This window comes from Gorilla gorilla, chromosome 22, assembly GCF_029281585.2.
Source record: "Gorilla gorilla gorilla isolate KB3781 chromosome 22, NHGRI_mGorGor1-v2.1_pri, whole genome shotgun sequence".
NCBI lineage: Eukaryota > Metazoa > Chordata > Mammalia > Primates > Hominidae > Gorilla > Gorilla gorilla.
Window position 1 is genome coordinate 38,222,029 of NC_073246.2, and position 108,189 is coordinate 38,330,217.

The 108,189-nt window shown below is 44.6% G+C and overlaps 2 protein-coding genes across 5 annotated transcripts; both read left to right on the plus strand.

The window, feature by feature from the left end:
- Positions 1-1,889: 1,889 nt before the first annotated feature.
- MORC3 (MORC family CW-type zinc finger 3) lies at positions 1,890-58,188 on the plus strand. 2 transcript variants are annotated; one of them, XM_055373999.2, is made up of 17 exons: positions 1,890-2,019; positions 15,352-15,424; positions 18,532-18,664; positions 19,385-19,598; positions 20,428-20,576; positions 23,047-23,194; positions 26,226-26,354; positions 26,559-26,678; positions 30,961-31,058; positions 38,256-38,360; positions 41,624-41,746; positions 41,853-41,927; positions 43,840-43,885; positions 45,744-45,910; positions 50,648-51,536; positions 54,036-54,193; positions 56,803-58,188. In XM_055373999.2, the coding sequence occupies exons 1-17, from the start codon at positions 1,981-1,983 to the stop codon at positions 56,954-56,956; spliced, it is 2,820 nt and encodes a 939-aa protein (XP_055229974.1). In that variant the 5' UTR covers positions 1,890-1,980; the 3' UTR covers positions 56,957-58,188. The 2 variants fall into 2 exon arrangements, with proteins under 2 accessions (XP_055229974.1, XP_055229975.1); XM_055374000.2 differs by lacking the exon at positions 1,890-2,019 and adding an exon at positions 8,904-9,215.
- Positions 58,189-66,376: 8,188 nt separating this feature from the next.
- CHAF1B (chromatin assembly factor 1 subunit B) lies at positions 66,377-98,250 on the plus strand. Of its 3 annotated transcripts, none has more exons than XM_055374002.2 (14): positions 66,377-66,439; positions 67,658-67,860; positions 69,209-69,341; positions 73,150-73,267; positions 76,226-76,329; positions 79,085-79,181; positions 81,187-81,271; positions 84,152-84,245; positions 90,155-90,224; positions 90,762-90,853; positions 92,880-93,021; positions 94,307-94,738; positions 96,717-96,811; positions 97,697-98,250. In XM_055374002.2, exons 2-14 carry the CDS (start codon positions 67,735-67,737, stop codon positions 97,786-97,788), a joined length of 1,680 nt encoding a protein of 559 aa, XP_055229977.1. In that variant the 5' UTR covers positions 66,377-66,439; positions 67,658-67,734; the 3' UTR covers positions 97,789-98,250. The 3 variants fall into 3 exon arrangements, with proteins under 3 accessions (XP_055229977.1, XP_004062811.1, XP_055229978.1); XM_004062763.3 differs by lacking the exon at positions 66,377-66,439 and adding an exon at positions 66,947-67,061; XM_055374003.2 differs by lacking the exons at positions 66,377-66,439; positions 90,155-90,224; positions 90,762-90,853 and adding an exon at positions 66,964-67,061.
- The last annotated feature ends 9,939 nt before the right edge of the window (positions 98,251-108,189 follow it).

A 108,189-nucleotide genomic window follows, 5' to 3' on the forward strand; every position in this document is an offset into this window, starting at 1 on the left:
GTCTCTACTAAAAATACAAAAAATTAGCTGGGCGCAATGGCGGGCGCCTGTAGTCCCAGCTACTGGGGAAGCTGAGGCAGGAGAATGGCGTGAACCCGGAAGGCAGAGCTTGCAGTGAGCCGAGATCATTCCACTGCACTCCAGCCTGGGCGACAGAGCGAGACTCGGTCTCCAAAAAAAAAAAAGAAAAAAAAAATCCATTCTCTTTTGTTTCTTTTTCCTTTTTGAGACAAGAGTCTCGCTCTGTTGCCCAGACTGAGTGCAGTGGTGAGATCATGGCTCATTACAGCCTCAACCTCCCAGGGTCAAGTAGTCCTCCCCACCTCAGCCTCCCAAGTAGCTGGAACCACAGGCGTGAGCCCCCAAGCACAATTAATTTTTTTTTTTTTTTGAGATGGAGTTTCGCTCTTGTTGTCCGGGCTGGAGTGCAGTGGTGCGATCTTGGCTCACTGCAACCTCCACCTCCTGGGTTCAAGTGATTCTCCTGCCTCAGCCTCTCCAGTAGCTGGGATTATGGGCATGTGCCACCACACCCGGCTAATTTTGTATTTTTAGTAGAGATGGGGTTTCGCCATGTTGGTCAGGCTGGTCTCAAACTCCCGACCTCAAGTGATCTGCCCGCCTTAGCCTCCCAAGGTGCTGGGATTACAGGTGTGAGCCACCACGCCCTGCCAGCTAATTCAATTTTTTTTTTTTTTTTTGTAAAGGTGAGGTCTCGTGTTGCCCAGGCTCATCTCGAACTCCTGGGTTCAAGAGACCCTCGCAATGTAGCCTCTCAAAGTGCTGAGATTACAGACATGAGCCACTGCACCCAGCCAATTTCTCTTTTTAAAAATAATTAATTAATTTTTTTGAGACAGTCTCACTCTGTCACCCAGGCTGGAGTACAGTGGCACGATCTGGGCTCACTGCAACCTCCTTGTCCTGGGTTCACGCACTTCTCCTGCCTCAGCCCCCCGAGTAGCTGGGATTACAGGCGCCCACCAACAGGCCCAGCTAATTTTTGTATTTTTAGTAGAGATGGGGTTTCACCATGTTGGCCAGGCTGGTCTTGAACCCCTATCAAGTGAACCCCCAACCTCGACCTCCCAATGTGTTGGGATTATAGGCATGAGCCACTGCACCGGCCTTATGCCTTTAGGACTCTTATTTATTTATTTTGAGACGGAGTTTCACTCTTGTTGCCCAGGGTGGAGTGCAATGGCGCAATCTCGGCTCATTGCAACCTCCGCCTCCTGGGTTCAAGCATTCTCCTGCTTCAGCCTTGCGAGTAGCTGGGATTACAGGCATGCACCACCACGCCCGGCTAATTTTGTATTTTTAGTAGAGATGGGGTTTCTTCATGTTGGTCAGGCTGGTCTCGAACTCCCGATGTCGGGTGATCCGCCCGCCCGCCTCGGCCTCCCAAAGTGCTGGGATTACAAGCGTGAGCTACCGCGCCCGGCCCTAGAACTCTTTTTTTTTTTTTAAATCATGAGTTAGATTGATAGTTTTCAGGGCAAATCCAAACAGTCTACATTAATTTCCGTCTTCATTTCGTTAAGGTTTCACATGGACACTGGTGGATATGGAATGGCTTTTTTCTGCGCAATTCACATCCGACCAGGTCAAGTGACTGGAGTTCACCGGTCTCGGGTATACCGCATCTCGCGCCAGGCTTCAAACTCTAGATCCCCGAGTCTCGAGGTCCAGCTGGGTGTCGAGACGGGTACGGGCCAGCCGCGCCTCGCGCATGCGCCCTAGGCCCGCAGGGCCCCGCGCTGGAAGCTCAGCTCCCACTGTACCCTGCTTTAACCAGTCAGGCAATTCATCTTCCCCAAGCTCCCAATTCGGCATTGCCTGGAGGCGGAAGTGGGTGGGAGGGGCCAGGCGCGCGCCCCTCCCCGGAAGTGGGCGGTACCCACAGGGCTCCACAGTCGTTCCGCCACCTCCCAGTCGGGTTGCGGCGGAGGCCGTTCCTGGCTTTGTAGCTCGCTCAAGATGGCGGCGCAGCCACCCCGCGGGATACGCCTCAGCGCGGTGAGCAGCCGCGAGGGGTGGAGCGGGCCGTGTCCCAGGAGGGCGGGCGGCCAAGCGAAGGGGGGCCGGCAGTGGGCGGTGGCGGCTTGTGGGGCCGACGCGGCGGCGGGGGCTGCGGCGGGGCCCGGGGAGGGGGCGGCCATCTCGCTCCCGTCGGCGGATCAGCTCGGCTGCGGGCCGGGCTGCGTTCCGTCGCCTCTGCATTGTGTTTCTGTTTTGCTTCGGGGCGGGCCAGGGTCGCGGCTCCTCCTCCCAGCTCTCTCCTAGTCTCCCAGCAGCTGTCGTCCGCGGGCGAGGCCTCGGCGGGAGATCGGTCTGCTCTCGCGGCCGCGGGGCCCCTGACCCTCTTCTGTCCGCTGGGCGTCGTGGTGGGAGGGAGCGGGTTCCGCGTCCAGAAACGCCGGCGGCCTCGACGTCCCGGGGGCGGGGGGACGGGGCTGCGGGCCGGTCTGCGGGCGAGTGGAGTCGGGATGAGTGTGCCTGATGCCTGTCAGTGCCTGCAGCTTCCTTGGCAGTGGAAGCCTTGGGGCCCAGACCCTAGATCGCTGAGCTCGAGCTCTCCTCTTTATCCCGCGTTGCGTCTGTTTTGGGGCGTTTCGAGTTCTTGGAAACGCTGTGAACATTTCTTGTATCTTAAATCGTAGGGAGCGGTCACACGAGATAACTTGAAATCTCACGTCCAGGAAATGTGGGCGTGGCTTCCCCACCTGATTATCCTAAAAAACTTTTCTACCTTGTGAGCGCAGTTGATGTTATGCTGAAATGTTCCTCTTTTCTGGAGGTTGTTGACTTTTGCCAAAGAATGACTGCCCTAGTGCCACTAATTTTAACATTCGAATGGCTAGTGACTCCTTGGGGTACAAACACGTAGTGAATGATTGGTGCATTGCTCTGGGACTTCTTTCATTCGTTTAGGCAGATTCTAACACCTGGTTTTGACGGACTTTAAATTTTTTCTAGTCCGATATTTGTGAAATGATACTTGCTTTTACTGCGTTTCCTTGACTATTTGTGTTGTTGAGCTCTTCGCATGTATTAGTCTTTGTGGTTTTTTGTTTTGTTTTTTTGAATTGCCTATTCATATCCTTTGACCCTTTTCTGTTTTTCTTTTGGGAGGATCTTTATTGATTTGTAAGAGTTCTTTACGTATTCTGGATAAAGGTCCATCCTTTCGTTATGTAACTGGCTTATTGAGTGAGCTAGGCTTTAGTAGTTTGAAAATAGAGGACAATTTTATTCTTTTATTCTTTTTTTTTTTAACCACTGACTGTAAACATTAATTATTCCCCACTTGTGTGAATCTGGGTTGACTAACGCTTTCCCATTAGCTTAAGGTATTGTAAAGTCTGGCCTTACCTAGTTTAAAATCTCTATTCTCTCTCCCTCCCTTTTCCCCCTCTCTTTCCCCTATCTCCTTTCCCCGCTTCTCTCTCCTTCCCCTCTCGAGGTTGAGTCTTGTTCAGGCCCAGAAACCTGTAGTGGAGAAACGGAGTGAGTTGATTTCCTGTTTCTGTCCTTTGATTCTCTTCTCCCTTCCCGCCCCCAGGCCCTTGTAGACTCTGGCTCTTCAAGATTGAGGGGAGAAAGGAAGCAGAGATAATGGTCAGTGTTTAGAGACCAGCATTGTTAGCGGGCACTCTGGGTGTAGCTGCTGTCCATGTGCTGGGTCTTTGTTTTGTGGGTAGTATGGGCTGTTGGGAACCTGACTGACAGAAATCTCCCATCTGCAGCCTCTTTGCTTTTGCTTTAGGTCAGGAGTTGGCAAACTACATACAGCTCATGGGCCAAATCCAGCCCAGCACCTGTTTTTGTGTGGCCTGAAGGCTAAGAGTGATTTATACATTTGTAAATGGTTGAGAAAAAAAGAAGAATGTTTAGTGACATAAAAATTATGCGAAATACAAATTTCAGTTTCCATAAAATTTTATTGGAATATAGCCAGAAACATTATTTGCTTATAGTTTTCAAATGCATGCGTTAATAGAGATAAAAATTAATGAGCTTATGTATTTGTCAAAAGTCCTACATTTTAAGGCACAAAGGGTGAACCCTTAGTGTATACACTTTTTAATTTAATTTTATTTTTTTGAGGTAGAGTTTCACTCAGTCTCCAGGCTGGAGTGCAGTGGCACGATCTCGGCTCACTGCAGCCTCCACCTCCCGGATTCAAGCACTTCTTCTGCCTCAGCCTCCCGAGTAGCTGGGTTTACACGCGTGGGCCACCACACCCGGCTAATTTTGGTATTTTTAGTATATAGAGTTTCACCATGTTGGCCAGGCTGGTCTCAAATTCCCGACCTCAGGTGATCCTCCCGCCTTGGCCTCCTAAAGCACTGCGATTACAGGCCTGAGCCACTGTGCCCGGCCCAATGTATACACATTTTAAACAGTCATTTAGGAGGTCGGAGATCCCAGGATGAAATGCAGAGTGACAAAAAGTTTTTAAATTTTTTGCTTTTTACCCCTGTAATTCTAGTGAAATGAAATGCATATACTTTGGTTTTTGTTGTTGATTTTTTTTTCAGAAATCCTGCTGTGGATTTAGCTGTTGCACACTGTTCACCACCTCCCATACTTCAATGCTTTTTTCACTTTTTTTGGTTGAATTACTGTATGGTTTGTTATTACTCTTACAAATGAGCTAGCCAGGGTAGTATGATTGCATTTTCTTTCCTATACAAACCTTTTGTTTTTCCTGAAGTTAATTGATTTATATTTTGTTTTGTTAGTTTTTCTCTGTACTGATCATCCAGACATCCAGAGAACTGGGAGCTCTTTTCCAGATGGATTCAGACACACCCAGTGTTTTGTCATTTGGAAGTCAGTTGGGAGTCATCGGCTCAGTCGTAATTTGGGGACTTCCCTTTAACATCTGTCTGGAAATTTCCTTCCTCTTTTCATGTGTCTCCATCTCACATATCCTTCTGTCTGATATGTAGCTTAGTGACTGACATTCTGAAGCCTACTCTCTCGGGTTCAAATCCTGACTCATAACCAGATGTATGTCCTTGGCCAAGTCATTTAACCTCTTTGTGCCAGAGTTTCCAATCTGAATGATGGCAATAATAATCTTACACACCTCAAAGTGTTGTTTTAAAAATTACATGAGCAGATAAATAAAAGGGCTGTGTGTGCCGTAGGTGCACAATAATGTTTGCTGTTTTTGTTATTGTTAGTGGTGGAGAATATCCACCACTAACAATAACACCACTTCCAGAAACAGGTGTAGCTTCCTGAAAAAAGGGTTCATGGGAAGAAAAAAATTTCGTCATTTCTTGAAAATACATTCATGCTACCCTTGCTCTTTCTTTAATTATAATTTGGCTGGATTTGCATTCTGGATGGGAAATTCTTTCCGAATTTTAAAGACGTGCTTGATTGTTTAATAGAGCCTCTGCATTTTATTGGGCACTTAGCCTGGAAGCTCAAGTCCTTAACATCTGGAAAATGTTCTTACTTATTTTGACAATTTTCTTCGCACCATTTTTCTCTTTTTTTATTTACTGTCTTATTGTTTTTCCTCTTGGGGGATTTCCTCTACTTATCTCCTACCTTGCTCTTACCATAGTGTTTTTTTTTTTTAGAGACGGCGTTTCGCTCTTGTTGCCCAGACTGGAGTGCAAGGGCGTGATCTCAGCTCACCGCAACCCCTGCCTCCCGGGTTCAAGCGATTCTCCCGCCTCAGCCTCCCAAGTAGCTGGGATTGCAGGCATGCGCCACCACGTCTGGCTGATTTTGTATTTTTAGTAGAGATGGGGTTTCTCCATGTTGGTCAGGCTGGTCTTGAACTTCCGACCTCAGGTAGTCTGTCCGCCCCGGCCCCCCAAAGTGCTGGGATGACAGGCATGAGGCACCGAGCCCGGCCACCATAGTTTTAATTGTTACAAGCAATGTCTTAGCTTTTGAATGTCTTTTTGAATTCTCCCTGGACAAAATGTTCATTCTTATTGCTAGATACATTAACTGTAGTTTTTTTTTTTTTTTTTTTTGAGATGGAGTCTTCTTGCTCTGTCGTCCAGGCTGGAGTGCAGTGGCACGATCTCGGCGCACTGCAAGCTCTGCCTCCCAGGTTCACGCCATTCTCCTGCCTCAGCCTCCCGAGTAGCTGGGACTACAAGCACCTGCCATGTCGCCTGGCTAATTTTTTGTATTTTTAGTAGAGACGGGGTTTCACCGTGTTAGCCAGGATGGTCTCGATCTCCTGACCTCGTGATCTGCCTGCCTTGGCCTCCCAAAGTGCTGGGATTACAGGCGTGAGCCACCATGCCCGGCCTAACCGTAGTATTTTTGAAGTTTTGTTTTGCTCACTGCATTATCTCTATTTTCTTCATGTTTCTTTTACTGTGTATTGTTTTTGGTTTCTAATTTTAAACACTCTCAAATGTCTGGAAACAGCCTTCTCATTTTTTTTTTTTTTTTTTGAGCCGGGAGTTTCACTCTTGTTGCCCAGACTGGAGTGCAGTGGCGTGATCTCAGCTCACTGCAATCTCCACTTCCCAGGTTCAAGCAGTTCTCCTGCCTCAGCCTCCCGAGTAGCTGGGATTACAGGCATGCGCCACCATGCCTGGCTAATTTTTTGTGTTTTTAATAGAGATAGTGTTTTACCATGTTGGCCTGGCTGATCTTGAACTCCTGACCTCAACTGATCCACCCGCCTCGGCCTCCCAAAGTGCTGGGATTACAGGCGTGAGCCACCGCGCCTGGCAGCCTTCTCACATTTTTAAGTGAGACACTAAAAGCTGACTGCAAGATTTTCATACATGAATAGAGCTAGTCCTTTGGTGGGCTTCACTGTTGGGTGATCACATAGGAAGGAGTCATTTTGTTGCGGGTGCTCTATGTTGGTATTTGTAGACCATAAAAAATGGGAACTGTTGGACCATATGTATATTTTTAAAAACTGAAAATTTTAAAAAGTAATTTTAAAAAACGAGAACAACAAAAACAAGATGCTATCCAGAAAAGCCAGGCGGAATTGTTAAAGAACCAAATAGAACTTTGAGAATCAGCTTCCCAAGGAGGAATTCTGCATCTGGTCTCCTGCCATGGCATAATTCTGGCTGCTAGCTCTTGGAAATTGGCATGAAAGGAAGAAAGGTGTATCACATTGTTCAGCTTGCTGACTTGCTGTTTGTTTGATTATTTGTTTATTATTGTAATAAAACACATGTAGCAAACAGTTTATGCTAACCATTTTAAAGTTTCAATTCAGTAGTGCTAAGTACATTCACATTGTTGTGTAATAACCAGTCTCCAGAGCTCTTCTTGTTGGGAAACTAAAACCCTGTACCCGTTAAATAGTAACTTCTCCAGCACCTGACAAACACTATTCTACTTTCTGTCTAGGAATTTGACTACAGTAGTCCCCCCTTATCTGCAGTTTTGCTTTCTTCGGTTTTAATTACCCAAAGTCAACCATGGTCTGAAAGTATTAAATGGAAAATTGTAGAAATAGTTCATACATTCTAAACTGTGCCCCCATCTGAGTAGCACCTGGAATGTGAATCATCCCTTTGTCCAGTGTATCCACACTGTGGATATATGCTGCCAACCTATTAGTCACTTAGTAGCTGTGGGTTATCAGATTTGCTGTTGTTGTATCATTCTATTTTATTATTAAATTATTGTTAATTTGGGCTCAGTGGCTCATGCCTCAGCACTTTGGGAGGCCGAGGCAGGGGGATCACTTGAGGTCAGGAGTTCGAGACCACCCTGGCCAACGTGGTGAAACCCAGTCTCTACTAAAAATACAAAAATTATTTGGGCATGGTGGTGGGTGCCTGTAATCCCATCTACTTGGGAGGCTGAGGCGGGAGAATCGCTTGAACCCGGGAGGTGGAGGTTGCAGTGAACTGAGATCACGCCATTGCACTCTAGCCTGGGCAACAAGAGTGAAACTTATTCTCAAACAAAAAAAAATAGAATAAATTATTGTTAATTTGGCCAGGCTCAGTGGCTCATGCCTGTAATCCCAGCACTTTGGGAGGCTAAGGCGGGCAGATCACTTGAGATCAGGAGTTTGAGACCAGCCTGGCCAACATGGTGAAACCCCATCTTTACCAAAAATCAAAAAAAATTAGCCGGGCATGGTGACACACAACCATGGTCCCAGCTACTCCAGAGGCTGAGGCAGGAGAATCGCTTGAACCTGAAGGTGAGGGTTGCAGTGAGCCACACCACCGCACTCCAGCCTGGACAACAGAGCAAGACTCCATCTCTATATAAATAAATAATAAAATGTTTATTTCTTACTGTGCCTTATTTGTAAGTTGAACTTTATCATACGTATGTATACTGCAGTTTTAGGAATCCACTGAGGGTCTTGAGATGCATTCTCTGAGAATAAAGGGAGACTGCTGTACTCCTATCAGTGGAATTATACAATATTTGACTTGTGACTGCCTTATTTCATTAATGTTTTCATGGTTCATCCATGTTGTAGTGTGCGTTAGGATTTCCTTGTTTGCTTAAGGTGAATATTTTATTGTATGTCAGAAGACAACATTATAAATTTAAAGATTTTTTTTTTTTTTGAGACTGAGTCTTGCTGTGTCGCCTAGGCTGGAGAGCATTGGTGTGATCTCGGCTCACTGCAACCTTTGCTTCCCGGGTTTAAGCGATTCTTGTGCCTCAGCCTCCCTAGTAGCTGGGTTTACAGGCACCTGCCACCACGCCCGGCTAATTTTTGTATTTTTAGTAGAGACGGGTTTTGCCATGTTGCCCAGGCTGGTCTTGAACTCTTGACCTCAGGTGATCCGCCCACCTCAGCCTCCCAAAGTGTGGGGGTTACAGCAGGCGTGAGCCAGCGCGCCTGGCCTCAAATTTAAATTTAAAGATCTTAATTGGCTTTATTTCTTTTTCTTTTTTTTTTTTTTTTTTTGAGACAGACACTCCCAGGCTGGAGTGTAGTGGTGAGATCTCTCAGCTCACTGCAACCTCTTCCTCCCATGTTCAAGCAATTCTCCTGCCACAGCCTCCTGAGTAGCTGGGATTACAGGCGCTCACCACCACACCTGGCTAATTTTTTTGGCTTTTGGTAGAGACGGGGTTTTGCCATGTTGGCCAGGCTCATCTCCTAACCTCAAGTGTTCTGCCCGCCTCAGCCTCCCAAAGTGCTGGGATTACAGGAGTGAACCACCGTGCTCGGCCTTTATTTCCTATTCTGGAATTGGGCAACGCTTCTTCCATAAAATACAGTAAGTGTTCTAGTGAACTGAACAGAGGAGGCTGGCTTTGTAGACAGAAAAAGACCGAAAGAAAGCAGAAACAAAGAACAAAAAGCAGATACGTCATTTCAAAGTTAAAAACAATAGATAAATGACTGACATCAGGTTACTTTTTGTTGTAAAACAACAAAATGGAGGGAACTTATTATCTATCATACCAGTTGATGACTGAAACTGACCTGTTCGGTAAATTGGCTGTTATCTCCCTTGATTTCTCTGAAGGTCAGATAACAACTTAGTTTCAGTTCGGTGACTGAAATTTTAGCATGGGTGACTCCATTTTGATTTTTAGTCTGTTTTTGGAGGCCTAGAGCAGGAGCTTAGTCCAAAACAGTGGCCTCCTTTTTTTTTTTTTTTTTTTTTTCCTGAGACAGAGTCTTGTTCTGTTGCCCAGTCTGGAGTGCAGTGGCATGATCTTGGCTCACTGCAACCTCTGCCTCCTGGGTTCAAGTGATTGCCATGCCTCAGCCACCCAAGTAGCTGGGATTACAGGTGTGTGCCACCAGGTCTAGGTAATTTTTGTATTTTTAGTAGAGACGGGTTTCACCATGTTGGCCAGGCTGGTCTCAAACACCTGACGTCAAATGGTCCACCTGCCTCAGCCTCCCAAAGTCCTGGGATTATAGGTGTGAGCCACCACGCCCAGCTGTCCTATATTTTTTATTTCACATTTACATACATTTGATATGATCAAAAATGTATATTTGTTCTTTGTCCTGGTTCTTGGCACTGGAGTTCCTGAAATCTTTGGTATTTCCTGATAACTATGAGTGGAACATCTTTTGTTATTTATAATAATAAGCCCCCCCCCCCGCCTTTTTTTTTTTTTTTTTACCACACCTTAGTTTATGCTCCCTCTGTCGCCCAGGCTGGAGTGCAGTGGCGCCATCGCAGTCTCCATCTACTGGGTTCAAGTGATTCTCCCACTTCAGCCTCCCCAGTAGCTGGGACACAGGCGCGCACCACCACGCCTGGATATTTTTTGTATTTTTAGTAGAGACAAGGTTTCGCCATGTTGGCCAGGCTGGTCTTGAACTCCTAACCTCAGTTGACCTACTCACCTCGGCCTCCCAAAGTGGTGGGATTACAGGCATGAGCCACCGTGCCTGGCCAATTTTTTGTATTTTTGATAGAGAGAGGGTTTCACCATGTCAACGAGGCTGGTCTTGTACTCCTGACCTCTGGTGATCCACTTGCCTCAGCCTCCCAAAGTGCTGGGATTACAGGTGTGAGCCACTGGGCCCAGTCTGTAATATCCTTTACATTGTATCTTTTAGCTTCCCTGGGCCACATTGGAAGAAGAATTGTCTTGGGCCACACACACATAAAATATACTAACGATAGCTGATGAGGTTAAAAAAAAAAAATTGTGATGATGGCTGATGAACTATAACAACAACAAAAAAATCACGAAAGAAACTTCATAACGTTTTAAGAAAGTTTACAGGCCGGGCAGGGTGGCTCATGCCTGTAATCCCAGCACTTTGGGAGGCCGAGGTGGGCGGATCGCCTGAGGTCAGCAGTTCGAGACCAGCCCGGCCAGCATGGTGAAATCATGTCTCTACCAAAAATACAAAAAAATTAGCTGGGCGTGGTGGCAGTTGCCTGTAATCTCAGCTACTTGGGAAGCTGTGGCAGGAGAATCGCTTGAACCCGGGAGGCAGAGGTTGCAGTGAGCCGAGATTATGCCATTGCACTCCAGCCTGGGCAACAGAGCGAGACTCCATCTCAAAAAAAAAAAAAAAAAAGAAAGAAAGTTTACAAATTTGTGTTGGGCTGCATTCAAAGCTGTCCTGGGCCACATGCATCCCATGGGGGCTGAGGGTTGGACAGGCTTGCTTTACAATGAGTCAGTGTTTTTTTGGGAATGAATCAGTGTTTTTTTGGGTTTTGTGAGCATTATAGCACATTATCAAACATGAGGGGAATCATGTGAATGCCCAATTTATGGTTGGTCTGTCAGAAGTACAGGAGACTCTAAGGGTTTATAGTAGTTGACTAATAATTTTCTCCTTGTTTGGTAGTATAAACCAAAAATAAAATTCTAAGGCTCTTCCAACCATCTTAATGGACTTCCTTCTCAGCCAGGGCACTCTTAACATTTAATCTGAAAGACTAGTTCAGGTCATGACAGGAAATTGGGGTCAGACCTGCTTCATTATACCGCTCTGGCGTAACATCACATAACAAGGAAAGAAATAAAAATAATTCTAAATAGATTTCCTTGTCATATCTTGAAATTGCCTTGCAAAGTTTGTCTCTTGTGGAAAAAAATGTACATTGTATAGAGAATCCTCTTTTCCCTTTTTTCTTTTCTTTTTTTGTTTTTGTTTTTGAGACGGAGTTTCGCTCTTGTTGCCCAGATTGGAGTGCAATGACCCGATCTCAGCTCACTGTAACCTCCGCCTCCTGGGTTCAAGCAACTCTCCTGCCTCAACCTCCCAAGTAGGTGAGATTGCAGGCATGAGCCACCAGGCCCAGCTAATTTTGCATTTTTAGTAAAGATGGGGTTTCATCATGTTGGTCAGGCTGGTCTCAAACTGCTGACCTTGGGTGATCCACCAGCCTTGGCCTCCCAAAGTGCTGGGATTACAGGTGTGAGCCACCAGACCCGTCCTGAGCCACCGCACCTGGCCATTTCCTTTTTTTTTCTTTCCAGATCCAGGAGATAATCAATTAAGAGTCAGGCACCCTTTTCAGTCTCATAAGAAAACATTTTACAGCCTCTTCTGTCTTATGCCTGCTAGCTAAGAGCTTCCTCTGCGTAGTAAAACTTTGATCTCCACAATCCTTGTCTTAACCCAAACATTTCCTCTCTGTTGATCCCAGGTCCTTAGACAAACTCAACCAATCTTAACCAGAAAATGTATAAATTTACCTATAGCCTGGAAGTCCCCACTTTGACTTGTCTCGCCTTTCTGAAACAAACCAATGTACATCTTAAATGTATTTCATTGATATCTCATACCACCCTAAAATATATAAAACCAGGCTGCACCCCGACCACCTCAGGCACATGTTCTCAGGACCACCTGAGGGCTGTGTCATGGGCCATGGTCACTCATATTTGGCTCAGAATAAACGTCTTCAAATATTTTACAAACTTTGACTCTTTTTAGTCGACAGTAGCCAGAGGTTTTACACCCCAAGGCCATGTCCCATGGTTAAGATGTAGAGTGGGGGAGGAGTGTATCATTCTTTTATCAGTGGTAGAATGATATTTGTACAGGGGAGAAGGTGGGACAGGAAGGTTTTCCTGATGGCTCACTTTTGAGAAAAGACTTCTTGTGCAAGATGAAGAGCTGGAAATTTAGTTTCATTAAGAACTGTTTGTGATGTGTGCTTTAGAAAGTCTGAGTTACCTATACTCCATATTTCATGGATGTATGCTGTATTATATGATGTCTGCCAGAGAAAGTCTAAATTGCATATATACCAGTTTGAACAGTCTTCTTCAGGATACTGTTTCTCACTTGTGTGCTTCAACTTAATGGTAAATGAAGGTTTTGGAATTGTCCAGAAGCAAGTGTGGACAGAGGAGAAGTAGACCTTTCTGACACCTTGTGGCAGCACGTGAGCACTACAGATGTGGTTGGCTTGATCTACAGTCTAATCATATTTTTAGGGCTCTTCACACTGCAAAGTGCTTTCCACCTTTTTTCCCCTTATTAGGAGAGAATCTGTTCAGAATGAACAAAAAAATTGCATGAAAATTCTCTGCATACTGAAATTTTTAAGGCTCTGCCTTTTAAAACTACTTGTGTGTTTTTGGCCAGGCACGGTGGCTCATGCCTGTAATCCCAGCACTTTGGGAGGCCGAGGCGAGCAGATCACGAGGTCAGGAGATTGAGACCATCCTGCCTAACACGGTGAAACCCCGTCTCTACTAAAAATACAAAAAATTAGCCGGGCATGGTGGTGGGTACCTGTAGTCCCAGCTACTCGGGAGGCTGAGGCAGGAGAATGGTGTAAGTAAACCCGGCAGGCGGAGCTTGCAGTGAGCTGAGATGGCGCCACTGCACTCCAGCCTGGGCAGCAGAGCGAGACTCCATCTCAAAAAAACAAAAAACAAACAAACAAAAAAACTACTTGTGTGTTTTTGTACATTTGGTACGTACCACTACTCAGGAACTTAGAGAGTTCCCAATAGCATGAGGTTGGCTGGCATATTCTTCCATAATGAATTGTGAGTAAAATCAGGCATAAAAGCCTTGGGAATTAAGATGCAATGCAAATTTGTTGCATTGCGTTCAAACGAAAAACCTTAGACAAGTTAAAGTTTTATTGAGCAAAGAATGATTCAAGAATTGGGCACATTGGGCATAGTGGCCCACTCCTGCAATCCCAGCACTTTGGGAGGCCGATGTGGGAGGATCACTTGAGGCTGGGAGTTGGAGACCAGCCTGGGCAACATAGTGAGACTCCTGTCTCTACAAAAAAGTATAAAATTAGCCAGGCATAGTGATCCATGCCTGTGGTCCCAGCTACTCGGGAGGCTGAGGGAGGAGAATCACTTGAACTCAGGAGTTCAAGGCTGCAGTGAGCTATGATTGCACTACTGCACTGCAGCCTGGGCAGCAGAGAGAGACTATCTCTGAAAAAAATAAGAGGCTGGGTGTGGTGGCTTACACCTGTAATCCCAGTACTTTGGGAGGCTGAAGTGGGTGAATCACTTGAGGCCAGGAGTTTGAGACCAGCCTGGTCAACATGGCGAAACCCCTTATCTACTAAAAATACAAAAAATTAGCCATGTGTGGTGGTGTGCACCTGTAATCCCAGCTACTTGGGAGTCTGAGGCAGGAGAATCGCTTGAACCCAGGAGGCGGAGGTTGCAGTCAGCCCAAATTGTGCCACTGCGTTACAGCCTAGGTGACAGAGCGTGATTCTGTCTCAGAAAAAAAATAGGACAGGCTTCAGAACCGGAACAGGTTCTAAGCACTCTGGCCTGCAACGTGATCAGGCAATATTTATGGACAAAACAAAAGTGAGGTACAGAAATAGTTTAATTGGTTGCAGCTTGGCATTTTGCCTTATTTAAATCAGCTGGTGACCTGTGATTGACTGAAGATGGGATTCTGTAATTGACTGAGACTCAGCTGTTTGTTACTGGAGTACAAATTGCCCTAAGTTAGAAGAATTTGTACAGTTAGTTTTCATACTATTAGGTTGTAGTTCCTTATGTACTGACTCGAGTATGGAGGCATCCTCAGGCCAAGTTTAGTTTGGTTTAACAATTGGAACTCTTTTTTTTTTTTTTTTTTTTTTTGAGATGGAGTCTCGCTCTGTCGCCCAGGCTGGAGTGCAGTGGCACGATCTCGGCTCACTGCAAGCTCCATCTCCTGGGTTCACGCCATTCTCCTGCCTCAGCCTCCCGAGTAGCTGGGACTACAGGCGCCCACCACCATGCCCAGCTACTTTTTTTGTATTTTTAGTAGAGACGGGTTTCACCATGTTAGCCAGGATGGTCTCGATCTCCTGACCTCGTGATCTGCCCGCCTCGGCCTCCCAAAGTGGTGGGATTACAGGCATGAGCCACCGCGCCCGGCCAACAATTGGAACTCTTATTTGAATTCTTTGAAGAGTTTGTAGATGTATACTACTCCACTGCTACAAGTTCAGCTATAATGAACTTGGAGTAAATAATGAAGTCACAGTGCCAGAAAAGCTTAGTGATCAAGCACAGTTAAGTTTATTAGGCCTGATACACATAGGAGAAAGTGCCTCCTTGACAAAGTCTTAGTTGTGTCTCAGAATAGAGAAATTAGGAAATGGTGTTTATAGGATTTTAGGGCCTTGGCTGGATCATTTTAAGGTAGGTCTTGGCAAGGTATGTCCCTATTTGGGATTGGACAGTTATGACATTGTAGACATAAAGAGGGCAAGGGTTTTGAACCAAGTCTTGGTGAGTAAGCTGTTTAGTTGGTTCCCAGTGTTATCTTCCAAGAATCGTATATTCTAGATTGTATCTTCCAGATGTATCCTGGAGCAAGCAGCTAAGTCACTTTTGTTTGGTCTCAATGTTGTTTAACACAGGGATAAAAATACTGGTTTTTATTTTCAAAAGTAAGACCTGAATTAATTTACATGAACCTTTTGTTTGTTTCAGCTTTGCCCGAAGTTTTTACATACAAATTCTACTAGTCACACCTGGCCATTCAGTGCAGTTGCTGAATTAATAGGTATGTAGTTTGACATTTCATATACCATTTGTTGCTTATAATTGTAGTGTTTTTTTTTTGTTTTTGTTTTTGTTTTTTAAACAGAGTCTCTCTTTGTTGCCCAGGCTGGAGTGCAGTGGCGCAATCTCGGCTCACTGCAAGCTCTGCCTCCTGGGTTCACGCTATTCTCCTGCCTCAGCCTCCTGAGTAGCTGGGACTACAGGCACCTGCCACCACGACCAGCTAATTTTTTTGTATTTTTTTTAGTAGAGACGGGGTTTCACTGTGTTAGCCAGGATGGTCTCGATCTCCTGACCTCGTGTTCCGCCCGCCTCAGCCTCCCAAAGTGCTGGGATTACGGGTGAGAGCCACCGCACCCGGCCTACAAAAATATTTTAAAAATCAGCTGGGTATGGTGGTGCAGGCCTGTGGTCCCAGCTACTCAGGAGGCTGAGGTGGGAGGATCACGTGAGACCGGGAAGTCGAGGCTGCAATGAGCCGTGATTGTGCCATTGCATTCCAGCCTGGGCAGGCGACAAAGCAAGAAAAAAAACAAATACCTTGAATGATAACAATAATGATAAAAATTGCATAGCATAACAGCTATTCACATGGATGTCAGATTAGTCACTGTTCAGCTTTCTCTTTAATACTACCCTAGTATTTCATAGTGTTTAGGATTTACTTTGCTAAGTTCCTGAAGTGTTTATATTGAAAATATTTTTATTTTTATTATAAAAGTAAACAGTGAGAATTATGGGGAGTTCGTTTGTTTATTTTGAGATGAGGTCTCACCATGTTGTCCAGGCTGGTCTCAAACTCCTGGCCTCAGGCGATCCTCCCACCTCAGCCTCAGGAGTATCTGGGATTACAAGTGTGCACCACAGTGACTGGCAGAATTATGTTTATTAGTAGTACAAAAGTATATGTAACATACAGCATGGATTCATTTTTCTGGTATCAATAGGAGGATTGGTATTGTGTTAGATATGTAATAAGTTCTTGCTTCTTTCAATATATGGGAAGTTTAAGGTTTAGGATTGTATTTTAACAGCATTTCAATGAACGTGAGAAAGCAGCAAGGTTGTGGTCTGATTTGCATTTATGGGTCATGATTTTTTTCTTGGGAAAAATTCATGCATAGGCTGGGCACACAGTTGTTCACACCTGTAATCCCAACACTTTGGGAGGCTGAAGCAGGAGGATCACATGAGCCCAGGAGTTGGGGCCCACCCTGAGAAACATAGTGGGACCCCATCTCTAAAAAAATACAAAAATTCTCCAGGGTGGTGGTGCACACCTGTAGTCCTAGTTACTCGGGAGTCTGAGGTGGGAGGATCACTTGAGCCAGGGAAGTCAAGGCTGCAGCAGAGTGAGTCTTCTTCCAGCCTGGGCTACAGTGAGACCCTGTCTCCAGAAAAAAGGAAAAGAAAAAGAAAAGAAAAATTCATGCACACAAACATAAGCCTAATTGAAAAATTTAGACATATGTTTAAGAAACAGATAATAAAGGGAAATTGTATTCTTAGGAATTCTTAGATATATTTTAGAATCTTTTTCAAGGAAGGGTTCTATCATAGATGGAAGATAAAAGAAAAAGAAGGAATTTTTTTTTTTTTTTGAGGCAGAGTCTCGCTCTGTCACCCAGGCTGGAGTGCAGTGGCACAGTCTCGGCTCACTGCAACCTCCTCTACCTCCTGGGTTCAAGCACTTGTCCCTCAGCCTCCCGAGTAGCTGGGACTACAGGCACATGCCACCGCTCCTGGCTAATTTTTGTATTTTTAGTAGAGACAGGGTTTCACCATATTGGTCAGGCTTGTCTCGAACTCCTTCCACCCACCTCTGCTTCCCAAAGTGCTGGGATTACAGGCATGAGCCGCTGCGCCCAGCCCTATTTTTCATTTTTAAACGTATTTCTTCATACACCTATTCTGAGAGAAATGAGTATGCTAAACAAGGATGTTAAATGGAGAAATATACAGAAATAAAAATGTAAAAGCCACCAGAAACTTGGTTTAACTTGGTTAAACTGAAAAGGGTCACAATTTAAAGAAATAGTAGAAAGTAAATCTTCCATCCTTGTATGTAACTTAGCAGAAAATGTTGCTGCTTTTTCATTTATTTATTGATTATTGTGTACCTTCCATTGACACTCAGATCTCTTTGCCCTACAATAGCCAGGTTAGTCTTTTTTTTCCTTTTTTGAGACGGAGTCTCGCTCTTGTTGCCCAGGCTCGAGTGCAATGGCGCTATCTCAGCTCATTGCAACCTCCGCCTCCTGGGTTCAAGCAATTCTCCTGCCTCAGCCTCCTGAGTAGCTGGGATTATAGGCGCCCGCCACCATGCCTGGCTAATTTTTTTTTTTTTTTTTTAATACAGATGGGATTTCACCCTGTCGGCCAGGCTGGTCTCAAACTCCTGACCTCAGGTGATCCGCCCACCTCAGCCTCCCAGAGTGCTGGGATTACAGGCGTAAGTCACCATGGTCAGCTTTTTTGTTTTTGTTTTTGTTTTGGAGACAGAGTCTTGCTGTGTTGCCCAGGCTAGAGTGCAGTGGCACGATCTCCGCTCACTGCAACCTCTGCCTCCCAGGCTTGAGCGATTCTCCTGTCTTAGCCTCTGGATTAGCTGGGACTATAGGCATGTGCCACCATGCCTGGTGGATTTTTGTATTTTTTAGTAGAGATGGGGTTTCACCATGTTGGCCAGGCTGATCTCAAACTCCTGACCTCAGGAGATCTGCCCGCCTCAGCGTCCCAAAGTGCTGGGATTACAGGCGTGAGCCACCACACGCAGACTTAGTCCATCTTTTAATCATCTCTGCAGTGTAGTGATTTTTCTTCCTTTGTACTTCTTTGGTGTGCTGGGTACCAGTCTTTGCTATCTCTTTAACATGGAGGGTGTTAATTCTATAATAGTCAATTAATATATACCAGGATGCAGTTTATTTTCATGTTTTTAAATCTTATTTTCATGTTTAAAATCTTTAAATTTTAAAGCTGCTAAAAATTGCAGCTTTTAAAGTTGTCTTAAAACATAGTCTTCTATTGCTTCTTATAGGATTGTTCTGAACTAATTGCTCTTTTTAAAGTGTAAAATCAGAATTTCTTCAAACTTGTGTTTCCCAGATAATGCTTATGATCCTGATGTGAACGCTAAACAAATATGGATTGACAAAACAGTGATAAATGACCATATATGCTTGACATTCACCGACAATGGGAATGGTATGACTTCTGATAAATTACATAAAATGCTAAGGTAGGTAAAAATGTGCCGCACTTCTTAAAATTGTTGCTTTTACCTAAAGGGTTTTCCGTGCCATACTTACTATTCTTGGTTTTTGTTTTTTGAAATGAAATGCTGTATGTACAGTGTGAGCTGTTCTCTAAGCATGATTTTCTACTACTGGTAGATAATGAGTGAGTCCTCACCACTCTCATCACCTACCCCACCCTACTTCCAACTCCCTAAAAGTCCACCATTCCTTTAGAGTTGTAGTATATTTATATCAATTACTGATAACTTTAGTGTAAATTAGGTTTAACCATTGTTTGTAATAAAACCTACCACTTTGTTGGGAGTAACTTTTAGAGGAAGAGATTCATGGGGTGAAATCTCACAGTCCTGGAAGCATGGGTTATACTCAGCTATTTAGTCAGGGTGTGCCAGCGATGAGTTTGCATGTTAGTACTTGTGATCCTTTTTCTCCCCTGTGATGTAGATTTGGTTTCCTTATTTCAGAGCTGGGAAAACACGTCAAGATAGATTAAAAGTAATCTGCCCGATACATAAAAAATCAACAACAACAAAAAAGTAATCTGCCCAAGATTATACAGCTAGGAAGGGTGAGGCCAGTATTTGAACCCAGGCTTTTTACTTGGTATTACAATTAATGAATTAAAAAAAAGATTATAGGTATTTATTTATTTATTTTTGATTATAGGTATTTATTTTTAAAAATCTTTATTTTCTTCTTAGCTTTGGCTTCAGTGACAAAGTCACCATGAATGGTCATGTCCCAGTTGGATTATATGGGAACGGCTTCAAGTCGGGTTCTATGCGTCTGGGTAAAGACGCAATCGTTTTTACCAAAAATGGAGAAAGCATGAGTGTGGGCCTTTTGTCTCAGACCTACTTGGAAGTCATAAAAGCGGAGCATGTTGTTGTTCCAATAGTGGCATTCAACAAGCACCATATCCTTTTGGTTGTGAAATAAAAGCTGTGGAGAAACTGAAGAAATAATTTGGAAACATTCTATGTTTTTGCCTTCTTCCAGATTATTCCCTTTGAATAACACCTATTCCATTTCTTACCTCTGTCCTCTGCATTTACCCTACACCTGAGGCTAAGGGTTTGTCCCTTTCTCTTCTCTGTTGGAATCCTGCTATGGAAATACTCAACATTTTATGTTAAACTTCCACAGCTCTTCTGTTTACTTCAGGGTTATTGTAGACTAGTAAGACTTTATGGTTTGGCTTGAAAATTTGACTAGTGACCACAAAAGGCAGGATAACTTTAGGAAAATGCCTTTTGTATGAACACATTGGAATATTAGAAAGTATTAAGTTAGTTAGGAATAATAACCTGCTTATTTTTTATTCTTCTTTTTGTTCGTTTGAAATCAAACTGCCATGTTAAAACTTAGAAAATAGGCTGAGCTCGGTGGCTGATGCCTGAAATTCCACCACTTTGGGAGACCAAGACAGAAGGATTGCTTGAGCCCGGAATTTTGAGACCAGCCCAAGCAACGTAGGGAGACCCTATCTCTACAAAAAAAATTTAAAAATTAGCTGGTCGTGGTGGTGGGTGCCTGTGGTCGGTCCCAGCTAGGCTGCAGTTAGCCCTGATCATGTTACTGCACTCTAGCCTAAGCAATAGTGAGACCCTATCTCACAAAAAAAAAAAACACCTTAGAAAATTATTTATAAATAGTTTTTCTGTTATTTAAGTTTATAGAGTTGGTTTTCATATTGTAATTATGAAAACTATGTTGTCAATCTGAGTCTTTAACTTATGATATACGACAGATGATTAATTTAGCAGAATCAAAAGCCAGCCTTGCTGCAATTCTGGAACATTCTCTGTTTTCCACGGAACAGAAGTTACTGGCAGAACTTGATGCTATTATAGGCAAGAAGGGGACGAGGATCATCATTTGGAATCTTAGAAGGTAAATGTGGACATAGATGTTGACCGTTTGGGAAGTAAAGTGCATGTGCAGGGTGGTGGTGTTATATTCATCTCTCGTTACACACAGTAGAAATACGTGGAAAGGTACTCATTTTTTGGTGTAGTTACTGATTTGTCTTTGCCCAGGATATGTTATAGAGGCCATTTCAGCTTCAATTTGAGATATTTTCATCTTGTTAAAAAAAATTTTCCTTTTTTTTTTTTTCGAGACGAAGTCTCACTCTTGTTCCCCAGGCTGGAGTGCGATGGCGCAATCTCAGCTGACTGCAACCTCCGCCTCCTAGGTTTAAGCGATTCTCCTGCTTCAGTCCCCCGAGTAGCTGGGATTACAGGCGACTGCCACCACGCCCGGCTAATTTTTGTATTTTAGTTGAGACAGGGTTTCACCATGTTGGCCAGGCTGGTCTAGAACTCCTGACCTCAGGTGATCCACCCGCCTTGGCCTCCCAAAGTGCTGGGATTACAGGCGTGAGCCACCACACCCGGCCAAAAAAAAACATTTTTTCTATCCCTGCCATTCAGTCTCCATTAGCACTCTATTCTCTCTCATTTATTCCACCCCCTCTTCTCAAAAAAAAAGAAAAAAAGCAATGAGAAGACAAATGTAGGAGGATAAATCTTTCTTCATTGTGTCCATTACTTAAAACTAAAAGTGATGTAGCACCTGATGAGAAAAGTAATATAGGTGAGATTTTTGTGTTGCTAAAATTTATAATCCTTTATCTTTGTGAGGATAAAATCCTTCGCAAATAAATTTTAAAATTTAAGACTAATGTCTAAATACTGAAAGATCTAAGACATACTGAATCACAGGAATAAAGCACAGGTAGTGATAAGCCTAAAGAACTGAAAAAACTTGTGCTATTCTGATACCTGAATTCGTTTTTCTTGCTTTCACTTCCCTACCCCTCCTTCTCCTGGAGGATTTTTTCAGTTATACTTTCTGAGGTAATTGTAGATTCATGTGTAGTTGTAAGAAGTAATACAGAGATGTTAGGTACACTTCATTCAGTTTCCCCTGGTGGTAACATCTAACAAAACTATAGTACAGCCAGGCGCACTGGCTCACACCTGTAATCCCAGCACTTTGGGAGGCTGAGGCGGGTGGATCATGAGGTCGGGAGATCGAGACCATCCTGGCTAACACGGCGAGACGCTGTCTCTACTGAAAATACAAAAAATTAACTGGGTGCGGTGGCAGGCACCTGTAGTCCCAGCTACTAAGGAGGCCGAGGCAGGAGAATGGCGTGAACCAGGGAGGTGGAGCTTGCAGTGAGCCGAGATAGCACCACTGCACTCCAGCCTGGGCGAAAGAGCGAGACTCTGTCTCAAAAAAAAAAAAAACAAAAAACTATAGTACAGTAGTACTATTGATATTGACAGGATTTTGACGTTGATACAGTCAAGATGCAGGACACTTTAGTCATCACAGGAATCCCTCATGTTGTCCTTTTGTAGCCATACCCGCTTCCCTCATAACCCCACTCCCTCCTTAATCCCTGGCAACCTCTTAATCAGTTCTCTATTTCTATAATTTTGCCATTTTAAGAATATTACATAAACAACATGGAAACCTTTGGATTTGACTTTTTTCACTTAGCATAACTCCTGGCGTTTTCCAGGTTCTTGTATGTATAGTTTGCACCTTTTCCTTTTTCTTTTTTTTTCTTTCTTTTCTTTTCTTTCTTTCTTTCTTTTTTTTTTTTTTTTTTGAGATAGAGTTTTGCTCTTTCCCCCAGGGTGGAGTGAAGTAGCGCCATCTCGGCTCACTGCAAGCTCCGCCCACCGGGTTCAAGCGATTCTGCTGCCTCATCCTCCCATGTAGCTGGGATTATAGGCACCTGCCACCATGCCCGGCTGATTTTTGTGTTTTTAGTAGAGACAGGGTTTTGCCATATTGACCAGGCTGGTCTTGAACTTCTGACCTCAGGTGATCCACATGCCTCAGCCTCCCAAAGTGGTAGGATTACAGGCGTGAGCCACCGCACCCAGCCAGTTTGCACTTTTTTCTTGCTGAGTAGTATTTCATTGTATGTATGGAACCCAGTGTGTTTACCTATTCAGGACATCTAGGTTTGTAGTTTTGGGATATTACAAATAAAGCTGTAAACATTTGTGTACACGGTTTTGTGGGAATATAGTCTTCATTTTTCTGAAATAAATATCTAGAAGTGTAATTGCTGTATCATATAGTACTTGCGTTTCTAAGAAATGCCAGACTGTTTTCCTGAGTGTTTTCCTACCAGTAGTGTATGAGTGTTACAGTTTCTCCACATCATCCAGGATCCGTTTTCTTTCTTTTTCTCTTGCCTTTGCACCCCCAACCCCCCACTGACGTGCACCATGTGTAGGTTTATTTATTTGCTTACCTTTTTAATGACTTACAGTGTTTGCTTGCTTATCTTGCTGTGAAGTTAAATTTTGGTTCTTTCTAAAAATTATTTTTACAGCTACAAAAATGCAACAGAGTTCGATTTTGAAAAGGATAAATATGATATCAGAATTCCCGAGGATTTAGATGAGATAACAGGGAAGAAGGGGTACAAGAAGCAGGAAAGGATGGACCAGATTGCCCCTGAGAGTGACTATTCCCTCAGGGTATGTATTCAGCTCTCTTTGTGGAAGTGAGAAAATCATTGAATGTTGGTAGTATTAGGAGAGGTCATGTTACCTGCTTGTGATAGAAAGGCTGCCAGTGCTCTCTAAATGAAAGTATCTCAGACATGATTTTCCCTGGCCCACTCAGCCTGGGCGACAGAGTGAGACTGTATCACACACACACACAAATTTAGTTAAACTTTTCATTAGCACACTGGTTGATTTATTTGTTTGGAAACCCTTTTTAAATTATGAAGTCGTCAGGCCTAACAATGCTTGTAGTTTTTACTATATGCTGACATTATTATCTTATTAGAATCAATATATTAGTCAGTATATGGTGGCCAGACTAATTCAAAAAACAACAAATTCAAAGTCTTATTAAATTTTAACGTATTTGCCCGTGCACGGTGGTTCACACCTGTAATCCCAGCACTTTGGGAGGCCAAGGTGGGTGGATCACAAGGTCAGGAGTTCAAGACCAGCCTGGCCAAGATGGTCTTGAACTCCATCTCTATTAAAAATACAAAAATTAGTTGGGCACAGTGGCAGGCACCTGTAATCCCAGCTACTCGGGAGGCTGAGGCAGGAGAGTCGCTTGAACCTGGAGGTGGGGCAGTGGGGGGCACGGAGGTTGCAGTGAGCAGAGATTGTACCACTGCACTCCAGCCTAGGTGACAGAGTGAGACGCCATCACACACACACAAAAATTTAACATATTCTAGAATACATACCTTAATTGTCCTCCTAAAGCAATAAATTATAGACTATAGTTAGATAAGGTACATTAATATAATTTTGTGATAAATGCCTCTAGGATTTTCCCTTTAGAAATGAGGTTTTTGTTTTTTGTTTTTCTTTTTGGAGATTAGGTCTTTGGGTGTCACTCTCTCACCCAGGCTGGAGTGCAGCGGTGAGATCTCAGCTCACTGCAGCCTCTGCCTCCTGGCCCCAAGCAGTCCTTCCACCTTAGCCTCCTGAGTAGCTGGGACTGCAGGCGTGTGCCACCACACCCGGCTGTTTTTTTGTATTTTTGGTAGAGACAACGTTTCACCATGTTATCCAGGCTGATCTCAAACTCTTGGTCTCAAGTGATCCACCTGCTTCAGCCTCCCAAAGTGCTGGGATTACAGGTGTGAGCCTCTGCACCTGGTCAAAATGAGTATCTGTTTAAGATTAAAAGAAATGGGCTAGGCACAGTGGCTCACACATGTAATCCCAGCACTTTGTGAGGCAGAGACGGGTGGATCACCTGAGGTCAGGAGTTGGAGACTAGCCTGGCCAACATGGTGAAATCCTGTCTCTACTAAAAATAGAAAAATTAGCTGGGCACGGTTGCAGGAGCCTGTGATCCCAGCAGCTTGGGAGGCTGAGGCAGGAGAATCCCTTGAACCCGAGAGGCGGAGGTTGTGGTGAGCCAAGACCGCACCATTACACTCCAGCCTGGGCAACAAGAGCGAAACTCCGTCTCAAAAAATAAAAATAAAAAAAGATTGGAGAAATTAATACCTTGATATAATAATGTCGATAAATTAATATCAAGGTTTTTTGTTTGTTTGTTTGAGACGGAGTTTTGTTCTTGTTGCCCAGGCTGGAGTGCAGTGGCATGATCTTGGCTCACCACAGCCTCCACCTCCTGGGTTCAAGGGATTCTTCTGCCACAGCCTCCCAACTAGCTGGGATACAGGCATGCGCCACCATGCCCGGCTAATTTTGCGTTTTTAGTAGAGACAAGGTTTCACCATGTTGGCCAGACTGGTCTCGAACTCCCAACCTCAGGTGATCTGCCTGCTTCGGCCTCACAGAGTGTTGGGATTACAGGTGTGAACCACTGTGCCCGGCAAATATCAAGTTTTTTAGTTGTTTTGATAAGACATGTGATACTAACTTTTTGCTTTCTTTTTTTTTTTTTTTTTTTTGAGACAGAGTCTCACTCTGTTGCCCAGGCTGGAGTGCAGTGGTGTGATCTCGGCTCACCACAACCTCCGGCTCCTGGGTTCAAGCGATTCTTCTGGCACAGCCTCCTGAGTAGCCAGGACTACAAGCATGCACCACCCTGCCTGGCTAATTTTTGTATTTTTAGTAGAGACAGGGTTTCACTATGTTAGCCAGGCTTCTCTTGAACTCCTGACCTCGTGATCCGCCCGCCTCGGCCTCCCAAAGTGCTAGGATTACAGGAATGAGCCACCTTGCCTAGCCACTTTTTGCTTTATTTCTTGTGTTGGTATTATTCTTTAATCCCAAGCTGTGGATGTATTTGTCATTTACAAATTTTTCATGTAATTTTTGCTAAGGTCTTAGCAATTACATTATTAGTAATAGTAATAGTAAATAGTAGTATTACTATTTACTAAAATAGTAAATAGCAGATATTTACTGTTCCTTGATGTATCCTAATGTGTTCCTAGTGTTGAAAAAGTCTTATTCAAGTATGAAACAGGTTCAGAGGCAGCCAGAGAAGATGGTATGGTTTTAGTACACTACCAAATACAGTGTTTTTTAAATGACGCATAGCACCACTTCCTTTGAAATCAAGAGTCAGGAAAAGTAGGAGAAGCGTTTAAGTTTTAGTTTTGTGTTGAATCTTTTTTTTTTGAGGTGGGGGAGTCTCCCTCTGTCCCCCACACTGGAGTGCAGTGGTGTGATCTCGGCTCGCTGCAGCCTCTGCCTCCATACTTGACAGAAAAATCAGAAAATGTACGTTTTTGTACATATATACATTTTTAAAAATTAAAATGTGATCATACCATACGTGCTGTTTTGTAATCTTTTTCACTTAGTAATAAATACATCAGTGTCTATATAGATCAGTTGATTGTATTCTGCAAGTCATTTTTACTGGCTGCGGTATATTGAGCTTATTTTTAATGAAAAATAACCAAATCAGAATAACATACAGCTTTATAGCCTATTTTATTGAAGAGTTAATTGATCTTTTATCAAGTTAATAGGAGAGCTTCTGTGTAAATCCATGTCTAAGTAATGGTGAGCAAACCTGTAGATACTAACTTCTTATTATGTTATTTTCCAGGCTTATTGCAGCATATTATATCTAAAGCCAAGAATGCAGATCATCCTACGTGGACAGAAAGTGAAGACACAGCTGGTTTCGAAGAGTCTTGCCTACATCGAACGTGATGTTTATCGACCAAAATTTTTAGTATCCTTTTTCTGATTCCTTATAGAGATATGTTAGTCAGGTGTATTCTCTTTTGCCCCTTTCCCCTTATATGCTGATAGGGATTCTAGTCTGCTCTAGCTTTGCCCTCCTTTGTGTGCTTTTGGACTTACCAAATAATGAAATAGAAAGGATGATTTGAACTGAGTGAGGTGTTGTGTTCAAAATTTACCTTAATATTTTAAGTCTAAAACAGTGAGAATTACCTTTGGATTCAACTGCAGAAATAAAGATCATTATGGGATAATGATGTATCACAGAAATAGACTCATCAAAGCTTATGAAAAAGTTGGATGTCAGTTAAGGGTAAGCTTTATTTTTTATTTGAAAAGAAAATGTCTATTTTCCACAAAAGTTAGGATAATATATGCTCTTGAGTCAAATGTTAAATAATTTTATTGTACCTTTTGCCTGTAGCTTTTTAATGTAAATTTGTAAAAAATAACACTGTGGTATTTGAACTTTTATTAACTCCCCTCCCTTCCCCTCCCTTCCTCTCCCCTGCCCTGCCCTCTCCTTTCCTTTTCCCTTCCTTTTTTTTGAGACGGAGTCTGACTCTTGCCCAGGCTTCAGTGCAGTGGCACAATCTTGGCTAAACTCACGGCCATATTCACCTTCTGGGTTCAAGTGATTCTGCTGCCTCAGCCTCCCAAGTAGCTGGGACTACAGGTGCATGCCACCACGCCTGGTTTTTTTTGTTTTTTGTTTTTTTTTTGAGACAGAGCCTTGCTCTGTCGCCCAGGCTGGAGTGCAGTGGCGATATCTCGGCTCACTGCAGCCTCCGCCTTCTGGGTTCAAGCAATTCTCCTGCCTCAGCCTTCCAAGTAGCTGGGACTACAGGCACGTGCCGCCACGCCCGGCTAATTTTTGTATTTTTAGTAGAGATGAGGTTTCAGTGTGTCAGCCAGCATGGTCTTGATCTCCTGACCTGGTGATCCACCTGCCTCAGCCTCCCAAAGTTCTGGGATTGCAAGCGTGTGCCACCGCACTCGGCCAATTGTTTTGTATTTTTAGTAGAGACGAGGTTTCACCATGTTGTCCAGGCTTGTCCCAAACTCCTGACCTCAGGTGATCCACCTGCCTCGGTCTCCCAAAGTGCTGGGATTACAGGTGTGAGCCACCGTGCCCGGCTTTATTTTTATTTTTTGAGAGACTCTACCTGGCTGGAGTGCAGTGGCACAATTTTGGCTCACTGCAACCTCTGACTCCCAGGCTCAAGTGATCCTCGCACCTTAGCCTCCTGAGTAGCTGTGACTACAGGTGCATGCCAGCACCTTAATTTCTTTTATTTATTTATTTGTTTGTTTATTTTTTGAGATGGAGTCTCACTCTGTCACCCAGGCTGGAGTGCAGTGGTGTGATCTCAGCTCACTGCAACCTCCACCTCCCTGGTTCAAGCGATTCTCGGGCCTTAGCCTCCCAAGTAGCTGGGACTACTGGCGTGTGCCGCTATGCCAGGCCAAATTTTGTATTTTTAGTAGAGACGGCTTTACCATGTCGACCAGGCTGGCCTCAAACTCCTGAACTCAAGTGATCCACCCACGTTGGCTTCTCAGTGTGCTCAGATTACAGGCCTGAGGCAATGCGCTCGGCCTAGTATATTAATTTTGTATTTGATCCTGAACAGCCCTGAGGTGGGGACAGAATATTTCTTTTATCCCTATTTTATGCATAAGGAAGTTGGGGACCAGACACAGTGGCTCATTCCTGTAATCCTAGTGCTTCGTGTGGCTGAGGTAGGAGGATTGCTTGAGGCCAGTGCTTCAAGACCAGCTTGGGCAACATACCAAGTCTCTACCTCAGCTGAGTACGGTGCCTCACACCTGTAATCCCAGCATATTTGAGAGGTCTAGGCCGGGGGATTGCTTGAGCCCAGGAGTTCAAGACCAGCCTGGGCAATGGGGCAAAACCCTGTCTGTACAAAAAAATACAAAAATTAGCTGGGCCTGGTGGTGCATGCCTGTGGTCCCAGCTACCAGGAGGCTGAGGTGGGAGGATTGCTTGAGCCCAAGAAGTTGAGGCTGTAGTGAGCCAAAATTGTGCCTCTGCTTTTCAGTCTAGGCAACAGGGTGAGGTCCTATCTCAAACAAACAAACAAACAAAAAAAAATCGTCTCTACAAAACAAAAACAAATTAGCCAGGTGTGATTGTACGTCCTTGTAGTCTTAGTTATTTGGGCGGCTGAGGTGGGAGAGTGCTTGAGCCCTGGAGTTTGAGGCTGCACTGAGCTGTGATTTTTGCCCCTGTACTCCAGCCTGGGCTGTTTTAACAGAGTGAGACCCTGTCTCTTAAAAAAAAAAAAACAAAGAAATTGGGGCAAATAACAAATAGATGAAGCAAGTTGCTTAAGACATAACAGCGTGGATCTCAGACACAAACACATCATTTGACTGCATTTGGATATGGATCCATTGCATATTTTTAAGATTTTAGTGATAATTCTTTGTCTTACTTTATTCTGAGTTTTTTGTAGAATGATGTGAGATCTACACAGTATACCAATACGGATTCACCTTGAATACCACTTAACAGGGGTTCTGACTCTGCTTCACCTACTTTACATGGCATGAGCCCAAATATAGCATATTTGCAGAAGTAAATGAACTTTATGTCTACCACAGAATGTAAATTTTTTTCTTTTTATCACCTATGAATCTGACTTAACCAAGATATATAGCCCATTTTCCCAACCGAGTTAAATTTGCACTGTACATATTTCCTAGTTAAGCTCGACCTTGTAAAGATAGGCTGTTACAGCTAAATTACAATGTTTGTCTTTACCAGATGATGGACTGGGCCTAGTATTTGCATTCTGTGGATTCGGTAAACATTAAATAAGTATCAGATACCCATTGTGATTTGCTGTGCTGGGTGCTCAGCATAAAAAGTTGGTAAAATACAGAGCATGCCCTCAAAGCTCAGTTTTGTGAGGGGACTGTGGAACATCCTTGGAAGTATCAGAAAAGGCTTCTTAGAGAAAGTGTTGATTGAAATGAGTCTCAGTTGATTTCACTGTGCTGCAAAGTCTGGAAGGGCTTTCCAGGCAGAGACAACATGTGCAAAGGCAGAGAAAGAGGCTTCTGAGAGTATGACATCATAAAGGGAGTAATTTGATGTGGCTGGACCATATTTTAAGTGGAGAACAGAGGAATGAGAGAGACGGGATAAGGCTGGAAGGAAGATGGATAAGAACCACAAATTGAAGGATATTGTTATTACTGTAGTTTAAAAATAGTCTGAAATGGTGAACCTGATGGTTTTTAATAGAGCAGAATTAGGATTAGTTGTATGGTTTGGTCTATAGTTGGGTTTATAAAAATTTTCATTTTATGAGTTACACATTTTACTTTTTTCTTCATAGGCTAAGAAGTATAGCTACAATCATGAACAAAATATACTTGTTAGTCACACGTAGATAATCAGAAGATGACTCATATACTTTGAGTTCAACGTTTTAGCTAGCAGATTTAAAAAATAACTAATTTAACCAACCTAGATTTTTACTTCATTGTTAGCAACTGGATACCTAACTTTGGGTAAATGACTTTAACTTTTATCTCACAAACATATGGAATATTGCCTTTCAGAGCCTACACTGAAAGGCTAGTCACTACAAGATCAGGATGAATTATTTGTGGTTTCTGTTCTCTAAGAAATTGTATCCTAGTAGAGGTAGTCCTCTTTTCTTTTTTTTTGTCTTTTTGAAAGATGGAGTTTCACTCTTGTTGCCCAGGCTGGAGTGCAATGGTACGATCTCGGCTCACTGCAACCTCCGCCTCACAGGTTGAAGCAATTCTCTTGCCTCAGCCTCCTGAGTAGCTGGGATTACAGGTGCATGCCACCACACCTGGCTAATTTTTTGTATTTTTAGTAGAGATGGGATTTCACCATGTTGGCCAGGCTGTTCTTGAACTCCTGACCTCAGGTGATCTGCCCACCTCAGCTTCCCAAAGTGTTGGGATTACAGGCGTGAGCCATCGCCCCTGGCAGGTAGTCCTTTTTCTCTTGTATAACATTGGGGATGTTAATACTTGTCTAAATTGATACTTGTCAACAATCAAAGGGTTTTTGAGGAAGGCTCTAGTGTATTTAGAAATTAACTCCCAGGAATATAAATCACCTACCAGTGTTTTTTTCAGTCTAAATTTGATGAGAATTGGCCGGACACGGTGGCTCATGCCTGTAATGCCAGCACTTTGGGAGGCCGAGGCTGGTGGATTGCTTGAGGTCAGGAGTTGGAGACTAGCCATGGTGAAACCCTGTCTCTGCTAAAAACAAAAATTAGCTGGGTTTGGTGGTGCACGCCTGTACTTCCAGCTACTCGGGAGGCTGAGGCAATGAGAGTCACTTGAGCTTGGGAGGTCTCTTGGTTCTTGCAGTGAGCCAAGATCATGCCACTGTACTCCAGCCTGGGTGACCAAATGAGACTCTGTCTCAAAAAATAAAAACAAATAAAAATAAAAATAAATGTGATGAGAATCATACAAGATAAAATATAGAAAAATATACAAACTATAATTCTTTAAGGGTAATTATTTTGAGCATCATGTCTTATGCTTAAAATGCTGATTTCATTTTATTTTTTCAGGCAAACAACATGGGTGTTGGAGTGGTTGGAATTATAGAGTGTAATTTCCTTAAGCCAACTCATAATAAACAAGATTTCGACTATACTAATGAGTACAGGTATGTTACCTATTTAAATTATTGACTGAGGTTCCTAGGAAATGGATTACCAAGAAAGCAGGAACTACTCTATATTTTCTGTGAATCTCAGAAATACCTTATTAGTAAAGAAAGGTTTGAATATATTACTTGTGATGGCGTAGGTTACAATTCCTAGAATGGAAGATGGTTATATTAGTTTTCTATGTAAGTCCCTTACCTACCCATTTTCTTAACGTTCGATAATGTAATTATAATTTTGTAATTAAAATAAAAATCCACAAGGTGGCAAAACATTTAGCTTAAGAGAAGTTATGCAAGTATTTTGAAAATAAACTTTAAAAAGAAGTCAATAATTTAAATAGGTAAATAGAGTGCCTGGCCAATGCTGGCCTATAGACGTGGTCTCTGGTTGACATAGGGTGTGTGGATAGGTTGGAGCTGGTCTGTAGAGGGAGCCTTATGTTGTTGGAGCTAGCAGAAGACTGCTGGTGGGCAAAGCATGGCCTGATGGGCACAGCCGAAGCTCCTCTGGGAGGTCACTGGGCCCTAGCAAAATAGTAACAGAGTACCAGAACTTGGGCTGGATTTGGAGCCTAGAAACAATAAATTGGTAACTGACTGAATCAAAAAAGTCAGCCAGGTGCGGTGGCTCTTTCCTGTAATCTTAGCACTAAGGGGGCCCAAAGGTGGACAAATTGCTTGAGCTCAGAAGGTTGAGACCAGCGTGGGCAACATGGCAAAATCCTGTCTCTACCAAAAATACAAAAAATTAGCAAGGTGTGGTGGCATGTGTCTGTGGTCCCAGCTACTCAGGAGGCTGAGGTGGGAGGATCATTTGAGCCTGGGAAGGTGGAGTGTGCAGTGAGCCAAGATGGCGCCACTGTACTCCAACCTGATGACAGAGTGAGATCCCGTCTCAGGAAAAAAAAGACCACGTACAGTGGCTTACACCTGTAATCCCAGCACTTTAGTAGGCCAATGCAGGAGGATCGCTTGAGCCGAGGAGTTTGAGACCAGCCTGGGCAACACAGTGGGAGCTTATCTCTACAGAAAATAAAAAAATGAGGTGGGAGGATCACTTGAGCTCAGGAGATTGAGGCTGCAATGAGCCGTGATTGTGTCACTGCATTCCCGTGCTGGTGACAGAAGACACCCTGCCTCAAAAAAAAAAAAAAAAAATTTCGGTTCTTTGGTAGGACTAATAAAGTCTATAAGCATTTGTCAAGACTGATTAAGGAAAAGGAGTAGAAAATGCAAATCATCAATATTAGAAATGAAAAAGAAGAAATTACTACAGAGCCTCCAGACATGAAACATTAAGCAGATAGCACAAATAAATTTTCTCCATTTTAGATGACGTGGACACACTCCTTTGAAATTGAATCACTTTTTAGAAAACTTCCCACATACTAAATTCAGACATTTAAGGAAGAAGTGGCATCAGTCTTTTTATTTAAAAAAACTATTTAAAACAATACATAATAGTTCATTTGTATGGAATACATGTGATATTTTGATTCAAGCATACAACATGTAATGATCAAGTCAGGGTTATTGGGATATTCATCACCTCAAGCAGTTGCCTTGTTTTGTGTTAGGAACATTCCAATTTTACTCTTCTAGTTACTTTGAAATATATATATAAGATGTTATTGTTAACTACGGTTGTCCTCTTTTTTTTGAGACTGAGTCTTACTCTGTCACTAGGCTGGAGTGCAGTGGCCCCCAGGTCTTAGCTTATTGCAACCTCTGCCTCTGGGATTCAAGTGATTCTCCTGCCTCAGCCTCCCGAGTAGCTGGGACTGCAGGCATGCACCACCATGCCCAGCTAATTTTCTGTATTTTTGGTAGAGATGGGGTTTACTATTTTGATCAGGATGGTCTTGATCTCTTGACCTTGTGATCCACCTGCCTTGGCCTCCCAAAATGGTGGGATTATGGGTGTGAGCCACCACGCCCGGCCCAGTTGTCCTATTGTGGTACCAAATACTGTATCTTATTCCTTCTAGTTAACTGTATTTTTGTACTCATTAGCCAGCCCCTCTTTATTTCCCTCTCCCCACTACCTGTCCCATGTCCTGAGGTCAGTATTTTTTAGCTCTCAGATATGAATGAGAACATGAGATATTTGTCTTTCTATACCTGACTTCACTTAACGTAATGTCCTCCAGGTATATCCATTTACATCCATGTCATTACAAATGACAGCATTTTTGTGGTTGGATAATATTCCATTGTGTGTATGTACCATAGTTTTTTTATTCATTTATTCGTTAATGGATGCTGACAAGGATGTGGAGAAAGGGGAACCCTCGTACGCTATTAGTGGGAAAGTAAATTAGTATAGTTGCTATGGAGAATAGGATGGAGTTTCCTCAAGTAAACTAATAATAGAATTACCATATGATTGAACAATCACATGGCTGGATATATATCTAAAAGAAAGAAAATCAGTATATTTGAAGAGATACCTGCACTCTCATGTTTATTGCAGCACTGTTCACAGTAGTCAAAGGTTTTATGAAGCCACATAACCTTGTTAGTAAGCTCAAGAGTACAGGAAAGGAAATTTATGTCAGTCTCTTATCATAGAATTAAAAGTCTTAATTAAAATATTGGTAAATACCATCCAGTACATGCTAAAAGAATAATAACATTAAAACCAAGTGGGTTGTGTTCTAAGACAACATGGGTGGTTTTAATGTAAGAAATGAGTATAGTTCATCATATTGATGTTTAATAAGAGAAAGCTCTTATGGTCATATACATAGAGAAAAAGCACTTGCGATTATTTTTAAAAGGAACACCTACAAAAACTGTGAATCAAAGGGCATAATAACAGAGTATTTACACACACACGGCAAGCTACATTACTAATGGGGAACAATTGATAGCTTTCCTTAGAAGGGTGGGAGAGTTAAGGATACCAGCTATTCACTAAATATTCTTGAGGAAATAACTAATGTAATAAGGCCAAAAAAAAAGGTGGGGGGGTGGGTTGAAAAGGAAGACATAAAGCTCTATTACAGGTTGAGTATCCTTATCTGAAATCTTTGAGACTGGAAGTGTTTTGGTTTGGAGTTTTTTTGTATTTTGGAATGTTTGCATTATACCTACTGGTTGAGCATCGCAAATCTGAAAATCGGAAATCCAAGGTGCTTTCATGAGCATTTCCTTTGGGTATCATGTTGGCACTCAAAAAGTTTCAGATTTGGAGCAATTTGGATTTTTGGATTTGGGATGTTCAGCTTGTACCAGTAGTTGACAATGTTAAGTACCATTGACCCTTGAACAGCGCAGGGATTAGGGGGACTGACTACCCCTCAGTCAAAGATCCACATATAACTCCCCAGAACCTTAAGAGCCTGCTGTTGAATGGAAGCCTTACTGATAACATAAATAGTTGATTAAGCTGGGAATGGTGGCACACATCTGTAGTCCCAGCTACTCAGGATGCTCGAGGCAGAATGATCATGTGAGCCTAGGAGTTTGAAGCTGCAGTGAGCTGTGATAGTGCCACTGTTTTCCAGCCAGGGTGACAGAGCAAGACCTTTTCTCTTAAAAAAAAAACCATCTATTAACATGTATTTCATATGTTAAATATGTACTGTATTCTTAAAATAAGCTAATGAAAAAATGTTATTAGAAAATCATAGGCCGGGCATGGTGGCTCACGCCTGTAATCCCAGCACTTTAGGAGGCCGAGGTGGGCGGATCACGAGGTCAGGAGATCGAGACCATCCTGGCTAACATGGTGAAACCCCGTCTCTACTAAAAATACAAAAATTAGCTGGGCTTGGTGGCGTGTGGCTGTAATCCCAGCTACTCAGGAGGCAGAGGCAGGAGAATTGCTTGAACCAGGGAGTCGGAGGTTGCAGTGAGCTGAGATTGAGCCACTACATTCCAGTTTGGTGACAGAGAGAGACTCTGTCTCAAAAAAAAAAAAAAAATCATGGCCGGGTGCCATGGCTCAGGCCGGTGCGGTGGCTCACACCTATAATCCCAGCCCTTTGGAAAGCACTGAATCCTAGCCACTAGACCACCAGGGAACCACAATCCCAGCACTTTGGGAGGCTGATGTGGGTAGATCACTTGAGATTAGGAGTTCGAGACCAGCCTGGCTAACATGGTGAAACCCCATCTCTACTATTTTATTTATTTTTTTCTGAGATGGAGTCTTGCTCTGTCATCCAGTCTGGAGTGCAGTGGTGCAATCTCAGCTCATTGCAACCTCCGCCTCCTGGGTTCAAGCAATTCTCCCTATCTCAGCCTCCCAAGTAGCTGGGATTACAGGCGCCTGCCACCAAGCCCGGCTAATTTTTGTATTTTTTTTTTTTTTTTTTTTTTTTAGTAAAGACAGAGTTTTGCCACGTTGGCCAGGGTGGTCTCTAACTCCTGACCTCAGGTGATCCGGCCACCTCGGCCTCCCAAAGTGCTGGGATTACAGATGTGAGCCACCACTCCTGGTCCCATCTCTACTAAAAATAAAAAAATTAGCCGGGCATGGTGGTGGGCACTTGTAATCCCAGCTACTTTGGAGACTGAGGCAGGAGAAGCACTTGAACCCAGGAGGTGGAGGTTGCAGTGAGCCTAAGTCACGCCATTGCACCCTAGACTGGGTGACAGAGTGAGACCCTGTCTCAAAAAAAAAAAAAAAAAAAAAAAAAGAAGAAAACCAAAAACAAAATCATAAGGAAGAGAAAATATATTTACTGTTCATTAAGTGGAAGTGGTTCATATGTCTTCATCCTCGTAGTCTTCGTGTTGAGTAGGCTGAGGAAGAAGGGGGATTGGTTTTGCCGTGGCACGAGAAGAGGTGGAAGGAGAGGCAGGCACACTCAGTTTAATTTTTATACACTGTAATTTCTGTCTAACTTATTTCCATTTTTGTTTTCTTTCTTTTTTTTTTTTTTTTTGAGATGGAGTCTCGCTCTGTTGCCCACATCTTGGCTCACTGCAACCTCCGCCTCCCAGGTTCAAGCGATTCTTCTGCCTCAGCCTCCTGAGTAGTTGGGACTACAGGCACACGCCATCACGCCCGGCTAATTTTTGTATGTTTAGTAGAGATGGGGTTTCCCCATATTGGCCACGCTGGTCTTGAACTCCTGACCTTGTGATCCTCCCGCCTCTGTCTTCCAAAGTGCTGGGATTACAGGCGTGAGCCACTGTGCCCAGTGCATTTTTATTTTCATAAAAATATCTCTGTACAGTACCAATCCTTCTTACACTGTCTGCTTCAGTTTCAGTGCCTGTATCATAGAAGTGTCCATGTTGTAAAAGAAATCAAAAGCAGTCTTGAATAATTGGAACCCAACTGCCGGATTGTCTAATGTCAGTTTGTTGTCTGGGCACTGCTTCTTCTGTCTTCTTCCTCACTGTCTAACACTGGTTCAGAAACACTCATCTCCATCAAGTAGGCTTCAGTTGATTTCCTCAGGTGTGGTGTCTGTCTGCTCTTGAATTCCTGCAACATCCATATCTTGAAACTTTTTGCCCTCTACCTTTTTTTTCCTGTATATCCACAATCTCTCTGATGATTTCCTCAACTGGCTATCTTGTAAATACTGTGAAGTCATGCACAACATGTGGACATAGCAGGAATTTATTGTTTTGAGCTTGATTTCTTTCACAGCTTTTTCTGTACTAATAATGGCATCTTCAGTGGTATCGTTATTCTAGACTTTCATGATGTTTTCTCTGTCGGAATTGTCTTCCACAGCGTTAACCATCTTTTCTGTAGACTTGCTGTGTGTAATGAGCCTTAAAGGTCTTATGACCCTCCTTGTTATCTAGAGGCTGAATTAGAGACATTGTGTTTCGGGACAAGTAGACCACTTGGATGCCTTTGGTGTTGAAGTCATGGGGTTATGGGTGGCCAGGGTACCTTGTCCAATATCAAAAGAACTGTAAAAGGCAGTCCTTTACTGGCAAGTTAATTCCTGACTTCAGGAACAAAGCATCAATAGACCCAGTCAGAAAAAGAATTTCTCATCCAGGCCTTCTATTTGTGCAACCAAAAGACTGGCAGCTGGTGTTTGTCTTTTCTCTTCAAGGCTTAAGGGTTAGCATCTTTATAGATAATGGCAGTCCTGATCATAAACCTGACTACATTTGCACAAAGCAGTAGGGTTAGCCTGTCCGTTCTTGGACTTAAATCCTGGTTTATGCTCCTCTTTTTTGCTAATAAGTGTTCTTCGTGGCATTTTTTCCCAGAATAGAGTACTTTTGTTTGCATTAAAAACCTGTTCAAACAGGCTGGGCATGGTGGCTCATCCCTGTAATCCCAGCACTTTGGGAGGCTGAGACAAGAATAGCTTGAGGCCAGGAGTTCGAGAGCAGCCTGGGCAAAACAGCAATACCCTGTCTCTACAAAAAATGAAAAAAAAAAAAAAATTAGCCAGGTGTGGTGGCGAGTGCCTGTGGCCCCAGCTACTCAGGCGCCTCAACCTACATATCAAGCAATTTATACTTTTTCTTATATTATGACTTTGCTTCTTGGGAAAACAACTGGCATCACTGGTGGCAGTTCGTGTGGGTCCTGTGGTGTTTTTCAAGGTTTACAGTATTGCACTAAACGATTTTTACTGCAATATAAAATTTCTTGGAGATGCTTACATGGAGATAAGCATGTCATAAGGCACTTGAAGCAAATAAAAAACTTGAGCCCATCAAAATAGCAACAGGAGGTGGCTATGAAATTACTATAATAGTATTGTATGTATATAATTAATCTTATGCAGTTATAATTTAAGACTGCATCTTTGTTTACATTTCTCTTGACTGCAGATGAAACCACCTACAGTCTGTATATGCTTAAGTCTTGATAAATTTTAACTTTTTAAATAGCTTTGTGTATATTTTATGGTAGTAAATTATAAAATAGACTAGTATTTGCATGTTTTATGCGTTCATGACATATCTAACTTATTCTTAATTTTTTGGATATTTCTGGGCAATGCAGTTCTTGGAAGTTTTTTTCAAATTGTTATAACTCTCTAAAAAATTTTATAATTTATTGAAAGAATTGTGTATGAGTGCAGTTCAAACCTGTGTTGTTCAAGGGTCACCTATACCTTGAATGTTCTTTATTAACTATATGTTTTGGAGTTTTTTCTCTTCACAGTGTCTGTGTACTCATTACTAGATTATTTATGATTTATCTTATGTTTGAAAAGAATATTTTTCTTGAATTGATTTTATGATTTACTTTTTAAGACTTACAATAACAGCACTAGGAGAAAAGCTGAATGATTACTGGAATGAAATGAAAGTGAAGAAAAATACAGAATATCCTCTAAATTTGCCAGTTGAAGATATACAGTAAGTACATTTTTAAAACATATCATTTCACTTAGATATCAAGATGTGGTATTAGAGAGTAAAGGGATTGTACAATGTTTCACAAACTTAGGACTGTAACTCATAGGAATAAATTCTGCAACATGAATTAGCACACTGCAAAATCAGTGAATAGAATGTAAACCTGTATACATGCACACAAAACATCCATAAAACAATGTTTACCCATATGTGATGCATGTTAATGTTATTTCATTTTAAGATGCTATGGATGGATTATATAATAGTTTGAAAAACACTGGTATAGTATATCATTAGGATGATGGGGCTGAAACCGAACTTGAGTTCATATTCTCATTCTGCTTAAGTAGCCATGTGACATTGAACATATTACTTGGCCTCTTGTAAGCCTCCATTTTCTTGTGTATAAAATGGGAACATTAAGAGCATTTGCCTCCTCGAATTATATGAATTAAATAATATGCCTGACAGTCACTTAGTAACACATCACAGGATAACAGTCCTATAAATGAATGAATGAACAATGTCTGTGTGTTATCTGTGTGTTCTTTACACATTATTATACATAATTTATACATTATACATATTATTCATAATTTATACATTATTACAAAGATAACCAAGACATATAATGAAAAACAAGAAAGATGCAGCTCAGTGTATCGACTTCCCATCGTACTTTTCAATTTTTTTATATTTAAAAAAAGTTTTATACAGGTGGGGTCTCCCTGTGTTGCCCAGGCTGGTCTCAATGTCCTGGGTTCAGGTGATCCTCCCACCCAAAGTGCTGGGATTATAGGCATGAGCCACCGTGCCCAGCTAGTATTTTTTTAATGTGTCAGTATACACATGCATACTTTATAAGCATAGAAAATTTCTGCTAGTATTTTAAAAATTAACAGTGGTAATTTCCTGAGACAAGGAGTTTATAAAGTATAAAGTTATGCTTTGTAAACCTCTAGATTGTTTTGAAGTTTTGGATTTGTTTGGTTGGTTGGTTGGGTTTTTTTTTTTTGAAATGGAGTCTCACTCTGTCACCCAGGCTGAAGTGCAGTGGCGCAATCTCAGCTCACTGCAACCTCCACCTCCCGGGTTCAAGCAATTCTCCTGCCTCAGCCTTCCGAGGAGCTGGGACTACAGGCGTGTGCCACCACGCCTGGCTAATGTTTGTATTTTTAGTAGAGACAGAGTTTCACCATGTTGGCCAGGCTGGTCTTGAACTCCTGACCTCAGGTGATCTGCCTGCCTTGGCCTCCCAAAGTGCTGGGATTACAGGCGTGAGCCACCGCGCTCATCCTGTTTTGAAGTTGTTTATAAATATCTAAATGCTTTTTCAAAGCTAGATTTAAAAAGCAGGCCAGGTACGCTGGCTCACATCTGTAATCCCAGCACTTTGGGAGGCCAACCGCGGCAGGCGGATCACTTGAGGTCTAGAGTTTGAGACCCACCTGATCAACATGGTGAAACCCCGTCTCTACTGAAAATACAAAAAGTAGCCAGGCATAGTGGCACACACCTGTAGTCCCAGCTACTTGGGAGGCTGAGGCAGGAGAATAGCTTGAACCCGGGAGGCAGAGGTTGCAATGAGCCGAGATTGCACCATTGCACTCCAGCCTGGGCGAAAAGAGTGAAACTCTGTCTCAAAAAAAATAAATTAAATGAAATAAAACTAGATTTAAAAAGCTATTGACATTAAGGTGAAGTTTTCATATGTAAAATAAGTCTACATAGGCTGTATCCAGTGGGTCACGCCTGTAATCCCAGCACTTTGGGAGGCCAAGGCAGAAGGATTGCTTGAACTCAGGAGTTGGAGACCAGGCTGGGCAACGTGGTAAGACCTGTCTCTTAAAAAAATAAATAAATAAAGTAGAAGCAAAAAATAATTTAAAAAATAAAAGAATATATACAAGTTCTTTACAGGAATTATTGTGATTTTTCTTTTTTTTTTTTGAGGTGGAGGCTCACTCTGTCGCCCAGGCTGGAGTGCAGTGGCGCAATCTTGGCTCACTGCAAGCTCTGCCTCCTGGGTTCATACAATTCTCTTGCCTCAGCCTCCTGAATAGCTGGGACTACAGGAACCCGCCACCACGCACGGCTAATTTTTTGTATTTTTAGTAGAGATGGGGTTTCACTGTGTTAGCCAGGGTAGTCTCGATCTCCTGACCTCATGATCCACCCGCGTCAGCCTCCCAAAGTGCTGGGATTACAGGCATGAGCCACTGCGCCCAGCCTTGATTTTTAAATGAGAAAAATATGAAAGCATTTTGTAAACTAAAAGTATACTAATTTTAGTTATTCAGAAATAAGAGGGCAAAAGTGTCTTATTTAAAGTTACTTAAATTATAACAACAGAATTCTGTTTTCTGGACTTAAGTGATTTATTATGCTAATAAATACAATATATTGTAGATTTAACATTGTAGACACTAAACATAAAGTTCAGGGCAAGGCATTTGAAATATTAAGTTATAATAAAAATTTAATGCTATTAAGACATAAGTCACATTGTTCAAATTGGCTTGTGACTTTTAATCTTTTGAAGGTAACCGAAATGGTTGTGTCTTATTTTTTGAGAGATGGGGTCTCACTATGTTGCCCAGCCTGGCCTCATACTCCTGTGCTCAAGCGATTCTCCAACCTCAGCCTCCTGAGTGTCTGAGACTAAGGTGTATGCCACCACACCCAGCTCAAAATAGTTGCTTTTAAAATGTATTTCTAAAAAATATCTTGTAGAGACAGGGTCTCACTGTGTTGCCCAGGCTGGTCCCAAACTCTTGGGCCCAAGCAGCCCTCCTGCTTTAGACTCCCAAATTATAGGCATGAGCTACCGTGCCTTGCCTTGCCTTTTCTCTTTTCTTTTCCTTTCCTTTCCTCTCCTTTTTTTTTTTTTGACAGGGTCTTACTCTGTAGCCTAGGCTGGAGGTCAGTAGCATGATTTTGCAACCTCTGCCTCCTGGGCTCAAGCAATCCTCCCACCTCAGCCTCCCAAGTAGCAGGGACCACAGGTGTGCATTACCATGCCCAGTTAATCTTTGTGTTTTTTTGTAGAGACAGGGTTTCACCATGTTGTCCAGGCTGGTCTCTAACTCCTGGGATTATAGGCATAAGCCATCGCACCCAGCCTAATTTTGAAAGAGTTATGTCATAATTTTTAGGAAAGGAATTAAATAACGGCATCTTGTGGTAGAAATGATGTGGAACATCTGATGAAGTATTTAGAGTCCATATTTCTGTGTTAATATTTTGTTCTTGTTTTGGGACAGGAAGCGTCCTGATCAGACATGGGTTCAGTGTGATGCCTGTCTAAAGTGGCGGAAATTACCTGATGGGATGGATCAACTTCCTGAAAAATGGTATTGCTCCAATAACCCTGACCCACAGTTCAGGTACCATAGAGTTGGTAGTACCCTTTTTGGAAAGACGGAAAGTACTGTTCACAGTGTATGAATAGGCGCTGGTGACATGTTATTCCTATGTGATTTTTCTGAATAGAAATTGTGAGGTTCCAGAAGAACCTGAAGATGAGGATTTGGTACATCCCACTTATGAAAAAACCTACAAAAAGACGTGAGTGTTGTATTGATGTATAGTGGGTAATAATGCCCAGATCATGAACAGTGATGCCTTGGCAACATTATTTGATGCTTCCCCAAGGTAAAGCACCTGTAACTGAAAAAGTTTATAATGTGGAGTGCGTAATATCAAGGGCTTTAAAAACAAAACTTATGCTGTGGATACCTGCTGTTTCTTTCATGCTTATTGCTGCCATATATGCGGATGTTTTGTGTAAGAGCAGTCTGCTGTTTTGAGCTGTATGCAGAGGAATCATTAGTGAATACTCCCCCATTCAAGCTTATAGGGAAGGTGTAACAGAAGAGGTGATACATGAATTTTACCAGTTACGTGTTGGTGAGTGCCACAGAAGCTCTGGTCCAGTGCTGTAAGGAAGCTCATAGGGAGAGTAGTTCTGTCTGGTGGGTGGGAGAGCAGAAATAGATCAGGAAACTTCATGAAGGAGGTCATTTTTGTAATAGGCCTTGAAGGATGGGTACGATGAGAATGTACAGGGAACAAACATTTGCTCAGTTTAGCTAGAGTATGTGAATGGGAATAATGGAAAATGGATGTGGCACTTTGGGAGGTTGAGGCGGGTGGATCACCTGAGGTCAGGAGTTCGAGACCAGCTTGGCAAACGTGGTGAAACCCTGTCTCCACTAAAAATACAAAAAATTAGCCGGGTGTGGTGGCAGGTGCCTGTAATCCCAGCTACTTGGGAGGCTGAGGCAGGAGAATCGTTTGAACCTGGAGGGCAGAGGTTGCAGTGAGCCAAGATCGCATCACTGCACTCCAGCTTGGGCAACAAGAGCGAGACTGTATCTTAAAAAAAAAAAAAAAAGAAAGTGGAAGTGGGACAGATGCTGAATAAGGATAGTCAGCCAGTGGAGACTTCAGGCTAATCTACCACACGCAGAAGGCCAGGTTACTAAGAGCCTTTCAGGTGGCTTTGATTTGTAGTGTACTATTCTTTAGTGAAATCCAGCAATAGTATTGGAAGTATAGAAACCTATGTGGGCCGGTGTGGTGGCTCACATCTGTAACCCCAGCACTTTGGGAGACTGAGGTGGGTGGATCACTTGAGGTCAGGAGTTTGATACCAGCCTGGCCAACATAGTGACACCATGTCTCTACTAAAAATACAAAAATTAGCTGGGTGTGGTGGTGCATGCTGTAATCCCAACTACTCAGGAGGGTGAGGCAGGAGAATCACTTGAACCCAGGAGGCAGAGGTTGTAGTGAGCCGAGCACACCACTGCATTCCAGCCTGGGCGACAGAGTGAGACTCTGTCTCAAAAAAAAAAAAAAAAAAAAAAAAGGCCAGGTGTGGTGGCTCACATCTGTAATCCCAGACAGGCCAGGCGTGGTGGCTCACACCTATAATTCTAGCACTTTGGGAGGCTGAGTTGGGCGGATCACCTGAGGTTAGGAGTTCGAGACCAGCCTGGCCAACGTGGTGAAACCCTGTATCCACAAAAAATACAAAAATTAGCCGGGCATGGTGGTGGACGCCTGTAATCCCAGCTACTCGGGAGGCTGAGGCAGGAGAATTGCTTGAACCCAGGAGGCAGAGGTTGCAGTGAGCCGAGATTGCATCACTGCACTCCATCCTGGGCAAGACTCCCTCTCAAAAGAAAAAACCTATGTGATGTTCTAGTTCAAAAGCCTGTGATTCTGGACTGAGTTATCTGGTCTTAGTGGAGAAAAAAACACCAAAGATCTGCAGTTTATACCGGTGAGGATGGAAAAATTCAGGCTGAAATTAGGGTGCTACTGAGATAAAAGGTAGAAAGTATTTCCTGAAGGGCTTACTGCTGATTATATTGAAATAGAAGCAGAGTTCAGAGTACCTGAGTAATGGCAGGTATGTCATTGGGAAATGGGATTGAGAAATAACAACATGTTTTTCATCTTTATTTTAAAGCAACAAGGAAAAATTCAGGATCAGACAACCGGAAATGATCCCTCGGGTAATTAAGCCTTTTTTTTTTTTTTTTAAATAGAGATGGGGGCTGACACCCATAATCCCAGCATTTTGGGAGGCCGAGGCGGGTGGATCACCTGAGGTCAGGAGTTCAAGACCAGCCTGGCCAACATGGTGAAACCCTGTCTCTACTAAAAACACAAAAATTAGCTGGATGTGGTGGCACATACCTGTAATCCCAGCTACTCGGGAGGCTGAAACAGGAGAATTGCTTGAACCTGGGAGGCAGCTGTTGCAGTGAGAAAGATTGGTGCCATTGCACTGCGGTCTGGGCCACGGAGCGAGACTTCCATCTCAAAAAATAAATAAAATAGAGATGGGGTCTCACTGTGTTGACCAGGCTGGTCTTGAACTCCTGGCCTCAAGTAATCCTCCCATCTCAGCCTCCCAAAGTGCTAGGATTAGAGGTATGAGCCACCACACCTGTCCAAGCTTTCCATTTTATAGCTGTGTCTTATATTGTGTAGTGCTTAGTTTAATCAATAGTGAATGTTAAAGTTTAATACATATCAAAGGGATTTGGTTTATTTAGTTCATTTTCTTCTCTTGTACTTCTGCTTGCCCACCTTTCCAACTCTTCCTAATCCAACATCATTCAAACTGTTAGTTTGATTGTTTAGTTGGGTATCTTCTGAGGAAAGGCAAACAAACTTTAAAAATTGTACTGTTAGATAAGCAGTTAAGGAAGACATCCCAGGAACACCCGGGAAGCCATATTTTAGTGCTAACCTGGACAAAAGCCATAGTGTTTTTCCCAGTGTTGACTACTCTGCCTGGCCTCTCTCTTCTGTCTTAATACTTACTGTGTTAAAGAGCTTTGGTTGAGTATGGATGCTCCTAGGCTTACCATAGAGTTACATCCTGATAAGCCCATTATAAGTTGAAAATGTTTTTAGCCGTGGTGGCTCATGCCTGTGTTCCCAGAACTTTGGGAAGGTGAGGTGGGCGATCACTTGAGGCCAGGAGTTCGAGACCAGCCTGGGCAATATGGCAAAACCCTGTCTCTACTAAAAATATAAAAAATAATGTGGTGGCAGGCACTTGTAATTCCAGCTACTCAGGAGGCTGAGGCACAAGAATTGCTTAAACCTGGGAGATGGAGGTTGCAGTGAGCCAAGATCATACCACTGCACTCCATCCTGGGGAACAGATTGAGACTCTGTCTCAAAAAAAACAAAAAACAAACAAAATATTGTTATCAAAAATGCATTTAATACACTTAACCTATTGAATATCATAGCTTCGCCTAGCCTACCTTAATTGTGCTCAGAACTCTTATATTAGCCTACATTGGGCAGTCATCTGACAGTCTGTTTTATCATAAAGTGTTGAGTATCTCATGAACTTTATTGAATACTGAAAGTGAAAAACAAAACAAAAATGATTGCTTGAGTACTCGAAGTACAGTTTCTGCTGAATGGGTATTGCTTTTGCACCATCATAAAGTTGATGCCATTGTAAATCGGGCCATCTGAATGCAAGTAGGCAGTTGTGCTTCTTGCTTGAGAAGTTTGGGTCTTGATAAGTCTAGTAGCAAAGAGGTCACCACATGGTAAATCTTTTTGGCTTTGTGGGCCACATAAAGTCCCTGTTGCATATTCTTTGTTTTGTTGCTTTGTTTCTTCACACCTTTTAAAAATACAAAGCCATTCTTAGCCTACTTGCAGGCTGGATTTAGTTCATTGGTTTACTTGTTGATTCCTGGTATAGCACAAGGAATTTACATGTTTGGAATTGTTTTTGTGTCTTCTGGGATAAGGGGGAAGAGGAAGATTATATCTTGTGTTTTGGGTATGTCACACTAGAAATAGTTCCTTTAAGGTGATGATTTTTCCCTCCAACAGATTAATGCTGAACTGTTGTTTCGGCCAACTGCTCTTTCAACTCCAAGCTTTTCTTCTCCTAAGGAAAGTGTTCCAAGAAGACATCTTTCAGAAGGAACAAATTCTTATGCGACAAGACTTCTAAATAATCATCAAATTTCAGCCCAGTCTGAACCTGAGAGCAACAGGTCAGTGGCTAAGATTGGTTTTCCATTTGGGGAATATTAAACAGAGCCTTTACTTGACACTTCTATGACAGTGATGCAATTCGGGATCATTGTAGGTTCCATTGTGAATTGTAGGTTCCATGAATGTGAAAATCTTCAGGACAAATTGTCTTGCTTTTATTGTCTAAACTTAGGCTAAACCCTATCTGCCACCTGTTAAATTCGTTAAAAAGTATTAATTGAACAGCCTGGCCAACATGGCAAAACCCCATCTTTACTAAAAATACAAAAAAATTAACCAGGCGTGGTGGCGGGCACCTGTAATCCCAGCTACTCCAGAGGCTGAGGCGGAGGCTGAGGCTGCACCCCAGCCTGGGCAACAAGAGCAAAACTCCGTCTCAAAAAAAAAAAAGCATTAATTGTATTCATTGTAGAGTTTGATCGCATTCTCACCTGTTTGAATTTCTATATAGTATGACAATTCCTGCTTTTAAGATGATCAGGACTTAAAAAAATGTGAAGCAGCCCGGGCGCGGTGGTTCACGCCTGTAATCCCAGCACTTTGGGAGGCCGAGGTGGGTGGATCATTTGAGGTCAGGAGTTCGAGACCAGCCTGGCCAACATGGTGAAACCCTGTCTCTACTAAAAATATAAAAATTAGGTGGGTGTGGTGTTACATGCCTGTAATCCCAGCTACTTGGGAGGCTGAGGCAAGAGAATCGCTTGAACCTGGGAGGCGGAGGTTGCAGTGAGCCGAGATCGCGCCACTGCACTCCAGCCTGGGTGACAGAGCGAGACTCCATCTCAAAAAAAAAAAAAAAAAAACAAAAAACATGAAGCAGTTAACAGTACGACACTATAGTGACCCGGAAGTTCTTTGGAAAGCCTATGGCACACTGTAGGCACTTAATTTATTGGAGGAGTGGATGGAGAAGGAAGGGACAACGAGAAAGTGATGCATGAATTGAATAGTTAACCATCTTGACTGGATTGATCAGCGAAGGCTTTGTGATGAGGTGGTACTTACGTTGGTTCCTGAAGTTCTGAAAACAGTAGTCTTGTAGATGGCCTCTTCCAATTTAATAGAATGAAGAAAAGTGAAGAAGAATGAACGTGATGTCTACAAACTAGTGGATCAGACTGACTATACTGATGTTTGTTATTCAAAGAGGAACATTGAAACAAGCTTCTCTAAGATAGTGGGGCCAGATTTTTTTTGAGATGTTTTGTAACTTTTATCAAATTCTCAAAGGAATTTTTGACCCCAAGGAAGATTATAAATAACTGCCTTTATGCATATATAAATCAAAGAGGGCATATTCTAGAATAGTTTGCTCTTTATTTTTTTGAGTCGGAGTTTCGCTTTTGTTGCCCAAGCTGGAGTGCAGTGGTGCAATCTCAACTCAATGCAACCTCCGACTCCTGGTTCATGCGATTCCCCCACCTCAGCGTCCTGAGTAGCTGGGGTTACAGGCACGCACCACCATGCCTGGCTAATTTTTTGTATTTTTAGTAGAGACAGGGTTTCACCGTGTTAGCCAGGATAGTCTCGAACTCCTGACCTCAGGTGATCCGCCCGCCTCGGCCTCCCAAAGTAATGGGATTACAGGTGTGAGCCACAGCACCCGGCCAATTTGCTCTTTATAACCTGTGTATTGGACACTCATTTTGGAGCTGGATTGCTACTTTATTAAGAACTCATATTTTACAGTTCTCCTTAATATTTTTGGCTTTTCTTTGTAAGGATGGTTTTGTAGTTTACAGATAAGAGATTAAAGGTATTTTTAATGATTTTAACGTTTAGATTCAGGGTACATGCAGGTTTGTTACATGGGTATATGGCGTGATCCTGAGGTTTGGGGTATGAATGATACCATCACCCAGCTATTGAGCAGAGTACCCAATATGTAGTTTTTCAGCCCTGCCCACCTCCCTTCCTCTCTCCCCACTCTAGTAGTCCCCAGTGTCTATAGTTCCCATCTTTATGTCCATGTGTACCTAGCACTTACTCCCACTTATAAGTGAGAACATGAAGTATTTGGTTTTCTGTTCCTGCCTTAATTTTCTTAGGATAAAGGCCTCCAGCTGCATTCATGTTGTTGCAAAGGACATTATTTCTTTCTTTTTTATAGCCGCAAAGAAAATTTTTTAAAAGTTGGCCGTCATCAAAATGGAAGACAAGAATAAAGAGGGAAATTTTTGATTAAACAACTTTTTTTTTTTCTGAAACAGTCTTTCTCTGTCACCCAGCCTGGAGTGCAGTGGCATAATCTGTTTACTGCAACCTCTGCCTCCTGGTTCAAACAACTGCCCTGCCTCAGCCTCCTGAGTAGCTGAGATTACAAATGTACACCGCCATGCCCTGCTAATTTATCGTGTTGTAGTGTAGATGGGGGTTCACCATGTTGCCCAGGCTGGTCTCAAACTCCTAAGCTCAGGCAATCTGCCTGCCTCGGCCTCCCAAAATGCTGGGATTACAGGCGTGAGCCACTTCGCCCGGCCTATTAAACAGTTTTTAAAGCCACATTCTCAAATTTGTAAACCAAAGTTTGTGGAAAGGGTGTATCTAAGTCTTAGGAAATATAAATAGGAATGAGCTTGGTAAGAAAAAGAATAGAGTAACTCCAAATTAAACAGGGCAGAGTAAGCAAGAAGTACTTGATACAGCAAACCAAGGGAAGCTGAAACCTAAGCCTGCTGGAGGATGGTAGAAACCAGTTTACACCACAGGTCCCTAGAAATTCTCCTAACTTGGAAGCATTGGGGACTGCTGAAGGTAGAAGATAGATAGGGGTGAGAACCAGAGGCTTGGTTGGAAACTTAAAGTTGAGACCTCTTTCCAACCTGCAAAGTCTGGTGAGTGCCCTTTCTCTGCCTCTGTTAGAAGATAGGGAATTTACTTTATGGAGCAGTTTTTACTGCTGAAGATGTACATGAGCCATTGTTTTGAAACAGAATGAGTAAGGGGAAGTTTGGATACTGAATGGTCAGAAATCCACTGAATGGTCAGAAATCCACCCTTCCCTCCTCACTGGGCTCCAAGAGAGAAGCCCTAAATGATGATGGCAGTTTGAGCACCCTTTGAATCACAAGCTCAGCCCTAACTACTGCTAGTCAGTTTCACTCTTAGGTATACGCAGATCGCCCTGGATAGCCACATGTGTCATCTCCCACACGGGACAGCAGACTGAAACAAAGGGAATAGAAGAAAACATTGTGAAATTTATTGGGGGAAAGTGATGTAGACTTGAATAAATAAATCATTTAGAATGAAAAGCTTAACAGTCGGAAGATAGAGAAAGAAGAAAAGATACAGTATCTGTACTGGAAAGCCACCATCTGAATAAGGGAGTTTCAGAATGGGACGTAGGCACTGGTATGGTGTAGCAAACATAGCTGCCTTCCAGAATGGGAAATCATACCAGAAAAACTGCATTTCCACTAACTACAGAGCATAATGTCTAGAAGGAGAGCCACTCAAAGACATAGGATCATGACATTTTTTAACACAGGGAATAAAATATTTTTTCAGAAAGAAACAGATTATGTACGTGCAAGAGATGAGGAATTAGAATGGCAGAAACACTTGAACGGCAGATGAAAATGGAATGATGCTTTTAAATTTCTGAGAAAATAATTTTTCAACCTGGAAGCCTATATAACAGTTAAGCTAGCAATAGACTTGAGAGAGAAATAAAGATGTTTTCATCATGCAAAACTTTGCATTTGTTATGTTCTGTGTACCCTTCATTAAGATGCTGTTGCAGGCTGTGCTCGCCCAATATGAGACAGTCCAAAAAAGAGGAAAATCCTTCCTGAGATCTAGGAGGTCTAACACAAGGCCCAAATAGCAAACCAGTAAAAATATTCCTCCAAGTGTGGAAAAAGGCAATCAAATGGTGATAAATAAATGTGAACTATGCACATATTAACATGAATGAACAGGGAATGATGCAAATGAAGAAATTGGGGCAATTTTAATTCAGATAAAATTATTTCATATGAAAGGATAAGAAATACTGGTTTGCTTTATGGCTTATCTTTGATCACTGATTACTGATAAAAATTATTATGGGCAAATGAAAATGGTGGTGCCATTCCCCGAGCTGAAGAATACAAAGAAGGGGCCGGGGTGGGTAGCATTCTGTTCTGGAAATGTGTACATTGAAATGCCTGGAGGTGATCAAATGCAGAGATGTTCGGCAGTAAATAGATCTGGTACTTCAAAGAGATCTCAATAGTCCATTGTCTTCATCTGTAAAAAGAGAAAATAATCTCTACTTCATTAAATCAGTGATTGGTACTATACAATGCGTCACTTTAAAAAATGAGCCTGGGTATTTCTTAGTATTGCAAAACTTATAGGCTGGGCACAGTGGCTCATGTGTCTAATCCCAGCACTTTGGGAGGCTGTGGCGGGCAGATTGCTTGAGCTCAAGGAGTTTGAGACCAGCCTGGCCAACATGGGGAAACCCCATCTGTACTAAAAATATAAAAATTAGCTGGACGTGGTGGCGGGTGCCTGTAATCCCAGCTCCTCAGGAGGCTGAGGCAGGAGAATCACTTGAACCTGGGAGGCAGAGGTTGCAGTGAGCCAAGACTGTGCTATTGCACTCTAGCCTGGGCGACAGAGTGACACTCCATCTCAAAAAACAAAAAAACTGTTACAATACTGCATTTGTTAGAATGATTACTTCAAGGTCATCTATTTTGTCCATATTTTATAATCTTATGTTTTATGTATAAAATTTTTTTCAGCTTGAAACGGAGACTTTCTACTCGTTCCTCAATTTTGAATGCAAAGAATCGGAGATTGAGTAGTCAGTTTGAAAATTCAGTTTATAAAGGTGATGACGATGATGAAGATGTCATCATCTTAGAAGAAAACAGTACCCCCAAACCTGCAGTAGATCATGATATTGACATGAAATCAGAACAGAGTCACGTTGAGCAAGGTGGTGTTCAGGTTGAGCTTGTGGGTGACAGTGAACCTTGTGGCCAGACTGGTTCAACAAGCACCTCATCATCCCGATGCGACCAGGGAAATACTGCAGCTACCCAGACTGAAGTACCAAGTTTAGTTGTTAAAAAAGAAGAAACTGTTGAAGACGAGATAGACGTAAGAAATGATGCAGTGATTCTGCCCTCCTGTGTAGAAGCTGAAGCAAAGATACATGAAACCCAGGAAACCACCGATAAATCTGCAGATGATGCAGGCTGCCATTTACAAGAACTGAGAAACCAGCTACTCCTTGTCACTGAGGAAAAAGAGAATTATAAAAGACAGTGTCATATGTTTACTGATCAAATCAAAGTGTTACAACAGAGGATACTAGAAATGAATGACAAGTATGTTAAGAAAGAAACTTGCCATCAGTCCACTGAAACCGATGCTGTATTTTTACTTGAAAGTATTAATGGCAAATCTGAAAGTCCAGACCATATGGTATCTCAGTATCAGCAAGCTTTGGAAGAAATAGAAAGGCTGAAAAAACAATGTAGTGCTTTGCAACATGTAAAGGCTGAATGCAGCCAGTGTTCCAATAATGAGAGTAAAAGTGAAATGGATGAGATGGCTGTGCAGCTTGACGATGTGTTTAGACAACTGGACAAATGCAGTATTGAGAGGGACCAGTATAAAAGTGAGGTGAGTTATATCATCCAACATGTAGTCGTGGAGTCCAGGGCCATTTAAACCTTAAGAAGCTGCCAGTTGGCTGGGCGCGGTGGCTCATACCTGTAATTCCACCACTTGGGGAGGCCAAGGCAGGTGGGTCAGTCACTTGAGGTCAGGGAGTTCGAGACCAGCCTGGACAAAATGGTGAAACCCCGTTTCTACTAAAAATACAAAAATTAGCCTGGCGTGGTGGTGGGAGGCTGAGGCAGGAGAATCACTTGAACCCAGGAGGCGGAGGCTGCCGTGAGCCAAGATTGCACCACCACATTCCAGCCTGGGCAACAGAGCGAGACTTTGTCTCAAAAAAAAGCTGCCAATTGCTAGATTGGAATGCTTTCACTTAAAAATAATTCTGTTCTTATTGAGTGTCTGTTATTCTACTGGTTCTCAACTGAGGAGAGGGCCTCCTGGAGGCATATGGAATTGTGTAGGGGCATTTTTGGTTCTTCCAGTGTCTTGAGATGTGCATTCCTGAAAAATATTAGGGGTAGCCAGGTATGGTAAATGTCCTGTTCAGAATACCAATATTAACTTAATACCTCATTAATACAGTTAATTATGTTCTTTTTTGGGCATCAATTCTGCTTTTAAGTATAGTTAATCCTTTAGTTATGGAGTCATTCATTTTTCTAGATTATGTCTTTCAAGATTCCTGAGAGAAATTGACTTATCCCTTTTAAAATCTTTGATTAATATACGTATACATACATACATACATACATACATACATATATATATATATATATATATTTTTTTTTTTTTTTTTCTTCTTCTTCTTGAGACAGAATTTAACTCTGTTGCCCAGGCTGGAGTGAGTGCAGCCCAATCTCGGCTCACTGCAACCTCCACCTCCCGAGTTCAAGCGATTCTCCTGCCTCAGCGTCCCGAGTAGCTGAGATTACAGCACATGCCACCATGCCCGGCTAATTTTTGTCTTTTTAGTAGAGACGGTTTCACCACATTGGCCAGGCTGATCTCAAACTCCTGACATCAAGTGATCCACCCATCCTGGCCTCCCAAAGTGTTGGAATTACAGGCGTGAGCCCCCATGCCTGGCCTGAGTTGCTTATGTTCTGACTATCAGAACTGAGTCATCTGGCTAAAGGGTGCCTGGGAAATGCAGTCTTTATGCATGGGTTCTTTTACTGAGAAAGAAGGAGAAAAACGATAAATACCAAGAGACAAATGATAAATATCAGTAGCCTCTTCATATGCCCCTACTTCAAATTCAGGTAGCTCCTTTTAATCTATTTTATACATTTTTGTGTGTGAGGCCTTTGAAAGGATTTTCCTGCTAAAAAGAGTTTGGGAGCCATGGTGTGGTGCTGTGCTGTCTCTTCCTTGGGAATATTTGCTACTCATGCAAACACTAATCTTGATGTCTTGGCTCAGGAGTTGAATGACAAAATACAGATGCTCCTCAACTTATGATGGTGTCAGTCCTGAAAAACCCATCATAGGTTGGAAACAGCATTAACTCCAACATTCATTTAATTACAGCCAACCTCCCAAAATCTTAGCCTAGCCTAACCTGCCTTTAAAGTGCTCAGAACACTTGTATTAGCCTACATTTGGGCAAAATCATCTAACACAAAGTCTGGTTTATTACAACATACTGAGTATTTCATGTAATGTATTGAATCTGTGCTGAAAATGAAAAACAGAATGATTGTATTGGTATGCAAAGTGTGGTTTCTATAGAATGCATATAACTTTCGCACCATCATAAACCTGGAAAATCATAAAGTCAAACCGTTGTAAGGGACCATCTGTTTATAAAAAACATAAACTCATTATTGTAACTTAATTATAAGCTGATGAGTATGCAAGAAATAAAAACCACTGTGACATTAACATAATTTAGGCATTAGTATCTTGGTTTTTCTGTTTTTTTTGTTTTGTTTTGTTTTGTTTTGTTTTGTTTTTGAGATGGAACTTCGCTCTTGTTGCCCAGGCTGGAGTGCAATGGCGCGATCTCAGCTCACCGCAACCTCCACCTCCTGGGTTCAAGCAGTTCTCCTGCCTCAGCCTCCCGAGTAGCTGAGATTACAGGTGGCCGCCATCACACCCAGCTAATTTTGTATTTTTTGTAGAGATGGGGTTTTTCCATTTTGGTCAGGCTGGTCTTAAACTCCTGATCTCAGGTGATCTGCCCACCTCGGCCTCCCAAAGTGCTGGGATTATAGGCGTGAGCCACCATGCCCGGCTGGTTTTTCATTTTCTAGGTACCACTTTTTTAATTAAATCAAGTGGTAATATGTTGTATTCTCTCAGTGTAAAAAGATGTAGAAGTGAAGCTGTAAACGAATGAAGCCTTGTTTATAGAAAACTACTGGTTTTTCTTTGTGTATTTGTTTTTTGATAGTTGATAATGTTATCAAGCAGGTTCTCTATATTAGCTTGAAATTTCACTTTGCCATTAGTATTTTTAAGTTTTACAGTTATAAAGCTCATTTATATTTTTGTTAGGTTGAATTGCTGGAAATGGAAAAGTCACAAATCCGTTCACAGTGTGAAGAACTCAAAACTGAAGTTGAACAGTTAAAATCTACAAATCAACAGACGGCAACAGATGTTTCAACATCAAGTAACATTGAGGAGTCTGTAAATCATATGGATGGAGAAAGGTAATATTAAATGAGGTGTTTTTGTGGGGCTGCAATTATGGTTAGGATACTATTTATTTTTATCTGCTAGCACCCATCAAATAGATACTGTTCTGTCAAAAGAAGTTATTGATTGTTTGCTGTGACCCTGGTGTTATCATAGATACAAAAGAAGTGACACTTCATTTTCCTTCCTTTCCAGTTTCTGACCGTTTAGGTTCTATTTAAGTGGAATAGGAATTTAGAAGGAATAAAGCATTTGATCGGTCAGAGTGGTTTTAGAATGCTTTTTGAAGGAAAATAAAAATGGACAAGATATTGAAGAATAGGGGGAATTTGGCCGTGAGTAGAAGACAGGAGACTTTTACTGAAACTCACTCCTTCAACCTGTTTTTCTTTTACTGTCGTACTTGGTACCATGTCTTTATGGCTTGCTGTCCTTATTTCACTGTATGCTCACTCTAATCTTTTAGGAAATCGCAAAATTATTAAAAATTGCCATAGTACAGATGATATTAGGAAGAAGTCCTATTAAAACAAGTAGACAGGCCAGGCGTGGTGGCTCACACCTATAATTTTAGCACTTTGGGAGGCTGAGTTGGGCGGATCACCTGAGGTCAGGAGTTCAAGACCAGCCTGGCCAACATGGTGAAACCCTGTCTCTACTAAAAGTACAAAAATTAGCCGGGCGTGGTCGCAGGCGCCTGTAGTCCCAGCTACTCGGGAGGCTCAGGCAGGAGAATCGCTTGAACCTAGGAGGTGGAGGTTGCAGTGAGCCGAGATTGCGTCACTGCACTCCAGCCTGGGTGACAGAGCAAGACTCTGTCTTAAAACCAGGCGTGGTGCCTCATGCCTGTAATCCCAGCACTTTGGGAGGCCAAGATGGGTGGATCACTTGAGGTCAGGAGTTCGAGACCAGCCTGACCAACACGGTGAAACCCCGTCTCTACTAAAAATACAAAATTAGCTTGGCATGGTGGTGCACACCTGTAACCCCAGCTACTTGGGAGGCTGAGGCAGGAGAATCGCTTGAACCTGGGAGAAGGAGGTTGCAGTGAGCCGAGATCGCACCACCACGCTGTGGCCTTGGCAACAAGAGCAAAACTCCGTCTCAAAAAAAAAAAGCTGGTATGGGAACGATTAAAGTATTATCAAAGGTCTAGTGGACTCTTACCATAAAAGCTCACAAAAAAACATGCTCAAAATCACATTCTCCGCATTATCAGACTAAGGAAGAACATCTTGATCCCTTCATAGATTTCCACTCGAGAAAAATCAGTATCTAAATTAAATATGGACTTATTATATTGTAGTGGGGTAGGGAACAAGAACAACTGTAACACTCATTTTATGTGTTTGCCATAATATTTGAAGCAAAAGCTGCCTTACAGTTTAGGTGTTTATTGCTTAAATACTTTTGGGCATTTTTTAAAAAGTCTAGAATGTTGATATTCATAAACTTGGAAGGCATAATTATCTTAATCTATGGTTTCCCAGTGTTTTCAGCAAACCATTGTTCTCTGTAAATGCATGGTAACTTAAGCATGTAATAGGATCAGAGCAGTCCTACAATTATTATTATTATTATTTTTTTTGGAGACAGAGTCTTGATCTGATGCCCAGGCTGGAGTACAGTTGCATAATCTCGGCTCACTGCAACCTCTGCCTCCCAGGTTCAAGCAATTCTCCTGCCTCAGCCTCACCAGTAGCTGGGACTATAGGTGTGCGCCACCACGCCCAGCTACATTTTGTATTTTTAGGGGGAGACAGGGTTTCACCGTGTTGATCAGGCTGGTCTTGAACTCCTGACCTCAGGCGATCTGCCCGCCTCAGCCTCCCAAAGTGCTGGGATTACAGGTGTGAGCTTCTGTGCCCGGCGTAAAAAAAAGCTGCTTTAACATTGTTTAACACAATGTTTTGCAAGCTTATTTGACCACAGAACCTTTTATTACCTCTTACACAACTATGGATATCTTATAGAACATGTTTTAGATAATTCTGGCTAAGCATGGTGGTTCATGCCTGTAATCCCAGCACTCTGAGGTGGGCAGAATGCTTGATTGAGTCCAGGAGTTTGAGACCAGCCTGGGCAATATAGTGAAACCCCATTGCTACAAATAATAATAATAAAAATTAACCGGGCATGGTGGTGTGGGCCTGTGCTTCCAGCTACTCAGGAGGCTGAGGTGGGAGAATTGCGTGAACCCTGGAGAGCAGTGGTGCCATCGCAGCTCACTGCAGCCTTGACCTCCTGGGCTCAGGTGATCCCCCACCTCACCCTCTTGAGAAGCTGAGACTACAGGTGTTGTCACCAAGCCCAGCTAATATTTTGTGTTTTTAGTAGAGTCAGGGTTTCACCATGTTGGCCAGGCTGGTCTCGAACTCCTGGGCTCCAGTGATCTCCCTCCTCGGCTTCACAAATGCTGGGAATACAGGCATGAGCAAGTGCACCTGACTCATAAAAGTGAATTATTAAAGTAAATTGAGTTCTCTAGGGGAGGTTTTGCTTTTCCTTTTGTTTAATTGTATATTATTCTATAGAGATTTGATTTTGATATTTTACTTTTTAAGGTCTACATGAATCTTAACTTGTAATGCTCATCTAATAAGTTACATATTTGTATTTGCAGCCTCAAACTCCGATCTCTTCGAGTTAACGTAGGACAACTGCTGGCTATGATTGTGCCTGATCTTGATCTTCAGCAAGTGAATTACGATGTTGATGTAGTTGATGAGATTTTAGGACAAGTTGTTGAACAAATGAGTGAAATCAGTAGTACTTAAAGTATATGTTATATAAGATAAAATATTTGCTCAATTCTTCTGGTTGTACAGCTTTCAAAATATAATTAATTTTGTTTTATAGATATGATAGGCAACAGACTGAAAACTATAATCTTTACTGTATTCTATGCATTCAAATGTGGTCACAAATATTGTGGACACATTATCTTATGTTTTGAAATACCTGTGAATTGTTGGCATTGAGCAGCTGAAGCTAACTCATGACTCTGTTTTGAATGTAAATATTTGTAATTAAGCCTGCACATATTTTTTTATTGCCCTAGAGTACTCAAGTGTTTTTCACCAAGAGCTTTTCAGGTTGCCCCTAAGCTTTGTGCAATTTTTTCTGGTTCCCCAAAGTGTATTTTTCTCTAAGTCGAGGGCTATGCCATAATACAAATGGAAATGTTACCTTTGATTTTCTTATAAAGGAGTTTAAATAGGATTTTTAAATAATGTAGTAACACTCCTGATACAACTCTGGTTATAAGTGAATTGAGCATTAATGTTTCTTTTGTATAAACTCCTATCCTGAAATATTTTATTCATGAAAATAAGGTAAGCAAAAACCAACTCCATTTTGCCAGGATTTTCTTGTGCTGAGATTGCCAATCACGGTTAAACACAAAATGTTTTTATAGAACGAAGAAACAGTCTTTAACAGAAAAAAGGTATTGAAATATTAAATGGCCACCAAGTTTACTTTGAAGCCCATTTTTGGCTGTTTAGTCAGCATGAAGTGGGCATGATAATTTTTTAATATTTCTTTTTGTGAAATTTCCTGTACAGCCTTTTGTAGGATTACTACAGGTTAATGTGAGTTGAGGAAGACAGTCTTTCTCAAACAATACTACATACCTTTTATTATATTACAAACCTAAGTGTTTTATATCCTAGAGTCAAGGAACAAATTTCCTTAGGATTATAGTATTACATGCCATAAAATACTATGCTTTATTGGTCCCATGTTTTGTGCAATTTTAAAGAGATGGCTTTCTATTAAGTATAAACTATGTATATATAAGAACCATATTTTCCACAACTAAAATGTGCATTATTTTTTCCAAAGTTTTATCATTGCTATTTATTTTTACCTTTGTTTTTGAACATTCAATCCGTTCATTTTGTATGTATGCTTAATACATGTCGGTCATATACAGTATTGAATTTTTACTGTATAGTAATTCTGGAAAGAGCAAATAAATGAAGATTGTTTTTATTTGCCTGATAAAGTAATTGAAAGTGTATTTTTGGTATGAAGCTGGTTTTCTGTCACAATTGTAATTTCCCAAATTTTAAAATATCTTATAATAAAATAAAAATATATGATGGCTAACTGTTTAAATGCTACTTTTAAAGACTTAATATTAACCTCAAATTATTTTAAAACTAAAAATGTATTCATTAGACCCTCAACTTGAGCTCATTTTAACTACTTTAATTGCAGTTTATTTTTTGAAGACTGTTTCCATTAAGACTGAGGCTGAGCTCCTCTTTCCTCAGAGTATGTATATTCTGTTTTCAAAAGCTTTTTCTCAGCCTGGCGCGGTGGCTCACGCCTGTAATCCCAGCACTTTGGGAGGCCGAGGCGGGCGGATCATCTGAGGTCGGGAGTTCAAGACCAGCCTGACTAACATGGAGAAATGCCGTCTCTGCTAAAAATACAAAATTAGCCGGGTGTGGTGATGCATGCCTGTAATCCCAGCTACTCGGGAGGCTGAGGCAGGAGAATCACTTGAACCTGGGAGGTGGGGGTTGCAGTGAGCCGAGATCACACCATTGCACTCCAGCCTGGGCAACAAGAGCGAAACTCCGTCTCAAAAAAAAAAGGACTTTTCTTTGTATAAATCATTTACTCTAGAGAAACCTTGCCTAAATAATAGCAGCTATGTAAATCATGTGTAAGTTTTGTGAATATCTAACTCATGCAGTGGTTCTTTTTGGAATTTGCTATTTTTCCCTTTCTTTTGGCCAGCTTCTCTATGTATTCTTCAAAAATATTTCCTGTAGCTGTCTGGCTTGATGGGAAAATTAATCATGGGATTAGTAAGAGAAACTTGCTTGCTAAATTGATTCTTTGGAAGCACTTAGATATTTTTTGCTCTTTATGAAGATATTGAAGTATTGCCAAGATATGAGACTTCGAAAATGTGGCTAACAGTTGCAGACAGAACAACTGTTGTTTAACAGAACAACGTGGGCTTTCATGATGTATGTACCTTTCTCTTTTGTTGCGTGTGGGGGACAGTATTGCTTCAACTAATGTTTATCACTTTAAAATACGAAAGGTATGAGGAAGTAAACCAAAACAGTCCACAGTCTTCAAACAGGACCTAGGGTGGCAAAATCAGTGAAAGCTGAGTGAGCACACAGAGCAGGAGGGCATGGCACGTCCCTGTATGCTTCCTTTGGGCCTCAAATTCTTCATGTGGCAGGTCCAGTTGGTGACGCTGCCTGTGATCTCAGACGCTTGATTCTTGCTGTCACATGAGACGTCTTAAACTTGGGTCATACATCATTGAGGAATCATTTAAGTTCTCACCTCTGGCTACGTAGTAGAATTACTTGGGGAGTTTTTTAAACTCCCAAAGTCAGGCTGCACCTCACGTTAATTAAGTCAGCGTCCTTGGGGTTAGACCCAGATAACAGTATTTTTCAAGGCCTCCCGGGTTAATTCCAGTGCACCATCAGAGCCAAGCACTGTTGAGCTGTCTTCTGTTGAGTATTTATAAATGTTGAACTTGAGTGGTTCACGAAACAAACGGGATCAGCATATCCACTTTCTCACTGGGGCAAGCAGGGGGAGGGAGGGGAAGCAGAGCGGTGCCCCGGTAGAGATGTAAATGAACAGTGAAAAGACTTTCTCCACGGCCTCTAAAGGTAACCACTATTGGCTTTTGTGTGCATACATGCACACATTCATGTGTATGTATTTTATTTACATTAAATTGCGTATATTTGTATCGATATTTACACAATGGGATTATACCATATAATTGATAACTAAACATTTCCATATCATTCTTTCAAAAAGCTTAAGTAACATTTCATCATAGGAATATGCTCCTAATGGTTACTTACTTACTTACTTTTCGTTAGAAAGAATATACTGGCTGGGCGCAGTGGCTCATGCCTGTAATCCCAGCACTTTGGGAGGCCAAGGTGGGTGGATCATGAGGTCAGGAGATCGAGACCATCCTGGCCAACATGGTAAAACCCCATCTCTACTAAAAATACAAAAATTAGCTGGGCGTGGTGGTGGGCTCCTGTAATCCCAGCTACTTGGGAGGCTGAGGCAGGAGAATCACTTAACCCCAGGAGGCAGAGGTTGCAGTGAGTCGAGTCACACCACTGCACTCCAGACTGGTGACAGAGCAAGACTCCGTCTCAAAGTATACTGTGAAGATTAATACATACCACACATGATTTTCCGATTACATCCAGAGTGTAAATTGTTAACAGTGAATATTGATAGGTCGAAGAATGTATGCCATGTACATTTAAATAAATATTGCCATCCAAAAAAAGGTTGCAGGAATTTATACTTAGGATGAGTAATAAATATGAGAGTTTTCCTCAGAGTCTCTCAAACTTACTTTTGCTAATTTGATATGTGAAAATATGACAGCTGACATTTGTCTCAGTCCTTACGTTCGCCATTTTAATTTTCTGTGTTCTATACATGTTCTTTGCCTATTCTTTTCTACTGGGTTCTTGTCTTCTTGCTGTAAAGAAGCTGAAAGCTTGTGTTAATTGGCCACACACCACCCAAAAACTACCCAGACACACTACCCATTTCTTCCTATTTCAGAAAATCCACAGTAGGTTGTCTTTTTTTTTTTTTTTTTTTTTGAGACAGGGTTTCATTCTGTTGCCCAGGCTAGAGTGCAGTGGTGTGATCATGGCTTACTGCAGCCTCAACCTCCGAGGCCCAAATGCTCCACCTGCCTCAGCCTCCCGAGTAGCTGGCACTAGAGGCGTGCACGACCATGCCCAGCTAATTTTTCTATTTTTTGTAGAGATAGGGTTTCGCCATGTCCAGGCTGGTCTCAAGCTCCTGGACTCAAGCAGTCCACCCTTCTGGGCCTCCCAAATTGTTGGGATTACAGGCATTTGAGCCACCGCGCCTGACTGGTTAAGTCCTATTTTGTGCAGTGTCTCATAAACGGGGACTCACTGAAGCGGCTTGAAAATCTAAATAGAATCCTATCTACATATTTGTCTGTTGAATGTTGGTCACAGCTCACAAGATGAATGCTATTAATATCTGATTGGCGTAGAGGAAAAAATAAATCTGTTGCTTTTTAGAATTGTCTATTGATCACAGAGTTAACTTTCACATACTAGCCTGTAGGAAGAAAGTCTGGTTAAGATAAGAGTTAACAAGAAACCTTTTAGAGCCACAATTTCTTAGAGAGTCATCAGGACTCAATGTCTTGGTAACAAGACAGAATAAATTTAAATTTGAATATAAAGGACTTTTATCCCAACCTGGCTAACAATATTTAGGTTATGTATGTGCTTGATATGTGAATATCTAGAATTTGGCTGTAGTTTGTTTTTTTTTTTTTTTTGAGACAAAGTATCATTCTGTTGCCCAGGCTGGAGTGCAGTGGCATGATCACAGTTCACTGCAGCCTCAACCTCTTAGGCTCAAGTGACCTCCCACCTCAGCCCCCACGAGTAGTAGGAACTACAGGCACATGCCACTGCGCCCAGCTAATTTTTGAATATTTTGTAGAGACTGGGTTTGCCATGTTGCCCAGGCTGCTCCAACTTCTGGCCTAAAGCCATCTGCCCGCCTCGGCCTCCCAAAATGCTGGGATTACAGGCGTGAGCCATCACGCCCAGCTGGCTGTATCTTCATAACAAAATGTAATGGTGTTTTATATTCACAAAGGAGTCAAGTTTTCCTAATCTCCCATGGGGTTCCTGTTGGAAGTGAGGCTCTTGGTTTGTACTGTGATCTGAACCATGACTGAATTAAGGTAATATGAGTATAGAATTTTTTCTGTTCTAGGCAATTGTCTCTTGTTTTGTGACTCCCTTGGTGGGAATCTCTCTCAAAATGTGATATTCATGGAGGCAACTGAAGTACCAGCAAGCTTGTCCAACCCGCCTTGCTTGGTTGTTTTTTTTTAGTTTTTTTTCCCCAGGCTGGTCTCAAGAACTGGGCTCAAGGGACCTGCTCACATTGGCCTCCCAAAGTGTTGGGATTACAGGCATGAACCACTGCTTCTGGCTTTAAAAATATATATATTTTTTGAGACAGGCTCTTGCTTTGTCACCCAGGCTCGAGTAGCAGTGGCGCGATCACAGCTCACTACAGCCTCAATCTCCCGGGCTCAGGTAATCCTCCCACCTCAGCCTCCTGAGTAGCCAGGACCACAGGCACACACCACTATGCCCAGCTAATTTTCGTATTTTTTGTGGAGACAGATTTTTGACTTGTTGCCCAGGCTCGTCTCAAATTCCTGGGCTCAAGCGATGCACTCCCCCACCTCTTAACCTCCTAAAGTGTGGGGATTACAGGAATGAGCCCTAACTTAGGGTTTTGTTTTTTTTGTTTGTTTGTTTTTCTGTACTCTGTATACTCCAGGGTATTTCAGATGTAAGGTATTTCAATACATCTAATAAATTTCCTGGTCTAGACTTGGTGACAGCCATTTCTCCAAAAGCTCTGCTTCATTTTGTGGGAAATGCTATTTGAAGATAATAATCTAGGCACAGATATAGTCATTGTTTCTAGTTAGGCCATTTCTTTTTCTTCTTCTTCTTCTTTTTTTTTTTTTTTCTTTTGCGACAGGTCTTGCTCTGTTGCCCAGGCTGGAGTACAATGGCATAATCATAGCTCACTACATCCTCAAACTCCTGGGCTCAAGTGCTTCGCCTTCCTCAGCCTCCCAAGTACCTGGAACTATAGGTGCATGCCACCATGCCTGGCTGATTTTTTTTTTTCTAGATACAGAGTCTTGCTACGTTGCCCACGCTGGTCTTGAACTCCTGGGCTCAAGTGATCCTCCTGCTTCAGCCTCCCAAAATGTTGATATTACCGGCATAAGCCACTGTGCCTGGCCTAGTTTGGGCATTTCTAGGCCTTTTTAGTAGACTGAACTAAAAGAGACTATAGTCTCTTTTGCTGAAAATCTGGGTTCCTAACCACATAAGTATTTGCTCTTCCTAATGTATACATAAATACATAGGTATGCATATATGTAACAATACCAATATTTTCTAGCCATAGTATGACTGAAGGTAAGCTTTCTTTGGGGTAGTATAAAATTTCTGTGTTTGCCAATCACTTGAAATAATAACTCCTTGTGTGCATCACACACATCCATGTTGCTGCCTGTGTCAGTCAGTGTAGAGTTCTCCAGAAAATCAGAGCCCAATATGATAGATGCAAGAGATTGATCAGGAGGAGTGGCTTAAGTGGTAATGGAGGCTGAAAAGTCCCATGATCTGCTGTCTGCAAGATGGAGACCCAAGAAAGCCTGTGGTATAACTTAGTCCCACTCCAAAGCCCTGAGAACCAGGGACACCAGTGGCATAAGTCCTGGAGTCGAAAGACCTGAGAACCAGGAGCTCTGATGTCTGAGGGTGGAAGAGGATGTCCCAACTCAAGAAGAGACAGAATTTGCCCTTCCTCTACTTTTTGTTCTTTTCAGACTCAACAGGTTGGATGATGCCCCAGATACTGCCCAGGTTGGTGAGGGCGGATCTTCTGTACTCAGTCTACTGATTCAAATGCTAAAGTCTTCCAGAAACACCCTCATAGTCAGAAGTAATGTTGACCACCTATTGGGTATGTCTTAGCCCGGGCAAACTGAGGCATAAAATTAACTATCACAGTCAGTATTTCTTTTGGATTACCGAGTAGAATACCGTGGTATGAATATGGCACAGTCTGATTACCTTTTCTCCTGTGGGTGGACATTTGGTGTCTTTCTAGTTTGGGGCTATTATGGATAATGATACTTGTATGAGTTTGCTTTTGTTTTCCTGATATATATGCCAAGGAGTGGAATTGCTGAGTCATAGGGTAGGCGTATCATTAACTTTATTAGACACTGCTGAACAGTTTTCTAAAGTATTTACATCAGTTTACACTTCCACCAGTAGTGTGCCAGAGGTCCCATTGTTCTCAATCTCCTGTATTGATTTCTGTCATTTCTATTTTTCTTTTTCTTTCTTTTTTTTTTTTTTTTCAGACTGAGTCTGTTTCTATCGCCCAGACTGGAGTGCAGTGGCATGATCTTGGCTCACTGCAACCTCCGCCTTCTGGGTTCAAGTGATTCTAGTGCCTCAGCCTCCGAGTAGCTGGGATTACAGGCGCCACCACCATGCCTGGCTATTATTATTATTATTATTATTATTATTTTTGAGATGGAGTTCTGCTCTTGTCGCCCAGGCTGGAGTGCAATGGCGCAATCTCGGCTCACTGCAATCTCCGCCTCCCAGGTTGAAACGATTCTCTGGCCTTAGCCTCCTGGGTAGCTGGGATTACAGGTGCCTGCCACCGCGCCTGACCTATTTTTTCTATTTTTAGTAGAGATGGGGTTTCACCATGTTGGCCAGGCTGGTCTCAAATTCCTGACCTCAAGTGATCCGCCCGCTTCAGCCTCCCAGAGTGCTGCAATTACAGGCGTGAGCCACTACGCCTGGCTTCTCCTAGTTTTCTTATTCTGATAATTTGCTCAACATTTTTTTCCAACCCTGTACTGAATTTTGTATGTCTGTTATCAAAGCTTTTTTTTTTTTTTTTGAGACAGAATCTCACTCTGTCACCCAGGCTGGAGTGCAGTGGTGCCATCTCAGCTCACTGCGACCTCCGAGTCCCGGGTTCAAGGGATTCTCTTGCCTCAGCCTCCCGAGTATCCCGAGTAGCTGGGATTACAGGCACACACTACCACTCTGTATAGTTTTTGTATTTTTATAGAGAAGGGGTTTTGCCATGTTGGCCAGGCTGGTCTGGAACTCCTAGCCTCAAGCAATCTGCCTGCTTTGGCCTCCCAAAGCGTTGGGATTATAGATGTGAGCCACCATGCCCGGGTCAGATTTTGATTTTAGAATGTTCACACTTACAAATGGAAATTAAAATGCGTTGAGAAGTTTTTTTTCGAAGCTGAGTTAAGAGTTAGTCCCTTTATATCAATTTTCATTATTAAAAAGTTCTCAGGAACCAAATAACATTGGTCCCCTTAAATTGAGGCAGTTCTGCTCAAAGTGGATGCTTGGGGCCCAAGCTGAACAACAGTGGTTGTTGAGGAATCTAGTTAGAATTGCGTTATAGGAATTCCCTTTTTTTTTTTTTTTTTTTTTTTTTTTTTGAGACAGAATCTCGCTCTCTCGCCCAGGCTGGAGTGCAGTGGCACGATCTCGGCTCACTGCAAGCCCCGCCTCCCGGGTTCACGCCATTGTCCTGCCTCAGCCTCCCGAGTAGCTGGGACTACAGGCGCCCGCCGCCACGCCCGGCTAATTTTTTGTAATTTTTGTAGAGGTGGGGTTTCACCATGTTAGCCAGGATGGCCTCGATCTCCTGACCTCATGATCCGCCTGCCTCGGCCTCCTAAAGTGCTGGGATTACAGGCGTGAGCTACCGCGACCGGCAGGAATTCTTTAGTCCAACATTTGTGGTGCAAACTTTGAGGTTTTGAGCAAATACTTTTTTTTTTTTTTTGAGAAAATATTTGACAGCCCAGGGCCTCTCTCTAGAGCCGCATCCCCTACCCGTGTTGGCTCATCAAGTTGGCACTGAAGTCGGATCTCTAAAATGTTCGCCAAGAAAGCCAACTCCTTCATGTACTTTTAATACTTAAAGCATGTGTTTTTATCTTTTAAATCCACAGTTCAGAGTCGTGACACTTCAAGAGGTGGGCAGATTATTCATTTGTGAATGAACAGCATTTATGAGAAATTTGGAGAAATTTTATGTTTGAGAGACACGAAGAATCCCGAGCTTTCCAAAACAGACTGATGATCACACCCACCGGGGAGTTTATGAAAATGCAAGCCCCTGGAGCACGGGCCTCTGCTGGATATTCGGAATCATGGGGCTGAGTGGGGCCAGGAATCTGTACTTTTAGAACAGCCATATTATCTAAAGTATATAGTCATTCCCAGTCCAAGCTCTGTAAATCCTGAAGAGAAAAATCTAAAAACTGCATATGTTATTCTAGCTTCCTGTAGAAATCAGGCTTCAAGGAGCATACAGCCATTCTTATCAACATGAGACACGGATTTGTAGGCAATTTCTGTACGTTTCATAAAGCTGGCTAAAAGCATCAGCCGGTATTTATATAAGAATCCATGTCTGTTCTTTTTTTCCAAAAATCCTAGAGCAGTTGGCTCCTCAGATAAACCTGTGTGTTTCTTTTATCCAGTAAAAGCAGCGCATCCAGAGGTACTTGTTTCCTGGCCTTCTGCGAAGCCCACAGATAAATTAGGTCTCATTTGGAAACGTCCCATTTCGAAAAGCCTGAGGTATCTATCTCTGCCTACCGATTGATTTACAGCCTCACTTTAAAATGTTAGTCTGTTCTTAAAAAGGGTTTATAACTGCATCTACTATAATAATAAAATGTAAGCAACCTTGCGCTAGGTACTGAACAATTTCATAGCTTTGAACTCTCCAAAATGTTCTAGAAGCCAATACAGAAAACCCCAAAATCTCAGTTTTTGTTTGCAGAAGGGGCAAGAGAACCGGTTGTGTTCGCCCTCCAAGTGCCCAGCGCCAGCACAGGGTCTGTCTAACACACAGCCCAGGCTCTGTAAACCTTTGCTAAAAGAACGAATCAACAAGGAATAAGTAATTGATAATAATAATAAATAATAATGAATCCATTCTTCCTACGGTCGTGGGTCTGGCAGGCATAAATTCCGGCCGGCATTCCGACCCCCGGGCCAGAGCGGGACTCGCCTTGGCGCCTACGAGTGGGCGGGGCTTCCCTGGGGTCCCGCCCACGTCGGGCGGGACCTGAGGGCCGCTGGAGGGGCGGGGCGTCTATGAGGTCCCGCCCATGCGGGGGCGGGGCCTGCGGCGCGCGGGAAGCGGCGCGCGCTGCGCGGGAGGTGACGGTGTCTCTGACTGTCCGGGTCCCTGCAGGTACGGCTTCCCTGGCCCGGGCAGCTCCGCGGCTCTTTTGGTCGCGTCGGTCCGGGGCCAGAGGCCCTCGCCGAGGGGCCCCGGGATAGCTCCGGAGCGGCGCGCGTTGGGGCGGTAGGGCCCCGTCCACCCCCGGTCCCGCGCGGCCTCCTCCCGGCGGCCTCAGTCCCAGCTTCCCGGGCCCAGCGCCCGGTCCCTGGGAAAGGCGGGGTTCTCCTCGCCCCGCCGCCCCGGTCCCCTACCCCGTTTGGCCCCCTCTTCCGGGACGCTCCTCCCGGGGCGGGCCCCTCCCCGGGCTCTCAGGGCGCGCCCCTAGCCCCTACTAAGCGGGGACAGGCCGTGCAGAAGGCCGGGGCCCCTAGGTAGCCTTTACCTGGGTGTTTCGTTTTGCTTTTCTGGATGTAGCGGCGTATCATAAACTTGTGGATGTCAGGACCCAGCGAAGCATTTTAGGTGGAGCTAGCAAGGTGTTATTGTCAGATGGCAACGTTAACATCCTTTCCCAATGCAGTGTGCATTTTAAATGGCTCCTGGCCCCTATTCAGCGCTCAATAACCCTTTGCTGCTGTTAACACTGTTGTTTAATCCATCACCAGCATTTTGCAGCTTTCTCCTGTCTTGAAGAAGTAGAACGGTGCCCGAGAAACGTTTTGCCCCTTCGAGACTCAGGAGGATGAAAGTCATCACTTGTGAAATAGCCTGGCACAACAAGGAGCCCGTGTACAGCCTGGACTTCCAGCATGGGACGGCTGGGAGGATCCACAGACTGGCGTCTGCCGGCGTGGACACCAATGTCAGGGTAAACTGGGGCAGAGATAGACATCCGGGAACACTGCTTGAAGCAATAGTTTTCATTCTTTTATTTAAAACCAATGTCGGCTGGGCGCGGTGGCTTACGCCTGTAATCCCAGTGCTTTGGGAGGCTGAGGTGAGAGGATCGCTTGAGTCCAGGAGTTCGACACCAGCCTGGGCAACAGCCAGACATGAAAAAGTAGCGGGACGTGGCAGTGTGCAGCTGTAGGCCCAGCTACTTGGGAAGTTGAAGTGAGAGGATCACTTGAGCCTAGGAGTTTGAAGCAAGCAACGATCACTCCACTGCACTCCAGCCTGGGTGACAGAGCCAGACCCTTCTCTTAAGTAAATGAATGAATGAATTAACGTATGTCAACAAACTAAACTACTTGGTCATCTAGCCCAGAATGCTAAATTTCCAGGGCCTGCGGTGAACAATGAAAGCAAAAGAGAGCTGCTTTCTTTTTTTTTTTTTTTTGAGACGGAGTCTTGCTCTGTTGCCCAGGTGGGAGTGCAGTGGTGCAATCTCGACTTACTGCAACCTCTGCCTCCTAGGTTCAAGCTATTCTCCTGCCTCAGCCTCCCAAGTAACTGGGACTACAGCCGCTCATCACCACACCTGGCTAATTTTTGTATTTTTAGTAGAGATGGGGTTTTACCATGTTGGCCAGGCTGGTCTCAAACTCCTGACCTCAGGTGATCCACCCACCTTGGCCTCCCAAAGTGCTGGGATTACAGGCCTGAGCCACCATGCCCGGCTCTGCTTTCTTATTTGATTCATTTTCCCTAGATTATTGTAACTGGACGTTCATTGTTTTGGGATCCCGATCCTGGTTCCTACTGGGTAACAAGTTGCTCTAGAAAGAAGGCGGAGGGGGACAGTAGACATTTATGTTTTAGATAGGGAGTTCTTTGATTTTATGTTTCAAAAGAAAAACTAAATTTTCTTTCTGAAAATAAGCATAGTTGTTTTTTTTTATTTTTATTTTTTTGTTTGAGACAGGGTCTTACTCTGTCGCCCAGGCTGGAGTGCGGTGGCCTGATCTTGGCTCAGTGCAGCCCCGACCTCCGGGGCTCAAGTGATCCTCCCTCTTAAGCCTCCCGGGTAACTGGAACTACAGGCATGTGCCATCACACTTGGCTAATTTTTTAAATTTTCTGTAGAGACTAGGTCTCACTGTGTTTCCAGGCTGGTCTTGAACTCCTGGCCTCAAGTGATTTACCCACCTTGGCCTCCTAAACTGCTGGGATTACAGTTGTGAGCCACCACACCCAGCCCATAGTATTGTTTTAATACAGACAGTATAATATGTGCCCATTCTATGTTTTTCAAATGAATGTGTTGGTATTGACAGATCTGGAAGGTAGAAAAGGGACCAGATGGAAAAGCCATCGTGGAATTTTTGTCCAATCTTGCTCGTCATACCAAAGCCGTCAATGTTGTGCGTTTTTCTCCAACTGGGGAAATTTTAGCATCGGGAGGAGATGGTGAGTATTGCTGTCCTTCAGAGATTCTTCGGGAACCAGATAGATACCTGTGTGTCTTGTGTCAGATAGTGAGATTTGAGCTGGATATGCTTTTTTTTTTTTTTTTGAGATAGAGTTTCGCTCTTGTTCCCCAGGCTGGAGTGCAGTGGTGCAAACTCGACTCACTGCAACCTCCGCCTCCTGGGTTCAAGCGATTCTCCTGCCTCAGCCTCCTGAGTAGCTGGGATTACAGGCGCCTGCCACCACGCCCGGCTAATTTTTTTGTGTGTTTTTAGTAGAGACGGGGTTTCATCATGTTGGTCAGGCTGATCTCGAACTCCTGACCTCAGGTGATCCACCTGCCTCGGCCTCCCAAAGTGTTGGGATTACAGGCGTGAGCCACTGCGCCCGGCCTATATGCTTTTTAGTTCAGGTGTGGCTGACCCTCTCAATCTGTCATTTAGGTAGTTCAGTAAAACACTGTTCTAGGGAATGTGGTAGAGTCGGGGAGGGAGGACAGCAAGATGAAACCAGGAACACCTGTTTGAAAACAGCTGCTTTCCCGCTAGCTCCCACCAGGCTGTTCCAAGACAAGATGGAAAGGCACTTACCATTCTGTCACATCCCAAGCAAGGCGACTGTTCTGGTTTTGTTTGATTGTTAGTTTAACATCTGTGGTGATCAGAGTCAGTTCTGTGTCTCTGTGTAATTAATTAAATGGCTTTAGGACTGTGTTATTAATTAATTGGCTTTGGGAGTTTTTTTTTTTGAGACAGTCTCACTGTTATCTAGGCTGGAGTGCAGTGGCACAATCTTGGCTCACTGCAACCTCTGCCTCCTAGGTTCAAGCGATTCTCCTGCCTCAGCCTCACAAGTAGCTGGGATTACAGGCGCCTGCCACCACCCCCGGCTAATTTTTGTATTTTTAGTAGAGATGGGGTTTCACCGTGTCAGCCAGGCTGGTCTCAAACTCCTGAGCTCAGGCAATCTGCCTGCCTCGGCCTCCCAAAGTGCTAGGATTACAGGTGTGAGCCACCGCGCCCGGGCTATTTGGGCATGAATTCTAAACTGGGATATGAAAGAAATCAGCAATGGCAAAGTTCCTCATGGAGGGGTGCCATGCTCAGAAGTGCAGTGTGCCCTCCCACTGGCCCCTCTTCAGTGGGCCCTGAGTAGCTGCTCGTGTTTGATCTCCCTGTAAGAAAGGCAGTAGCTGAAAAGCACCTAAGCTGCCAACACTGTGGAAACCCCTGCAATGCTCCCTTTCTTCACAGTGACATACTTGTTGTAATACCCATAGTAGCCTCTGAAACGCTCCAGCAGTGCCGGTTGGGGTAAGATCCCGCATCGGTACCCAGCTTGGCAGCTCCTCTGGTTTGACATCTGTGTGTTTTCTCCCATTCCCTGCTGTGACTGATGCTGCTTTGGAGTCCTGGTGTCTGCAGTGCCGGGCTGCTGGAGGGTGCTGGGGAGGGAGCATACCGGGAGTGTCATTAATGAATGGCCTTGTGATTTGTGCTTGCTTGTTTGGTGGGAATAGATTGATTCTTGTTTTCTGCCTGTGCTTAAATGGGATAAAACTATATGGAAAAAGTAAACCAGGCTGGGCACGGTCGCTCACACATGTTGTAATCCCAGCACTTTGGGAGACCGAGGCAGGTGGATCATTTGGGGTCAGGAGTTCGAGACCAGCCTGGCCAATATAGTGAGACCTCATCTCTACTAAAAATACAAAAATTAGCTGGGCATGGTGGCGCGCTCCTATAATCCTAGCTACTCAGGAGGCTGAGGTGGAGAATCGCTGTAACCTGGGAGGTGGAGGTTGCACTGAGCCAAGATTGGGCCATTGCACTCCAGCCTGGGCAACAGAGTGAGAGTCTGTCTCAAAAAAAAAAAAAAAAGTAAACGTTTTTACCATGCTTTAAAACAATCTAGAAACTATTACAAAATAAAACAGAAATCTAAAGTTTTTTTTTGCAGGAGGAGGAAAAGAGACCTGGTTGAGTTTAGTGCCATGATGCCCAGAGTGCATGAAGGGGTGTGTGTGCGTGTGTGTGTGTGTGTGTGTGTGTGTGTGTGTGCGCGTGCGCGCACGCTGATTTGTAGAGGGAAAGGTGGGGAGCAGGAGCGCCACCTGGGGGTGGCTACCTGCTGTCTGCCCTGAGGTTGCACATGGCAGCCCCCATTTTCCAAAGTCCCTTGGTCTTGGAGGCCCAGAAACCTGCTGTTGTCAGCACGTGGAGAGTGTTCATCCATCAGAGCCAATGGCATCTTAACCAAGCTCCCAGACTAATGTGTGCAAATAGGATTCCGGTTAACTTAGCATGGGAATGCAGGCTGGGTGCGGTGGCTCACGCCTGTAATCCCAGCACTTTGGGAGGCTGAGGTGGGCAGATCACCTGAGGTCAGGGGTTCGAGACCAGCCTGACCAATATGGAGAAACCTCGTCTCTACTAAAAATACAAAATTAGCTGGGTGTGGTGGTGCATACCTGTAGTCCCAGCTATTCGGGAGGCTGAGGCAGGAGAATCGCCTGAACCCGGGAGGCGAAGGTTGTGGTGAGCCAAGATTGCACCATTGCACTCCAGCCTGGGCAATAAGAGTGAAACTCTGTCTCAAAAAAAAAAAAAGAAAAGAAAAAGAAAAAGAATGGGAATGCGTATGTCCTCACAACCTCATTCATTCACTGTCCTGCTGTGCACATTCCTAAAAGGGAAGCTAAGGGACGGTCAGAAGGTTACATGGTAATCGTAGAGTCAGAATGTGGGGAGTTATTGGACTTAGACAATGGGTGACCTCAGGCTAAAGTACCTGATATCTATAATGATATTAATAGCTGACACTTACATGGGGCTTACTATCTGCCAGCCATTGTGTTGTAAGTGTGTTATATACATTGGCCAATTTAATCCACAACAGCCTGTGAGGTAGATATATTGTTATCCCCATTTTTGAGATAGGGTCTTGCTCTGTCACTGAGGCTAGAGTGCAGTGGCAAGAGCAGGACTCACTGCAGCCTCCACCTCCCCGGGCTCAAGTGATCCTCCCACCTCAGCCTCCTGTGTAGTGGGACCAGAGGTGTGTGCCGCCACACCTGGCCAATTTTTTTGATTTTTAGTAGAGACAAGGTCTTGCTCTCTTGCCCAGGCTGGTCTTGAGCTCCTGGGCTAAAACAACCCTTCTATCTCAGCCTCCCAAAGTGCTGGCATTATAGGCGTGAGCCACCCCACCCTGCCTATTATCCCCATTTACAGGTGAGGAAACTGAGACATCAAGATGCTAAGTGACTTGCTGAAGGTTTCTGAGCTAGGAACATTTGCCAACCCTTGCACTGGGGGTTCTTTGCTGTTTTGTTTTTCTATTCAGCTATTTATAGGTTATGCCTTCAGATTTGTTAATGTAGCCAGTCATTTTGCAGTGGCATTTGCTGGCCTAGGGACCCTTCTGTTTAAGGTGATTTTGTATAGCTCTGATCTGTTATGAATTTGATTTTGAAGTTTTAGTTCAGAAGGCAATTTGCCTACTTTCCCTGTTGAAATGCTTGGAAGTAAATCATCCTGGCCATAGTGTCCACTGAATAACATAAATGTTGTTTTAATACCCTAAAAATCCTGACGTGCGGCTAATTTTTTTGTATTTTTAGTAGAGACAGTTAGCCAGGATGGTCCTGGGAGGCAGAGGTTGCAATGAGCCAAGATTGCGCCACTGCACTCCAGCCTGGGCGACAGGGTGAGACTCCATCTCAAAAAAAAAAAAAAATGAAAATAAAAATCCTAATATGAAGGAGTGTGGGTGAAGCGTGGATCACTGTTACTGAATTACCCTGCAGATGCTGTCATCCTGTTGTGGAAGGTGAATGATAACAAGGAGGCGGAGCAGATCGCTTTTCAGGATGAGGATGAGGCCCAGCTGAACAAGGAGAACTGGACGGTTGTGAAGACTCTGCGGTAACTTGGGAGGGACCATGGCAGTGATCTCTGTTTACGATGAGTGCATTAAATGGAATATACCTTTTGACTTTTTTTTTCTTTTCTTTTGAGATAGGGTCTCATTGTCGCCCAGGCTGGAGTGCTGTACTGTGATCACAGTACCCTGCAGCCTTGACTTCCCGGGCTCAAGTGATCCTCTCACCTCCCAAATAGCTGGGACTACAGGTGCATGCTATCATGCCCTGCTGATTTTAAAATTTTTTTTTTTTTGAATTCTTTTTTTTTTTTTTAGTATTTATTGATCATTCTTGGGTGTTTCTCAGAGAGGGGGATTTGGCAGGGTCATGGGACAATAGTGGAGGGAAGGTCAGCAGATAAACAAGTGAACAAGGGTCTCTGGTTTTCCTAGGCAGAGGACCCTGCGGCCTTCCGCAGTGTTTGTGTCCCTGGGTACTTGAGATTAGGGAGTGGTGATGACTCTTAAGGAGCATGCTGCCTTCAAGCATCTGTTTAACAAAGCACATCTTGCACCGTCCTTAATCCATTTAACCCTGAGTGGACACAGCACATGTTTCAGAGAGCAGGGGGTTAGGGGTAAGGTTATAGATTAGCAGCATCCCAAGGCAGAAGAATTTTTCTTAGTACAGAACAAAATGGAGTCTTCTATGTCTACCTCTTTCTACACAGACACAGCAACAATCTGATTTCTCTATCTTTTCCCCACATTTCCCCCTTTTCTATTCGACAAAACCGCCATCGTCATTATGGCCCGTTTCAATGAGCTGTTGGGTACACCTCCCAGACGGGGTGGCGGCCGGGTAGAGGGGCTCCTCACTTCCCAGATGGGGCGGCCGGGCAGAGGCGCCCCCCACCTCCCGGACGGGGCAGCTGGCCGGGCGGGGGCTGCCCCCCACCTCCTGGACGGGGCGGCTGCCGGGCGGAGACGCTCCTCTCTTCCCAGATGGGGCGGCTGCCAGGCAGAGGGGCTCCTCACTTCTCAGCCGGGGCAGCCGGGCAGAGACGCTCCTCACCTCCCAGATGGGGCGGCGGGGCAGAGGCGCTCCCCACATCTCAGACGATGGGCAGCCGGGCAGAGACGCTACTCACTTCCTAGACGGGATGGCGGCGGGGAAGAGGCGCTCCTCACATCCCAGACGGGGTGGTGGGGCAGAGGCGCTCCCCACATCTCAGACGATGGGCGGCCAGGCAGAGACACTCCTCACTTCCCAGACGGGGTGGCGGCCGGGCAGAGGCTGCAGTCTCGGCACTTTGGGAGGCCAAGGCAGGCGGCTGGGAGGTGGAGGTTGTAGCGAGCCGAGATCACGCCAGTGCCCTCCAGCCTGGGCAACATTGAGCACTGAGTGAGTGAGACTCCGTCTGCAATCCCAGCACCTCGGGAGGCTGAGGCTGGCAGATCACTCGCGGTTAGGAGCTGGAGACCCGCCCGGCCAACACAGCGAAACCCCGTCTCCACCAAAAAAATACGAAAACCAGACAGGCGTGGCGGCGTGCGCCTGCAATCCCAGGCACTCGGCAGGCTGAGGCAGGAGAATCGGCAGGGAGGTTGCAGTGAGCCGAGATGGCGGCAGTACCGTCCAGCCTCGGCTCGGCATCAGAGGGAGACTGTGGAGAGAGCGGGAGAGGGAGAGGGAGACCGTGGAGGGAGAGGGAGAGGGAGAGGATTTTTAAATTTTTTGTGGAGACAGGGTCTCACTATGTTGCCCAGGCTGGTCTAATTTAGAAGTTTTATTTATGTGAAACAGTCCTAAGACAATAGTTTTAAAGGATGAAAGCATAATTAAAATGGATTTTCTTAGTTTCTGCTATAAATTTTTCTTAGTAAAAAGTATTCAATTTTAAAGATACAGCTATCCTTTTTTTTTTTTTTTTTTTTTGAGATGGAGTTTTGCTCTTGTTGCCCAGGCTGGAGTACAATGGCATGATCTCGGCTCACCACAACTTCTGCCTCCTGGATTCAAGCGATTCTCCTACCTCAGCCTCCCGAGTAGCTGGGATTACAGGCCTGCACCACTATGCCCAGCTAATTTTTTTGTATTTTTAGTAGAGACGGGGTTTCTCCATGTTGGTCAGGCTGGTCTCAAACTCCTGACCTCAGGTGATCTGCCCACCTCGGCCTCCCAAAGTGCTGGGATTACAGGCGTGAGCCACCGCGACCGGTCAGATATAGCTATTCTTGAAAGTAGTTTTTTATAGCTATAGCTAATATAGTGCCAGTGGAAATTTTGGAATCTCATTCTAATGCGTAGTTCTGGAGATTGCCCTTATATTTTTGATAACTTGTCCGTTTTTGAGTTAATAATTGCTTTTTGTTTTGTTTTGTTTTGAGTCAGAGTCTCACTCTGTTGCGCAGGCTGGAGTGCAGTGGCATGATCTCGGCTCACAGCAATCTCTGCCTCCTGGGTTCAGGGGATTCTCCTGCCTCAGCCCCCAAGTAGCAGGGACTACAGGTGTGCGCCACCACACCTGGCTATTTTTTTTTTTGGCTAATTTTTTTTTTTTTTTTTGAGACGGAGTCTCACTCTGTCGCCAGGCTGGAGTGTAGTGGCGCGATCTTGGCTCACTGCAATCTCTGCCTCCCAGGTTCAGGTGATTCCCCTCCCTCAGCCTCCTGAGTAGCTGGGTCTGCAGGTGTGCACCACCACGCCTGGCTAATTTTTTGTATTTTAGTAGAGACGTGGTTTCACCATGTTGGCCAGGATGGTCTTGATCTCCCGACCTTGTGATCTGCCCGCCTCCGCCTCCCAAAGTGCTGGGATTACAGGCGTGAGCCACCACACCTGGCTGATTTTTGTATTTTGAGTAGAGATGGGATTTTACTGTGTTAGCCAGGCTGGCCTTGAACTCCTGACCACAGGCAGTCTGTCTACCTTGGCCTCCCAAAGTGCTGGGATTACAGGGGTAAGCTGCTATACCTGGGGAGTAATTGCTTTTTTCCTCTTTGTTTTTGGATTCTAGGGGCCACTTAGAAGATGTGTATGATATTTGCTGGGCAACTGATGGGAATTTAATGGCTTCTGCCTCTGTGGATAACACAGCCATCATATGGGATGTCAGCAAAGGTAAATGATATATTTTTGTTATTAGCAGGAAGAAATATTCTAAGCATCAAAAAAGCCTAAAAGTCTAACTTGCTTTAACTTTTTTTTTTTTTTTTTTGAGACAGGATCTCACTCTGCCGCCCAGGCTGGAGTGCAGTGGTGCGATCTTGGTTCACTGCAACCTCTGCCTCCTAGATTCAAGCGATCCTCCTGCCTCAGTCTCCCAAGTAGCTGGGACTACAGGCATGCACCACCACACCCAGTTAATTTTTGTATTTTTAGTAGAGACGGGTTTCATCATGTTGGCCAGGCTGGTCTCAAACTCCTAACCTCAGGTGATCCGCCCGCCTCAGCCTCCCAAAGTGCTGGGATTACAGGCATGAACCACTGCCCCTGGCCCTAACTTGCCTTAACTTTATTTTTTATTTTTATTTTTTTGGAGACGGAGTTTCGCTCTTGTCCAGGTTGGAGTGCAATGTCACAATCTTAGCTCACTGAAATCTCCACCTCCCGGGTTCAAGCGATTCTCCTGCCTCAGCATCCTGAGTAGCTGGACTACAGGTGTCTGCCACCACACCTGGCTAATTTTTGTATCATTAACAGAGACGGGGTTTCACTGTTGGCCAGTCTGGTCTCGATCTCCTGACCTCAGGTGATCCACCCGCCTCGGCCTCCCAAAGTGCTGGGATTACAGGCATGAGCCACCACACCCGGCCTACTTGCTTTAACTTTAAAAGCAACACAAAAAATTGTTTTAGTGAACTAAAGTAGGTGGTTGGCTCAACAGGATAGGGGTTAGTCCCATATGCTATGGATTGTCAGAGGGTAAGAGGCTTAGCAGTGGTGCTGCAAGTTACTGATGCTGAAGCCAGGCAAATCCCACATGGTGGGGCCAGCAGATAAGATGACAGGCCCGGGCCCTGCCTTTATGGAGGTTAGGATCTCGGGAAGATTAACAAATCACTTATAATTTATAGGGCATTGCATGCTAGTTGATGGGGTAGGTGGGATCAGGTTTCCATTTTAGAAGATCAAGGAAAGCCAGGGACATTCTGTTCTCTAGTTGGGGAGACAGTGGACATGTGAAAAGTTATAGTGGTGTGAAAATAGCTGTGAAATGCCAAAAGCAAGTAGTGGCTAACTCCTAATCATTTTTATCCCCTGCCATCCTTTACTCAAACTTTGTTTTCTCCCAAACCTCTTCCTGCCAATTCTATAACTCAAGTACCTGGGTAGGGCAGTTGTTGTTGGCTCTCCCCGCAGCACTGTGTCAGCCCAGTTCTCATCCAGTCTATAAAAATTTTTGCTCTTTTTAGTACCATGCTGTCCAGCCAAGCCATCCTCCATCCTCCGTTCTGTCTTGTTTTGTGTTTTTTTTTTTTTTGGATGGAGTCTCCCTCAGTTCCCCAGGCTGGAGTGCAGTGGTGCGATCTCGGCTCACTGCAACCTCTGCCTCCCGGGTTCAACAATTCTCCTGCCTCAACCCTCAAGGTAGCTGGGATTACAGGCGCCCGCCACCACTCCCAGCTAATTTTTGTATTTTTAGTAGAGACGGAGTTTGCCCATGTTGGCCAGGCTGGTCCCAAACTCCTGACTTGAAGCGATCTGTCTGCATCGGCCTCCCAAAGTGCTGGGATTACAGGCATGAGCCATTGCGACTGGCCAGGATTTTAGGTTTTATCATAAGTGTGATGGGTTGTTACTGAACCTCACCAAAAACCTCAAAAAAAAAAAAAAAAAAAAAGAAAGAATGACTTGTCAGGCACAGTGGCTCAGGCCTGTAATCCCAGCACTTTGGGAGGATTGCTCAAGCCTAGGAGTTCAAGACCAGCATGGGCAACATGGCAAAACCCTCTCTCTATCAAAAAAATACAAAAATTAGCTGGGTGTGGTAGTACATGCCTATAGTCCCAGCTACTAGGGCTGCTGAGTCTTGAGCCTGGGAAGTTGAGGCTGCAGTGAGCTCTGACGGCGCCACTGCACTCCAGCCTGGGCAACAGAACCACACCCAGTCTCAAAAAAAAAGAAAAAAAAAAGGAATGGCCAAGGCTTCATAACTCTCTTGTCTTTTTATGCAGGCGATCTCTGTGTGCTAAATATTTTCCCCGAAGTCCCTTTTCCATCCCTGTTCGCATTGTCTGCTCTGGGCCCTCCTCATCTCTCTCCTGGTCTACTCGGTCACCTCCTAACTGGCGTCCCTGTTTGTCATCTTCGAAACCTGTTTCACCTTTAAAATGCAGACAGCTTCTCAGCTTGAATACTCACAGCCTTTTCCTTACACACAACGTCTCTGTAATACTTCTCCTTTCCTCCTTATCTTCTGTTCTTGGCCCTCCTCTGTACCCATTAGCAGTTCTTGGCTACCTCTCCCTGCTCCATATTCACTTCGCTAAGCTGTCTTAACCCGGGGATTCCCTGACAATACCTTCTTCCACCCTTCGTCCCCTCTTCATCCTGCCTGACCTGGGGAACTGAACTTAGATCTTCTCAGACCCTCTGCCCTGTGCTGTCAGCTCCCCTCCCCCGGTCCACATGTGTGATCCTTGCCTGTTGATGGGTCTGTCTGATCTGTGGGCTCCCTGAGGGTGGGGACTGCATGAAGTCATCTTTGTGACCCCAGAGCCTGACACAGGGTTTAGTACAGAGTCTCTCACTTACTGCCTGCTGAGTGATGCGTGGTAAAGGGAATAATATTTAAGTCATAGTTTATACTATTTGGGCTCAAATAGGTTTTGGTAATGCTGTTTTGGTGCGTGTGTGTGTGTTTTTTTTGTAGGACAAAAGATATCAATTTTTAATGAACATAAAAGTTATGTCCAAGGAGTAACCTGGGACCCTTTGGGTCAATATGTTGCTACTCTGAGCTGTGACAGGTAAATTCAGCTTTGGCATTTACTTGGAATTTCTTTGTATTTACTCGGAATTTTCTGAAGAGAGGTATTTATTGTAACTTAGCCAAGATTTATCATAGTCTAACTTTGATTCTTTTGTTCTTGTTTTCATACTCATTCTTACAACATAATCAGAAATTAGAAATTAATTAGGACAAGTGCCTTACACGAAGTTTGTACTTAGTAAATCTTTTTTTTTTTTTAGACACATTCTCACTCTGTCACCCAGGCAGGTGTTGTGGTGCAATCTCACAATCTCAGCTCATTGCAACCTCTGCCTCCTGGTTTCAAGCGATTCTCCTGTCTCAGCTTCCCTATTAGCTGGGATTACAGGCACATGCCACCACGCCCGGTTAATTTTTGTATTTTTAGTAGAGACAGGGTTTCACCACGTTGGTCAAGCTGTTCTCAAACTCCTAACCTCAAATGATCTGCCTGCCTTGGCCAATGTGCTGGGATTACAGGCATGAGCCACCATGCCCGGCCCTGAACTTAGTAAATCTTTATTATTATTACTATTTTTTTTTTTTTTGAGAGAGGGGCTCACTCTGTCACCCAGGCTGGAGTGCAGTGGCGCAATCACAGCTCACTGCAGCTTTGACCTCCTGGGCTCGAGCAATCCTCATGCTTCAGCCCCGCAAGTAATTGGGACTACGGGTGTGCACCACCACACCCGGCTAATTTTTATATTTTTTTGTAAAGATGGGATTTTGCCATGTTGCCCAGGCTGGTGGCAAACTGTTGAGCTCAAGCCATCTGTCTGCCTTGGCCACCCAAAGTGCTAAGATTACAGGTGTGCTACAGTGATTTTCATTTTTATTTTTATTTTTTTTAAATTGTTTTTTGAGACAGAGTCTCACTCTATCACTCTGGCTGGAATGCAGTGGTGCGATCTCGGCTTACTGTAACCTCCACCTCCTAGGTTCAAGCGATTCTCCTGCCTCATCCTCCTGAGTAGCTGGGATTACAAGTGTGTACCACCATGCCTGGCTAATTTTTGTATTTTTAGTAGAGACGGTTTCACCATATTGACGATGCTGGTCTCAAACTCCTGACCTCAGGTGACCTGCCCGCGTCGGCCTCCCAAAGTGCTGGGATTACAGGTGTGAGCCACCTCGCCCAGCCCAGTTATTTTAATGACTCCATTTAAATGGATATAAAAATAAACTATTTTTGTCCTTTCTGAAAAGAATTCTGTTGTCGTGTTTACTGGCATAATTGCATTTAATTGTATTGTTGGAACAAAGAGTTTAAAAAAATGAGGAGTGCCTCCTATATTACTTAATAGTCCTTTTGAATATTTATCTAACTACTTTTAAATAAAACAAATTGAATATAAGATGGCCTTGGAATAAAAGTGGTAGAGAGGAGTTAGTGTTTATTTTTCATAGAATCTCCTGTTGTATTCTAAATGCCATTTATTTTCTGACAAGTGTGTTTTATTCAGACAGTCATCAGTAAAACAATCTGATTAGCTAGTGGGAGTAATGTGACTTACCAATTTTTTTTTTTGTTTGTTTTGAGACAGAATCTCGCTCTGTTGCCCAGGCTGGAGTGCAGTGCCACAATCTCAGCACTGCAACCTCTGCCTCCCGGGTTCAAGTGATTCTTCTGCCTCAGCCTCCCGAGTAGCAGGGATTACAGGCGCCCACCACCACGCCCGGCTAATTTTTTGTATTTTTGGTAGAGACGGGGTTTCACCATGTTGGCCAGGCTGGTCTCGAACTCCTGACCTCAAGTGATTCACCCGCCTCCGCCTCCCAAAGTGTAGGGATTACAGGCGTGAGCTACTGCGCCCGGCCTGTAATATCCTTTAGGTTGTTAATACTTGCTTCCTTCTTAATTACCCAGTTGTGAATATCATTGGTAAAAGCTTTTGCAGGCTGAAAATTGTTGAGGTGGTAATAGGCTGTTGGTAATAAGTTGTTTCTGTGTGAAGCATAATTCATTTACTAGAAGTGGTAAATCAGACGTGTTCTTTCTTCAGGGTGCTGCGAGTATACATTATACAGAAGAAGCGTGTGGCTTTCAATGTTTCGAAGATGCTGTCTGGAGTAGGGGCTGAAGGAGAGGTATAAAATATTTTGCCATTCTTTTTCAGCAGCGCTTTAACTGAGACGTAGGAAGTCATGAGCTCCTCCCATACCCTTGTGGCCAAATCACTGGCCACAAGGAGCCGATTCCAGAACTACAATAGGGCTTCCTTTTGGACATTCAAGGCTCAGTTACTGTGGTGGGCTAGTCTGTATGGAAATGGGGACATCTGGAGACCAGGTTAGAGCCACTGATGGAGGACAGGACAGTGGTTTTCAACCCTGGCTGCACCGTGGAATCACCTGGGAAGAATTACAAATATGGGTGCTGGCTGGGTGCGGTGGCTCATGACTGGAATCCCAGCACTTTGGGAGACTGAGGTGGGCAGATCACTTGAGGTCAGGAGTTTGAGACCAGCCTGGCCAACATGGCCAAACCCCATCTCAATGAATTACAAAAATTAGCCAGCTGTGGTGGTGCATGCCTGTAATCCCAGCTACTCGGGAGGCTGAGGCATGAGAATCACCTGAACCTGGGAGGCGGAGGTCTCAGCTGTGAGCGGAGATCATGCCACTGCACTCTAGCCTGGGCGACAGAGCGAGACTCGATTTCAAAAATAAAATGAAGTAAGGCTGGGCATGATGGCTCATGCCTGTAATCCCAGCACTTTGGGAGGCTGAGGCAGGTGGATCACCTGAGGTCAGGAGTTTGGGACCGGCCTGGCCAACATGGTGAAACCCTGTCTCTACAAAAAATATAAAATTAGCCGGGTGCATGCCTGTAATCCCAGCTATTCAGGAGGCTGAGGCAGGAGAATTGCTTGAACCTGGGAGGTGGAGGTTGCAGTGAGCTGAAATTGCACCATTGCACTCCAGCCTGGGTGACAAGAGCGAAACTCAGTCTCAAAATAAATAAATAAATAAAAATAAAATAAAAATAAAAATATGGATGCCTTGGCCCCAACCTGAGTGGCATGATTCACTTGGCTGGAGGTAAGCAGGGCCTCCATGATTCTCAGGTATAGCAAGGGCTGGTCACTACTGATCTGGGAAGATCCCTACACGAGGCAACAGAAGACAGGCAGGTCGAGCGTTGGATCTGTCTGGCAGCAGGCAGTTTACTATCTTGGCAGGTAGGTAGAGAGTTTTGCTAGCAGACAGCAGAGACCCAGCCAAAACACTGGTATTTAGGAATAGGAAGGATTTTGACTTTCAAATAATTGGCAAATGAAAATAGGACCCTATTTGTAAAGGAATCAAGGCTACTGAGGCAGGCAGCGAGGTGCGGGGAGCAAGCTGGTTACTGGCCTCACACGGGGACATGGTGCAAATGCATCCAAGGAACCAGGGTAAGGCAGTGTGGGCTGGGTGCTGACAGGCACTGAGAGGTCACACCTGTGAAGTAAGAATAGCAATGCTTCCCGGGGGCGGTGGCTCACGCCTGTAATCCCAGCACTTTGGAAGGCAGAGGTGGGCAGATCACCTGAGGTCAGGAGTTCGAGACTAACCTGGCTAACATGGCGAAACCCTGTCTCTACTAAAAATACAGAAATTTGCTGGGCATAGTGGCGCATGCCTGTAGTCCCAGCTACTCCGGTGGCTGAGGCAGGAGGATCACTGGAACCTGGGAGGTGGAGTTTGCGGTGAGCCGAGATTGCGCCATTGCACTCCAGCCTGGGCAACAAGAGCGAAACTCTGGCTCAAAAAAAAATATGTGTATATATATGTTTTTGCATATATTATATATAATATATACTTTAATATGTTATATATTTATATTATATATAATATATATTTTTATATTATATATTTTATATTATATATATAAAATATAGCTATTACATATATATATATGAATAGTAATGCCTGCTTCCTTGTGTTCTTAAGAATTAAATGCTTGTTTGTTTGTTGAGACAGTGTCTGGCTCTGTCACCCAGGCTGGACTGCAGTGGCACGATCTTGGCTCACTGCAACCTTTGCTTCCTGGGTTCAAGCGGTTCTCCTGCCTCAGCCTCCCGAGAAGCTGGGATTACAGGCGTGTGCCACCACACTCAGATAATTTTTGTATTTTTAGTAGAGATGGGGTTTTGCTATGTTGGCCAGGCTGGTCTCGTACTCCTGGACTCAAGTGATCTGCCCGCCTCGGCCTCCCAAAGTGCTGGGATTACAGGTGTGAGCCACCATGTCTGGCAAATGCTTGATGTTTATAAATAGTAGTAAAAACTGTCCCAGAGAGGTGTTAAAGAAATGTTGTTTTAAAAGATTAATGATTACCAGTTTAATAATCCACTATTTCCTTTTTTTAAAGGGTGCATTTATTAATAGCTGGATGTGGTGGCATGTGCCTATAGTCCCAGCTACTCAGGAGGCTGAGATGGGAGGATTGCTTTGAGCCCAGAAGTTCTGGGTTACAGCGACCTATGGTTGCGCCACTGCACTCTAGCTTGGGTGACAGAGCGAGACTCTGTGTCTAAAGAGTGCATTCAGTTGGAAATTCTAATGATTCCACACAGATAGAAAGCAGAGGTCTCCTGGTCATCTTCCCACTGTCTGCCAGTCTCAGGCCCCAGACATGCCGCTGTTGACCCTGTGGTTTGTGTTCTTAAGAGTTTTTAAAAATAATTTTAGAACCACATAAAACACACATATATACATATAGCTTTACCGAACAAAAATGTGTGGTCAGTTTTCATGAATGTTTACCCTTGCGGTGTTGTACAGTTATTTGATTTGTAATGTGTTTCAGTTTCATTTATGATTATGTCAACAATAAATGACACTATGTAAAGAAAACCGTAGGCACATACAGCAGTTGGGAAGCGTTTATTTGTGAGTGTAAAGATTTGGAAAAATGTTTAAGCTTTGTGTGTAGAAAACAAACAAACAAAAAAAAATAAAAATAAATTTTGTGTGCGACAGGCAAGAAGCTACCGGATGTTTCACGACGACAGCATGAAGTCTTTCTTTCGCAGACTGAGTTTCACTCCCGACGGATCTTTGCTCCTCACGCCAGGTGTGTTTCGTAGCTTTGGACTTAAAGGAATGATGGCCGAGTGGGGATATCTGCTCCCGTTTTACGCTGCAGCTTATCAGCTCAGTGAATGCTGATTAGAGTGGGGGTCCCTGACTTACCTGCCCATTGGAACCTCCAGGAGAGCTTCAAAAAACACATTGGTGCCTATGTCCCACCCCTACAGATTGTAGTGTATGTAATTGGTCTGGGTGGCCTGGCTTTTGGAATTTTAAGAAGATTTCCAAGTGATTCTAATGTGCAGAAAAGTTTGGGAGTTATGAGATTAAAATGATAGGCATTTTCTCTTAGATAAATTTAACTTTTGGCTGGGCACAGTGGATCACACCTGTAATCCCAGCACTTTGGGAGGCTGAGGCGGGCGGATCACTTGAGGTCAAGAGTTCATGACCAGCCTGGCCAACATGGTGAAACCCCCTCTCTATTAAAAATACAAAAATTAATGATGTGGTGGCGCATACCCTGTAATCCCAGCCACTTGGGAGACTGAGGCAGGAGAATCGCTTGAACCCGGGAGGCAGAGGGTGCAGTGAGCCGAGATCACACCACTGTACTCCAGCCTGGGCGACAGAGTGATATCTTATCTAAAAAAAAAAAAAAAAAAAAACTTTACTATTTAAACCCTTTCAATGAATGCTTTTTCATTCACTAACATGTGTATGGAAGCCATAGCGCTAAAGCCAAAGATAAAGCTCCTTTATTGTTTTTATTCTCCTCAATAAAGCGCATTTGTGACAGGATTAGACTCATGGACAAACTTGTGGAAGCAGCAGTGGTCAAAATCAAAAGGTCAGCCAAGTAGCAAGGACTAGATAGGTTTATTGTCCCTATGTCCATAGGAAGGCAAGGGGCTCAGCCCAGCAAGATAAGGCTAGGCATTATTGTGGCCACAGTGTTCTCAGAGGAGAATGTCTGCTCTTGCCATGGCTCCAGGACTATCCTGTGCATAGAGATGACAACATAGCCCAGGGTTGGGCCAAACGGGGGGGCACTGGCCTGGTTTGCCACTGAGTCCCATCCCAGCTGAGCCAGGGAGGGCCTGAGAAGGGCGTGAATCACACATGCAGCTGTGTGGGTGGGGCTTTAAAGAACACTGTGGAACATGTGCGAATGACACTTTGGCCCAAGAAGTCTCAGGCCTAAGAATAAGTAGTTGTTTAGGTTATATTTACTAAAGTTAGTTATTAAAAGTTTTTCACTAAACCCAGTAATAAATCCTTTTTTTTTTTGAGACTGAGTTTCGCCCTGTTGCCCAGCTGGAGTGCAGTGGCATGATCTTGGCTCACCACTGCAGCCTCCGCCTCCCAGTTTCAAGCGATTCTCCTGCCTCAGCCTCCTGAGTAGCTGGGATTACAGGTGTGCGCCACCACTCCCAGCTAATTTTTGTATTTTTAGTAGAGACGGGGTTTCACCATGTTGGTCAGGCTGGTCTCGAACTCCTGACCTTGTGATCCGCCTGCCTTGGCCTCCTAAAGTGCTGGGATTACAGGCGTGAGCCACCACGCCCGGCCCTTTTTTTTTTTTTTAAATTTTATTTATTTATTTATTTATTTATTTATTTATTTATTTGGAGATGGAGTTTCGCTCTTGTTGCCCGGGTTGGAGTGCAATGGCACGATCTCAGCTCACAGCAACCTCTGCCTCCCGGGTTCAAGCCATTCTCCTGCCTCAGCCTCCGGAGTAGCTGGGATTACAGGCATGCGCCACCACGCCCAGCTAATTTTGTATTTTTAGTAGAGACGGGGTTTCTCCGTGTTGGTCAGTCTGGTCTCGAACTCCGGACCTCAGGTGATCTGCCCACCTTGGCCTCCCAAAGTGCTGGGATTATAGGTGTGAGCCATTGCTCTGGCCTTTTTTTTTTTTTTTTTTTTTTTTTAAAAACAGAGTCTCGCTCTGTCACCCAGGCTGGAGTGCAGTGGCACCATCTTGGCTCACTGTAGCCTCCACCTCCTGGGTTCAAGTGATTCTCCTGCCTCAGCCTCCTGAGTAGCTGAGATTACAGGCGCCTGCCACCACAACCATATAATTTTTGTATTTTTAGTACAGATGGGGTTTCGCCATGTTGGCCAGGCTGGTCCCAAACTCCTGCCCTCAGGTGATCTGCCCACCTTGGCCTCCCAAAGTGTTGGGATTACAGGTTACAGGTGTGAGCCACTGCGCCCAGCCCCAGTAGCAAATCCTTTACTATGTGGCCACTCTAAAAATATTTTCAATTAAAATCAAGTAGCAAATGGATGTCTGTTATCAACGTTATTGTTCTTTGTGGTGTTAGTAAGTGTGGGAAAAACAGGAAAATGAAATTACAAAGATTGGAAAAGAACAGATAAAAAACTGCAATAGGATTGTATTTCTAGAAAATCCAAGAGATTTAAAAAATAGTATTAGAATTTTAAAAATAATTTGATAAGATGGCTGGATATTGTAAAATATATAAAAATTCATATCTTTCGTCTATATTGGCAGTGAGTACTTAGAAATGAAAGGAGGAGAAATATTTCATTCAGAGTAGTGCAAAACCTGCAAAATACATAGAGTAAATTTATTTATTTATTTATTTTTTGAGACAGGGTCTCACTCTGTCACCCAGGCTGGAGTACAGTGGTGTGATCATGGCCCACTGCATCAGCCTTGATCTCCTGAGTTCAAGGAATCCTCCCACCTCAGCCTCCCTACTAGCTGGGACCACAGGCGTGTAGCACCATGCCTGGCTAATTTTCTTATTTTTTTGTAGAGACATGGTCTTGCTATGTTGCCCAGGCTGGTCTTAAACTCCTGGGCTCAAGCACCCCTTCCGCCTCAGCCTCCCAAAGAGCTGGGATTACAGGTGTGAGCCACCACACCCAGGCAGAAGTAAATTTAATAAGAAAGGGGCAGGACCTTTATGGAGAAGTCTAGAAGGTCTTACTGAAGGTTATAAAGCAAGTTCTGAACAAATGGAAAGATATGTCGTGTTCTAACAATTAACATACTAATTTCATTTCCAATTAGAATTGCATTAAAGTTTTTTTTTTAATTGGATGAAATCTCAGCTTTGTTTAGTAGAATAAATGCTGAAGAATAGCCAAAGAAGTATGAAAAAAAAAAAAAAGCAGTGATACTTGGGAGGGCATTTGCCTCACCACATATCAGAAGATCCTATAACACTACTTTTATCCAATCAATATGGTGTTGCTATAGGAGCAAACAAATAGATTAGTGGACCAGAACACAGAATCCAGAAAAAGATCTCAGGATATAAGGCGATATAATATATGACCTCAGGTGCTGTTCCAGTGGGAAAAAATCTATTATTTATTTGTAATTAATTGTATGTTACTTAAATAATTCTCAAGAGAATTAGACACTGAAGGCAGATAGGACGAGTATGTCATTAAGAAGGTTGGGAAGTGTTGAGATTGGACAAAGACCTATTCCTCTTTTTTGAGAGGGTTTCACCCTTGTCGCCCAGGCTTGAGAGCATTGGCGTGATCTTGGCTCACTGCAACCTCCATCTCCTGAGTTCAAGCGATTCTTCTGCCTCAGCCTCCCAAGTAGCTGGGATTACAGGCGCCTGCCACCATGCCCAGTATTTTTGTATGTTTGTATTTTTAGTAGAGATGAGGTTTTACCATGTTGGCCAGGGTGGTCTCAAACTTCTGATCTCAGGTGATCCACCCGCCTCAGCCTCCCAAAGTGCTAGGATTACAGGCGTGAGCCACTGCACCTGGCCTCCTTTTTTTTTTAATTGACAGATGAAATTGTATGTAGTTGTGTACGACATGATGTTTTGAAGTATATATATGTTGTGGAATGACTAAATCTAGCTAATTAGCATAGCATGGTCTCACATAATTAGGATTTCTGTGGTTTGAACACTTTATATCTCTTAGCATTTTTCAGGAATATAATACATTGTTATGAACCATAATCATCATGTTGTACAAGAGATGGATCTTGCAAAGGGAGGACTCTATTATTGAATGAGTAGTGCTGGGGTAGCCAGCTATGTGGAAGAAGGTAAAATTGGACCCCTTGCCTAGATGTAAAAAATAAATTCCAGGTGAATTCAGTACTTAAACACAAAAGGTAAAAATAGAAAACTCTTGTAAGGAAATATATGAGGACATTCTAGGAATGGAGAAGACCCAATTAAGACTGGAAACTGGCTGGGCATGGTGGCTCAAGCCTGTAATCCCAGCACTCTGGGAGGCCAAGGTGGGTGGATCACCTGAGGTCTGGAGTTCAAGACCAGCCTGGCCAACATGGCAAAACCCTGTCTCTACTAAAAATACAAAAATTAGCCAGGCATGGTGATGCACACCTGTAATCCCAGCTACTCAAGAGCCTGAGGCAGGAGAATCGCTCCAACCCAGGAGGCAGAGGTTGCAGCGAGCCAAGATCGCACCACTGCACTCTAGCCTGGGCAACAGAGTGAGACTCTGTCTTAAAAAAAAAAAAAAGTATATGTTCAAGGATGCTTATTGCAAGCATTGTTTATAGTGGTAAAAAACCAAAAGCCAAAAAAATACTCATTAACAGAGGGTGGGTGAATGAATCTTGCAGTAAATATGCAGCTACAAAAAAATAATGCATCAGTGCTATGCAAGTTAACTTTCATGAGTGGTTGATTGAAACAAGCAAAATAAGGAGAAGTGTCAGTAATACCCTGTTTTGTAAAACAAATGGACTCAATAAAAAATATCATAGAGGTATACATGTGATTGAGTTATAACTGATTGTAATGATTATGTGAGCATGGAGGAAATATACAGATGACATAATGGTTTGTTGAATGTTAAAATGGATTTCTTGGGGATGGAAGAATGGAGTGGGATGAAAAGAGGGGCCTGGGTGCAGTGACTCACGCCTGTAATCCCAGCACGTTGGGAGGCGGAAGAGGGCAGATCACTTGAGGTCAGGAGTTCGAGACCACCCTGGCCAACATGGTGAAACCCCCTCTCTACTAAAAATACAAAAATTAGCCGGGCATAGTGGCAGGCACCTGTAATCCCAGCTACTCAGGAGGCTGAGGCAGGGGAATTGCTTGAACCTGGGAGGTGGAGGTTGCAGTGAGCCAAGATCACGCCATTGCACTCCAGCCTGGGTGACAGAGCAAGACTCCATCTCAAAAGAAAAAAAAAAGAGGGTAGCTATGTAGAATGTATTAATAATAATAATAAAAAAAGACTATTGATACTGTCTACTGCCCTCCCTGGTGGATATGAAACAGTCATATGTAAAGTTACGTGTGTGTATATGTATCAAGAAATAGCATAAAACAGGGAGATGTTTCCAAGAGCAGCAGTGTATGATGGTCACTCTGACAGGGCTGAACAGTTTTAAGTACAGCAGGGGGTGAGTGGAGAAGAGCTCTCAGATGGGGACTGTTCCCCAGAGTGAAGTCAGGTTCTGAAGGAGGCTGGAGGTTTCAGCAGAGGGCAAGGTCTCCTGGCAGCCTCATGGCTGGATAGGGAAGTTGGGGAAAGGCGAGTCTCAGCCTTTGGATGGCATCCAAGGCTGGAATCCAGGAAATAGAGATGAGGGTCCTAGGGAGAAAGGAGCCTGGGCAGCTGAATCTAGTCACGGTGCTTCAATCGAGGAATTGCCTGGAGGCTCAAAGGTGCCCTATGGCAAAGGCTCACTATGTTCTCCCGGCCCAAGATCAGAACCAGGTCCCCGGGGATTGCCCACAGGTAGGTGGAGATGACAGGTAGGTAGAACTGGAGTAAGGGCTGAGAACAGACAGTGCCGGAATATTTGTTTTTGTGCTCTGTCACAACATTGTCCAGAGAATATAACTGCAGGGGGAAGTATTTTGCAAACCGGAACTGAAGGCTCTTGAGTTTCTGTTGGTGAACAGCTTGCTGAAACAGTGACTTTTCTTTCCTCTCCCTCCCTTCCCTGTTCCCCAGCTGGATGTGTGGAATCTGGTGAAAATGTAATGAATACCACTTATGTTTTCTCCAGGAAGAATCTTAAAAGGTATGCAGTCAAGGAAATGTTTGAAATGTTTACGTTTTTTTTAGATGGAGTTTCGCTCTTGTTGCCCAGGCTGGAGTGCAATGGTGCGATCTCTGCTCACTGCAACCTCTGCCTCCCGGGTTCAAGTGATTCTCCTGCCTCAGCCTCTCGAGTAGCTGGGATTACAGGTGCCCGCCACCACTCCTAGTTAATTTTTGTATTTTTAGTAGAGATGGGGTTGCACCGTGTTGGCCAGGTTGGTTTCAAACTGCTGACCTCAAGTGGTCCGCTTGCCTCGGCCTCCCAAAGTGCTGGGAATACAGGCATGAGTCATTGCACCTGGCTTGTATTTTTTTTTTTTTTTTAGTAGAGATGGGGTTTTGTCATGTTGGCCAGGCTGGTCTTGAACTCCTGACCTCAGGCGATCCGCCTGCCTCCTCCTCCCAAAGTGCTGGGTTTATAGGTGTGAGCCACCATGCCCTGCCAAAATGTTTACCTTTTATTTTTGCTTTTGCTTAGTCACAGTGCCTTTTCCTAACACTGCAATTAATCCATTAGGCCCATCGCTCATCTTCCATGTCCTGGAAAAGCCACTCTTGCTGTTCGCTGCTGTCCGGTCTACTTTGAACTGAGGCCAGTGGTGGAAACAGGTATCCTCAGAGCCTCAGGGGTGTGTTATGTTTTCTCTCCGAAACAGGTCACCAGAGTGGGGTGGAGATTTGGATTCTGTCTTATGGGGAAAGGTGGGTATCTGGGTTTGGTTCAGTTCAGTTATTTTTAAAATATTTTATTTTTACATTTAAGTCTATTTATTTATTTATTTTGAGACCAGGTTATGAGCCTGGTTAATTTTTGTATTTTTGGTAGCGACAGCGTTTCACCATGTTGCCAAGGCTGGTCTTGAACTCCTGGACTCAAGTGATCCACCTGCCTCGGCCTCCCAAAGTGCTGGGATTACAGGTGTGAGCCCCTGTGCCCGGCCTGGTTTAGTTATTTTTAAAAGCTGGAGCAGAGACTGGGGTTATCAAAATACATGTCAGTTTTTTTTTCTTTTTTCTTTCTTCAGGATATATTTTCTTGCTTAAGGCACTTTAAAAGGAATGGACGTACTCCTTTTGTTTGTCTATGTCTCTGATTATCAATTTTCTTTTTCTTTTTTTTTTTTTTTTGAGATGGGGTCTTGCTCTGTCGCCCAGGCTGGAGTGCAGTGGTGCAATCTTGGCTCACTGCAACCTCTGCCTCCCAGGTTCAAGGGATTCTCCCTCCTATCCTCCAGAGTAGCTGGGATTACAGGCGCATGCCACCACACCCAGCTAATTTTTTGTATTTTTAGTAGAGATGGGATTTTGCCATATTGGCCAGGCTGGTCTCGAACTCCTGACCTCAGGTGATCCACCCACCTTGGCCTCCCAAAGTACTGGGATTATAGGCGTGAGCCATCACGCCCAGCCATTTTCTTTGTTTTCTTGTGCTTGGGGTTCATTGAACTTCGTAGATCTATCCGTTTATAGTTTTTATTACATTTATTACATTTGGGAAGTTTCAGCCATTTTTCCTTCAAATATTATTTCTGTTATTCCCTTCTCTTATTCAAATACTCCCGTTACACATGTATTATATTAGGTTCTTTGAAATTAGTTCCTGGCCTTTGATACTGCTTACTTTTTTTGTTTTTTTCTTCTTCCAGTGTTTGATTTTGGAAGTCTCTATAGCTGTGTTTTGAGTTTGCTAACCCTTTCTTCTGCATGCTCTGCCCTTGGTCCCATCCAGTGTGTTTTTCTTTGTTGTGGTTCTCATCTCTAGAGGTTCACTCTGGGTTTTCCTTATATATTCTGTGCCTCTCCATGCTCCATTTTTCCTCTTGCTGCTTTCTTTTTTTTTTTTTTCTTGCTCTGTTGCCCAGGCTGGGGTGCAGTGGTATAATCTCGGCTCGTTGCAGCCTTCGTCTCCCAGGTTCAAGTGAATCTCCCACCTCAGCCTCCCAAGTAGCCAGGATTACAGGTGTGCGCCACCACACCCAGCTACTTTTTTTATTTTTAGTAGAGGCAGGGTTTTGCCATGTTGGCCAGTCTGGTTTCGAACTCCTGACCTCAGGTGATCTGCCCGCCTCAGTTTCCTCTTGCTTCTTAAGCATATAGAATGCAGTTATAATAGCTCTTTTAATGTCCTTGTATACAGGTTGGTTTTGATTTTTTTCTCCTCATTGTGGGTCATATCTTCCTGTTTTTGTTTGCCTGGTACTTTTTGATTAGATACCAGACACTGACTTTTACTTTAGTGGATGCTGGATGGATTTTTATTCTTATAAATATTCTTTTTTTTTTTTTTTTTTTTTTTTTTTTTTTGCGACAGAGTCTTCCTCTGCCGCTAAGGCTGGAGTACGGTGGTGCAATCTGAGCTCACTGCAACCTCCGCCTCCTGGGTTCAAGCGATTCTCCTGTCTCAGCCTCCTGAGTAGTTGGTACTACAGGCACACACCCCCACGCCTGGCTAATTTTTGTATTTTTAATAGAGACGGGGTTTTGCCATGTTGCTTAGGCAGGTCTCAAACTCCTGAGCTCAAGTGATCCACCCAGCTCAGCCTCCCAAAGTGCTGGGATTCTAGGCGTGAGCCATTGCACCCGGTCAGAAGCCTTGTTTCTGTGGTTTTACTTTGTCTCTGTCCCCGACCCCCAGGTGTGGAGCTGATGAGTCTGCCCTACCGCCTGGTGTTTGCTGTGGCCTCGGAGGACTCCGTGCTTCTGTATGACACCCAGCAGTCCTTCCCTTTTGGTTACGTGTCTAATATACATTACCACACCCTCAGTGACATTTCATGGTGAGTGGCTGCTAATGAGGGAGAGTGAGTGAAGGAGACCGTGGCTGTATCCTGGAAGACACCCCGGGGTTAGGGATCATTTCATTACTAAAGATGGCTTTTGGGGACATATTCACCAATTTTGTTTCTTATTTATTTTTTTGAGACCAAGTATCACTCTGTCACCCAGGCTGGAGTGCAGCGGTGTGATCTCGTTTCACTGCAACCTCCACCTCCCAGGTTCAAGTGATTTTCATGCCTCAGCTTCCCAAGTAGCTGGGATTACAGGTGCACGCCACTACGCCTGCCTAATTCTTGTGGTTTTAGTAGAGATGGGGTTTCGCCCTGTTGGCCAGGCTGGTCTCAAACTCCTGGGCTCAAGCGATCCTCCTGCCCCAGCCTCCCAAAGTGCTGGGATTACAGGCGTGAGCCACTACGCCCGGCCCCAATTTTGTTTTTTAAAGGAATCAACATTAAAAGGAAAACCGTTTCTAGTTTGCCACAATACTTGCTTCTTATTTTCACACTAGTGGGTTTTGATGGCATTCAGATTGCCTTGTGGGGTTAACTGGACTTTGATAAACTGAGGGGAGGCCTTGTAGACTCCCTGGCCATTTGGGGACTTCTGCGGCCCTCTGGGAAGAAGCCCTTGGCTGCATGCCCCTGCTGCCCAGGACAGGGAAGTGCCCCAAGCTGGGCCTGTGTAGAGGATGTCACTCAGCACTGCCCTTCTGCCACCTTTTGGTCCCCAATTCAGCCCCCGTGGCCTGCTTGGCCCAGTGTGAGGTTTTTTTTTTTTTGAAACGGAGTCTCACTCTGTCATCCAGGCTGGAGTGCAGTGGAACGATCTTGGCTCACTACAACCTCCGCCTCCTGGGTTCAAGCAATTCTCCTGCCTCAGCCTCCCGAATAGCTGGGATTACAGGCGCCCACCACCATGCCTGGCTAATTTTTTTGTATTTGTGGTAGAGACAGGGTTTCACCATGTTGGCCAGGCTGGTCTCTAACTCCTGACCTCAAATGATCCACCTGCCTTGGCCTCCCAAAGTGCTGGGATTACAGGCGTGAGCCACCGCACCCAGCCTATTCAAGTGAAAATTGCTAGTAGCACAGATAGGTTGCAGCGACTTAGCAAATCGCGATGAAACTGCATGAGTGAGTCGCTATCACACACTCTTTTCCAGTTGTATCTTTTCCCTGGTTTTTGCCTTCAAACAAGCTTGTGATTTTGCTCGAACTTCCCTCTTCTAACTAGATGTGAGAGTGTTGGTAAGGTCTGTAACTTTTCCCTGTTTTGGGGACGAAGGTCCAGCGATGGTGCCTTCCTGGCCATTTCTTCCACGGACGGTTACTGCTCATTTGTGACATTTGAGAAAGATGAACTTGGAATTCCTTTGAAAGAGAAGCCAGTTTTGAGCATGAGAACTCCTGATACAGCAAAGAAAACCAAGAGTCAGACACATCGAGGGTCTTCGCCAGGACCCAGACCGGTAGAGGGAACCCCTGCCAGCAGAACCCAAGACCCCAGCAGCCCCGGCACGACCCCCCCTCAGGCCAGACAGGCCCCAGCCCCAACAGTCATCAGGGACCCTCCCTCCATCACTCCTGCTGTCAAAAGCCCCTTGCCGGGGCCTTCGGAGGAGAAGACCCTGCAGCCCAGTAGTCAAAACACAAAAGCCCACCCATCCCGGAGGGTCACTCTGAACACACTGCAAGCCTGGAGCAAGACAACACCCCGGTAAGAACTTGTTGGAACAAGATGTCATTGCAAAATGAAACACAAAATGCAGACAGAACGCTCCCACCCTGCTGCAGGTGAAATTTCAGGCGGCGAATGCTTCATGCCAGTAGGTTGCCAGAGAGATTCTTAACTTCAAATCCGAGAGTGTCATTTTTTGCATATAGGCCTCTGTTTGTTCCTCCATTTCCTGCCTGTCAGATAAAGCCCAGGCTCCTATGCACACACACAGACTGTGATTTGGCTGCAGCCTGTCATCCAGGACTGTGGCCACTCTCTCTCCTGAGTCCGTGGCCTTCATCTCCAGCCTAGTCCTGAATGTCATCTTCCCAGAGCACTCTCTGCCCTTTGAGGCCTCTGTCCTTCCCTTCTCTGGGGAAGCCCTGGACATCTCTTCCTCTTGGTGATGCCAGGAGTCTCCTGAAAGACCCATTTGAATGTACCCTCTCTGTTTGCAGTCTTTGTGGCCCTTCAGCCTTTCCCTTGTCACCACACATCAGATTCCGTAGCAGGTGCTTTGATGCTCCAGTTTCCCCTGCTGGTTGTGAGCCCCCAAGGACAGGAAGCAGGTCCCATTTTTTATTTATGCTGTTCTGCCCAGGATGTAGGCAATTCCAGGAGTGTCTTCCTGAGACCGCATTTGATGTCTCCAGCAGCCTGGTCGGTGAGAAACGGAGGTCCTGATCTGATAAATAATCCCCAGGAGGTGCAGAGTCGTTTCTTCCCTGCTTACATCAGCGTGGCTGGCACTCATGCCTGTGTCTGCCACTTCTACTGGATACAGAGCCACTTAGCACATCCTTCTGCTGTCAGGCAGCACAGCCTCCTGTTTCCATCCTTCCCCTGCAGCTGATGTCCAGTTACCCCTCTTATCCTGTATAGTTCCTTCTCCACCAAGCCCTCTGCCTCCCAACCTTCCCATAAACTGAGTCACGAGGAGAGCTGGGAAGGGGGATGCAGAGGGGAGTGGTGGGGATGGTGAGCTGGACAGAAGCGCCCTGTGCCTCTCAGCCTCTCCTGCGCCAATAGGTCTTCTTTGGCAAGTTCATAATATGTGTATGGGTTGCTGGCTTTAACGCCCTCTTAAAATCTCTCATTTCTTTCTGCAGATTAGCAATGTATTTTACAATTTTTCTGTTTGTTTTTATGTGATGGAAGGTATTCCTTGAACTATTTTTGGTATTAAATTATTTTTCCCCTCTTGATTTCTTCTGAATTATTTACCAAGCTTCTTGAAGGTGTAATCTTTTGCAAACAAGAATAGTTGTTGAAAATTAAGACTCTGGGTTTTTATTTATTTATTTATTCATTTGAGACAGGGTCTTGCCCTGTTGCCCAGGCTGGAGTGCGATGGCATGCTCTCTGCTCACTGCAACCTCCGCCTTCTGGGTTCAAGTGATTCTCCTACCTCAGCCTCTCAGGTAGCTGGGATTACAGGCATGCGCCACCATGCCTGGCTGACTTTTTGCATTTTTAGTAGAGACGAGGTTTCGCCATGTTGGTCAAGCTGGTCGAAAACTCCTGACCTCAAGTGATCTGCCCGCCTCAGCCCGCCAAAGTGCTGGGATTACAGGCGCGAACCATCTTGCCCGGCCCAACGCTCTGGATTTTAAAAAAGTATTACCTGTGTTTCGGCGCTTTCTATATATAGAAACCATATCTGACTGCCTTTTACAGCAGCCAGCAGAGTGTTCACAAGACCATGGGTAATGAACAGAACACAGGTTTTGAAACTTCTCGATGACTGGTTATGGTTTAAGTTGACTGTTATAAATGTGATGGTTTAACTTAATACATGAATGTAATCCTCAGTTATTAAACAAGTGGGCACATCTTACTATTTAATGCCTTGAACCATAAGTTCAGCTGAAAATTTAAGAATTTCCTTTGGTAGTTTTGAAGGTTGGTATCATACATAAACAATTCCTGTGATACTAATGAGCCATCACCCCTCTACTTTTTTTTTTTTTAAATCAAGGAGAATAAACTTAACACCCTTAAAGACAGACACTCCACCAAGTTCTGTACCAACCAGTGTGATTTCCACCCCTTCTACAGAAGAAATTCAGTCAGGTAAGTAATATTGTTACTGGTTTAATATAATTAAAGGTAGAGTATCTTTTCTTTTGTTCTTTTGGAAATTAATGCCGTCTAATTTTAAGTCAGTTCTGAGACAGCAGGGATGCATCTCATTGGAACCATTGTTTAAACCCACTGGCTGCCTGTTTACACCTCAGCAGGGGGGCACCTGGCCAGTGAGAGCATCCTGGTGAGCCAGGGAGTGGGTTCAGTAGGAGATCGTCTAGATCAGGTTTCTCCACCTGATGACTATTGACCTTTTGGGCCAGGTAATTCTTTGTTGTGGAGGACTGTCCTGTGTATTATGGATGTTTAGCAGCATCCCTGGGTGCTACTTCTTGCCCATGACATTCTTTTTTTTTTTTTTCTTTTTTTTGAGATGCAGTCTTGCTCTGTCGCCCAGGCTGGAATGCAGTGGCACGATTTCGGCTCACTGCAACCTCCACCTCCCACGTTCAAGCAATTCTCCTGCCTCGGCCTCCCGAGTAGCTGGGACTACAGGCATGTGCCATCACACCCGGGTAATTTTTGTATTTTTAGTAGAGTCGGGGTTTCACCACGTTGGCCAGGCTGGTCTTGAACTCCTGGCCTCAAATGATCCACCCGCCTCAGCCTCCCAAAGTGCTGCGATTACAGGCGTGAGCCACCGCGCCCAGCTTGCCCATGACATTCTAAAATGCCACTAGACATTGCCCACTGTCCCTTGAGAGGCAAAATCGCCCCTGGTTGAGAGCCACTCTATAGAACTTCCATTATATCAGTATAGGATCTTGCCAGGCAGCTCAGTTCCGTGTCTTGGCTCTGTATTCTGTAAATGTCAGCCCTTGACTTCCAGAATTCTTCATTTACTTGCCAACCTTATGTTTGTTAATGTTGCAGAGACGCCTGGAGACGCTCAGGGCAGTCCCCCAGAGCTAAAGCGGCCCAGACTCGATGAAAACAAAGGAGGCACGGAAAGTCTGGACCCTTGATGGGACCTCGGCTTCTGCTCGAAGCCTACCAGGCCCCCGGTGTGTGCAGGGAGACGGTAAAGCTGGAGGTGCCTGAGACCAGGGCTTCCATGGAGCGGGACACACTGTAAATGGATTTCTATAACAGAAGTGACATGTGTACTGATTTTTCTCCAGAAATATGGATGCTGTTGTATTCAGTATCCATTTTTAACTCGGGGACATGAACATTTTAACATAGTAAATCCTCTTTTTGATGAGTTTCTGAAACTGGAGCGGTTCAACGTTATCCAGTGTGAAAATCAGTGAGTCCTCCCTGGCATCCTCGTGAAAGTGCACACACTTCATGGAGGGACTCCTTTTCAATAAGAGTTAGGAAGATGAGAAAGTAATTTGAGATTTTACTCTGTCGAATTTTAGAGTATTTGAAGTGATTGTTAGATTTCACTTCTAAGGAGTTGATTGATTAAACTTTGGAAGGTAGTTGTGTTTGTTTTCTGATTTTAAAGGTGACGATGCTTATTCTGTTAGTAACTAAGTGAAGTGAAAAAGATGGGTATCACCCATCATCTTCCCACCAGAAGTAACCCTCGTTAATGTTGTAGTATATTTCCTTAGCATTTTTGTGGATCTATTTATTCTAAAAAGAGTTGAGATTTTATTTCATATGCAATTTGGTATCTAAATAGGTTAGTTTTTTAGATTGGTTTTTCAAAGCAAAAAAAGTATCTTTTTTGTTTTTTGAGACAGGGTCTTGCTCTGTTGCCCAGGCTGGAGTGCAGTGGCGCTATCTCAGCTCACTGCAGCCTCGACCTCCTGGGCTCGAACGATCCTTCCACCTCAGCTTCCCGAGTAGCTGGGACTACAGGCATGTGCCACCATGCCATGCTAATTTCACACACACATGCACCCACACACACATGCACCCACACACACACATATATATGATACATATATATATATATATACAAACACACACACAAGTATGTGTTTTATATATATATATTTTTTTCTTTTTTTTTTGAGATGGAGTCTCACTCTGTCGCCCAGGCTGGAGTGCAGTGGCACAATCTTGGCTCACTATAATCTCCGCCTCCTGGGTTCAAATGATTCTCCTGCCTCTGCCTCTCGAGTAGCTAGGATTACAGGCGTGTGCCACCACATCCGGCTAATTTTTGTATTTTTAGTAGAGATGGGGTTTTGCCATGTTGGCCAAGCTGGTCTCTAACTCCTGACCTCAGGTGATCTGCCTGCCTCGGCCTCCCAAAGTGTTGGGATTACAGGTGTGAGCTACTGCACCTGGCCTAATTATTATATTTTTAGGGGAGACGGGGTTTTTCCATGTTGCCCAGGCTGGTCTGGAACTCCTGGGGCTCAAGTAATCCTCCCTCCCCAGCCTCCCAAAGTATTGGGATTACAGGCATGAGACACCATGCCTGGTCAAATGGTATCTGTTTTGACGGGTGGTTCTCAACTGTAGCTGCATACTGAAATCACCTAAGAGCTGACATACCAGTGCCTGGGTTCCGGCTTCGGAGGATTTGGCCTAATCGGTCTGGGGTATGGTCTGAATATTAGGATTTCTTAAAGCTCCTGGAGTAATTCTGATGCGCAGCCAAGATTGAGAAATCTAAGGGAAAAAACTTTACCTGGATACGATCTGTTCTGGTTAAATGCATTTCCACTGAAAGCATTTTTTTTTTTTTTCGAGACAGAGTCTCGCTCTGTCACCCAGGCTGGAGTGCAGTGGCGGAATCTCCACTCACTGCAACCTCACCTCCTAGGTTCAAGGGATTCTCCTGCCTCAGCCTCTCCAGTAGCTGGGATTACAGGCATCCGCCACCACGCCCGGCTAATTTTTGTATTTTTAGTAGAGATGGTGTTTCACCATGTTGGTCAGGCTGGTCTCCAACGCCTGACCTCGTGATCTGCCCACCTCAGCCTCCCAAAGTGCTGGGATTACAGGTGTGAGCCACCACGCCCAGCCGAAAGCATTTTCTTGATTATCTCTGCCCCGTCACTGATTGACATCCTCTTTTGCTGGGGCCGCGGACTGAAGGACAGTATGCAGGAGGTGCCATCAGCTCTTCTGAAAAGAGACAGCTTTCAGTGTCATGCGGCTGGCATGAGGTGCGGTTTGCAGTTGTTGATCCTGTGCAGACAGATGAATGACCATGGGTCCCCTGTCCTTATTGAGCAGCCTGCTTCCTGGCCATACCTGGGAAGGAACAGTATTAGGTTTTGCTGGGTGTGATGGCTCACACCTGTAATCCCAGCACTTTGGGAGGCCAAGGTGGGTGGTCACTTGAGGTTGGGAGTTTGAGACCAGCCTGGCCAACATGGTGGAACCCCGTCTCTACTAAAAATACAAAAATTAGCCAGGCGTGGTGGCACACACTTGTAATCCCAGCTACTCGGGAGGCTGAGGCACAAGAATCGCTTGAACCCGGGAGGAGGAGTTTGTAGTGAGCTGAGATGGTGCCACTGTACTCCAGCCTGGGCGACAGAGCGAGACTCTGTCTCAAAAAAAAAAAAAAAAAAAAAGAAAGAAGAACAATATTAGGTTTTACAAATCTGTTTCTTGTGCATTGATAGTGGGAGTTGGGGTGGGGGACCCCGATGGCCTGCCTGTTCTCAGCCATCATCCTTAAATATAAATCAAAATTGGCAATAAAAGACCAAGTGAAGTCACCTCAGTGTCATAGTCTAAAACTGCCTGCAACCATCTGGGCAGTGTATTGGGAAAGCTTTTGCAAAGGGAGCCCAGCCTGAAGGTTGGGCAGGCTTCCACCTTACAGTGGCTGCTGGGTTGAAGATCCTTCTCATGGTTCTGGATCTGTACTTGGAGGGGTCTTTGTTTCTGTTTTGAGCAGTATTTCCAGATGTCTCTAGCAACTCTACTGTTGAATATTAGTTCCTGCTGCTGGGGGTGCCTAGAAGAAAATCAGGCTCAGGCTTGGGGAGACTGCTTGGGAGAACTTGACCTGACTTCCCTGGAATCTGGGATTGTGAGGATAGGTCGGCGTTTGAAGGAAGAAAGCTGGAGGCTCAGCGTGGGCAGCAGAGGGTGAAGCCTCCATTTTATGCAGTGGCCCGTACGGTGGACAGGGGTATGCGGTGCCTCCTCGGGTTATCGTGGATAACGGGCCCAGCCATCCTCAGCAAGTGCCCACAGGGCCAGGGCCCTCCAGCAGGGAGGGGCAGGAGGATGTGCCACGGGGCAGGGGAGAAAGTCTCCTGGGGCCCTCGTTTACTCCAGTTTCCTCCCTTATATCCACTTCCGTCGTCTTTGCTGAAAGCACATCTGTGTAACGATGCCCTTGGCCCTCCTTACCTAAATAGTTGTCAGCGTTCACTTAAACAACATAGGTTCCGAGTCCTTGGCTCTGGAAACATCAAATGGGGAGAAGGAGGAGGTGGAGGATGAGCTGCTCCAGCCCCTTCTTCCCTGGTCTGGGGTCTCCCAGGACTTCTGCAGCCTCCCTGGTTATTAAGCTACAGTTCAACGTTCGGTGTGTGTGTCGGACAGACAGACTTGGACAAATTACTTCATGGGTCTGTGCCTGTTTCTTCACCAGAAAAAGTCTCTACAGCTAGAAAACCTTGGACTTTGCTTGCTTTGGTAGGGGAGAGGGGTAAGAGAAAATGTAGGGGGGGTCACCCACAGAGAAACAAGAGACTGAGTTAATGCAGCTGGAAGCTGAGCCAGATCGCACTTCCCTTGCCTGGCATATTGAAGTAACACACTTGTTTTCATGCACAAATTCTCAGTGGCCACTGGGGGTCACTGTCCCCACTGAATCCACTCAGCAGTCCTGCTTCCTTAGGCCTGAAGGTCCCATGTCTCCGCCACACCTCCTCTAAGTGATCCGCGTCCCTGTCCGGTCTTGGGAACAGAGTGGCCTTAGATGCCGGCTTCCGCCCCGATGGCCAGACCCAGAGTGGAACACTGTTGAGCAGACAGGGGTGGGAGAGGATGATGAAAGCAGTATGTGCATGGCCATGCCTTTGTTCATTCATTCATTCATTCATTCAAGAAATGTCTATCAAATATCCTCTGGGTACCAGAGGACACCTCAGGTACAAACCAGACAAAAGCCGGCACCCTCTTGGGGCCTACATCCTGGCTTGGGGAGACCAACATAAGTAAATACAGGGAAAACAGAGTGATGAGGCGCCCTGGGAGAGCTGGGTTGGAGACTGGGTTGTAGCCTGGAGTGAGAAGGGCCGAGCCGAGAAGGTCGAGAGGCAACGCAAGAGAGAAGGGAAAGTGATCGGATGGGGCATTCTAGATTTTTCTAGGAGCAGGATATCCTTGTCATCTAGGGTACCCGGTGTGTTCTCTGGGCAGGCTGGGTGTTTTGGGGTCCCCCACGGCTTCCCCACTTGGCATGAATCCCCAGGTTGGCTGGAGTTGCCCTGTTCGTCACCCGGCCTCCCTGTCACCCTCGCCTTGGGAGTCGACCCCACGCCTGCCTGTGTGCAGCCTCTGGGGATGCGGTTGGGTGGCCCTCCGTCTCTGGCCTGGCCCTTTTGTCCCAGATCGAAGGCAGAACCACGTGTCATCTAGCTGTTACCTTCCATGTCCTGCTTTTAGCAAATTCTGTGGTGGTTTTAAGCACTCAGTTGTGAGAGGTGGTGGTTGTGGAGGGCATGTTCTTCTGCTGGCCCCTGTACCTTATGTCCTGCCTTAGCGTAGACAAGGTCAGCATGGAGGGGAAAATATTTCCACTGGTGTGGGTCCCCTGCAGAGAGGGCTGTTTTTCCCTCAAGTTTCAGTTCTGAGTGATGGCGTGAAGCAACAGGTGTTGCCCGTTTCAAAGAGTCTGTAACAAATTTGTAGCAATGATTATACAGAGGGGGTAATAGACTGGCCCTTTTTTCTTTTTTTCTTCTTTTGAGCTAGGGGTTCATTGTTGCCCAGGCTGGAGTGCAGTGGTACCATCTTGGCTCACTGCAGCCTCCAGGGTCAAACAATCCTCCTGCCTCAGTCTCCCGAGTATCTGGGACTATAGGCATGCACCACCATGCTCATTTTTAAATTTTTTCTTTTGTAGATCTCATTCCTGCGGTCTCACTATGTTACCCAGGCTGGTTTTGAACTCCTGGCTTCAAGCGATCCTCCCACCTTAGCCTCCAAAGTGCTGGTATTTTTTTTTTTTTTGAGATGGAGTCTCTCTCTGTTGCCCAGGCTGGAGTGCAGTGGCGTGATCTCGGCTCACTGCAACCTCCGCCCTCCAAGTTCAGGCGGTTCTCCTGCCTCAGCCTCCCGAGTACCTGGCACCTGCCACCGTGCCTGGCTAATTTTTGTATTTTTAGTAGAGACGGGGTTTCACCATGTTGGTCAGGCTGGTCTCGAACTCCTTACCTTGTGATCCACCCGCCTTGGCCTCCCAAAGTGCTGGGATTACAGGCGTGAACCACCGCACCCAGCCAGCCTCTGTTTTCTTAATACCCAGAACAACCTGATGTCTCCTTCCGTCATCAAATATTATCTATAAAAGCCATTTCAAGTGTCATCACAGGTTCTTTCTTTGAAATCACTCTGGTCTCTGTTCCTGGTCAGAGCCCTTGGTGAGTCTGTATAGTCTGGGATGAAGTGAGGGCTGGTGTCAGCCCCTCCTGCTCCAGGTCTTCTCTTCCCGCGAGTTCCTCCTTGTCTCCTCCGGCCCTCTGAGTCTGTGGAGCTGGCTGTGCTCAAAAGCAAAACAAAAGAACATCACCTCAAGCCTGGGCTTTGTCCAGATCCGGAGTCAGCCTCTGCAAGTGAGCTGGACACATGCAATCTCCAAAGCTCAGGAGACTCCAGGCCCTCAGCGTAGGGAACCCCTGATGGGGGAAATTGGGAAGTCTGGAAAATTTGAAGGGGAATGGAATACTTTGAGCTCAGCCATTTCATGACAAGCATCCATATTCCACGACCCAAGAGGCTGAGTGTTGGAGAAAAGTCACCCCCCACGCCGGTGTCATTCTGCTTTCACGTGACAGTTACAGGAAGGAGTAAATGCCCTGTGACTGCAGCCATCCCCAAAGCAAGGAACTCGGGTTCCTAACAGGCCGGGCACTTGCGGAAGCCACTAGGGGGTGGTATTGCTAATCCTTCTCTCCTACTTGCCCCAAAGAGTCCTGTCCCTGTCTCCTTCCCGGGCCCAGGTCTCTTGTCCCTGCTCTCTGTGGGGCTCTGCTGTTGGAAACTGCTGTGAATTCCCTGGCGGCCCCTTATCAGATAGGCAGCTGTCCCCGTGACTGTCCCATCCAGAGTCCGACCATGCCTCCAGGACTGACATGTCTGCTGGTTGTTATTCACACCAGAGGCATTTGAGTTGTTTGTCCTTTTGATTTCTCCAGAATCCTCGATATTCAAGGCCGCCTTAGACGTGGGCTGTCTCCTAATCCTTGATGTCACTGGGCCACTGCCCTGCCACATTGCCTGGCTGGCCAGGTGGCCTGCCCACCCCCTAGCAGCGGCCCTCTCCCCACGGCCCCTGCACCAGAGGTGCATTTTGATCGCCTCCTTTCCACTCTGTTGGTGAGGGAGGGATTCCCACACTGGGGTTTCGGGATGGTCAAACAGCACCCAACACGGGACACCTGAGGTGCACAGCTGTTTGCTAGTCGCATCACTCACAGCTCGGGAGGAGGAGCACTGCAGGCCAGGCAGGGCCACACGGGGCAGCACTCGAGGGCAGAGTGAACCGCAGGGGTGGTGGGCACCCGGCTTTGCAGTAACAAGAGGACGGGGTCCCCCTGGTTCCCACAGGAGGATGTGATGGGCTCATGTGACTAATTCCTGGGGTGGTTGGGAAGTGAAGCCTGCTGCTCAGGGATAAACAGGAGATGCACCTGGGGCCATGATAAGGCCCGGCTGGGGGGACCTTATCCGTGGGAGGAGAGTGGGGAGGGGAGATTGCAGTTAAGCCATTCAAGGCCCTTCCAGTTTTAGAGGCCAGGCAGCACCTAATATTAGCGTTAGACCTTAAACCAAGCGGGTGGGTGGAAGGCTGGCAAGGGAGTTGTCCTTGTTGGTGGCAGGGGACCTTAGGCCAGCGAGCCAAGTGATTGTCAGCTTCTCCCCCAAGTTGGGGCTGCCGGAGGGTGTGGGATGGTGAGAAAGGGGGTGTGGGAGGTGAGAGTGGAAAACCATGGACTTTGGAGCTAGAAGAGGGGCTTAATTCTGTCTTAAGCAATAAATTGCCGTGGGTCTTTGCACATTTCACTTCACCGACCTCGGCCTCCATTTTCCTCTCTGTAAAATGGGGATGCAGCATATGCCTGACGGTGTTTGAAAGGATTACCTGAGACAGGTAGCTTCCTCTTTTTTTTTTTTTTTTTTTTTGAGACGGAGTCTTGCTCTGTTGCCCAGGCTGGAGTGCGGTGGCTCGATCTCAGCTCACTGTAACCTCCACCTGCTGGGTTCAAGCAATTCTCCTGCCTCAGCCTCCCGAGTAGCTGGGATTACAGACGCATGCCACCATGCCTGGCTAGTTTTTGTGTTTTTAGTAGAGACAGCCTTTCACCACATTGGCCAGGCTGGTCTCCAACTCCTGACCTCGTGATCTGCCCACCTCGGCCTCCCAAAGTGCCAGGATTACAGGCGTGAGCCACCGCACCCGGCCTAGCTTCCTCTTAAGTTGAGAGTTCTGTTTTCTCACAAGAGAAGTGTAGATTTCTGGAGAGATACGTAACCACTATCAGTCACAGTTCTACAGGATGTGTGTAGAGAGATTTACTATAAGGAACGGACCCATGCGATTGTTGGGGCTGACAAATCCAAATCAACAGCGCGGACTGGCAGCCTGGAGGCCCTGAGAGCCAGCAGTGCAGAGGAAGGCCAAGGCCATCTGCTGGAGAGTCCCCTCTTGCTCAGGGAAGGTCAACTTTTGTTCTAGTCAGTGCTTCAACAGATTGAGTGAGGCCCACCCACATTATAAAGGGCAATCTGCTTCCTCAGAGTTCATGAATCTAAGTGTTAATTTCTCCAAAACACCCTCCAAGTTGACACACAAAATCAACCTGCACCCAGGCCAGCACTAGGAATTGGGAATTGAGAACGTGTGTGGCCTGGTGGGCTGACCAACAGTCTAGACTCCAAACAGCCGTGGGTCTGGATCCTTAATCCGTGGCTAACCTGGCCTCCCAGATATTTAGTACAATACCCTCTCTCCCTCCACATTTTCTCATCTACAAAATGGGAATACTCTGAGGATATCAATCAAATACCATACTCTGATAACCTCTCATAACAATTCAGGAACTATTCAAACAGAGTTAAGCTGGTTCCTTCCCTGTGAGCAGGAACAACCCAAAGAATTTGTGAGTTAATACGTAGCTGAATCCAGCACAACACAGGTTCTCAGCCATCACATGGTTTAAAGGCTACAGACTCCCAGCCAGTGTGCCCGGGCTTGGATCCTGGCTCTGCCAATTGCTGTGTGACCAAGGGTGTGTTGCTTAACCTCGCTGAGCCTTGCTTTTTTCATCTGTAAAATGACACGACAGAGAGCCCTGGGCTCGAGGCCTTGCAGTGCAGATTAAATGAGAGACGCTGTGTGGAGTGCCTGGTGTTGGTGTCCCTTGTGGTGAGCCTCAGAACCCATCAGCCAGGGCTACTCCTTTCCAGACCCCGTCACCGTCGCCACTGACCCCCTCATGGGCACACATGCTACAGGGGTTTCAGTCCAAACCAATGCTTTTGGGCCCCAGCTCATATTGCTCTTCCTAGTAGACCCTTGCCCTGTCAAAAGCTATCAAATTAACATCTCAAAAGCCCTACATGGACGCAGTGACGAGAGCCTGTAGTCCCAGCTACTCAGGAGGCTGAGCCCGGGAGTTCAAGGCTGCAGTGAGCTATGGTCATGCCACTGCGCTCAAACTTGGGCAACATAGTGAGACTCCATTTCTTAAAAAAAAAAAAAAAAAAAAAAAAGCCCTTTGCTGTTGGGTTTCTTGCTATTGAGAAGCAGATGTTGGGAAGAAAGTCCCTTTGGGGGACGGTGGGATTCGTACTGTTCACCAACAAAGGAGCAGCTGCCCATGGCGGGCTGGTGGCCCTGGACCACCCTGAGGGATGAGTGAGATGCACATTCTCAAGCTGCAGTCATTACACCATCCCCCGACCCGCCACGGCTGGCTTTGACACCCACCAGAGAAGCCCAGGCCAGAGCAGCCTCCAGGGGAGCTGACTCAGGCAGGGTGGGAGCCGTGAACCAGAGGCAGCTGCAGAAACGTCCAGTGATGTAAGGCGGACGAGGCTGCTACGTGTGGCACGGCTTCTGCAGCTGACAATGCTGAGTGAGGCTCTCATGCACACGGTTGCAAAAAGGCCTTTAAAACAGCCACTATGTAGAAACAAGCATTTAAAAAACAGAGCAAGCCTGGCTCACGCCTATAATCCCAGCACTTTGGGAGGCCAAGGCGGGTGGGTGGATCATTTGAGGTCAGGAGTTCAAGACCATCCTGGGCAACATGGTGAAACCCCATTTGTACTAAAAATACAAAAAAGTTAGCCAGGTGTGATGGCACCCGCCTGTAATCCCAGCTACTTGGGAGGCTGAGGCAGGAGAATCACTTGAACCCAGGAGGCAGAGGTTGCAGTGAGCCGAGATCGTGCCACTACAATCCAGCCTGGGCAACAGAGTAAGATTCTGTCTCAAAAACAAACAAACAAAAAACAGAGCAAGATTCTATCCACCAAGCCAGTGTGAAATGGAATACTGGAGCTCATGTGTATTAGTTTCTAGGGCTGCCATAATACTTCGTCAAGAGTGGCTTGAAACAACAGAAATGTATTCTGTCAGTTCTGGAGGCCAGAAGTCCTAAGTCGAGGGGTTGGCAGGGCCCCACACCTTCCAAAGGCTGCAGGGGAGAATCCTTCCTTGCCTCCTCCAGCTCCTGCCGGCTTCTGGTCTTCCCTGGCTTGCAGCCACGTCACTCCAACCTCTGCCTCCATCTTCACATGGCCTTCTCCTGTCTTCCCAACTTTTTCTTTCCCTTCTCTTCTAAGTACACTTGCCATTGGCTTTAGAGTCCACCCTAATTCAGGATGATATCTCAAGATTCTTTTTTCTTTATTTTTTTTGAGATGGAGCCTTGCTCTGTCACCCAGCCTGGAGTGCAGTGGCATGATCTTGGCTCACTGCAACCTCCGCCTCCTGGGTCAAGTGATTCTCCTGCCTCAGCCTCCCGAGTAGCTGGGATTACAGGCGTTCGCCACCACACCTGGCTAATTTTTTATATTTTTGGTAGAGATGGGTTTACACCATGTTGACCAGGCTGGTCTTGAACTCCTGACCTCAGGTGATCCACCTGCTTTGCCCTCTCAAATTGCTGGGATTACAGTTGTGAGCCTCTGTGCCCGGCCTCAAGATAATTCCCACGTGTCATGGGAGGGACCTGGTCGGAGGTAGTTAAATCATGGTGGCA

What these genes read in the sequence shown, in the direction of transcription:
- CHAF1B (XM_055374002.2), top strand. Translation starts at nt 67,735, where the DNA reads ATGAAAGTCATCACTTGTGAAATAGCCTGGCACAACAAGGAGCCCGTG. An exon ending in GCGTGGACACCAATGTCAGG is followed by an intron (nt 67,861 to 69,208) that starts GTAAACTGGGGC and finishes TGGTATTGACAG; the next exon opens with ATCTGGAAGGTAGAAAAGGG. An exon ending in GAGTAGGGGCTGAAGGAGAG is followed by an intron (nt 81,272 to 84,151) that starts GTATAAAATATT and finishes TGTGTGCGACAG; the next exon opens with GCAAGAAGCTACCGGATGTT.
- MORC3 (XM_055373999.2), top strand. Translation starts at nt 1,981, where the DNA reads ATGGCGGCGCAGCCACCCCGCGGGATACGCCTCAGCGCG. An exon ending in TGCAGTTGCTGAATTAATAG is followed by an intron (nt 15,425 to 18,531) that starts GTATGTAGTTTG and finishes TGTGTTTCCCAG; the next exon opens with ATAATGCTTATGATCCTGAT. An exon ending in AATCATATGGATGGAGAAAG is followed by an intron (nt 54,194 to 56,802) that starts GTAATATTAAAT and finishes TTGTATTTGCAG; the next exon opens with CCTCAAACTCCGATCTCTTC.